The 121,896-nt window shown below is 38.4% G+C and overlaps 18 protein-coding genes and 1 pseudogene across 32 annotated transcripts in view; 11 read left to right on the plus strand and 8 right to left on the minus strand.

The window, feature by feature from the left end:
* LOC121755032 (probable serine/threonine-protein kinase PBL21) overlaps window positions 1-218 on the minus strand; it is a 3,323-nt gene extending 3,105 nt beyond the window's left edge. For both annotated transcript variants that reach the window (XM_042150323.1, XM_042150316.1), the window contains exon 1: window positions 1-218. This exon is cut by the window's left edge and continues 554 nt beyond it. The gene's annotated coding sequence lies outside the window, so the exon portion shown is untranslated.
* A 5,805-nt stretch (window positions 219-6,023) lies between these two features.
* LOC121803703 (glycosyltransferase family 92 protein RCOM_0530710-like) lies at window positions 6,024-7,763 on the minus strand. Its single transcript, XM_042203336.1, has one exon. It carries the CDS (start codon window positions 7,761-7,763, stop codon window positions 6,123-6,125), a length of 1,641 nt encoding a protein of 546 aa, XP_042059270.1. The 3' UTR covers window positions 6,024-6,122.
* Window positions 7,764-8,912: 1,149 nt separating this feature from the next.
* LOC121801681 (bromodomain-containing protein 9-like) lies at window positions 8,913-13,276 on the minus strand. Its single transcript, XM_042201194.1, has 9 exons — window positions 12,804-13,276; window positions 12,074-12,113; window positions 11,894-11,972; window positions 11,736-11,781; window positions 11,542-11,640; window positions 10,855-10,923; window positions 10,440-10,779; window positions 10,186-10,340; window positions 8,913-10,083 (listed from the first exon to the last, which is right to left on the minus strand). Exons 1-9 carry the CDS (start codon window positions 13,191-13,193, stop codon window positions 9,208-9,210), a joined length of 2,094 nt encoding a protein of 697 aa, XP_042057128.1. The 5' UTR covers window positions 13,194-13,276; the 3' UTR covers window positions 8,913-9,207.
* A 4,312-nt stretch (window positions 13,277-17,588) lies between these two features.
* Window positions 17,589-19,412, minus strand: LOC121801697 (HMG1/2-like protein). The gene is made up of 8 exons (XM_042201195.1): window positions 19,319-19,412; window positions 19,175-19,237; window positions 18,561-18,653; window positions 18,390-18,447; window positions 18,220-18,264; window positions 18,041-18,121; window positions 17,871-17,954; window positions 17,589-17,780 (listed from the first exon to the last, which is right to left on the minus strand). Exons 2-8 carry the CDS (start codon window positions 19,228-19,230, stop codon window positions 17,757-17,759), a joined length of 441 nt encoding a protein of 146 aa, XP_042057129.1. The 5' UTR covers window positions 19,231-19,237; window positions 19,319-19,412; the 3' UTR covers window positions 17,589-17,756.
* Window positions 19,413-29,384: 9,972 nt separating this feature from the next.
* On the plus strand, window positions 29,385-32,634 carry LOC121755050. Of its 7 annotated transcripts, none has more exons than XM_042150362.1 (3): window positions 29,385-29,536; window positions 29,640-29,756; window positions 30,547-32,634. In XM_042150362.1, exon 3 carries the CDS (start codon window positions 30,569-30,571, stop codon window positions 32,468-32,470), a length of 1,902 nt encoding a protein of 633 aa, XP_042006296.1. In that variant the 5' UTR covers window positions 29,385-29,536; window positions 29,640-29,756; window positions 30,547-30,568; the 3' UTR covers window positions 32,471-32,634. The 7 variants fall into 7 exon arrangements, with proteins under 7 accessions (XP_042006296.1, XP_042006274.1, XP_042006312.1 ...); XM_042150378.1 differs by having other exon boundaries at window positions 29,397-29,536; window positions 29,649-29,756; XM_042150370.1 differs by having other exon boundaries at window positions 29,403-29,542.
* Window positions 32,635-33,951: 1,317 nt separating this feature from the next.
* On the plus strand, window positions 33,952-36,165 carry LOC121792587 (disease resistance protein RPM1-like). Its single transcript, XM_042190595.1, has one exon. The coding sequence runs from the start codon at window positions 33,952-33,954 to the stop codon at window positions 36,163-36,165; it is 2,214 nt and encodes a 737-aa protein (XP_042046529.1).
* Window positions 36,166-36,972: 807 nt separating this feature from the next.
* On the plus strand, window positions 36,973-41,531 carry LOC121755093. Of its 3 annotated transcripts, none has more exons than XM_042150397.1 (3): window positions 36,973-37,228; window positions 37,310-38,921; window positions 39,375-41,531. In XM_042150397.1, exon 3 carries the CDS (start codon window positions 39,404-39,406, stop codon window positions 40,838-40,840), a length of 1,437 nt encoding a protein of 478 aa, XP_042006331.1. In that variant the 5' UTR covers window positions 36,973-37,228; window positions 37,310-38,921; window positions 39,375-39,403; the 3' UTR covers window positions 40,841-41,531. The 3 variants fall into 3 exon arrangements, with proteins under 3 accessions (XP_042006331.1, XP_042006337.1, XP_042006324.1); XM_042150403.1 differs by having other exon boundaries at window positions 37,356-38,921; XM_042150390.1 differs by having other exon boundaries at window positions 36,973-38,921.
* A 1,299-nt stretch (window positions 41,532-42,830) lies between these two features.
* LOC121755117 (probable disease resistance RPP8-like protein 2) lies at window positions 42,831-45,600 on the plus strand. Its single transcript, XM_042150408.1, has one exon. It carries the CDS (start codon window positions 43,178-43,180, stop codon window positions 45,359-45,361), a length of 2,184 nt encoding a protein of 727 aa, XP_042006342.1. The 5' UTR covers window positions 42,831-43,177; the 3' UTR covers window positions 45,362-45,600.
* Window positions 45,601-46,967: 1,367 nt separating this feature from the next.
* On the minus strand, window positions 46,968-54,095 carry LOC121792595. The gene is made up of 3 exons (XM_042190606.1): window positions 53,333-54,095; window positions 47,821-48,653; window positions 46,968-47,589 (listed from the first exon to the last, which is right to left on the minus strand). The coding sequence occupies exons 2-3, from the start codon at window positions 48,058-48,060 to the stop codon at window positions 47,305-47,307; spliced, it is 525 nt and encodes a 174-aa protein (XP_042046540.1). The 5' UTR covers window positions 48,061-48,653; window positions 53,333-54,095; the 3' UTR covers window positions 46,968-47,304.
* Window positions 54,096-61,505: 7,410 nt separating this feature from the next.
* On the plus strand, window positions 61,506-69,247 carry LOC121755127 (epidermal growth factor receptor substrate 15-like 1). Its single transcript, XM_042150416.1, has 13 exons — window positions 61,506-61,871; window positions 62,644-63,988; window positions 64,689-64,904; window positions 64,986-65,206; window positions 65,573-65,647; window positions 65,773-65,844; window positions 65,935-66,033; window positions 66,383-66,454; window positions 66,523-66,637; window positions 67,493-67,561; window positions 67,742-68,033; window positions 68,144-68,219; window positions 68,348-69,247. The coding sequence occupies exons 1-13, from the start codon at window positions 61,737-61,739 to the stop codon at window positions 68,723-68,725; spliced, it is 3,165 nt and encodes a 1,054-aa protein (XP_042006350.1). The 5' UTR covers window positions 61,506-61,736; the 3' UTR covers window positions 68,726-69,247.
* A 25-nt stretch (window positions 69,248-69,272) lies between these two features.
* Window positions 69,273-73,339, minus strand: LOC121755140 (annotated as a pseudogene).
* A 719-nt stretch (window positions 73,340-74,058) lies between these two features.
* LOC121755149 (U-box domain-containing protein 44-like) lies at window positions 74,059-78,010 on the plus strand. The gene is made up of 4 exons (XM_042150433.1): window positions 74,059-74,364; window positions 75,188-75,748; window positions 75,833-76,142; window positions 76,225-78,010. The coding sequence occupies exons 2-4, from the start codon at window positions 75,194-75,196 to the stop codon at window positions 77,799-77,801; spliced, it is 2,442 nt and encodes an 813-aa protein (XP_042006367.1). The 5' UTR covers window positions 74,059-74,364; window positions 75,188-75,193; the 3' UTR covers window positions 77,802-78,010.
* A 7,274-nt stretch (window positions 78,011-85,284) lies between these two features.
* LOC121755158 (glyceraldehyde-3-phosphate dehydrogenase B, chloroplastic-like) lies at window positions 85,285-88,015 on the minus strand. Of its 3 annotated transcripts, XM_042150454.1 has the most exons (10): window positions 87,998-88,015; window positions 87,610-87,722; window positions 87,381-87,494; window positions 87,046-87,207; window positions 86,810-86,977; window positions 86,581-86,741; window positions 86,441-86,502; window positions 86,310-86,359; window positions 85,636-86,042; window positions 85,285-85,551 (listed from the first exon to the last, which is right to left on the minus strand). In XM_042150454.1, exons 2-10 carry the CDS (start codon window positions 87,706-87,708, stop codon window positions 85,416-85,418), a joined length of 1,359 nt encoding a protein of 452 aa, XP_042006388.1. In that variant the 5' UTR covers window positions 87,709-87,722; window positions 87,998-88,015; the 3' UTR covers window positions 85,285-85,415. The 3 variants fall into 3 exon arrangements, with proteins under 3 accessions (XP_042006388.1, XP_042006394.1, XP_042006379.1); XM_042150460.1 differs by lacking the exon at window positions 87,998-88,015 and having other exon boundaries at window positions 87,381-87,491; window positions 87,610-87,839; XM_042150445.1 differs by lacking the exon at window positions 87,998-88,015 and having other exon boundaries at window positions 87,610-87,835.
* Window positions 88,016-88,080: 65 nt separating this feature from the next.
* LOC121755179 lies at window positions 88,081-90,277 on the minus strand. Its single transcript, XM_042150468.1, has 5 exons — window positions 90,040-90,277; window positions 89,258-89,372; window positions 88,952-89,048; window positions 88,729-88,815; window positions 88,081-88,430 (listed from the first exon to the last, which is right to left on the minus strand). The coding sequence occupies exons 1-5, from the start codon at window positions 90,098-90,100 to the stop codon at window positions 88,290-88,292; spliced, it is 501 nt and encodes a 166-aa protein (XP_042006402.1). The 5' UTR covers window positions 90,101-90,277; the 3' UTR covers window positions 88,081-88,289.
* A 7,284-nt stretch (window positions 90,278-97,561) lies between these two features.
* Window positions 97,562-101,396, plus strand: LOC121801713 (protein S-acyltransferase 21-like). The gene is made up of 11 exons (XM_042201196.1): window positions 97,562-97,739; window positions 97,819-97,892; window positions 98,370-98,483; window positions 98,564-98,690; window positions 98,798-99,006; window positions 99,113-99,181; window positions 99,296-99,367; window positions 99,449-99,577; window positions 99,679-99,759; window positions 99,878-100,084; window positions 100,474-101,396. Exons 2-11 carry the CDS (start codon window positions 97,848-97,850, stop codon window positions 101,257-101,259), a joined length of 1,839 nt encoding a protein of 612 aa, XP_042057130.1. The 5' UTR covers window positions 97,562-97,739; window positions 97,819-97,847; the 3' UTR covers window positions 101,260-101,396.
* Window positions 101,397-101,743: 347 nt separating this feature from the next.
* On the plus strand, window positions 101,744-104,806 carry LOC121801729 (MLO-like protein 9). The gene is made up of 15 exons (XM_042201197.1): window positions 101,744-101,866; window positions 102,060-102,117; window positions 102,183-102,433; window positions 102,521-102,637; window positions 102,728-102,785; window positions 102,882-102,973; window positions 103,054-103,128; window positions 103,208-103,296; window positions 103,386-103,435; window positions 103,512-103,552; window positions 103,634-103,807; window positions 103,889-103,924; window positions 103,991-104,058; window positions 104,143-104,203; window positions 104,514-104,806. The coding sequence occupies exons 1-15, from the start codon at window positions 101,744-101,746 to the stop codon at window positions 104,802-104,804; spliced, it is 1,584 nt and encodes a 527-aa protein (XP_042057131.1). The 3' UTR covers window positions 104,805-104,806.
* Window positions 104,807-105,895: 1,089 nt separating this feature from the next.
* Window positions 105,896-110,326, plus strand: LOC121755188 (spliceosome-associated protein 130 A). Its single transcript, XM_042150479.1, has 3 exons — window positions 105,896-109,027; window positions 109,253-109,744; window positions 109,991-110,326. Exons 1-3 carry the CDS (start codon window positions 106,022-106,024, stop codon window positions 110,126-110,128), a joined length of 3,636 nt encoding a protein of 1,211 aa, XP_042006413.1. The 5' UTR covers window positions 105,896-106,021; the 3' UTR covers window positions 110,129-110,326.
* Window positions 110,327-113,769: 3,443 nt separating this feature from the next.
* Window positions 113,770-115,068, plus strand: LOC121792604 (histidine-rich glycoprotein-like). Its single transcript, XM_042190616.1, has one exon. It carries the CDS (start codon window positions 113,770-113,772, stop codon window positions 115,066-115,068), a length of 1,299 nt encoding a protein of 432 aa, XP_042046550.1.
* Window positions 115,069-117,306: 2,238 nt separating this feature from the next.
* LOC121755198 (dolichyl-diphosphooligosaccharide--protein glycosyltransferase subunit 1A-like) lies at window positions 117,307-121,182 on the plus strand. 4 transcript variants are annotated; one of them, XM_042150497.1, is made up of 11 exons: window positions 117,307-117,499; window positions 117,993-118,037; window positions 118,135-118,163; window positions 118,262-118,762; window positions 118,877-119,024; window positions 119,096-119,272; window positions 119,554-119,622; window positions 119,712-119,801; window positions 120,160-120,318; window positions 120,413-120,637; window positions 120,799-121,182. In XM_042150497.1, the coding sequence occupies exons 1-11, from the start codon at window positions 117,395-117,397 to the stop codon at window positions 120,988-120,990; spliced, it is 1,740 nt and encodes a 579-aa protein (XP_042006431.1). In that variant the 5' UTR covers window positions 117,307-117,394; the 3' UTR covers window positions 120,991-121,182. The 4 variants fall into 4 exon arrangements, with proteins under 4 accessions (XP_042006431.1, XP_042006427.1, XP_042006422.1 ...); XM_042150503.1 differs by having other exon boundaries at window positions 117,404-117,499; window positions 118,131-118,163; XM_042150493.1 differs by having other exon boundaries at window positions 118,131-118,762.
* Window positions 121,183-121,896: the final 714 nt, after the last annotated feature.

Here is a 121,896-nt window from a genome sequence, read left to right on the forward strand (position 1 = left end):
CGCCTTTAACGGTTAATTCCCTCATCTTCCTCGTCTCGCTCTATATAAAAATCAAATCTTTTTCTCTCCCTTGAATTTGTGTTTAGTAGTAGTTGTGTGAAGAATTAGTGGGCCTTTTGGGGAAAGCAGCGCAATTAAAGCTCTCAGATTAGTGTTTTCAAATCACTCTCACACACAGCTAGTCGATGTAGATCGGTGTAATATTGCTTCAAATTGAGAGTTCATATTTAAAGGTTGTGTGTAATTTGATTCTTGTTTGTTCGATCTTATTGAGTGTTTTTTTATTATATGCCGCTTAAATTATGAGAATGTATTGATGCATGTGTAATTTAATTCTTGTTCGTTCAATTTTATTAAAGTTTGTATTTATTGTCAATAGGTGAAATCACTATAATGGTCTCTTAATTCTTGATGTGTGTATCATAATAAAACTTTGATAACGATGTGTATGATGTGAATTATGGTTATAATCCTGATTTATTCAATGATTATGATGGACTATTATGATAATTATCTGTTAACACGGCACAAAGAGGAGATATATTTGGATTATTCCCAATTAATTGGGGATTGGTGCATATGAATGTTTTCTTTTGGGAGGTCCATCCATCATTAGATTAGATTTAGGGGAAATTTTTTATTTTCAAATTCTTGGATAGATTTGATTTGAGGTTCTTTTTATAATATTTTATTTTTTGGGGGGTGGGGCCGAAACTGTTGACAATGAAAATGTGAAAGATTAATTAATAATGGGCATTAATGATATATTAATATTGGAGGGATTAATGGATATGAATGATATAGGAAAATTAATAATGGGGCTGTAAAATTATGACATTTCCGTTTTAGTAGGTAAAATAAATGTCATAATCATATTCATTTTGATTTGTATGTTCAATTGTTCATTCACCCACACATTAATGGCCCCAAATAAAAACCGAGTTATCACATAAACTGTTTAAAACATAGGCAAATTACTGAAAAATCATTTAGGGGTCATTATATGGTCAATCGGTCAATTATATCATAATTATGATATTTTCCTCAATTGTCTAATAATATCATAGTATTTGAAAACAATTATGTATGATGTGGCCGATGAAAAATATTATGTAGACAAAATGTTCGATATTTAAAAAATATCGTTTAGTACACCTAATCAACCACACCTTTAATTTATACACGTGTATATGTCATGTCAATAAATTTAGTCACGTAGTATGCCATAATTTTTCATTTGTATGCCATAATTTTTCATTTGATAGAAAAATGTCAGAATTGTAATTAAATTAGTCATGTTTTAAACATTATGAGATTAATAAAAAATTGATCAAACCTAATGGTTTTTTTCGATAATTTACCTTCAAAATTAACAAAAATAGCCTAAGTATTCAATCTCATTTGAATTCCCAAGGACAGTAGTGAGATTAATTAAACTAGCTAAAATATGGTCCAAATAAAAAGCTGACAGTGTAGTGACAATATATCTGTACATCACTAAATCATGATAAAACAAGCAAACAAAATGGATAAAGCCTATTATAGGATTCAGAAATGGAATATTATATTATTAAATTTCTAAAGATAGTGATGGATCCCAATAATTGGTTTTGACATTAATTGGGTGATGAGAAAATGCCAGACAGAAAGTGTGCTGAAATTCAGTGATCATTGGTTGAGATTTATTGATAAATACAAGAAAATTTTACATCTTCGTTGGTTCACTATATTATTGGAAAATGTATAAGGAATATTGGTCTCTATACCCATAAACTTTGAGCAATTTTTAATATTTTCCCCGAATTTTAAAATTGGTATAAAAAATCACAAACTTTACATTTTGTTTGTTATTTTCCATGGCATGTCAATCACCATGTTCAACCAACTTCCGTGCATTTTTTTATCCTAGTTGGCAACACTAAATCAACATGATTTTCTACCTAGCATTTTATCCTACTTATCACGAACTTAAAAAGTAATCTAAAATATCATAAACATTTCACGGTTACCCACGTATAATAAGATTTTTGCCAATATATCTTATTCGGGCTGCCATGGGAAATAACAAACAAAATGTAAAGTTTGTGATTTTTTAGATCAATTTTAAAATTTGTGGAAAATACTAAAATATGACCAAAGTGCGTGGTTTTAGGGACCAATATCCCAATGTATAAAGGAACAATATATATTGGTAGGCTTCACAAATTCTCAAATTATGGGGTCCAGTTACATGTCTAATTTGCTAATTTTAACACATCCATATAATCATCTCATCCTTCTAGAAATGCATTTAAAGTAGTAATTTTCTGTCAATTAATAATGAATTAGGCACCTGATCTACTTGCTCTATAAGTAGGGACGTTCGATATTCATGCACCTCAATAAAATTTGAATCAAAAAATTAATTTACATTTATTAATCACCAAAAAACTTTGATTACATGATTAGCATTTTATTAAACTGATAACTATGAAGTTAATTAGAACTTAAATTGATGTACTAAATAATTGATTAATATTAATAATTTATTCACATATTTAGTGAAAAAAGGTAAAGAAAACTCTTCAAATGCTATATTATTATCAATAAAAATTTTGAAATCGGTATACGTCACTTCATTTTGATATGGAGTATTAATAGACTATAACATGATTTAAACATATAGAGAAATGTCGCATTCTCGTTGATAAAAACATGACTTGATTAATTATCTGGATACATATATATCACGTTGCATGATGCATAAGTTTTTGTGTCACGTGTTTAACATAGCTAATAAATTGATTGATAGCAAAAGAAAAAGTAGGAAATAGTGTTAGTAATTCGTGTCATGTCCAGTTATATGCTGAGTGTTAAAATGTAAATTTTAAATATTATACAAACTTCAAACTATTATATAGACAGTTAAAAATGTTAATAGATGACAAAATACCAGCAATAAAAAATGTCAACACAACATCAACCATTGACATTGTGTTGACATTTTTTATTGCTGATATTTTGTCTTCTGTTAACATTTTTTAACGGTTAAAATCATAGTTTAAAGTTTGTATAATGTATTTAGAGTTTGCATTTGATTACATCCCTATGAGACGAAGATATGGATATGGATTCATGATTGATATCCCGTTATTGGTTTTCAACTTCATTGAATCTTGCAAATGATTTAATTTGGATCTACTACCAAAATACAACTATTCTAATGCTATTTATATATTACATTTTTATTTTACAAACTAATGGAAATTTAATAGTATCAAACCTAGTTTAATACATGTGACTATGTCACTTCAAATCCACATAAGAACATATTCTCAATAACAAAAAATTGGGCCAACAATATGTGACGTGTTTAGTTTCTCCAACAGCCCATTTGACATTGCATGTGAACAAATGAGAGTCAAATTTTATTTGAATGCTATAATTATAATATCTAAATTGGCTTTATATAAGACAACTTCATTGTGATTTCATTAGACCTATGTGACCACTTTTAGATATTTTTGTTCTAAGTGATGTGGAAAAAAATAAAATATACTTACCTAAATATTGAATCATGTTTTAGTTTAAATACCCAATGTCCATTTAAAACACGTGGCCCAAATTTTGAGCAAATGCTATTGTTGGACAAAATCAATTATTTTTATTGGATAGAATAAATATAGGAAATTAAAAACTAAAAATGACTCAGTAATAATACATTTGATTATAAAATATTATTGGATAGAATAAATATAGTACGTATGTATCAGAACCACATTTACCATATAGAATAGGAATTATTTACAGCATTTATATTGTGAATTTATCACTTTGTTGAATGATTTAATGGTTTATGGCTCGAAGGTGGAAATTATTTCATTTTTACAGTTTTCAAGTCAACTTCATAATGTTTCATAGCAAATTTATAATATTCCATCGATTTTTTTCATATCTTTTCCTCAAAACACCAAAATTTATTGGGAAATACTGTATTGTCACAGTGTCACATCCATATCAAATTTGGCACCTCCCATATAAAGAATCATGATCACAATTATTAATTCAGTTCATTAATATATGGGTAGTCTTTGGTACTACTAGGCCATCTTTAGAATAACCGCATTTAAGTGCGTGTAACATGCATCAACAAAATAAAATAAAATAAAATAAATTATTAATATAATTAAACATTATAGTAAAGGATGAATATTGCATATAATGATAATACTTTACTTGTATAGAACACTAAATTCAAATTCAATATTGTGCAATTCACAACACTAATTTTGGTGACAATGTTGCGAAAAGAAAGTCAATATGAGTTTGTGAATTTAAAGGCCAAAAGCTAAATTTGAGGTGTGATGACTTTGGAAGCAATCAAAGGATAAAATTTTCCAATTATATGATATAATATAATAAATAAAATAATGAAAATTTCAACGAAATTGATTCTACAAGTTAAATGAGCTCTTTTGCTATAAAGCCATGCCTCACGTTGAGTTACTTCATCTCCTCCATTTTCATTCCCCAAAATCCTTTACTTCTATTCCACTTTATCCTATACTTATTTATTAATTTTACCAAAATTTTAAAAAATCATGAATTTGGTTATAAAAGACTCAAATCGGATTCATTCGTATATCTAAATGCCAAAATAAATTTATAAATGTTATGGTAACTTTGAACGATTAATTTTAGTGAGAATATCAAATCGATGGCTCAAATCTCTCATTGTTACATTATACGTATATTTATATTTATAGATTCAGTCTGCTAATTAACTCACAACTTAGAATAGATTAAATACAATTCCATTTAAATTGAAGTGTCTTAAAATTTTAGCTTGATATATGTGTCACTCTGTCAAATGCCATAAATATATGCCAACTCATAATAATTTATGTATATGATCCTTTTCGGATTTACTACTATATTACATTAAATGACATCAATAATCTCACTGGACATAATTCGTCAATAGTATGAATGTATGGTGCTTCAATTTGAATTTCTTGCTGGTTTATAATAAAAAACCAGAATGAGCTTTCAATGTGAATTATATAGACACAATAACATTTTTAGTATCACTATTGTTGATACCAGCTGTAAATGATTATAAATATTAGTAATTCTTTAGTTTTATTTTTGTTGCTGCTATCATATGGATTTCTTTTTTCTTTTAATTAAACCTATTTAAACATTTTCTGAAACCAGTTCTTTTATTTTAAAATTACTCACTAGCACGCACAGTTAATTCAAACTATAATGCTTAATTAATAAATACTTTTCCCCTAATAATTTTGTTATGCTTGCTCACCTTTGCTTAACATTACTTAGAAATTCAGTGACCACTTATCTTAAACATTTATCAAATTTGATTATGTGAAATTCAGTACTTGACTTTTAAAAATTTTAGTATTGGGATCCGAACAAAGTCAACTACATGGTACATTTATTCCATAGGATAATCATCTACGTATTTTAAATGAAAGATTTTTAATTACAAACATTCCCATCAACAATTAGTCCATCAGTAACATTAACATACATAAAAAATTTAAAACCCAATACTCCTATTAACCAACTTAACTCAACAAAAATGCAATAAAAAAAAACTCAAGATTCAGTTAAAAGAAGTAAAAATATAAAATTCATCCACCCCTACTCATAAATAAACTAGCAACTACCCCAAATTCAAAATTAACTAATGCAATTTTTCTTCATTTCCATATATGTGACTCATGTTGCTTAGCATTTTATCTCGCAACATTAATATAATATATTGCATCACTATTTATCCACATCATCAAAATTTTGCATCATCAACCAAAATTTGACAAAATTTTGTGACTAAATTAATCCAATAGAATAAATGCCACCAAGAAGATGAAAAATCAAGAATTAAAAACCGTTTCAATATCTAACTGTAATTATTCCCAACAGAAAAACAGAAACAAACTAAATTATAAAGAATTCCGAAAATTAAACAATCTTTTCACATAAATCCATATTTCAATTACATAAAATCATAAAAATCCCTTTCCTCAACCATTAATTTATACACAAACAATGAATATCTATGCATGCATGCACAATCTCTCCCAAAACCCTAATTTCCACCGGAGATAGATCGGCCATTTTCATCTCTCCCACGGCATTTTGATCCCGAATTCCGACTCGATTCCGAACCACCGGATCGCCAAGTCCTTCAACGCCTCGTCCCGGACCTCGCAGAACTTCTCCGGCCATCCAGCCGGCTCAACCGGAGAAAACCCTAGGCCTGGGGTCCGGTCGTTCGACTTAGGGTTCATCTTCTGTGTCCAATCGAGCACGTAAGCCGACACGCGCCGCCGGAATTTGGCCTTGAACTCCGGCCACGCCTGGTATTTGTAGTGATTCACCACCATCGCCGTGGTGTTCAGTCTCCTGGTTTTGAATCCTTCTTTTAAGTAGAAATGGTGGATCGCATTCATCAGGGAGCCATCGACGGCGCTCAGCCGCACCACCGATTTGTGCCGATTCTCGAGGTGGCGGCGGCAGTCGTAGCCGTAGATTACCCCCAAAACCGGGTGGATTTTCTGCTCCGACGGTCCGAATTCGCGGCAATTGATGCTGATTTGACCTAATTTGTCAGATGAATTTGCGATTCCGAGATGGAGAAGCTCCGGCGACGGCGATGTGAGGTTGTTCCACGACGGCGAGTAGACGAATTCGTCGACGTCGATGTAGATCATCCAGGTACAAGCCTCCGAAGCGTAGATCGCGCTGTGAGAGAACCCTGCCTCCTGCGTCTTCGGCCACCGCCAATTGTACGCGGCGACGTCGTATCCGTCGTCGGCGAGCTCCGCCACCGTTTTAGCTAAATCGTCGTCGCTGCCGTTGTCGTACAGGAGGAATTTCTCGACGCCGATTTTGGCGTGGTACAACACCCACTCCTTGAGGTACTTCGTCACATCGTAAACCATCGTCGCGGCGCACAGTAGCGACTTCCCGCCGTGGGCGGCTAACCTGCGTGGGGGAGTGTAGTACGCCACGGAGGGGACCACCCGATTTTCCGCTACTATTTCTAAGGAGACTCTCACTAATTCCGTTCGCGCGCCAACGGAGTTAACGGCCGTTATGTTCGGCCGTCCGCAGCGGAACACTTCCTGCTTGGAATGAGTGACGGCGGTTCTGATGCCGTCAGCGGCAGCGGCGGAGGAGAAGAAGAAAACGCAGCGGAACTCGGTCGGTTTCCGATTTGCGCCCTGCCGCGTGTGGATCCCCTTCACGAACAATACGACGTCGGATTCCGTCGTTAAGGAGTCGTATACGAGATTCGACCACAGCGGCAGCGGCAGAGGAGACGACGGAGCAGTCACCGGTAATTTCCGCGGCGTCCGTGATAAAATCGGCTGTAGAAAAGGTGACCTCCGGCGAGCTCGGATTGGGAATAGGCAGGTGAAGGTGCCTCGATCGGGGTAGGGGAGCATGCCGGAGAATCGCGCCGGAGAGATCTCGCCGGTGTGGAATATGCAGGAGTAGGCGGTGAGATCCGGCGGCGGAGGGGTTTCCGGCGTGAGGATGACGAGGACCTGCCAGTCGTGGACGAGGACGGCGGTGGAGGGGAGTGATCGGCGGTGGAAGGGGGATTTGGCTGCTGCGGCGGCGGAGAAGGAGACGATAGCGGCGGAGGAGAATGTCGAAACGGCGCCGTTGAGGTAGTGGTAGAGAGAGGCGAAGAAGAAGACCGAAACGACGACGTATAGAAAACTCGCTCTGTGGCTTTTTTTCCGAGCCATCAATATTTTAGATGAGAGTGAAAGAGAGATGACAGTTAATATATATGTGTATTAATTAATTATTTTTTAATATAAATCTTTGTTGAAAATTGTGTTCAAAGCTTTCTTATTTTATTAGATAAGTGTTGAATTTAAGATGATTAATACGATTAGGGTTGAATAAATATAATATTATCTCAAGGAAAAAAAGAGATTGGTTTTGAAATTGTCTGAAAATTATTTTCGTTAAAATTTCAAGCGGAGGCATAGGATCGACAAACTATGCAAAGACTGTGAAAATTCATGGTTAAAATAGAATGAATTTTTTTTGTGTGTGTTTTTAGGAAAATACAATTTATACGAAACGATGATAATTGTTTGACCTCATTAACATATGTAACTGAATATAGTAATTAAATTCAACATTATACAGTACATTACTACACAAGTAAATTCGATTTATTATTTCAAAAAATCATGTGGCCGTGATGAATGTATGTTAAATGCATTTTAAAATGGTAATAAATCTAAATTTAGAATCTTTTCTAACAAGTTTTTACCCATATACAGGTTCCTCGTTAAATCTATATATTTAAGGAAAATGTATGTATATATGTTAAGAGAATATTGTTTATATATATATATATATATATATATATATATATAATATTATTATGTTAAATTTGACCACACGTATTCCGCGCAGTACATACAAATATAAAATAGCATGCGTCATAATTTAATAATCATTTAATAAATTGTTAGTGCTATTAATTTTTTTATGAAAAATTATGAAATTGGGAAACCATAATTTTGGTATAGTGTTGGCAAAGATTCAGTCAGAATCTTGAAAATTGAAGAGATAGACGATATAGCCAATATATAGAAATATAGCCATAAGATATTCTCCTCTTCGAGATTTATATATTTTTATTAAAAATCACAATATTGTTGCAATTTAAATGATTTCTTTCCTATAAACAAATAGTTTCCACTTTTAATTGATTGTAGTGAATAAGTATAATTTATACTACCAGAATTATAATCAATTCTATCTCATATTTCATCAATAATATTCAGCAACCATGAATATTTCCTGATTTATGAAAAATATATTGAACACTATTAGTATATAATGAACTCCAAAACACAGAAAATAATAAAACCCAGTAAATAAAAACAAAACTTTTATTATATAAATATAGATATAGTATTCCTCCCCTCTAACTTAAATTGGTAAATATATTTCCCTTCTGCCCAATGGATCAAAGCATTGAATTACACTAATAACCCTGTAGTTTTTTAATCAAGCAATATTAAAAAAACATACAAAACCATTTACAAACTTTCTCCTACACACAACTAAGCAGCAGCATCACTTCTTATTCCCATAGTCAGAAAATTTTAGCTTCTTTTTCTTCTTCTCTTCTAATTCAGTTCCAAAAATGGGGAAAAACATCAATGTTCAGAGCTGCAATGCTAAATCTGGCTTCTTCTGCTTCTGATACTGCTGAGGTGAGCCTATCTGCAAGCTGGAACTTGGCGAGCCGACCGGGATCCTGGGGCTGAGTTCGGGTGCAGCAAGGCTCCGGCCGTGCTGGCCTGGGAGGGCTGGCCAAGATGACGTGCCATACGTCCACATCCTGCCTTCCTGCTGTGGAAAGGCCGCCGGCATGGGGTTTATGGTCTGATTAGGGAACAGAAATCCTGAGAAGGCGGGCACCGTCTGCTGCGTCATGGGGTTTATGGCCTGAGGAGGGAACTGAAACCCTTCCATCGCCAGCCTCGACCTCTGTTGGTCGTATCCGAATCCGTTTCTCTGAGGCTGAGTTTGAGTCTGAAGCTGATAGAATTGGTTCTGCTGGACTGGTGGGAATGCCGTCTTCCATGGAGAGGCGTCGCTTCCTTCCTGGACAGGTGGGAACGTCGTCTTCCATGGAGAGACGTTGCCTTGCTGGACGGTCGAGAGTGGCGTCTTCCATGGAGAGACGTTGCCTCCTTGCTGGACTGATGGGAATGGCGTCTTCCATGGAGAGACGTTGTTGCCTTGCAAGCCTTGTTCGTTCTGGCTGTTGAGCCTCCTGACAGCCTCGACCATCTCTGCAGAAAGCCCGTATGTAGCAGAAGAGCTTAGCTCAGAGTCGACAGCAGGGGTGTTTGGGAAAGACGGTGGCTGTGAAGACGATGCTCCCTCGTCAGCAACCCAGCCGGGGCCATATTCTGTCCCGGGAGGCAAGACGTAGTCTAACTTCTTCGATGCAACTTTCCAAGCAACGGGGCCAAGATCCTTAGCAAATCTGGCCAGGCTTCTCGCGTATGCAAAGGGCTCGTGCAAGCCCACCTGCACGTTCAAATGAGAGGTTAACAGATTGACACGAAATGAAGCAAATGTGCATGAATTAATATATGCAACGGAGCCACAAAAATTCTGCATCACACGTACCATCCCAAGTTGGTTCATGTCTCCTGCAGAGTTAGTAAAAGCAGACGAGTTGTTATTCGAAGAAAGGGGACCGAATTGCCTATACGTATCGCGCCTGTTCTCGTCAACGACAATCTGTTTCTTACTGGATTTCATGTCAGCCCGTAAAATGGTTGCTGCAAATCAGAAACAAAGGTAGCATTTTTAACCCAATCTGCAACAGAATTGAGTGAAAGCAGAATTTGATTGTTGAAGAAAGATGCAAATGCAAAAACCTGGAAATTCGTTGTTCCAGTCGCCCGACAACTCAGAGTGATATTCGCTGTTTCTTGGCCGGTATGATGACACGTACGGGTCATTGGGCCGGTATCTAAATAATTCAGGCCCCTTTCTCAGATTGTAAGGATTAGATCCCGTTCCCTTGTCTTCCGTGTTAGTAAGAGTTCCACCTGACGACGGGTCAGCACCAGCACGATCCAATGGGGATGTCTTTAGGCTGCTCTTGTTACTCGGGGGCCTGCCTCTACGCACAACCTTAGGCTGTGGTTGGACATTGTCGCCTTCATGCCTCAGATTCTCAAAATCTCGCTTTGCAATTTCTTGCATCGAATGCGCCTAAAACAACATAGAAGCAGAATGATGGAAACCATAAAAGGAAGAAACAGAATGAAGGGGAACGCACTGAAGAACCTGTCGGTAGTAGACCGTATCTGGAGCATTATACAGCATAGCATTCGAGCATATCAGAAACACATCAGCCTGGAATCAGAATTCAGAGAAACATGAGCAATTAGTTCGAAAACATGAAATCTAACCAACAGAAAATCGAGTGGCGTGTCTGAAACGAAGCTATGGTGATACATACCGAACATAGAAGAAATACAGAAGTTAGGCAAATTTCAGACATTTTCTCCACTGATCTAACAACAAACAATTAGGTAGACATCATCTTCCTTAAGAATTAGGTTCAAGCACCAAACAGTACTAGTTCTAATAGACAAGCTAGAATGTATCGACCAGAGCTAAACCAGTCCCATCGACGCCAATCATTTCCCTTTTATTTTAAACCTAATCTTCGAATGCTCAAGAGATTATGATTATCATCAACTAGCCAAGCCTCACATGCCATACAAATCACAAACAGCATGAAAATCTACGATCAAATACTCAAAAACTCTGAAATCGACCCGTGCTTCTTCAGCCAAAGACTCTTACAATGTCTATTTAATAATGAGGCTCAAACACGACTATGAATAACATGATAACACATCTTAGTCAGAGTAACAACTTAATCTATATGGCTGCTGCAAAAATCAAGAAAAGGAGTTCCCTCGAAAAACATAGTATGAAAATAAGCAACTTAAACTCAGAAGCAACCTCAAGTTCTTCCAATTTCTTATACGCTCCGCGATCAAGTTTCTTCCTCACTGTCCCAAAATCCATCGGTTTGTCAATCACGTCGAAATAATCAGGCAGCTGCAAATTAACTTCACATTAGCTGCTGAACAACATATAAAATCACATCACCATCATCCTCATCAAATCTAGCTGTCAAATATATATATCATCACCTCTTCGATATCCACAGGCTCAGAAAATACGTCATACGTATCCTTCCTACACGAGTTTGCAACGGTAAACTGTAAAAACGGCCACCCCGGAAAAACATTTTTTTTTTTGAAAAATATCCAAGAAACACAAGAGGTTATTGTAAAGAAAAAACACATACTTTTGAAGCCTGTCAAGAATGAGCAACAACATCTTTTTGTCTGGCAAAGTTGGAGTGGGACCAGACTCCAATGGCGGCCCTATCCACAAATTAATAATTATCAAATTAAGCCACAGATTATTCAAATTTACACCATACAAATTTGTCCATTTTTGTTCAAAAATCAAGAAAATTAAGAACCGTGTTGCTGAGTGTCCGTCGCTTTCACACCATTTTTCTCCTGCAGATAACAAATAGAATCATTAACTGCATCTCAAAATTCATTGAAATCATCAAGAATGAAAGGTAAGAGTGAATATGGACAGCAAATCTGTAATAAATGAACAGCAACAAGCAAAAAAATAACAAATTTACTGTAACAACAGAGCAATAATCAACTGAAAGTAAAGACAAACTTTGAACCTTTTCCAAGACATAAAAATGGCTTTTTTAAATAACACACACGCGCACACACAAACATTGATATATCTAAAATCTACATTCAAAGAATCCAGAAAATTAAGCTGAAAGAGATTAGCAACACAAATACATAGAAAGAAAAATTCATCCAGGCAGTAAGGAAACAAGTACAAAATAAATTCACCAACACAAAAGAAATAAATATCCTATTTTGTAGCAATAATTTAAACCAAAAAAAAACGTAGGCATAGATTTTGACCCAGTCAAATCACAGCTCACCGCTCTCTCTCTCTCTCAGATCTTCTCAAGTCAGAGCAAAGGAAAAAATAAAGATAAAACCTTTTTTTTTCGCGCGAAATCCCATAACCCCACATTCAAACATACAGCACAGAAACCCCCACCATTCAAAATCCCAAAAACCTCAACAATCACACATTTTCAATAAGCAAAAAACTCTCCCTCAATTCCCCAATTCTCAAAATTGAGGGGGATTGAGGCCGGATTCCCCCACCTGAGCTGAATCAGACCCGCGATCGACGGCATTGATCTTCCGCTTCTTTGATTCGAGATCCTTGGCCGACTCTGGCTCGGATTCAGAGGCAGAATGTGCGGAATCCTTCTGCTTCTGCTGATGCTGCAGCTGATTTAGTTTGATTTTGGGGGTTTCCTTGTCGTCGGGGAGTTTGCCGACGAGCTTGACCTTCTTCTCCTTGCGCTCGTCGTCGAAATCTCGCGGCGGAATATTGAAGTATTTAGGGTTCCGGCGATGGGATCGGCTGTAGGTGATTGGGGGAGAGCCGAGAATGATGGGATTGCGAGGTGAAAACAGCGGAATTTCAGAATTCAGAGGTCTCCCCATCCTCTTCTTCCGCTTCATTTCTGCAGTTTCTACCTCACTCATGGCTTTGGACTTTGGAGGGGACTTTTTTTTTCAATTTTTCCTTTTTTTTTGAAAAAAAAAGAGTATTTGGGCTATTTTTTGTATTTTACTATATTTTTGGGTTTATTTAGTTGGGGGAAATAGCATGATATATATATGTAAAAAATTGTTGGGGTTGTTTGGAGTCACGTGAGAGGTGTGTTTGACACGTGTGGGGTGATAGCGAGGAATTTGAAAAATGAGCTATTGAGCGACGCCGTTTAGGCGTGGGACGACGTCGTGCGGTGGATTCTGTAAAAAGTCGTTGGCGATAAGTTCGATGTGGGGAAATCGACAAAAAAGGGTTTTGAGTGTAGAAAGAGGCCGCTTTAGGTATTGAGTTGCGGATGAGTGTTGATAAGAATGAAGAGAGAAATCGACAAAGAGGGGATGGGTTTTGAAGTCCGGGTATTTCGTTGGAGATATAGTGCGTTCAACGTTGGCAATGACGATAGGGTTTTTGGAAAAGAAAGAAAGAGCGGAAAGTTTAATGAGGAAATGAAGAAAGCGCGTTGAAATTAGGTGACTGATTTTGAAAACTTTATGCAAGAGTTTAAATGCAGATGAATCGGATTGACAAAAAATCTCTTCACAACGACACTGCTATTGATTATTTTTATTCTTAGCATCACGATGATAGATATGCATTTATTATTTGGTTATTAGAAAGCGATTTTGGTTCGCAAATGAGGTAAATTAAAATTATGGTTATTTTCCTGAAATTTAATTTTCTAAAATCTCAATACACAAACTTTCAATTTGTCTAATTATTATCCTAAAAATTCATGTTAGAAATTGGAATAATATGACAAATTAAATTATATGTGGAAATAAAAAAAATCAAAACGACGTTGTATTGATATTATTATTTATTTGATTTTCTTACGTTTCACATCTCTCTTGTTCTGCATAGTCATTGTGCATTTGTGCCCATCTCTTCATCTAAATGGCTCGATCATTATACTGATACGGCTCGCTGAAAATTTCAAAAATCGAAGATAAGGAAATGAAGTGGCATTTCCTATTTTATAAATAAATTTTAGTTTTAATTTGCTATATCACTTTCAATTGCTTCCCCGGTTTCTTTTAAGGGAAAATAAGATCATGTTTATATACATGTAAATTATTTAAAAAAAATACTTAGTGGTTTTTGCTCAATCTTAAACTAATTTAATTATTATTAATTACTATTATTATTATTATTATTATTATTATTATTATTTTGAATTTAGATATCTAAAACTAATAAAAATGAATAGAGTAAAATCACCGCACAGATTAAAAACACAATAATAAAAATAACATTAGATTAAACAAAATTATAACTAAAAAATAACACAACAGTCCCAAATTTAGTCATAGCACCTAGATCAAGTCATGATCCAAAGGGCACTCTTCGTCAGTTTCCACCTCTTTCCATAGTTTCATCATCGACTCACAGGTCATGGCGTTGACGTTGGAATCCAATTCAACTTGAGCTGACTCGATCGGACCACTTGACGATTGCCAACTTTGTGGCTCATGGGATGTGTGCCAAAACTCTTCTCCATAGGAGAGTTAAAGTAGTTGCCTGAGGCAGTGGTCTTCGTTCTCTTGGGGCCGCCTCAAGACTCAGCACCACCCGCAAACTTCGGATGCTCTTTGACAATGTCAAAGATCTTCTCGAACTTAAAGTCTTTTTTTTTCTTCATCCAATAACCTCTTCAAAGCCCTGCGTCGAATGTCGTCCCAACTATGACCGCTCGCCCACGTCTTCTGCACGATGTTTGCATATTTGGCAACCTCAACAGCCACCCGATCCCAATGTTTGTGCAGATGGCCTCACATGCCCATTTGGGCTTCCTCTGGTTGTATCTCGCAGTGATTTCCGTCCATAATTGACACACCTTTGGTTGGTGGCTACCCATCGTCTCCTTAGACACGTCGACATAGCAGTGAGCCACCACAATCGTTTCTTCGAGAGTGTACCATTTCCCCTTCCCACGAGAATACACAACTACCTCTGGCGGGGATAGTGCCACCACCGGAATAAACTCAAAGTCTGAAATCCTGTAGTCCTCTACGTTGATTTTAGAGCTACACGCATCATGGGTATGTGGGAGTGCCGGTTGGTACCCTACTTGGTCCCACGGTGCTACATTGACGAAATCGCACCCCAACGAAGCACAATACGTAAAGAAATCATCTTGACCTTCCCGGGTCATAAAATGCATTGAAAGGCCACCAGGATTGTTATTCATTGCTATAAACTTTGAGATCTTTAGAGAGATAGATGGATATAAAATAAGTGAGGAATGAGGATATTTATAGGCAAAATGTAGTAGTATTAAAATGATAATCAAATTATATTGAAAATAAAAAATAAAAGGAAAATTCATTTTCAACCAACGCAACTACTGCTATATGGTGCCATTATTATTTTCCTAATATTGTATCCATATTCAATATTTAATTCAATTTTCCATTCTCCTTATATATTCATCTGCATTTAAGAATTAGTTAATAACTTATTACTACTCCAATTAAACAACTTCTGTCTTTTTTCTTCAAATCGTCGGTGTCTAGTCAATCTAGCACGTGACATGATATTATTACATTATAAATTTGAAATATCAGACTAGGTGCTACATAAGAACAAACAATAAATGTATTATTTCTTCCGTTCCAAGAAAAATGACCTCTTTTTTGGGTGGCATAGAATTTTAGTCAACTTTATTTTGTGTATTAATAGAGGAGAATAGACCCACATATACTAATATTATATTTTAATTATTTTTACTAGTATAATTTTATGTTTTAACACAACTTCAAGTATTATGAAATTTTGAATTAATTTATATTTTTAAAAATCTCTTCTTAGTCTCACACTTGAGATTTTTAATAAATAGTTACAATAAAATGTATTTAAATATGCATATTAATATAGGAATAAATAAGAATATACTACTATTTTATGTAATTATAAAATTATCTAATACATATATATATATATATATATATATATGAATTAAAATTAAAAATATAAAATCTTAGAAATAGTTCGTACTAAAAAAGGTAACCATTTTTAGTTTATATTCCCTCCGTCCCGGCATAAGTGAGATGTGTTCATTTTTAGGATGTCTCAACCTAAATTATGCATTTACCTTTTTTGACAATAATTAATTCAATTCTATCTCATATCTTATCTTCTTATCTCTTACATATTCTTTTCTTACTTAATTCTATTTATTCTCTTTTTTTATTTTCTACTTCATTATTCATACTTTAATTCGCTAAACACAATTATCAAAATTTATGTGCTAAAATAGTAACGACTCACTTAAGTTTGGACTTAGGACGGAGCGAGTACTATTTAATAACAAATTTAAAAATGCATATGAAATTATAAAAATATACTCCCTCCGTCCCCTAAAAATAGAAACTTTTGAAATAACAGAGATTTTAATGCAAAATTGATAAAGTAAGAGAATGATAAAAAGAAAAATGTGTTAATGGAAAATATGGCCCATCTCATTAAAGAGAAATAAATTTTCTGAAAATGAAAGTTTTAATTTTTAGTGGAGGGAATAAAAGGGAAAGAATTTCAATTTTTCGGGAAACGGAGGGTATTAAAAAATAATTTTCATGTAGCACAGCCCAACCCGAGTCAGTCAAACCCGTTTACAAAGTGGGTCTAAATTGGGTCCGTAAATATAGAGAAGAAAAACTCAATCAGCCCAGCCAGTTCAGTCATGGACTTAGGCCGAGCTGGACCCCACGTTGTCTGGCTTGATCCGGGCCTGGGCCTGGGCCAGGTCATGTCTTCCCAGCCCACGTCTCATGCATAAAATGCTCTGATTCTCTACAATGGGCCAGATTTATTAGTGGTTAGGGCCCAACAATAGTATATTAGAGTATACTGTAGTAAAATATTACGTGGCAATTAAATTAAAACATTATTATTCAATCAAATAAATACATGTAGATGCCTATGTTATAAACTTCTCATTTTTATAGTCAAATTTATAAGTCGTGACCAAAACGAAGAGCACCCAAACTTCAGTTTATTAGGACGATAAAAGTAGAAATATTCGTAAAAATTAAATTCGGTTAAAAATTTTCGAATTTTCTGACTGGATTTCTTTTTCTTTGAAAGTTGAAACTCAGATTTTTAATATATTTCGAAGTATTTTTAAAACAAATGATGTTTAATTTGAATTTTCAGTTCAATTTTAGTTATAAAAGTTCTGAATTTCCAGATTCTTTTTTTAAATATTTTGGGTCGATTCAGATATATATCTCAAAATTTGAATTTTCAAGTCGATTTGGATTAAGCAAAATCGGAATGCTTAACCATATAGAAAAATATATAAAAGCAAGATTAAAAACGGCCCAAAATAATATTTAAAAAAATGATTGAAAATAGCTTTCAAAGCTGTTCAATAACAGTCAAAATTCTGCATCACTGGCTAAAACTCTATATTCATGTTGTGGAGAAATATGATTTCATACAGTAAGAAAGCATATTACTACTGCAACCAAACATATCTCATCTTCAAAATTTACTCAGTCATCGTCTTCGTCTTCCTCCTACACGATTGCAAAACAAAATCAGCTTCACGCTACCAAGTTTTCACGAAATTCTTCATAAATTATATGAATGAATCAAGCTTCACTTACGCTAACCTCCCCGCTCCCCTCCTCATCTTCCTCGTCATTCACCTCGGATTTGGACTTGTCCGACTCCTCATCTTCCTGGCCAGCCTATTACCATCAACAAAAGACACTCAGCACTCGAAAATGGCCACTTATCTCACAGCAATTGAACTGATGATGGTATATTTTTTTACCAGTTTCTTGTTGTATGCCTTCATTTTCCGTTCGTATTCCATTTTTCGCTCCTCTGCAACCGCAACAAAGGGGGCTTTGTCCTATTTTTCATTTTGCACCGGAAAACGGATTAGATTATATACACATTAAACAATAATCAAAAGCTTATTCATCAATCAAGAGTAAAAAGATATACTACCTCTTTGCTCATTGACTTCCACTCATCACCACCAGCTTTACCAACCTATTGAATCAGAATTCATTTCCATCAGACATGTGTTACAGAAATCAATAAATACTAACAGCTTTACCAACCAATTTAATTGGAATTATCTGCAAATACAAACGGATAGGTAAAAGGAGACTTACAGCAGCAACAGATTTGTTGGTAGGGTGTTTTTCCTTGTACTGCTTCCTGAAGTCCTCCCTGCAATCACAAACACAGAATCATAAGGAATGCTGTTTCGACCCAACTACAAATAGCAGCACTCGAAGAACTTGTGGAAAAACGAACAACATTTCAATACAAAATCAACATACATGAAGACAAAGAAGGCACTTGCAGCCCTCTTTGGCTTGTTCGGGTCCTTCGCAGCTTGCTTCTCCTTCTTTGTTTGCTTCTTGGCAGAAAGCCTAACATCATCATCAAACAACTAGAATCATGAATCTCATACAATCTTCAATTAAAGTCCCTATAAACCTCAAAATAACTAAAATCATCATCAAATAACTAGAATCATAAATCATATACAGATCTTCAATTAAAGTCCCTATATACCTAGAATAACTAAAATCGTCATCAAATAACTAGAATCATAAATCGCATACACATCTTCAATCAAGTCACTAGAAACCTACAACAACTAAAACCTACAAACAAGACAATCACGCCTTCAATTAAACTCAATCACGTGAAATTCAAAACCTATAATCATATTTCTGAAGCAGATTAATGAAAGCAAACAAGACAATCAAACCTTCAGCAAAAAACTCAACACACATAAATTTTATTTTATTCATTTAAAATTCTGAAAATTATTTCTTCAAAAGTATGCACATCAACGATAGTTAAAATCAACCAAAATAATTGAAGTACAAAATACGGAAACGAAATCTACAATAAAATGTATCAAAACCGCTGATAAAATGCTAACCTGCTGTCCGCCTTTTTGGAATCAGCCTTCGTCGCCTTCGATTTACCTCCCTTCATCTGAATTCTGAGATGAAAACAGCGAAAGTCGTTAACGAAATGCAAAAATTAAACAGGAAAAAGCGTAATAAATCGACAAAAATCTCACGTTTAAGCAGAAGATTAGGGTTTTGCGAAGGAGAATGAGACGCAGAAGGCGATGAGTGAGATATTTATTGTGTGATTTATTATTTAAGGTAAATTTGAATAATAAATTTTAAAACTAATCAAATACATTAAATATAATGCTTTACGCGGGATCTGAAATATTTCACTGCCACGTCAGCCCACTCGTGCGGATATTAGGATATCCGCAGTAGTGCGGATGTCCCGGCGGACATCCCAAAAACACCTCCTGCCACGTCATACGGACTTCCCACTGCGGATGTCACGTTACACGGACATGCCACTGCACAGTGGCGGACATCCCCAAGGACATCCCGACGGACTTCCCACATTAAAAAAAATCACAAATTCACCAATTTAACAATTTACGGAAGAAAAATTCAAAACGAATACCGAATAAAAATTTCATTAATTAAAAAAAAAAGTACATTTCACCAAAATAAAAAAAAAATACATTTCAACAATTAAAAACTCAATCAACGACGACCCCTCCGCTGCGATACTTCTTCGATTATATCGTCCTGGAGTCGAACATGGGCTTGTTTTTGGCGCATGTCGGCGAATGCACGGACTCGCTCGACATCGTCATGGGGTATCCTCATGTGTACATTGCCAGTGGCCACGCCGTGGCTTGGACCCGCATCCGTATTAAAAATCGGGAATTCCGCGCCAACGTTCGTGGGAGTCAACGCAATGGCGGACGTCCCGACGGACATCAGCGGAAAGGCGCGGACATGCGGTGTCCGTATCGGACGTCCGTATCCGCTGAACAGTTGCATAATGGCGGACGTCGCGCGGTCTGACACCCGCGCGGAAGTCCGCCATTGCGGATGCTCTTATTGTACTTTTCATTATAGTAGTATTATTTTAAAAAATAAATTATTATCCAATTTGTGATTATTTATAAGAGCTTCAAATTGTTACAGAAATATTGAATAGAAAATTTAAATTTATATTGTTATCATCTTTCGTCTAGTTATATAACGTTTTTTCGTCTACCTATAGAGAGCTTAGAGCATCTCCAGTGGGCGGACATCCCACTCGGACATCCACTAGGACATCCCAAAAACACCTCCTGCCACGTCACTAGGACATCCCACCCCACTGCCACATCACTAGGACATCCCCTGCATATCCGCCCTTCCCATCGCCCTTCCCACTAGGACATCCCGCAATTAAAAAAATCACAATAATTTAATTTTAACATAAACAAAAAGTACGGGAAAGCAAAATACGGAAAAATTACGGGAAATACTTGAAAAGGGCAAACATACAAAGTCATAAAACATAAAAAAAAAACAAATTTAGGAAAAAAAGAAAAAATACTTAATCATGAAAAAAAAATACATAGTCCAACATCCCCGGCTCACTCCGCACTGTCCTCGTCGCCCGTGCCGTCGCCGCTACCAGTGCCGCCCCCGTCGCCCGTGCCTGGCCCGTCGTCCCCTCCGCTTATCTCGGCGCCATCATCTCCAATGGGTGGCATCCCCAAATCGCGCCGACATCCATCGATGATTTCCTTCAGCATCCTCTTGTACGTCGCATCGGTCGCGCCATGCCACCTATGCATGGTCCGGATATAATTTTGGGTTATTTGTGCGCGGGCGAGGCGGTTGAAATCTTCCGATTCAGCAGGGGCCCCCGATTCGACCTCGAACGACCCGCTTCCACTGCTGCTTCCCCGACCCCTCCGCTGCGCTGCTTTTTGCCCAACCGGGCGACGACGACGGCGAGCGTCTGATTGAGGTAGCGGGGAAACCTCATCGGCTTCTGGGAGCTCGTGCGAACCAGCACTGCTGCTGTATTCACCGGAAGCGTTGATCTTCGTCCGCTTCCAGCCCGATTCGACACCCCCACAGAACTTTGGGGAATCCTTCACCACGAGAAAGGCCTCCCACTGGTCGAATTGTTTGAACTTCAAGGCTCTGTCGGGGTACTGAGAAAAGGAACGGCTCCGGACATCCTCCTCGGACATACCGCTGCTTGCCTGGCGGAGGTTGTTTTGGTAGATACCAGCGAATCGACTAAGCTTAGGCCTCAACCGCTCCCACTGTTTCCGGCACTGTTCCGAAACGCGACGCTTCGCCCCAGCCGGTTTGTGTGTGTGGTAGGCTTCAGCGATACGATGCCACAGTCTGTCAATATGCTGGTTGGCACCGACATAGGGATCCTCGACTATTGCCACCCAAGCCTTTGCAAGCGCAACGTTTTCCCACGGGCTCCAGACCGTCCTCTTTCCCATCTCTTCCTCATCCTCCTCCTCTGCCACCGTTCGAGAGGAAGAGTCCGGGGCTTTCCCCTTGTCCTTGCCACGTCCCATCCCCCTGCCCCTGCCCCTGCCCCTTGCTGCTGCCCCCACATCATCGGGAGTCTCCCTGATTGGAGATAGCCCCAACTCCTCAAAAGAGAAAGTTTCCAAGCCGGTGAACTGAGTCTCCGGAACATAAGTGGAGGGGGTATCCGTAGACAGCGTAGCCATCACCGGGCGATACACATCGTCCGCTACTGGTTCATGACCCCTGCCACCCCCTCCCCCAGGCATCATCCCGGGCATCATCCCCGGCATCATCCCCTGCATCATCCCGGGCATCATCCCCGGCATCATCCCCGGCATCATCCCCGGCATCATCCCACCCATACCCATCATATTTGGGGTCATGCCCCCCATCCTCATACCCGGCATCATCATATTTGGGGTCATACCCCCCATACCACCCATCCAATTGTACATATAAGGGGACATCATCCCACCCATTCCACCCATTCCACCCATCCCACCCATCCCCGACATTCCCGGAACCGTTGACGCACTTCCGCTAACGTTTCCCTCCAGATCTATGGGAAACGCCGGAGTCTGCGACTCGCTCGTGGCCGGGGAGTTCCTATCGTTCTCCATTAAGTAGAAATGAAATTTGTAGTAAAAGAAGAGAGAAACTTGTTAACACAAGTGGTGCAAATGAAAAGAAGTTCAACGAGCCGTATATATAGAATTTAAAAAAAAAAAAAAAAAAAAATCAAATATCGGACGTCCGACCGGGACGTCCGACCTTCGCCACAGTGGCGCCCGTCCACCCGCCCTTCCCGGGGACGTCCGAGGACACCCGACGTCCTCACGGGACGTCCGTATCCGACCTCCGACCTCCCAACGGCGGACGTCCCGTCGCCCTTCCCGGTGTCCGACCGGACGTCCTACCGGAGGGGCGCCATAGGAGATGCTCTTAGTTCAATAAATTTTAATTCAAGTCAGTTGATGCGCTTAGCATGCAGGCTTACATCGAATTGGCCTAGTCAAAAAGTTTAGTTACCTCGACTTATTCTGTTAGTCATTGATAAACTAGCATCTCGATAAGTAATTTTACGTTATACAAGTAATTTATTTTTTGCACCATACATATAAATGTGTTGTTTTGCATTTATATTTGTAAGATTGAAAATTAAATTCAATAAAAGCATCCATGGCCTTCCCAATTTCACATCCTCTTCTACCCATCATAAAATAATTAATAATTTTAATACTCCCTCCGTCCCTCACTACTTGCACTTATTTCTTTTCTGGGCGTCCCAAGTTATTTGCACTTTTTCCATTTTTAGTAACAATTTATACCTACAGCCGTAATTGTTGACTTTGTCTATCACTCATTCCTTAATCTCCGTGCCCAAAAGGAAATGTGCGAGTAGTGCGGGACGGAGAGAGTATAATAATATCTAATACTGTATAAATCATTACATAAACAAAAACTAGACAAACATGATATACAAAAATTGACTCTATTGTCGACACATTCAATTGACGGAGGAAGTCTAAGGCCACCGGTCCTGAAAACATAACTAATTGGATGAAAAGGGTCAACGGGTAGCATAAAAAGATAAAGGCAGTGCGACGACCATTATCGGCAATGAATGAAAGAAGAATACTTCCTCTTATTTTATCATTTAAGCCAGCATTTTGTTTTAATTGATACTCCCTTATTCGTTTTGCTTCAATTGCTATACTCCCTTATTTTATTATTTAATGATATATTTGTAAAATGATTTTGGTTATGAGCACATCACCGTCTCAACATTTTAAAACTTAAATCTTTTGTAGTACTCCCTCCGTCCCACGTTACTTGAGGCGTTTCTTTTCGGCACGGGATTTAAGAAAGTTGTGTTTAATGAGTTAAATAAAGTAGAAGAGAGAATAAAGTAAGAGAGAGGAGAGAAAGTAAAGTAATAGAAATGATAAAATATGTGTGATTAGATGTTTTGTTTTTAGCCAAAAAGAGAAATGACTCAAGTAACTTGGGACAACCCAAAAAGGAATACGACTCAAGTAACTTGGGACGGAGGGAGTAATATAATAGGTTAGCACAAGCTGCGTCATGCAGTAAACTAATCCATATTTTAAGCGATTTGTGTTAGAACCAATTTTTTATTTAAATAACAATTCATTACCATTTAAATATTCATTAAATTTATGGATTATTTATTTTAGTAATTACCATTTCATACTTTTATATTCACTTGCATGCTCATTTCAATTTTACCTATTTAACTACTAATATTAGGTCTGACAATTCTTGACACGATAATCTGACATAAATTCGTATGAAATTATTATCAGATTAAGTTCGGGTTATCCTATATGAAACAAAATTATTATTTTAATTATTTTTATTAATTAAAAATATTACTCCATTCGTCTCATAAATTTTGTTACACTTTGAACGGGCACGAGTTATAATAAATGTAATGAATGTAATGGAAAGTGGGTTGAAAATTTTAGTGGAATATGAGTTTTTATATATTAGTTTATAATAAAATGTGAGTGGAAATGAGTTAATGGAATATATGGTCCACTACAAAAAATAGCAAAATGTGAAATGCGACAAATTTTGTGGGACGGACGAAAATGAGAAAATGTGTCAAATTTTCTAGTTGGAGGGAGTATACTTTAATTTTATTATTTAGATTTAAATCATGATAAGTTTTTAATCATACCCCGTCCAACTCAAGATGTCCACCTTTCCATTTTTGTTTGTCACACTCAAGATGTTCACTTTCTATATTTGAAAATACATTCCCCTTTCCCCTCTCATTAAAATATTCAATCATCTTTTTTCACTCTATTTTATCACACACACTATTCCACCTAAAATCATGTGTCATTGAAGAATGTAGACATCTCGAATAGAACGGATGAAGTATTATAACAAGCTTTAACTGTGGAGTATCATTTTAAAATAATTTTAAATAATAAATTTTAATTGTCAGAGTTAATATTCAACAAACATTATTACTTATATAAGTAAATTCCCTTATTCAACAAAATGATAAATAATTCCGATTTCATATGCGTGGAGTGTAGACAGTAGAATAGTGCAACAAATAAATATTGTAGTCTGTATTAACCAAAATTATTGTACAAATAGATCATTAAATAATAAAATATGGGAATATAGCAATTGAAGCAAAACGAATAAGGGAGTGTAGCAACTAAAACAAAACGCGAACTTAAATGATAAAATAAGAAGTAGCAATTGAATCAATATGGTGCCGTTTAACAACACAGCACCCCCTGTTTTGTTTCCACCACAGTAGGGGATCCACTCCCGAAGAATAACAAGTATGAACTACAATCCCAAATTTAGTGAAATTTGTTGGCTTTCATGAATCGATCAACTCAGACTCTGATTTCACATAGATCTACCATCCAATTTGAGTCAAACTAATAGTGAAAATATTTGCGTTCATTATGTGAATTCTATATACTTGATTTTCCTTTCATTTACCTATTTTTTCATTAATGCCTCCAATTATAACAATCAGTCAATCAGACATATTTTTTGGTAATAAATAATAAATTATATTTGCTAGTTTATTAAAACTCTATTATCATTATAACAATTAGTCATTCACATATTTTTAGGAAATAAATAATAAATTATATTTGCTAGCTTATTAAAACTATATTATCATTATAACAATCAGTCGATCACATATTCTTGGCAATAAATAATAGATTATACTCGCTAGTTTATTACAACTATATAGTCAAATAAAATCTACATAGTGAATGGGTCGCACGCAATGCACTAATTTGTATAGCCTTAAATAGGGAGTATAGAATTTTATGAAATCTCATCATAATCAATTTTGATTTTTGATTTAGGGTGAAATGTTAATCCTTCGATACTTGTTTGAATAATGTTTCAAACCATTCGATTTGTACGCAATTTGGAGTTTAGCTTTAAAAATAGGACAGTGCAAAATAAATCTCGAAAGGAAGTAGTAAAAAATATGGTTCATCCTACAGTCCTACAGTATGCAATCTTAATCACAATCAATTTTAAACTCGTGAATTTATTATGACTAGTGGTCCCACGTGCGCACGACGGAATATTTTTTCCGTTATACAGTTTTGAATTGTTAATTGATTAATTAAAATTAGAAATAATATGACTATATAAGATTTAAAAATAGTAAAATGTACTACTGTAGTAATAACAATTCAATAAACCTATACTCCTCACTCCATTGCACACCTAAAGACATAAAATTAAACATATTTGAAATGGAATCAAGACAAAACACAATTATTTGGGAAGCGAAGAGAGTATATCACACTTTTGAAAAATATGTTTAAAACAATCCTTCATATCTCTCTACTAAAAATAGTGAATCGCACTTTTAAAAAAATAACTATATTCGAGAATCAGGAACTGCATGTTTCGAGTTAAGGATGTTACTACAATTTTATACTCTTCAATTCCTTTCACACCTAAAGACATAAAATTAAACACACTTAAAACGGAATCAAGACAACACAATTATTTGGGGAGCGAAGAGAGTATATCACACTTTTGTAAAATATGTTTAAAACAATCCTTCATATCCCTCTACTAAAAACAATGAATCACACTTTTAAAAAAATAACTATATTCGAGAATCAGGAACGGCATGTTTCGAGTTAAGGATGTTACTACAATTTTTCCCTCTCTCAGAATTGTTAGAAACATTGGAATAAAATTCTCGAACCATAGCACGCGGTACTCTAACTATTGCAATCAAAGAAAAAAAAACAATGAAAATTATAAAATAAACCGAACTATAGGTCTTGTAGATAAAAAACCTCTTTTCCGCAAGACAAATTACATCATGGTTAATGCTCATGGACTGGCGTATTATCCCTAGGGATGAAACAACTTCCTCCTAACGTATATAACATCTCAAACCCGCTAGACACCGATGAACTTGATGGGGCTCCAAAAATCATGCAATGCAATGTTAGTAAAATGTACAATAAAATGTAGAGAGCTTGAGAGTGAATGAAGAGTGCTTTTGTTGGTATTTAATTCATCCATAACTCTATGTCTTTGGCTTTTATAGGCACAAAATTGTGACATGAGAGATCATGGAATTAAAAATCATAAATTATAAAATTAAGACAATAGAGGTTACAAAATTTGTTTAATGCTCATTATCCTATTTAAGATTTGTAATCGCCAATTATTGATTGTAATCTAACTAAATATTCATGATAGTTATTTATAAATATTTAAATTTATTTCCAAAACTCTTAAATTTTTAAAAAAAGCCAAAACTCATCTTTTATATATTGATATATATTATTAAAAATGTTTTGTAACATCCTTTTCATCAAGTCTCTATATATATTTGATCACTTGACGGAGAAAACTAAAAAAATGTTTTTTTATTATAAACATGGATATACATCTAAACCTTTCGGTTCCAAAAGTAATTTTTTTAGTTAATGCAAGCAAATGAGATTTTATAACGTTTAATCATTCATATTATAATAATTTCACTTATTCTAATTAATGGATAATGGTTTCAATAATTATTGAGAAAAATCGGTTACATCATTATGAATTGTATAATTGTATCACAAATTCATTTAATTCCATAACTTACACATATTTTAAAATAAGGATAAAATTTATAAATATTTCAAAATTAGACCAAAACTCGTCTTTTATATGTATAGATGTATAGATTATATTAGGAATCTTAACTCCTTTCTTTAGGATGATATAGGTATAGGTACAGGGTTTAAAATTAATTGTCCCATCATCGCATATCAAGTTGGTAATGTAACTGGTTGAATAATTGCAAAAATTCAAACTTTGTGATTTATAATTCAGAAAATTAATTGAAGAATTTTGATACACATTTTTTGTCTGTCATTTTGTATTGTTAATTTTGTGGGATAATTACACAATTCATACCGAATTGTTTAACTTTGTTTTAAATGGAATCCAAATGTTTAAAATTTGGATAAATTATTAATTTTATGGGATAATTATACAATTTATACCGAATTGTTTAACTCTTTTATATGGACTAAAAATGTTGAAAATATGGATAAATTATACAAAAAGTTTTTATCGAAACTTCAAATTAATTTTTTTGTAACGACGTAGCTTCAAGACTAACAGTATGTGGGAGACAGCTTGCAATTGCTTTAAGCCATCCGCAACGCCGTCTCTTAACCGTCTCATATCTTCACTATTCATGGGCCCTACTGTACTTTTCATCTCATCTCTTAACTAAGAAACAACACCTGCAACCCTCCATCTCTTAACCATCTCATCCCTTAATTATTCATTCAATTTCATTTTTTATTTTTATTTCCAACAAATTCAATTAATAAAAACACACTTCATTAAATAAAATAAAACTACAACTTAAAATTCTAAAAAAATAAAAAATCACATCAATAAAATCTAAAAAATATAAAAATTACGATGGATGTAAGTCCAGGATCGACGTTGAGGAACCGCGGCTTCCTCCTCCTCCCTACGTCGATCCTCTTCTAGCGATTCTTCCATTATTCGACGCATTTTCCCAAACGGATCCATGCATGGATTAAATTTGGGAGAAGAATAATGTTTTGAGATGAAAATTAGAGAGGAAAGAGAGATGATTTGAGAAGAATAGATGTGTGTTTGTGTATATAAATGAGAATGAAAGAGGAATATGTGTAGAATAAAAAAAGGAAAAAAATTTAAAATTTCAACAGTAATAAAACGATAATATTACCGTTTTTCATTTTTTTATTTTTTTTATTAAAATCGATTTTTTTAAAAAAATGATTTATTGCGTCAGCGTGACGACGACCACTTGCCGGCCCGCGAGAGGGCGTCACGCCTAGCGCCAGCGCTTGCCACGTGGCACTGGCGCGTGGCAAGCTGTCGCGCGAGCCGTATCTCCGGGACGAGACGCTCTGCGAGACGAGACCGGGACGGAAGGCTGCACGCCGTCTCTTATCCGTCTCGTCTCTCCGAGACGAGACCGAGACGGTTAAGAGATGCGTTGCGGATGCTCTAAGCTAAGCACACTTAATGGAGTTTTTAGGAGATTGATGTCAGAAAAGAGATGCATCTGTTAAGCTCTTCTCAAATATACAGCATCATACCTGTATATACTTAGAATCCCTCTCGTTTGGGCATGTTTCAGTTTATTCACCCCTCCGCTTCAAATGTTTCCTTGTCCATGCTCCTGTACAAGCTTCACTTCCTACTCATGTTTCGGGTGTTACATGTTTAGACGTCGTTAAGCATTTTCTTATGTATCGTGCAAAACATGAAACAATAATATAAAATTTTTTATACTGAAATAGAAATAATAATAATACTCTTATAACTTTTTGTATTAATATCTTTTTTATTAATATGAAACAATAATGAAACCTTTTTCCCTTCACATATGGAGTAAAAAAAGAAGAAGTTCAAACATGAATAATAAAATGAAATTTACAATGCGTACTATCTCAATAAAATGACTGTGTAAATCAAATAACTGAGACAATTATTAATGAATTATGAGAATTAACAAAATTTTAAAACTACTGATTCATCTGTCCATTATTAGGAGTCTCATTTATGGGCGGCACGAGTTATAAGAAATGTTAAGAAAAATGGATGGAAAAAAGTTTGTGGAATTAAGGTTACACTTGTATATATTAATTTTAAATAAAATGTGAATGAAATGAGTTAGTGGAAGGTGATACCTATAACTCCTATATGCGGACAGACTAAAATGGAAAAACAGGACTGTATCCGCGGACAGAGGAGTACACTACATTTTTCCTCACCGGAAACGAAAACTGCCGCGTTAATTGTTTGACGAAACACCCCTACGCGTAAATTGTTCTCAATTGTAAGTTTTTGGGAAAACAATTTCGTGCTTAGGGCTCAAGGTAATTGTAAGTTTCCCACAGCCATGGAATTTCCTAGGTTTTCCGTTTATGTTCTTCGATTTTGGGAAGAAATTTACCAAATTGCACAATGATATGTAAATAGTGAATGCAGTTTCTGAAAAATTTCCCGGAAACGAGACAAAATCGCTTTTAAAAAGACCATTCATGATTGGTAAAGCAATTATTTACTCGCTTTTGGTTTGATTCTGCTCTTCATCAGGTACCTCTCCATTGTTTTGTTCTTCAATTCTTTTTCTGAACTTTGTGTTTTTGCTTTAGAAACATGTGAATTGTTAGAAACTTGTTTGTGCTTTCTTTGTTGTTCTTCAATCTTTTTGGTGTCTATACGTGTTATTGTTTTTATGTTGTTTACAAGAAACAAGAGAAATATTTTTGAAAAGTGAGGATGTAAGTTGTTGAGAGTTCTGGTAAATGCTATGCTTGGTGAATTACAAGAGTTAGCAATATGTTACTTAAATGTGTATTTGTGGAAGATAACTAGCTTAGATGCTAATCCCCTTGTTTACTCAAATGTATTGAATTTTGGATTGTCCTGAGGCCCTTGATATGGCTCTTGCCTACTATGTAGATTGATTCATATCTCATTGAAATGGTGGGATTGGAGGAATTATAGTAGTAATAAGGACAAAATTGCGCAGTCGTCTATCTAATCAATCATGAAAAGTAAATGCCCCCAAATCTAGTTTACTTTTTATGAGTAAATGGTGGGATTGCTAGTGTTAGATTTGGCTAAGTATTGCAGTTTGATGAAGTGATTTTCTTTCCCTTCATTTTGTATTTGGTTTGTAAAACTATGAGCTGGCTTGAAATTCAACCTGGCATTGTTTAAAATGACTAGTTGTTGGTGCCTTGATTCTTGCGGGGAAGAGAAGGCTCATGAATCTAATTCCACTGCGTTTGATCACGTTCTTGAATGAATGGGAAATCAGGTCATTCATTATCCTCAGCCTCGCATTGCAGATTTTACTGACCATGTTGGGTAATCGCAGGAAGTATGTATGCAAACTTTGGATGAGAATCATCCTTTGGTGTGCTTACGTATTAGCAGATTGGGTGGCATTCGTTTCACTTGGCATCATCGCAAAGAGCACACTTGATGAGTACCAGAAAAAGACTACTATTGATGATCCTGGGATTGAACTGAGGTGGTTTTGGGCTCAGTTCTTTCTGCTGCATTTGGGCGGGCCTGACACCATCACAGCATATTCTCTCGAAGATAATGAGCTGTGGCTGAGGCGTGTGGTGGGGATGGTTATTCCAACTGGACTTGCCTTTTATGTACTACTCTTTGCTTTCCCAGGTTCTTATTGGCTTCCTTCTTTGAGCGTGCTCATCTTTGTAGCCGGTGTAATCAAGTACGCAGAGCGCTTGTCCAGCCTCTATGCTGCCCATGGTGAGAACTTCCGCAACGCCATGCTTCCAGAGCCTGATCCGGGACCCAACTACCCGAAATTTATGGAAGAAGTTGCTATGAAGAAGGCTGAGGGATTCAATGTTGAGGTGGACCACCATGTTATAGATATCCCTGTTCTTGTAAAGCATGAGTTCCCTGACGAACCCAGATTACACGAAGTTTATGACCTATACAAAATATTTAAGCCCCTCTCTGCAGATTCAATCTTGAGTTTTCAAGATCGAGACAGGAGTGAGTCCTACTTCCTGAGGTTCTCATGGGAGCAAGCTTTTCATGTTGTGGAGATTGAGCTTGGTTTCTTGTATGATGAGCTGTACACAAAAGCGTCTGTTGTATACAATCAACGAGGCTATGTGTGTCGGGTTATCACTTTAACTCTTACTATATTCTCCTACCTAGCGTTTATTTTCATTCGCAAGAACAGGAAATACTCTCTACTCGACTTGGCAATTACTCACTTGTTGCTTGTGGTGGCTATGTTCTTAGAAGCGTGCGGCGTTTGGATTTTTATTGACTCAGATTGGACACGTCAGTGGCTGACCAGGCGCGACAAATTATCTCGTCCTGGTCGCGTGATTAAATGGTTTCAGCAGCCAATCAAGAAGAGGTGGTCCAAGAAAATGGCTCAATACAATCTGCTTGATCTTTGTGTTAGGGACAAATCTGCAGTGTGCCCAAGAAGCTACAGGTTTCTTTCGAGCATCAGAAAGATTACTATATTGGATCATTACGTTGAAAAGCACCAGCACAAGTATTTCGTAGACGTCTCCGTTGACCTGATGAAGCTAATATTCACGGAGTTGAGGAGCTACACAGCTGTTTCTGATCGTGCAGGCATATGGAGCAGAAAGGGGAGTTTCACTCTTGAAAAGTACACCTCTCTCTCTCTTGACTGGATGCGAGAGAGAGAGTTTCATGAGAGAATCCTCCTGTGGCACATTGCTACAGACATTTGCTACTCAAAAGATTGGGGTGATGACAATCGAACCAACACAGACGAGAGGAAGCAAACCGCAGACCACAGCAAGCAAATATCCGAGTACATGATGTATCTCCTCGTCGTCTACCCTTTCATGCTGCCACAAGGGAACGGGATGAGAAGATTACGTGACACTTGTGCTGAAGTCAGAGTTTTCCTAGAAGGGAGAGATGCAGCAATATTCAGCAAAGTTGAGGTTTGCAAGAAGCTGCTCGAGGTGAACACTGAAGTGCCACCGGCTAAAGTGAAGGGTGACAGGAGCAAAACCGTGCTGTTTGATGCTTGCATACTGGCTAAGGCCCTCTTAGCAGAGGGGAAGAGGTGGGAGATTATAAGCAAAGTGTGGATGGAGATGCTGGCTCACGCCGCCACAAATTGCAGCGGCTACCACCACGTCCGCCAGCTGCGGAAGGGGGGAGAGCTGCTCAGCCATGTTTGGCTTCTCATGGCACATTTAGGTATCACTGAGCAGTTTCAGATATCTCAAGGTCATGCTAGAGCTAAAATGCAAGCAAAATAGATTCTTTAATTAATTATTCTTTACAGGATTAAGTTGTAGTTATATGCTCATTTACTTCTAATTCATGTGTAAATACATCTTGGGTGCATCTTTTTACTTGGTTTTGAGTTTATGTTATTTTTGGGTGTCTGTTGTAGATGAGATGATGCCCAAGTTCTTTGTTATTCTTTGTGATTTGTTACAGGTACAAACAATTACAACTATAACTACTAATGATTTTTCTACAGGCAAATTTGTAGATTACTAGTTACTACTACTATTGTTTGAATTTGTAAAATAAAGTTATGAATAGAGTTGTCAATTGGTCTGTGATGGTCCGACTCAAATGCTTTTGAACCGACCCTAATTTAAAGAAAATAATGTGGTTTCTATTTGTATAGATTTTTTAAGGAATTTTGGTATTATTTTTAATCAAGTATGAAAAAATATTGTTACATGTTTTGGCGGGTTTTTTCAGTTGTTGCATGATCAAATTCTCTCCTTTTCTAAGTGTAAATATGTAGTGTGGAGGGAGAGTTCGTGCTAGAGTTGTAACTGCTTCTGATATTATAATTAAGAAAGATACTAAATAATAAAACCACTTTTTGAATATTAAAAAAACGAATTTAAATATACTAGTAAAACAAAGTAAAAGGGCAACACACCTTCATGGGTTACTTGCCAATCCCCGTCCATAAAAAATAAGTCTAAGTCGAAGTCGAAAGAGAAGTTTAATATTTAATCTCAAAATAATTAACCGAGTGCCGCCTACCGAGACATAAAATATAGTCCGTACATATTGTGAGCCGCCTATCTAAAACATAATAACACTGACTATATATAGTTGGCACGGCCCATCAAACACAAAAATAGTCTCTAACAAATACTATTACTCCCTCGGACACATAAAAATACGAGAATTCCATTTATAGAAAGTTATCCCAATATATTACCCATATACATTAAGTTGTTTACAACTTGCACCATCAGAACACTAATAATAATGTGGATCTCACTTTCCACTAATAATACTTTAATTACCATTTTACTCATCTCTTTTACTTACTAATTTTGTCTTAATTCCCATTCATATCATCTGCTCATATTTTTGGGACGGAGAGAGTATTAAAAAGCAAACTATGAATTAGAAACTCAGCTAAACAAACAAAAACTAAACCAAAGCTCTAAAGTGCATTAGCAGACAATTTTCTAGTACTATAATTTTAAATACGTCTCATGCTACGATTATTAAACCAACGATTCATGGATAAAGAAACTATGAGGGTACTTGCATGATATTTGCTGGAAATTTCATAGTAACGACAATACTCTTTCATCAAGATGTAATTTCAAAAATCACAAAAGTGTTGGTCGTTGAAGTAGACAAATACAAATGGATATAATGTCTACTGAATATTAATGTCCTCGTTGCAGTTGCATCAGTGGTGCTCCAAGACAAGTCCTTTGCCACCAACAAGATCATAAGCCCTCGCCTCAACGAGATGAAGCCAACCATCGAGGACTCAATCGAGTCGTTCGCCCTCCGCTTCACCCGCCAGAGGAAGAAGCTCGGATGCCTCATGAATCACGCTCTCTTCCCCAAGAAATTCACAGCTCTCAAGATGCTCGACTACAAGCTCTGCAGCATTCAAATAGAGGTCAAGAAGATCAGTAGTCGAACAAACACCCTCGAAGGCAGCAGCAGAGCGGGAAGCCTGTCGCAGCAGCCAGAGTGTGATGACACTGATGAACTAGATGGTGAAGAGATGCAAGAGGTTCCATTTTCTTCCAATGATGAAGAAACTGAGAGCCTCAACTCAAGTATACAGAATCTGCGCAGTACTTCGATAATTCGAGAGCGGATAGAGCACTCCAAGCTCATGTATAGCTACTCCTACAATGAGGAAGAGCTACCAATTGTTGGATACCAAGGTAAGGTGGATGATCTGCGGCGTAGGCTGTTGAGTCCGGATGACGGCCGGGTAATCCCCATAGTAGGCGAACTGGGCTCAGGCAAGACGATGCTGGCTCGTGCTGTTTATGGGAACAGAGCCATCACCAAGACGTTCAACAGTGCTGCTTGGGTGACTGTTTTCGAGAAATCTACAACCACAGATATCTTGCTCGCCTTGCTGAATCAGGTGACGAAAACTGAAGTCCAAGATGGGACAAGAGAGGAGTCACTCAAAAACAGGCTCGCGCAGGAACTGAGTGGCCGGAGATACTTCGTCGTGTTGGACGGAGTTCAGACTTTGGAGCAATGGGAAAGGATAAGGCATGCTTTCCCAGATCAAGAAAATGGGAGCAAGATCATCCTCACCACTTGTTACGAGGGCGTAGCTGATCCAAAGGGGCGGAGGTATAACATGGAGAAGCTGAATCATGAAGAGAGTTGGACTCTGTTCATGGCAAAGGTGGGATCACATCAAGATACCAAATGCCCAGTGAAGAAGAGGATCATCAAGGTTTGCCAGGGGCTGCCGTTGAGCATTGTCCTGCTCGGCAGCCTGTTCTCGATGAAGGACAGAAGTGAGTGGCCCAAAACACTCGACCGCCTCAGAAATTGGCAGGCAGCCGACATAATGAAGCTGAGCTACAACGACCTTGACAACCACTTGAAACTGTGTCTCATCTACATGACACTATTTCCTAGAGAGATGGACATTCCAGTGAGTAGGCTGCAACGGTTGTGGCTAGCCGAGGGGTTCGTGGAGCAGCCACGTGAGTTCCACAAAGATGTGAAGCAGCCACGCGAGTTCCAAGAAGACGTGGCGCAGGGGTATTTCGAGAGCCTGGTGAAACGCAGCTTGATAATGGTGTCGAAGCAGCGCTCAGATGGGAGCGCTAGAAAGTGCCGGCTGCAAGGCGCCATCCATGACTTTTTGCTGGAACAGGCTCAGGATATCCACCTTTTCCACGTCCATCCCGGATCAGACGAAAGCTTGGCTGGGATGCGGAGGCTCATCGAATGCGCTGATGCCGGGATTGTCCCACCCACTACTGCTCCAATTCGACATACGAGGTCTTACATATCATTCAAGCTACAGAAAAAGGATATTCCAGCAAAGTATGTGTGCTCACTTGTTAGAAAAATGGGGAAAGGGTTAGGCTTGTTGAGGGTTCTTGATCTTGAGGGAGTGTACCAACCTTGTTTGCCGGACAATCTAGGGGACTTGTATCATTTGAGGTATCTCGGATTGAGGTGGACATTCATCGACAAGCTTCCAAAATCTGTAGGCGAACTCCCTCATCTCCAGACATTAGACCTTAAGCATACACGGATAGACAAGATCCCGAAAACTGTTTGGAAACTGAAGAATCTCCAGCATCTCAATCTCAACGAAGTTCATCTAGACAAGGACACACCTCTGCACTTCCGCGAGTCCTTGCCCGATCTCCTAACTCTGCTGGGGTTATCAGTCAGCCACGAGACCCCAATAAAGAATGGCCTGAGCAAGCTGAAACACCTAAGAGAGCTAGGCATTTCTTTCCGTTGCATCAAGCTCAGTGATGATCATGAGAGATGTCAAGATCCTTTGGTGGAGTGGATTTCCGAGCTAACTGATCTCCAATCATTGAGGTTGCGATCCAAAGATGATGCTGGGAACCCTTTACGCCTTAGTTTAAGGCCGTTTTCACGCTTGGAGAAACTCTCCCACATGAAGTTCAAGATTTCAAAGAACAACTATGAGCTCAAGATCAGGATGATTCCTTGATGGATGTAGTTTATTACAGTATACATATCTCATGAGTGTTTAAAAATCACATTGTTTAAAAAAATGAAATGAACACGAAAACACATTAATGAATGTCAAAATTAGAGAAACAAGTCTTCATAAAACTAATCTAAGAAATAATCGCAATTTAGATCTAATTTCGTCAATATTTCTGCATTCAAATGGAAAGACACTCAAAAGAGCAAAATCCCACAAATAAATCTAAAAAAATTCGCGAAATAGATGCAAATCAAATAGAGATTAACAATCATCAATCGATTCATCTGAGGTAATGGGAAGCAGAAAATCTCAACAAAAAATTCACAAAATCGATTACCAAACCGTTAAAAAAAATATCAGCTCACTTACTTTTCCGACGCCGTAGATTCACCCTCCCACTTTTCAAATTTATTTATCAAAAAGAATTACTAGTAAATGATGCCTTAGCCATTTATACCAAACTCAAACTCAAATTCATTTTTCTGTCATATCAACAGTAATTTTACACCAACTATTTACACCAAACTCAAAACTCAAAAAATATTTTATATTTACCTACTTTTTTTACTTTTCCAATCTTAAGTACATATTTATTTAAATTACACATTCACCCCACAACACTTTGTCAATAATTTTCCAAATATAATTTGATACAATTATTTATAATAATATATTATATTTATATATTAAATATATTATGCATTCAATAAAATATACATTAACTTCAAATTATAATACATAAGCATACTACAATAACATTCAAACATAAATTAAAATACATTAAAAAAACATCATAATTATATAAAACAAATACATATGTTTCATTAGCCCATGCCATTAATTAGCCCATCTCGTAATTAACTACTCCAAATTATACTACTAAACCTAATTTTCTCTCTCTCCGTATCTTCTTCAATCTTCCCCTTCTCCGTATTTCCCCTTCTCTCTCCCATCGCCGCTATCTTCTTCAATCTTCCCCTTCTCTGTATTTTCATTTTCAATGGCTGCATATCCAAATTTTCTTCACCAAGTTCTTCAACCATCTACAACTCTCTATAATCAGGTAAGTAGTTTCTTCATCTAATTATTCTTCTCTATTTTTCCATCTCTCATCTCTCTGTCTTCTTCGAGTATCATCAAAAAGGAAGGACTCAATTGTAATTTCGGATGAGTTTTGAATCGAGCTACAGTGCTACTGCAAAGATGATATTAGCAGAGGCGGCAGCGGCGGTGGCGACGAGGGGAGCGGCGCCGACAGCGGTGGCGAGGCAACGGGGGTCGGCGGTAAACGGTCCACGCACTACACCAAGGGGGGAGTCCATTGCTGTGGCGAGGGAGTGGGATGTCATCACATAAGACCCCATAGTGGACACCGATCAGACCGAGCCGAGCTTTTGGAAGCGCGTCATGTTGGCATACAACAAGTTCAAGCCGAGAGGCGCCAAACCGCGTGACGTGAAACAGCTCCGCAAAAAGTGATCTAGGATTCTGCGAGACACCAAGAGGTTTGCAGACATATACGAGAACAACCTTCTCACCTCTGAGAGTGGCCGAAGCGAGGCCGACATGAAAGCGTTGTCTATGTCCCAATTCAACACGGAAGGCTGACCGAAGTTCAACTCCTGGGAAGAGTATCTCGTTCTCGAGAAGTGCCCGAAATTCAAGGCCAGAGGAGAGGGGGATAGGTCCTAGGGAGAAGCGAACTAGACAAAACATCGCTAGGGACTACAGCAGCGGCAGCGGCTCGCAATCATTCGACCTCAACGACGACCAAACGGAAGAGCCCGCAGCTACACACTCTAGGAGCCCACGCCCTCCGGGCCAACATGCCTCTATCCGAGGCGCTAGAGTGGCTGCAGGTTCCTCCCGCCTCTCCTCAGCCTCTTCTGGATCGGGCATCTCGCAACCCGCCCCTATACCGCACTCCGTGGGCACTGGTCCCCCCGAGGTCTTGCAGAGGAACATTGATATGCAGTTGATGAAACAACTGCAAGAAAACTGTTGTTTCTATGAGACAGCGACCGACCCGATCACCAAGGATATATACTACGCGCTCATGTGTCGGATCAAGGATCAGCTGGGGTTGTCTGCGGCTGGGGCAGCGGCAGGGGGCGGCGAGTGGCAGCGGGGGAGGCGGCGGAGAAGCGGCGGAGGAATCCGACTCAGCCACCGATTAGACGGTGGAGGAGTTTTTATTTGTATTTTTAAAAAATGTTTGTTGTATAAATTTTCCATTTCCGTAATACAACGAATATTTGGTCCCAATACTTTTTTTAAATTTCAATATTACCTCGTTTTCTAGTTATTTACATTCCGATAATTCTAATTATAATTGAACTAAAATAAACAAAATATAAAATAAAATGAAAAGTGGCTAAAAAAGTGTCCTTTATAACTGCGGACACTATTTTTTGTGGGCACGGACAAATACGAAGTGGTTGTAGACAAAACAAAAATGACGGGGCTATCGGAAGTGTCGCTACTGTGGATGCGCTCTAATATATTAATATATTGATTGGTTTTGCAGGTCTGGACAAAATACAAGAAAAGACTGATTTTTTCCCCTTTTAAGTTGGAAACAGACTATTTTTTGTAGTTCTATCCGATTTCGGGTAAAGATGCTGTTTTTATCTCAACTCCAGCAAATGGGTAAAATAGTTGAGAATTTTTTTGCAGTTTCTGTGTAGTTTTGTAGAAAGATCATCAAAATTCTAAGTTGCTTTTTGGCTGAAACAGTTTGATAACGCTCTCATCAGGTACATCTCCCTTGTTTCTTCTTTACTTCCTTTGTTGAGCTTGGTTTCGTGTATGTATGTTATTGACAAGAAACAAGAGAAATATTAGAAAATTCCCCCAAAAAAGTGAAATAATCCAAACTGCAGAAACACTTTGTTTGGGTTGATGTAAGATGTTTAGGTCTTGTCTTGTGAATGCTACTTTCGATGAAATTAGCGTTGTTGGTCTCCCGTTTTCATACCTGTAATTTGATCTTTTTCCAATTTTCTTGCTTGGGTTGTGAAGCTATGATCCAACTTGAAACAGAACCTAACCTGATGATGCTGTCTATTTCGTCTCTGGCTAAAATGCTACTACCTGCAGTTTGATTGAGCTTTCTTCCTTTCCTTTTTTCTTGCTTGGGTTGTGAAGCTATGATCTAACTTGAAATAGAATCTGATGCTGTCTATTTTGTCTTTGGCTAAAACGACTAGTGGTTTGCGCTTTGATTCTTGTGGAGAAGATGAAAAGCCTTATGGAAGTGCTTCCACTAAATTTGATGACATTCTTTGACGAATGGGAAGTCAGGGTGTCCATCATCCTCAGCCTCTTCTTGCAAATTTTGCTGATCACTATGGGTGGTCGCAGGAAATATATATGCAGACTTTGGATCCGAATCATTCTCTGGTCTGCTTACTTATTGGCAGATTGGGTGGCTGTCGTCTCGCTTGGCATCATCTCGAAGAACACCCTTGATAAGTGCCACAAAAAGATTAATGATGAACCTGGGATTGAACTGAGGTGGTTCTGGGCTCAGTTCTTTCTGCTGCATTTAGGCAGCCCCGACGCCATCACAGCGTATTCTCTTGAAGACAATGAGCTGTGGCTGAGGCATTTGGTGGGGATGGTGATTCAAACTGGCCTTGCTTTCTATGTACTACTTGTTGCTTCCCCCGGCTCGGATTGGCTTCCCTCTTTGAGTGCCCTCATCTTTATAGCGGGTGGAATCAAGTACGGAGAGCGCTTGTCCACGTTGTGTGCAGCCAATAGTGAGAATTTCCGTGACTCTATGCTCCCAGAGCCTGATCCGGGGCCCAACTACGCGAAATTCATGGAGGAATACGCGTTGAAGGAAGCTGAAGGGTTCAGTGTTAGTGTGGATGAGGTTGAAGAAATACATGGTCCTGCTCAGCACGATTTCCCCGATGAACCAAGTGTACTAGAAGCTTACGACTTATTCTTGACGTTTAAGCGCCTATTTGCTGACACAATCTTGAGCTTTCAAGATCGTGACAGAAGCAAATCCTACTTCATGAAGCTGGACGGGGAGCAAGCTTTTAAGGTTGTTGAGATTGAGCTTGGGTTCATGTTTGATGAACTCTACACGAAAGCATCCATTGTCTATAATCTCAGGGGGTGTTTCCTTCGGGCGATCACTTTCTCGTGCACGCTCATTGCATGGATGGTGTTCATCTTCGTGTGCGATAAAGCCAAGTACAAGGTGTTGGACTTGGTGATCACTCACTTGTTGCTTGTGGTGGCTGTCTTCTTAGAGATATACGCTGTTGGGGCTCTCGTGAACTCAGATTGGATGTGTAGGCTCAGGGGATGTGACAGAAGTCGCAGAACAACTAGTTTTGCTCGCGTAATTCACTGGTTTCAGCCAGTCAAGAAGAGATGGTCGGAGAAAGCTGCTCAACACAATCTACTTGATCTTTGTGTAGGAAACAAATTTGCAGTGTTGCCTAGAAGCATCAGAAAGGCTACTAGAATCTATCACTACATTGAAAAGCAGTGGCACAAGTCGTTTGTCGACGTCTCCATAGATCTGAAAAAGCTAATATTCGGGGAGTTGAAGAGCTACACAAATTGCTCTGCTTCTACTATGTGGAATAGAAGGGGAAGTTTCACTCTTGAAAAGTATCCCTCTCTCTCTCTCTTGATAAGAACAAAGAGATAGAATTCGACCAGAGGATCCTCCTCTGGCACATCGCCACGGACCTCTGCTATTCGCTGGAACCACCCGACAACGAAAGCGAGGAGGCTGCACTTGCAGGCCACAGCAAGCACATATCTGAATACATGCTGTATCTCCTCATTGTCTACCCTTTCATGCTGCCAATGGGGATTGGGTTGATAAGGTTCCGGGACACGTGTGCGGAGGCAAAAGTGTTTTTCAGAGAGAGGGGGGCGATGATATCCAGGAAAGGGGAGGCGTGCAAGAAGCTGCTGGAGGTGAGCACCCAAGTGCCACCGGCTAAAGTGAAGGGAGACCGGAGCAAAAGTGTGCTGTTCGATGCTTGTATACTGGCCCAGTCTCTCTTAGATGTGAAGGTAGAGTCGCAGAGGTGGGAGATTATAAGCAAAGTGTGGGTGGAGATGCTGGCTCATGCTGCCACACATTGCAGCGGCACCCACCACGCACACCAGCTGCGGAAGGGCGGAGAGCTGCTAAGCCATGTATGGCTTCTTATGGCACATTTGGGCATCACTGAGCAGTTCCAGATATCTCAAGGTCATGCTAGAGTTAAAATCAGGTCCTCCTAGACCTAAAACAAAATGTTTTTTTCTCAATCAATATTCTACTGGTGTTTATGATGTCCTTGTAAAATAGATTCTTGCAATCTTTGCTCATTTTCCCCCCATTAAAACTTGTAGTATCTGCTGCTTACAATTTGTGCATGGACATGCACTTTATTTCATAAAGTTGTGTGATATTATTTGATTTGGTAAAAGACAGAGACATCCATTCTCTTGTCTTTTCTTCTTTGTTATCAAATACTGTATATGAATTCTATTAGTAAGGACTAATATAAAAACCAATTTTATGAGCATAACAAAGAGATAAATGTTGAAGAAGAATAGCCAATTTTGGTTGCTAATGTGAAAAATCATTCTCCATCACACATTTTGGCTATTCACTAAATTTTGTGAGAATAAAAGATAAATGTGGAATCGACTATTTTTTTTAAACATTGGATCAACTTAAACACTGAAGATGGGATAATAGTCAATTTTGGTTGTTACACATTCTCCATCTCACATTTTGGCTATCCATAGTGACCCAAGGGAAATTCTAAATCTAAAGCAATACTCCATCACCTTTTCTTTCCATTTACTTTACCAATTTCACATTAGAACCCATATTGTTTCCTAATTTTTTTTATTTTTATGTGACAGAATGAGTATTTCAAGTTTGGATTTAAATATATTTAATGTCCACCTGTAAGTCCGTTACACGCGATGTCTCCTAATTAATTTTTGCTTTCTCTAACCAAACAATACACAAATACAAAAATCAAAGAAGTTGAACGGAAAAAATAAGAAAAGTCTTGGTCGATGAAGGGGCATTACCTCATTAATTAATTCAATCCAATAACTGTACATGAAAGCCTAGGATGTCAATGTAGCCCGCAACCCGTGGGCTGGTCCGAAACCAGAGCTTTTAGGGTTAGGGTTGAACTTTTCTAATCCGAAAGAATTCACAACACGATTAGTCCACACCCGATTGACCCGCAACCCGAGTATGGCCGGTCCGATTGACATCCCTATGGATGGATGCCCCACACAAAAATCAGAGAAGTTGAATGTAAAAAATAAGAAAAGTCTTGGTCGATGAAGGGGCTTTACCTCATTAATTAATTCAATCCAATAACTGTACATGAATGCCTAGGATGTCAATGTAGCCCGCAACCCGTGGGCTGGTCCGAAACTAGAGCTTTTAGGGTTAGGGTTGAACTTTTACAACCCGAAAGAATTCACAACACGATTAGTCCGCACCCGATTGACCCGCAACCCGAGTAGGGCCGGCCCGATTGACATCTCTATGGATGGATGCCCCACACAAAAATAAGAGAAGTTGAATGGAAAAAATAAGAAAAGTCTTGGTCGATGAAGGGGCTTTACCTCATTAATTAATTCAATCCAATAATTGTACATGAATGCCCCACACAAAAATTAGAGAAGTTGAATGGAAAAAATAAGGAAAGTCTTGGTCGATGAAGGAGCTTTACCTCATTAATTAATTCAATCCAATAATTGTACATGAATGCCCCACCTTCCCTATCATCTTTAACTTGTCTCTCTCACATACACACAACATTTACTACATCCATTCATCATAAAATCAAGCAATAACAACTCCAGACCAGACCAGACCAGTTAAACCATCTTCATTCTACTTCAACTAACTCTTATATCTCTATCTCTTACTTATATACAATACAGAAGATACTGCATCCATCATAAAAGCAAGAAGGCACAGGTTGTGAACTAACCTTCACTTTTGTGATCATCAATGGGTGAGAACATGGCTGTAGATGCAGTTGCATCTGTGGTGCTCCAGAAGCTAAGGGAGTTGATAAAGGACAAGTCCTTCGCAAGCAACAAGATCATTGGCCGTCGCCTCAAGCAGATGGAGCAGATGCTCAATAAAAAGATCTGGCGCTCCTTGGTTGGTGCTGCAGATAAGGAACAAAATGCTGAAGAGATCAAGAATCTGAGGAAGGAGTATCTCTGCGAAATCTACTCCATCGAGGACTCCATCGAGTCCTTTGCCCTTCGCTTCACCCGCCAGAGGAAGAAGCTCGGATTCCTCATGAATCATGCTCTCTTCCTCCAAAATTTCACAGCTCTCAAAATGCTCGACTCCAAACTCCGCAATATTAAGACAAAGGTTAAGAGGCTCAACCGTCGAACAAACAGCCTTGAAAGCAGCAACATAGAGGGAACAAACAGCCTTCAAAGCATGAATTGGGTCGAGAGCAGAACAAACAGCCTTGAAAGCAGCAGCATAGAGGGAACAAGCAGCCTTGAAAGCATGAATCGTGTCGAGAGCAGAACAAAGAGCCTTGAAAGCAACAACATAGAGGGAAGACTGGAGATCAAACAGAATCCTCCACTTTCTTCTATTCATGAAGAAACTCAAGTTCTGAGCTCAAGCATGAAGGAGAAGGAGATCGATAACATGAAGTCAAGCTACAATCATCTGGATCACCATTTGAAACTGTGTCTAGTCTATATGACACTGTTTCCCAGAGAACGCGACATTCCAGTGAGGAGGCTGATACGGTTGTGGCTTGCTGAGGGATTCGTAGAACGACAGAAACATGGAGGGTTCCAAGAAGATGGGGCGCAAGAGTATTTCGAAGATCTGGTGAAACGCAGCTTGATAATGGTGTCGAAACAAAGGTCAGATGGAAGCGCTAGAAGGTGCCGGTTGCAAGGGGCTCTCCACGACCACTTGTTGGAACAGGCGCGGGATATCCGCCTTTTCCATGTTCATCCTGGATCAGATAGTTCTTGCGAAACGAGGAGACTTGTTGAATATGCTGATGCCAGGAATGCTCCACTTGAGCCTTGTCAAACTCAACATGTTAGGTCTTACATATCTTTCAACCTACAGAAAAAGGATACTCCAGCAAAGCATGTAAACTCTCTTGTTAGCAAAATGGGCAAAGGGCTTGGCTTGCTGAGGGTACTTGATCTGGAGGGAGTCTACAAACCTAATTTGCCCGACAACCTAGGTGACTTGTTTCATTTGAGGTATCTGGGATTGAGATGGACTTTCTTGGATAAGCTTCCTAAATCAGTTGGTGAACTCCCTTATCTCCAAACGTTAGACTTGAAGCATACACGCATCGACAAGATCCCGACCACCATTTGGAAACTGAAGAATCTCCAGCATCTCAATCTCGATGAAGTCCATCTAGACAAGAATGCGCCTCTGCATTGCCGAGAATCCTTGCCTGATCTCCTGACACTCTGGGGATTATCAGTCAGCCATGAGAGCCCGATCAAAAATGGTTTGAGCAAGATGAAACACCTAAGAGAATTGGGCATTTCTTTCCGTTTCATCCAGCGCAGTGCTGATCATGATGCTGTCCAAGACAGAGGTCAAGGCCAAGCTACAGAAGCTTTGGTGAAGTGGATTTCTGAGCTAAAGGATCTTCAATCATTGAGGTTGCGATCCAAAGATGATTGTGGGAAACCTTCGGATCTTAGTTTATTGCATTTTTCAGGCTTGACAAAACTATCTCACATGAAGTTACTTGGGAAGCTGCAACAACTTCCTACCTTGGATCAGTTCCCACCTCATATTAAGGTTCTCACATTATCATTGACGTTTCTATCCGAAGATCCCATGCCAATTCTTGGACAGCTCCTGGATTTAACAGTTTTGAGGCTGCTCGGCAGTTCATTCGTCAAGGAGAAAATGGTCTGCCCGAGTAAAAGCTTTAAGAATCTTGAGGTTCTAAAACTCTGGGTGCTCCAAGATCTCGAGGAATGGAAAGTCGAAGACGGAGCAATGAAGAAACTCAAAGAGGTCAACATTAGAAGGTGTTCCAAACTTCAAAACTTCCCAGCCAGCTTGCTGGAGCAGGAAACTTTCCAAGATTTGATCTTGAACAACATGCCCTCTGAGTTCAAGAACAATATTGCCAAAGAGTATCAGTGGAAGGTCTCCATCAAAGATTTCTAAGGACACCTTGATGCTCAACATTATGGTGATTCTTTGAAGAATGTGTAGATTATTACTCCACTTATTAGTATTATTTTATTATGCAATGACTAATGAGGATTGTTTAAATTCATGTTCTGTTGAATGTATCTTTTTCTCCAAAAGAATTAAATGGATTCTACAGCTTGTATAAACCGAACTCAGAAACACATTTCTGCATCTTTTGTAATAATAACTCTTTACATATAATTTGAATAGCACGCATGTACGATATAAGTGCCACTCTCTTGATCCCTATATTCACACTTTTCTGGTACGAATATATGATTGTATTTGTATCAAACAGCTAGTGTGTGCAAGTTTTTATCAATAGGCTTGCTCTTGTTTTGTGAGTATTTTAGATAAATCCAATTCGAGTATCAATATCTTATAGTACAAACTATAATTTCAACATATTTTCTGTATTCAACAAGATCAAATCCCCTAAAAACTAAAAAATGTAGTTCTAGGTTTCTACAAGATGCGGACAAAATGGAAATCAGCAAGGATCATGAATTGCATCTGTTGATTTCAGCTAGTGAGAACAGAAATCCTCAACGAAAACACCATCAATTTACCCACAATCTCATATATCTTGAGTAACGACGAACAACACCAAAAATACGGAATTAATCACCTCAAAAGTAGGAAATTGCAGCGCGCTTGCTTTTCGCCTTCCTCGTATCAGCTCACTTTTCCTCCGTTCATCTCAGAAAACGCAGCAAATTCATCTTAAAAATAACTCCCAAAGTTTTATGTTAATTTAATAGGAGTATATTATTCTGATAAAAAAATTCTTTTCTTTTCTTTTCTTTCCTTTCCTTTCCTTTTCTTTTTTTTAAATAAAGAAAATGATCACATATTAATTTAAAAGTTAGTACAAACCTCTATATTTTAGTTTTTTAAATCATAAATTCACATAGGATGTGATATGACTCTGAATTCATACAATGAATTCAGATAAAAACTAAAACTCTCGTCTGCTTCTATTCAACCGGTGCTAATTAATGGGGGAACGGAGGGAGTAAAAGAAGTGCAATCGTTTATCCACTTGGATTTGTACATGTCGACACTCACGTTTCTAGACTCCCACGTAAACGCACAATAAAAGTGAGTGATGTGGAAAAAAGTTTTGCGTAAATAGAATTTGTAATTATCTTTGACATGAAGTGTGTGATTTATCCTTGGAGGCACAATGCAGCAAAAGATCACCCGAGTTAGGAGGGAGATCGTCGATTATATGAACATGGTATTTTGCAAGGAAAACGGAGCATTATTTTGCATTTGTATTAATGAGAAAAGATAATAAAATAAGAAGAAGAAATGTGTTGTAGCTTTGAAGATGACCACTCTTCATGTTGTGTGGAGTAATATTTCTTCACAATCGAGTTGAGATTTGGTTTGCTTAAAGTGGTGGATCATATTTGTAAAATACTACCACTAGAATTTAACTTTAACATTTTAAAATAATGATAAATTATTAATGTACAACAATAAAAGAGTAATTTGGTTTTCGCCTTATATTTTGGTGGGAAATGACATGGAAAATGAATTGATAGTCATAATCTCTACTAAGTACTGTACGAAGTATGTGAAAGTATTTGAATATTAATTAGAAGTAGTTTTAATTTATGATTATTAATTTTATAAATATTTGCAAACTACTTAATAACTTTTGCCTTCCTATTTTTGGTATGAATCTATGGAGAACGACTGGTGCCACTGCTTTTCAAGGTAGTGATAGATTCTAGTAACATTTGTGATGCCTCTTGGCAACATTGCAAATTTGCTTCCAACACAAAGATCAAGTAGATTGTGTTGAACAGGACCATCTCTTCTTGACTGGCTTCTGAATTACTCAAGCAAAACTAGTTGTTCTGTCACTCTCCCAGAGCCTATGCGTCCAGTCTGAGTTCCCGACAGCCCTAACAGCATATATCTCCAAGAAGACAAGACAGCCACCCCAAGCAACAAGTGAGAGTGATCACCAAGTCCAACCTCTTGTACTTCCCTTTCTCCCACTTGAAGAAGAAGAAGAAGAAGAAGAAGAAGAAGAACATCCATGAGATGAGCGTGAACGAGAAGGTGATCAGCCGAAGGATACACCCCCTGAGATTATAGACCACAGATGCTTTCGCGTCAAACAAGAATCCAAACTCAATCTCAATAATATCAAAAGCAGCCGAAGTAGCATTTGGTTTTGTCATAATCTTGAATGCTCAAAACCGTGTGAGAAAAGAGGTGCTTATACTTCAACTATAGCTCATAAGCTTCTTGTATACTTGGCTCATGGTGGAATTTAGGCCTACCACGAAAATGGGATTGGACCCCTCAGCCGCCTTCGACGCTCTTGCGTAGTTGCCCCCCGGATCAGGCTCAGGAAGCATAGAGTTGCTGAAATTCTTACTGCTGACTGCATAGAGCGTGGACAAGCGTTATCCATACTTGATTCCACCTGCAATGAAGATGAGGACACTCATATAGGGAAGCCAATCCGAGCTGTGGAAAGCAACAAGTAGGATATAGAAAGCAAGGCCAGTCTGAATCCCCATTCCCACCAAATGCCTCAGCCACAGCTCATTATCTTCAAGAGAATATGCTGTGATGGTGCCTAAATGCAGCAGAAGGAACTGAGCCCAGAACCACCTCAGTTGAATCATTGATCTTGTTTTGGCATGCATCAAGGGAGATAGTACCAAGTAAAACAACGGCCACCCAATCTGCTAATAAGTAAGCAGACCAGAGAATGATTCGGATCCAGAGTGTGTATATATACTTCCTTCGAGTACCCAGAGTGATCAGCAAAATTTGCAAGACGAGGCTGAGTATGATCAGCAGCCTGACTTCCCATTCGTCTAAGAATCTTATCAAACTTAATGGAAGCACTTCCATAAGGCTTCTCTTCTCTATTTAGCCAAAGCAAGAAATAGATTCTATTACAAGTTAAATCAAAGCTTCACAACCCAAGCAAGAAAGGGGGAAAATAATACTATAACTCAATCAAACAGTGTTAACTTGTAGTAGTACATATCATCAAAAGTACTCCAGCATTTACAAGAAAAGACACGATTTTTTGGAATTTTTCTCATCCCTTTGTAATACTCCACCGACTAATCAGTATTCTAATATTTCTCCTGTTTCTTGTCGGTAGCATACATACCAAAAACACACACACAAAATCACTTTGAAGATTGAAGAGCAAAGAGTGCACAACACAGCACCTGCTGGATATTTAAATAAACCCAGCTCAGCAAACAAAACAAGGGAGATGTACCTGATAAGAGCATGATTAAACTGTTTCAGCCAAACAGCAACTATGATTTTTTTTTCACCGTTGATGATCTTTCTACAAAACTAAAAGAAATTGCAAAATAATTCTCAACTATTTTCCCATTTGCTAGTGTTGAAATAAAAACAAGATCTTTGCCAAGCTGATATCGGATAAAACTGCTATACTTACATACCAATAGAACCACTGCCACTCCTGCGAAACCTTGCATAATGCATACACAGTATATGTGGACCTAGGAACACTAAAAAAACTTAAATTTTAATATTTTAATTAAAATACCTATGTATATTAATACTTCCTCCGTCCAGCAAGACGTTAAAGTAAGAAAGAGAAAAGTAAGAAAGAGAAAGAAATAAAAAAAGTAAAAGAGAGAATAGAGAAAGAAAGAAAAAAAGTAAGAAAGAATACAGTAAGAGAGAGGAAAAAGTAAGAAAGAAAAATAGAAAATAAAGTAAGAAAGAGGAAATAGTAAGAGAGATAAGAGGAAAAAACAGGAGAGAGAAGTGAGTTGATTGTTGTCAAAAAATGAAATGTCTTACTTAGTTGGAACATACTAAAAAGGAAAACGTTTCACTTAGGCCGAGATGAAAGGGGTATTTTTGTATAAATTAAAAATTAAAAAATATATGTAATGTGAGATTTCAATTCTTAAAATATTAATGAACTTAGATTAAATAAGTTTTCACGGAGTTAGAGGCAAAATGAAAAAAAAGAGTTGAAAATTATTGGAATGTGATTAGAGCATACACGATGGTAAATAGGCCAGCCATTGGCTGGCCACAACTCCTTCTGCCACATCATCAACACTTAAAAACTCCTCCTGCCACATTATCAGGACAAACAACTGGACAAGCAATAGGCTAGTCATAGGCTAGCCACAATAAACAAAATTATAAAAACAAATAATTAACAATCACACAAAATACGGAATTAAATTTACGACACATACGAGAAAATAATAATATTAAAATTAAAAAAAAGTACATTAATTAAAAAAATTACATTAATTTAAAAAAAAACTCCTCTTCCACACACGAGCCCCCCGCCTCCGCCTCACTCGTCGCCATTGTCGCCACTATCCGGGACCCCCAAATCTGCGGCATCTGAGCCAGCGTCTAAGCCCCCCAACTGTGTCGCGGCGGCATCCAAATCGACCCGCATACTCACGAGCATTGAGTGAAGAAAACTCTTCTCCTCGGGGGCAGTTGCCGCATTCCAGTCAGCTAAGATCTTGTACATCTGAGCCCGCGTTTGTTGACGCGCGAAGAAGACGAGCTCGGCTGTCGACTTGCCAACAGGGGATGCCCGACTGGACCTCCTGGGACCCTGGCGAGCCCGTTGCGCCCGCCTTTGACCAACCGGGCGAGTGCGGCGAGTAAATGCGGGAGGGGACGGGAACTCCTTAACATCCTCGGGGAGGTCGTGGGAACTGCCGCTGTAATCACCGGTATAGTTCAGTCGCTGCTTCTTCGGCCAGCCAGCATCGACACCTGCCCGAAACTTCTTGGAGTCCATCAGCACCTCATAGCAGTTCCAGTAGGTGAACTCCTTATAAAGCCCGGACACGAGGAAGGCTTTCTCCACTATCCTCCTGCAGTCCTCGTCAGTTTGGCCACTGGTCTGCATGCGGAGGGCGTTGGTGTACAAGCTCGAAAATCGAGAGACCGCAGCCCTGATTCGGTCCCACCCCTTACGGCACTCCTCCCTCCGGGCAAAATGCCTTGTAGGCTGCTGCTATTTTAGCCCACAAGTTGACCATCCTCTAATTGTTCGAGGCGAGGGGATCATCGCAAACACTCACCCACGCCTTGGACAACGCGACGTTCTCTGCATCCGTCCACTTCCTCTGTGCCGGGCTCTCGTCATAAGCCGGCTGCGACAACTCGCCGACCACCCTCTTGCCCTTCCCCTTCTTCTTCTTTGGTGCGCCCCGACCCCGCCCTACCCCCCCCGTTTGAACGGGAGTGTCCGCATCCCCGAGATCTATCCCCAACTCCTCTAAGGAGAAAGTTTCAAACCCAGTGAATTGCGTCTCCGATGTGGTCGATGTGTGCGAAGAAGCAGTCAAAAAATCAAAACTGGGGCCATAGACGTTGTCCCCCCCGGCGTCCCCTGCATCCCCGGCATAATATGCATCCCGGGTGTCCACCCCGGCATCATCTGCATCCCGGGTACCCCCTGCCAGCCCGGCATCGCCGGCCCGCCCTGCATCCCCTGCCATCCCGGCATACTACCCCCGGACATCATCTGCTGCCAAGGGTACATGTTGTTGTTGGTTTCTGGGGATTACAAGAGATAAAAGCCGGGTGTAATACAACCCAAAAGAAGAAATACAAAAGAGGAAACTGAACTAGAATGAGATTACAAATGCAAAAACGAAACAGTAACCGTGAATAATGTTTAAGCCGAGTCGAGGAGGCCTCTTCCCGCAAGACGAGATACGCCCCGGTAGTGCTCTTCGGTTTGGCGTGTCGTCCCCAAAGGTAAAACGACTACGTCTCTATTGATGCATCACCGCAATCAGCAGAGCTCCGGCGAACTGGATGGAGGAGAGAGCAGAGCTTCGACAGAAAGACAATGCAGAGAGGGAGAGAGCTTATGCTGTAATGCTTGCTGTAATGCTTGTGAATGATGTAGTAGCTAATGCAGTGGAATGACTAGCCTATTTATAGGCCGAGAATAGTTTGGGCCAAGCACCAAGCCCAAAGACCACCCAAAGGCCAATTGCCAAGATTCAAGTCCAAGTCCAAGTCCAAGTCCAAGATCGAGATCGAGATCGAGATCGAGATTGAGATCGGGATCGGGATCGGGATCGGGATCGGGCACGGGCTCGGGCGGGCGGCGCGCGCGTGTGGGCTCTTTCTCCCATCTTGGTCCACTATAATTATTAAGTAACATAAAGTCACTTAATTTATACACATCAAAAGATGTGTTAATCCTCCAATGTGGGATAATTAACACTAGTTAATTATTCCCTAAGCTCCAACTCTAAGCTTTAATTAAAAGCTAATTATGTCCAACTTTAATCCACTATTTCTCACTCACCGAAAATCGGATTTGAGAAAGTGAATATACTACATTTATCTACGTAAAATGTAGATCGACGATATGCCATTTAATTTCACAAAATTAAATGTCTCGTCACATTTATTATTTGGTCAAAATCCATTGACCGAGCATATTTTAATCCATGATTTTTTACAGTTGTAGTACCCGCCCATCGGACCCCATCCACTTCCCACGGGTACCGTGGGAGTTTGAGACCCGCTCGTCACTGGAGTGGACTCGTTGTTGTGCTCTATTTCACGTTGTTGCTCCTGTACAGAAATTAAGATAGAGAGAAAACTCGTTAAAACAAGTGGTGTGAATGAAAATGACGTGCAAATCGCGTATATATAGTGTTTCGATAATTAAATAAAAAAATAAAAAATCGGTTGGCCGATCGCTCGACGATCGGGAGCCTGCAATGGCGGCCAGCCGATCGGCCAGCGCCAGGGAATCGGCGTGCGCTCGCCGTTTTTCTCGCCGATTTGACGCTTGCCTGCTGCAATGGCTCGGCGAGCGGACCGTCCAGCGCCAGGAATCGGCTAGCCGGTCCGCTCGCCGCCATTGTGGATGCTCTTAATGATTTTCTAGAGATATGTGGTTAGAGTTGTCAACTGGGCCGGGCTAGCCCAGCTCGGCCCAGGCCCGACGAGGCCCGAGGGTGTTGAGGCCCAGCTCGGCCCAGGACCAGGGTCTGAAACGAGCTGTGCCGGGCCGGGCTTATTTTCATATATCTCAACCCAGCCCAGCCCAGACCCACTTGGTCAGTGGGCCGAGCTGGGCCCGGCCGAGCTGGGTTGGGCCGGTCTGAGTTAGAATCTCTCTTCCACTCTCTTTATCACACGCACACGAACTCACGAAACGGGATACTGAAAAGGGATGAGTTTGATTATGGCTGAAGCCGACGGAGGAGGGGACGCGAAAACACTGTTAAGCTCTTCCATCCCTTCCGGAAAGGACACCGTCTGGTTTGATGTCTCGTCTCTCTTACATCGCGCCTGCCACAGTCCGTTCCTCTCCATATCTCTTTCTCAATTGCGATCACTATATTTATAAATTGGACTAACAGGGTTGCCCCAGCCTTACTCCGTTTAATACATTCGCTGATTTCTTAATGTATGTAGTTAATTCTTTTCAATTGCTGTATGGATTCCCGTTTTCCGGTGTAAACGATGTATTTTCTTAGGGAATATTTCTATGTATGTATGTTTTTCCGATGCAGCAAAACTAAGCTGGAGTTTCCATAGGGAATACAATTACATGTATTTATAGGAGTGGGTTGAAGCTGGGCTGGGCTGGGCTGGGCCTGGGCCTGGGCTGCTAGCGGGCCTGGTCCTGGGCCGGTCCTGGGTTTACAAATAGGCCCAAATAGAGCCCGTTACACTCAACAAGCCCAGCCCGAGCCCGTTCCATTTCTCTAACGAGCCGGGCCTGGGCCGGCCCATACCGGGCCTGGGCCGAGCTGGGCTGGGCCAGCCCGGCCCAGTTGACAACTCTATATGTGGTGATATCAAAGACATAAACGTACGAAACCAATTTTGCACAGGACCAATTTGAAAGTTTACTGTAAATGTAAAAACAATTACTGAACCGGAAATTTAGAGTTGACAGTTTACTGTTTGATATATTCACGAAGGAGTGGTTCCTGCGTAGATCTGGATTCTGGAGGCCTTTCTTGTATATTTCCGAAAGCGGGACTGCTCTTGACGTTGACGCGCTTCAGGCCTTGAGTTTCTTCATGAAAGGAAAGTGTAGGAGTCTGTTTGATCTCCAGTATTCCCTCTATGTGGCTGCTTTCAAGGCTGTTTGTTCGACGATTGAGCCTCTTAACCTTCTTCATATTAATATTGCGGAGTTTGGAGTCGAGAGCTGTGAAATTTTGGAGGAAGAGAGCATGATTCATGAGGAATCCGAGCTTCTTCCTCTGGCGGGTAAAGCGAAGGGCGAAGGATCTCGTCGATGGACTGTGAAAAGTGTAAAATCATTGCGGAGGTATGTGTTTAGCGATGGGTGACTAATTGTCCTGGAATAAACTAGCACAAAGAGTTGCTGAAAATTTGATGCCTTTCTTTGTTTCTTCTCAAACTCTAAATTCTAATAGTCCGCGATTAGAGCATCCGCAATAGAGGCGAGCGCACTGGCTCGCCGATTTTTGGCGCTCGACGGTCCGCTCGCCGAACTATTGCAGCTGGCGAGCACCAAATCGGCAAGCGCTCGCCGATCGGCTCGCTTCCTATTGCAGCCTCCGATCGGCGAGCGACCGACGATCGCAATTTTATTTTTTTTATTTGTTTTCGAAAGTCTATATATACGCGATTTGAACTTCATTTTCATTCGCAGCACTTGTTTTAACGAGTATTCTCTCTATCTTAATTTCTATACAAGAGCAACAACGAGAAATGGATCTCAACAACGAGCCTACTCCAGGGACGAGCGGGTCTCAAACTCCCACGGTCCCCGTGGGAGGTGGATGGGGTCAGATGCCCGGGTACTACAACAACATGTACCCTTGGCAGCAGATGATGCCCGGGATGGCATCCGGGGGTGGTATGCCGGGATGGCAAGGGATGGCAGGGGATGCCGGGGGGTCCGGCGATGCAGGGCGGCCAGGCGGTTCTGGGCGGGCAGGGGTACCCGGGATGCAGATGATGCTGGGGTGGGCACACGGGGTGAATTTTGACGCCGGGGGGGACAACGTTTATCGCCCCAGCCTTGATTTTGCTACTGCTGCTTCGCACACATCTACCCCAGCGGAGACGCAGTTCACTGGGTGTGATACTTTCTCTTTAGAGGAGTTGGGGATAGATCTCGGGGATGCGGACACTCCCGTTCAAACGGGAGGAGTAGGGCGGGGTCGTGGCGCTGCCAAGAAGAAGAAGGGGAAGAGGGTGGTCGGCGAGCGTAGCAGCCGGCGGGTGACGACAGCCAGCCACGGAGGAAGTGGACGGACGCAGAGAACGTCGCGCTGTACAAGGCGTGGGTGAGTGTTTGCGATGACCCCCTCGCCTCGAACAATCAGAGGATCCTCAACTTGTGGGCTAAAATAGTAGCAGCCTACAAGGCATTTTGCCGTGAGGGGAGGATACGCAGCGGGGAGGAGTGCCAGAAGGCGTGGGACCGAATCCAGTTGGGGTCTCCCGATTTTCGGGGTTGTACACCAACGCCCTCCGAATGAAGTCCAGCGTCCAAACTGACGAGGACTGCAGGAGGGAGGCGGAGAAAGAGTTCCCCGTGCCCGGGCTTTACAAGGACTTCACCTACTAGAACTGCTACGAGGTGCTAATGGATTCCGAGAAGTTTCAGGCAGGTGTCGATGCGAGCTGGCCGAAGAAGCAGCACCTGAACTATTTAGGTGATTACGCCGATGGTAGCAGCGGCCACGACCTCCCCGAAGATGCTTAGGAGACCCCGTCCCCTCCCTCGTTTACTCGCCGCACTCGCCCAGTCGGTCAAAGGCGGGCGCAACGCGAGCGCCAGAGGTCCGAGGAGGTCCAGTCGGCATCCCCCCTGTTGGCAGCTCGACAACCGCCCTCGTCTTCTTAGCGCGTCAACAAGCGCGGGCTCAGATGATCAAGATCATAGATCAATGGAAGAATGCAACTGACCCCGAGGAGAAGAGTTTTTTTCACGCCGTGCTCGTGAGTATGCGAGAGGATTTGAATCCCGGCACGACACAGGTGGGGGGCTCTGACGCGGGCTCAGATGCTGCAGATTTGGGGGTCCCGGATAGCGGCGACGACGGCAAGGAGTGAGGCGGCGGCGGAGGCGGAGGCGGGGGGGACTCGTGTGTGGATTATGAGTTTTTTTTAAGTAATGTAATTTTTATTTGACTTTTTTTAATTAATGTACTTTTTCATTCCGACATATTATTTTTGAATTCACTTATATGTGTCGTAAATTTAATTCCGTATTTTGTGTGATTGTTTAATTATTTGTTTTTAGTGCTGATGATGTGGCTGGACTATGGCTGGGCTATTGCTTGTCTAGTTGCTTGTCCTGCTGATGTGGCAGAAGGAATTTAGTGCTACTGATGTGGCAGATGAGTTTGTGGCTGGGCTATAGCTGGGCTATTGCTTGTCCACAAACTATTGTGGATGCTCTTACACATAAATCTAAGTTGCTGGATGAAATACAATACTACTCCCTTCATCCGTTAAATGACTCATTTTACCATTTTCAAACGCTTATGATTTAAAGTCTACTCTTTATACCGACCATTATTTATTAAGAGGACTAATTTCCTTTTGGTCCATCTGTTTATACTTATCACATTTAATATTTTTTGGTACGACTTTACATTTTATTCACATTTTATTATAAAATTAAAACTCCATCTGTGTCCTAAAATAAATTTTTTGAAACGGCACAGATTTTAATGCAAACTTAGAAAAATAAGAGAGATAAAAACAAAATTATTTTAGTAGAAAATGAGTCCTACCTTATTAGAGAAAAGAAATTTCCTTAAATAGAAAGTTTTGATTTTTGGGGGACGTACAAAAAAGGGAAAGAATTTCTAATTTTAAGGGACGGAGGGAGTATATTAAAATAGTATCCATATTACACTAACTTTTTTCATCCATTTTCTTTTACATTTCTTAAAACACGAGTTGAGTCATCTTGGAGTAATAATTAATGGCGGGCGGAAGTACTTTTTTTATTTGGGATAAAATCAATATATGAAAATAGGGGCTCATGTATAACTAACTTTTTTCCCATTTTTCTAACAAAATCAAATAATTTTTTAATACTTGTGTTAAGTTAAAATGAGACTATCGGACGGAGGGAGTAAATTATAAGTTCCATTTTAATATACTCCCTCTATTTCCTTAAAATAAGAATTTTTAAAACGGTACGAGTTTTAATATAAAATTGATAAATTAAGAGAGATAGAAAGAAAAATATGTTAGTTGAAATGGGCCTCATCTCTTAATTCCTAAAAACTTTTGAAACTTTTAAAACGGTACGAGTTTTAATGCAAATTTAATAAAGTAAGAGAGATAGAGAAAGAAAATGGGTCATCCGCCTCATTCACTAAATTTTGTGAGTATAAGAGATAATTTGGAATCGACATTTTTGTGAGTATAAAAGATAATGTGGAATCGACTATTTTTATTGGATCAACTCAAACACTGAAGATGGGATAATAGTCAATTTTGATTGTTATTTATTCTCCCTTTCGCATTCTGGCTAGTTGATTTTCCTTCTCACATTGGCTATCCACAATATATAGATTATCTGACAAGACATGAAATCATAGCGAGCCAAGGGAAATTCTAAATCTAAAGCAATATTTTAGTAGCAAATTTATAACTTTGTTCATGTACTAATGATAAAATGCAAACTCTATATATTGTACAAACTTTAAATTTTTCAACACAATATCAACACAACACAATGTCAATACAATGTACAATTGATGAGTAATAGGCGAGCCGAGCCAATTTTTCATTTTTATTTTTAGTTTTATTTTTTATTTCTACTCTATATATACACCTCATTGCACTTTATTTTTGTAATATTTGATAAATACCAACAATTAGAATGAATTAAATTGGAGGTTAGGGCATTGACTAGGTTGTGGGAAGGCTAGAGCATTGACTAGGCTGTTGGAAGAGCATAATGATGTGACAAGAGGAATTTTAGGCTGAGCTCATATTGTGGATACTCTTAACCAAGCAATATGCAAATACAAATTGTCCAGATTGAGTCAATATCAGGTAAACCTAATATCGATCAAATCCAATCAGGCCAAATCTTAACCTAACATGAAATCGTAAGATTCTCTTATTGGGTTATAACCCATTAACTTTGTGTGTGTTCGTATCGGGTTATCATGTCATGTCAAAATTTGACAGCCCTACTGTTAATGGCGGTAAGTTACCGTACAATTTAGCTTGACATGACATGATAGCGACCAGAACATGATATTACGCAGTTAAAACATGATATTACACGATAAAATATGATATTAACAATTAAAATATGTTATGACGTGATTACAATCTAAATAATAAAATTAAAGTATAATAGTTTTTAATTAATAAAAATAACTATAATTTCATTTGTTAACTTATAACCCGAAATCTGGTTTTTATTGGGTTGACCGATAAGGGCTCAAACCCAATAAGACTTGATGCAAATCTATTAACTTTGTGCGTATTTATGTCGAGTTATCACGTATTTATGTCGAGTTATCGTAACGAGTAAAATTTGTTAGCCCACACAAATACCATCTCAATTAAATTTTAATTTGGGCTTTGATAAGGGAGTATTACTCTCGTTTTATTTTCGAGCTATCTAAAAAGACTTTATGGGCTTATTATATTGTTATTGTTTTGGGCCCTGAAGGATAATAATTCGTGTTCTTCCAGAAAGGGTCACCATTAATCTTCCCCTTTGAGATTAGCTCTTTCAAGAAATATAAAGTAAAAAATATTAGTAATAGATAATCTCATTTCTAGTATATAGTATTAGCCTTGAATATGAGTGAAATGGACTATTATCACAATTATCAAATAGTGTAGTAAAAGTCAAATAATATATGTAACTAATAATATTTCGAAATACTAACAAAATGAGACGGGGCAGGGAAAATCTCAGCCCAGTCCATTTAAGTCATGTTTCGATCACTGTATTATAGCATCTGCTATTCCCTCTTTTAACACGTCTACGTTTCATTTTTAGTTTGTCCACAATGTCATTTTCTATAGTTGGAAATAAATCTCAATCCCATTTTTCTCTCTATTTTACTCCATATAACAACTCTTCCTAAACTAAGATGAACTACAAATACAGTCCCCTGAACTAAGGGTTTATTACATCAGTAGTCCCTGAATTTTAAAAATATCCTAATTATTCATGAACTAAGGGTTTATTTCATCGATGGTCCTTTTGCACATTTTAAGTACAATTTCTCCTGAAAATGCCCCCAAATGAGCATTTTTGTCATTCACAATTTCACATTTTCAATCTGATATTATTTCAAACTACTTACATTGCATGCAATGTAATATGATACTCCCTCCGTCCACAAAAAATAGAACACAGTTTCCTTTTTTGGACGTCCACCAAAATTAGAACACAATCAAAAATGGAAAGTTTTCAACTACACTATAATATGGACCCCACATTCCACTAACACTACTTCTCTCTTACTTTTTCTCCTTCTCTCTTATTTTTTTCCCTTCTCTCTTACTTTACCAATTCTACATTAAAACCCGTGCCGTTTACAAAGTGTTCTATTTTTAAAGGACGGAGGGAGTATTATTTTAAAACTATCTTCAATCTTCCTCCTACCATCTTTTAAAACTATCTTCTTATTTCAACGCATCTCCGAAATCCAGACCTTGAAATCGGCGACGATCGCCGCATTTATACACAGCAGCGCTGTTGATCTTGTTCTTCTACACAAAATCAGATCAAAACCAGCTCAAATTCAATTCTAGGTCAACATTGATGAAAAATAAGGATTTCTCATTTTCCAAGCTGAATACCTTGTGGCAAGCATTGCACCGGAGAGAAAAACACTTCTCCTCACCGTGGCTCTGCAGAATCCGGCGATCGAGGCCTTAGAGGCCGGAGAAACCGACCGGATTCCAGCTCGGTCCATACGATTGAAGGTGATGTTGTGATACAGACCAAACAGGAAAACTCATCCCAAAAGAATAGCCGGTTAGGAGAGAGAGCTCATTTAGTCTATATACCCCACATCAGTTGTTCTCACAACCGATGTGGGAATTGAGTCCGTAACATTCGACCCTCCTTTAAGGGCCAACGGCCACGTTGGTCACGGCTGGTTCTTTGCCAGGCCACCACTCCGAGTTCTCGTTGGTCACGTCCACGTTGGTCACATCGGATTCTTTGCCCGGCCACCACTCCGTGGGTCACCACTCCTAGCGGTCCCAAACACACTCGTTGGTCACGGCGAGTTCGTTGCCCGGCCACCACTCCGAGCCGTTTGAGCTCTCAATGAAAGCACCAATTGTTAAGGATGGAGTTCCTTAACTCGTAGATTTTGCGTCGAACTTCGCAGGAGCTTTTGCCCGTCGATCAATCCGGCGTCAAAATTAGGGTTTTGTGCATTTTGCACGTTTAAAAGGAAAGAGAGTAAGAGAAAATAAAATAAAAGGATAATTGATATTTCTTGAATGATCAAATGACTAACAATGTCCACTATTTATAATAGTGGATACTAACTTAATGAGCAAGACAAAAGATATGAAAAAGATATGCAAATCCATAATTAACTAACTAAATAATAATAATAATAATAATAATAATAATCATCGTATCATGTTGCATCGGTGGTGATTCATCTCCGAAAACGGCAGTGGGAAGCCGGATCCAGCTCGATTGGACTCCGTGACGACCTCGCCTTGCTCCCGGAGGTGCTCCAGCTTCGCGACGCCTATCCCCCAGCGTGGAAGAGTGATAGAGGGAAGAAAAATATACTTAGTTTTTTGAAATAATATCTGATTAAGTACTAAAAAATAATATCGCATGAATAATACCATATTAAAAGGTGAAACTATGAATGGACAAAAATATCCATCTTACTTGTGAAGGGCATTTTCTGGAGAAATTGTCCATAAAAAGTGCAAAAGGACCGCCGAGGAAATAAACTCTTAGTTTAGGAACTACTGGAGCTTGCAGCAAAAAAGGCGATTCCGTCGCCTTGGCGGCCCCTACACTCCGGCCCGACATCATGTGAGGGGGTTCAATCAGGGTACGCAGTAGCCCGTTAAGGGGGAGGCCTTAACCCACTGGCTGCCATAAGCCCATCTCCCAAGGCCTCACACTTGTGCATGAAAGATGTAAGCAACTACACGACCGCAGTGAGATTCGAACCCAGGCTCATTGCAGCAAAGATCTGCCCCTTCGTTGCCAACTGCGCTACGCCCCTGTAGGCGTAGGAACTACTGGAGATATTTTTAAAGTTCAAGGACTACTAATAAAACAAACTTTTAGTTCAGGAACTGTTTTTATAGTTAACTCTTTTTTGAATAAACAAGCTACGTTATTAGCATATACTCCCTTAATAAATATTTCATATTTGATTGATAGTTTTAAGAAATTATTAGTCTAAAGTGAGTGAAAATTTTTATATATTAATATTATAATATAGTATAAAGAGTTAGTGAAATATGTGATTCAAATAGTAAAAATGAAAATCATTTGAATAAGAAAATATGAGTCTTTTAATAAAAATTGGGAAACATATAAGAATATAAAACTATTCAATATAATTAATTTGTGCAGAACTAATTTATCGACCATAATATGTTACTCTGCTCCTATTTTATAGTTGATCTAATTGGCATACAAAATGAATCGAAAAACAAAATGCATTCTAACAAAATTATTTTTAAAAAGAAGAAAAGAAAAACGGAATACCGGTGCAAACCAACGGTGTACTTTGGGATGTCCAATGTTGTACCTTGTAAAATTCCTCAAAAAAAATTATTTCGACCTACAAAGCTACTCCCTCCATCTATTGAAGAGGCATCTCGTTTTCTTATTTTAGTTAGTCCGCGAATAAGAGTCTTAATTCACTTTTATAATAAATGATAATAGGATTTCATATTCCATTCATATTTCTTTTAAAATTAAGATTTTACATTCCATTCATATTTCTTTTAAAATTAATATATACAAGTGAGACTTATATTTCATTAATTATTTTCATCTATTTTTTTAATATTTCTTAAAATTCATGCTTCAAAGTAATTAGAACGAGACTCTAATAGTAGACTGATGGAATAATTAATAAAGGGAAGTTTAAATCTACTATTCGTTAAATCGTCTCTCTCTGATCTCCAATCGCATCATCATCTTCTTCCCCATCTTTCTCCTCCGATCTGTCGTGGAATTCCCCCAATTTTCTCACGAACTGATTACAATTTGCCAATTCGGAGCTCTGTTTGAGCTGACTGCGTCGCGCATTTGGAGCTATAGGTACCGGTGGAAGTGATATTGATGGAGTAATGTGGTGATCTAGGGTTCGGAGAAGGGGCAAAAGAAATGGCGGGACCAAGTACGGAAAAATTCGAGGAGTATTTCCAGAAGGCAGATGCGGATCGCGACGGCCGGATCAGTGGAGCTGAGGCGGTGGCGTTTCTGCAAGGATCCAATTTGCCAAGACAAGTTCTTGCGCAGGTCAATTTGATTACTTATTTGTTTTGTTTTATAGCTTAATTTGGGTATTCTGCGAGTTTTTCGTAACTTAGCGTTAGTAATTTTCGATGACTTGTTGTGGGATCTGTCATTCAAGTTTAAGCTTTTCTGTATCTAATCATGGAGGATTTGGTTGTTTAGGAGTTTTGGTCTTTTTTTTGGGATGGGAGGTGTTGTTTGTTAGTAGTGCTGGTTTGGATTTTGAGAGCTGTATCAAGTGATGAACTTTTGTGAGTTACAGCGATGTTTGTAGTTCACCGAACAATTGAGTTGGTTTGCTTACTTCCTATTAGAAGTTTATACTCAATGTGGAAGAGGTTTAAAGTGGTTTTTATGTTTTTTGCTGGTGACTGCTATAAACATGATTGAGAGATGGCATATGATTAGTCTTTTTGCAAAGTTGTAAGTATGTTATAATGTGCATTTGGTAAACATAGCACCTCCATGATAGATGAAGTTGGTATCATTGAATTGGAGGGCATGGCTTTTGATTTTTGTGTGGGTTGTTTCATACGTCATGTCTATTTGCAAAAGTTGGACCTCTCACTTTTCTAACTGATTGCTGTGGGGCGGGATGCATCGAAATACTAGGATGATTATGTAAATTTCTTAAACTGTTATTGATGGTAGCTGTCTTACACTTGGGCGATTGTTGAGACTAGCAGCTATGTCAAAGTGGCCGTCTATCTTATCCTGGTTTGTTTGATGATTATATTGTTCTGGTGTTCATTCAATATTGAAATTTTTGTTGCAGATATGGACAATTGCTGACCAAAATCGCACTGGCTTTCTCAGTCGTCCTGAGTTTTATAATGCTCTTAAGCTTGTGACAGTGGCTCAAAGCAAGCGAGAGTTGACGAAAGATATTGTTAATGCAGCCTTATACACTCCAGCTTCTGGCAAAATCCCACCTCCCCAAATAAATGTACCTGCTACACCTGGACCACAGCCAAGCCCAGGGGCTGCTTCACCTTTGACACTGGTGGGTTCGACTCCCCAGCCATCTTCTCAAAATCTTGGATTCAGAGGGCCAGCTCCTCCTAGTTCCAGCTTTAACCAGCAACCAGGAACAGTTCTGTCAACTTCGGGCATGACCCAACCACTTAGACCAATGCCTTCTACTACTGGCATGAACCAGCAGTTTGGGATGGTACCTTCAAGTTTGGGAGTGAACCTGCAGCTTTTACAGGGACAGTCTGCCAGTCCAATAAACCAGCAGTTTGGGCAGGCCCCACCTACAAACACAAGTATGAACCGGCCATTTGGGCAGTTGCAACCTTCTAGTACTGGAATGAACCAGCAGTATGGCCAGGTACCCCCAAATACAAACCCACAAATTTTCCACTCTCACAGTAACCTGATGAGACCGCCTCTATCCATTCCTACTGGTTCTGCTTCGTCTCAACCTCAGGCTTCTGGTGGTCTAAATGTTTCTGGAGGCATGACTGGCGTAGGTCTTCCGAATACAAATAATGGTTGGTCGGTTGGGTCTACTTCTGGTGTACCTGCTACACAAGTCTTGGATAGAGGAGTTAATCCATCCATATCAGCAGTTGGTCCAAATTCCCAACACCCTCTTTCATCTTTTTCAGGTGCCAAAGATCCTCAAGCATTAGCTAGTTCAGGTATTGGGCCTAATTCGTCTGCCATGTTTGCTGGTGATCTGTTCTCTGCTAATCAGTCTTCATCCCAAAAAGTTTCTTCTGCTCTACAACAACCTATAAGTAGCCTGCCTACATCTTCTGCCGCTCTCCCTGTTAGTTCGAGTGTCCAGCCTCCGGCTAAGCCTGATCCTTTTGAAGCTTTACAGAGCACTATCAGAAAACCATCTGCTGCAGTTCCAGCTGCACAGACACAGTATGTCCCCAAGTCTAATCAGCAGGTTCCAACCCAAATTACTTCCTCAGGCTTGACACCTGGACTTCAAACAGGTATGAAGAATGCAACATCAGGGACCTCACAGATTTCATGGCCAAAACTGACACGAGCTAGCATTCAAAAATATGCAAAAGTTTTTATGGAACAAGACACCGACAGAGATGGGAAAATTACGGGTGATCAGGCGCGTAATCTATTCTTGAGTTGGAGACTGCCAAGAGGTATGAAGTTCATTCGCTATATTCATACCATGCTTCTTGAATGTGCTAATGACGTGAAGCTTTCCAATGGTTTACTTTCTACTCATAAAGTCAAACCATTAGGATTAAATTTGCAATACACACAAGAATTAAAATACTTATGTTCTGCATCACCATTCCATGATGAGCTTTTCTGGTCATCCAGTAGATCACCTAAAATAAAATACTTATGCAGTTAATGGTTATGCCGTTTGCAATTCTCGATTACTATTTGATTGCAAATGGAATTCTTTTGTATTGTCTCGTTCTGCGTTCTGGAAATATTGTGGAATTTCATGAAGCACATTGGTGCTTGCTGATTATGTGGTTATACATGTGCACAAACCGTTTGAAATGATGTCATAAATAACATATTATAAAGGTGCTAATATATACTAGGAGTATAGATTGAGATGTCATCTTAAGTTGAATTCATTACCCAGATGCTTCTGTCTATTTAAATTTGTTGTATTGTATTTATGGATTTCTGATTGGTCCAGAGATGAAGTGGAAATACAACTATGGTTTTCTCTGCAGTGATCTTACTTTATTTATTCTCTCCTCGTACCCTCTTTCTTCAGTTCTTGGGTGTGTGAGTGTGCTCTAGAACATTGAAAATCTACCAGGGCGTTACTGTATTAGATAACAGCACACTTACCAATATATATGTTATCATTTCCAGAGGTCTTAAAGCAGATTTGGGATCTATCAGATCAAGACAGTGATAGCATGCTCTCTTTGAGGGAGTTCTGCATTGCCTTCTATTGGATGGAGCGGTACAGGGAAGGAAACCCTCTTCCATCTGTGATCCCAAACAGTGTCATGTTGGATGAAACTTTAGTAACTTTGGTAGGTCCACCTACAGCTTATGGGGGCATGGCATGGAGTCCTGCTTCAGGTATTGACTGGCTTGCGCTTGTGTTATTTTTAAGCATCCTTCAAATTGGTCCACGATGTTTGTTTTGTCTCTTGGTTTCAGGATTAAGACAACAACAGGGTTTACCTGGTTCTCAACCAGTTTCGCATGCTGGTTCAAGACCACCAATGCAGCCAGTAGTTTCTCAGGCTGATGGATCGATGCAGTTCAATCAGAATTCTGGAGGGCATACATTAGATAACTCACATGGAAATCAACCCAGCAATGGGCTGGTCAATTCTTTGGATGTTGGGGGCCAGGAAGCAGCAGAAGCTACTGGAAAGGTATCTACAGCCATGATGTCATCCCCATGCATCTTTTGTTGTATGTAGGATTATCTTTTTCTAATGCAAGTGTTCCAAGCCATTATACTTTGTCTTGTTGTCATGAGTGTGCTTGAAAATTTGTATATCTCCATTGTGTTGCTAATTATCTATATTTTCGGTGGAAAAGATCGAATTAATAAGATTATTTTTTGCCGTTTTCTCTCAAACTAGCAGAAATTTCAAATAAATTTTGATGAAGATCTGTACCTCATGTAAGGAGGTTAATGCGCACACCATTTTTCTTTGTCAACTTAAAAAATTAATGTCTTTATGAGCAGCAGGTTCTGTAACATGGTCTAACAAGTTTCTTGTGATGAGTGCTAGGTTGACAACAAGGACAATGTGCTTTTGGATTCCAGAGAGAAGCTTGAATACTATCGGACAAAAATGCAAGACCTTGTACGTCACTGTACTCATTAACTAATTGTTTGCTCTTCGCCATCATTGTATCACCACAGTTAATTACTACATTTGATGTGCATGATTTACAATAATTTGTCTTCTTTATCAAAATTATATTTCAGGTTTTGTATAAAAGTAGATGTGATAATCGACTTAATGAAATCACAGAAAGAGCTAGAGCAGACAAGGGCGAGGTATGTTTGGAATACAAGATACATGCTTTAACCCTTGATTCCATTACCTTCTTGTAGTCACAATATCATTGATTATTATTTAATTCCCAGGCTGAGTTGCTGGAGAAGAAATATCAAGAAAAATATACACAAGTTGCAGAAATCCATTCAAAGTTAACTATGGAAGAGGCTTCCTTTCGTGATATTCAGGCAATTTTACTTGGATCCTACTGCTGGTCTTGTTCATATTGTCCACTTGTTTGCTTGGCTGATTGTCCAAACTTTATGATTGCTTAGTTACTTAGAATTTTATTGAGGTCTCCCCACTCACATCCCAATGATTGCCATCAGCATAGTTGAAAGTTGTTATCATCATGTCGTTCTTCCTAGTGTTACACTGCATCTACCATCACTTTCCTATGAATCAACCTCAATAGATCAAAACAGTATGATCGCCGACAGCCAATATGATTATGGTTAATGTGTATCCCACTTGAATATTTCTCCCTCTAGCAATTATCATTAAAACCGATTCAAAACCAGTATTACATATTTACAGGAGCGGAAGATGGAGTTACAACAAGCAATCACAAAAATGGAACAAGGTGGAAGTGCTGATGGTATTCTTCAGGTTAGTACTGCCGCTTAGCTAGGATGGTGATTGATCTTTTACATGTTCTAATACATACCTGGTTTTAGGTGCGTGCTGATCGTATACAATCCGATCTTGAGGAACTATTGAAGGCATTGGCTGAACATTCCAAGAAACATTCTATAGAAGTTAACTCTGCAGCAATAATTGAGCTTCCCCAAGGTAATCCTATATTGGCTATGAATTTTCTGTGTTTGCTTACACCCCCCCTCCCCCAAACAAAAAAAAGTTCTGTGTGCTGTATTACTCAATCTGATTCTTTTTCTGCATTTTTGTATTTAGTTTTCTCGTTAAGAGTTTATTGGATTCAGTTTTTATATAATAGTCCAAAAAACAAGACTGAAAATTTTAGGGGCAAAAAAGCAAAGGAAGGATTAGAGCTCGTAGTCCCTTTTATAGGTGTTTGGTAGCAGAAGATCAGCCAATAAATGTTTTAAAATGGGAACTAGTGGAGACATATAAATAAGAAATGGAGGGAAGTTGATGAATATAAGGCTGAGGGAGACATGAAACCCATGAAATGAAGTGGTCAAGACTCGAGGCTTGAAGCAATGCTTGAGACGCACTGCTGAGAAATTTATGGAAGCTTGAGAGATTCAATCTTCTGGTTGCGATTTTTTCTCATGGGCCATGGTAGTCTTAAAGTTAGTTAGGGACATCAATTTAGTAATTAATGTTAGTCGTTAGAGCAAGAACTTCCAGTATCATTGGCTACAAAATAGAGTTATCAATAGTTTTTTTTCCGAACATGAGGCCCACCAGGTATGTAGCATGAACACTGAATCACCAATGTCGAGACACGATTGAAACTATGTAGAGTTATTATTACTCCTATTACCGATCTGTGTTCATACCTACGATTGAAACTATGTAAGTTATCACGTGATCTGTGTTCATACCCCTACTTTGTGTCCACTTCATCCATTCTGTAATACCTGAATTTGATTCTTTTTGCTTGATTTGAATTTAGTTAATTACTTCCTAGCCATTAAAATTATTCTTATTTTTTTCCTTAAGGTTGGCAACCTGGGGTCCCAGAGATAGCAGCGGTATGGGATGAAGATTGGGACAAGTTTGATGATGAAGGTTTGAGACATCTCTTACCCTTGCTCTTGCAATTGCACTTCCATACACACAAGCATTCTCATCTCCACATAATTGTCAAACATCTCCTTCTCTGAAATCTGCCTTTCCAATATATTCTTGCATTACGTAAAAAAAATTTAAAAATCTTTCATTATGGATGACATATCTTTTTTTTTACAGGATTTTCTTTTGACGTCTCCCTTCCTCAAAATGGCAAGTCAGCATCTTTGGAGAGAGAAAATTCTTCTCCAACCCATAGTTATGCCCCTGACTCACCATCAAATGCATCCGAGCCTGAGAAACCATTTGTTGCCGTGGCTAGTGCCTTTGATGAAGAATCAGTTTTTGGTGCAGATGAGTCAAAGAATCCACATGAAAGTCCAGAGAGGCCAACACCATATGAAAGTCCGTCTAAAGAATACTCGGAGAGACATTTCAGAAAAAGCTCTGATGGAGATACTGAAACCCACAGGTTTAGTTTTTCGCTATACACTATCACATTACTCCGCTTTCTATATCGTCAAACTTGTCTTCGTGAGTTTCTTCATTGCGTGCTCCTGACCTTTTTTCTATGACCGACAGAGTCTTTAATGAACCTTCTTGGGGTGATTTTGATAACAATGATGATATTGATTCAGTGTGGGGCTTCAATACCAAGGCAAGTAGTTTTGCTGCCTGCTTTCTCTTATTTATCATATTTATGAGACCACAAAATCATTGCATAGAAAAGATTATTTGGATCTGTATGTGATCATATCTTGATTACTTTACCATCACTACCATCAGGATCCAGATGGTGCAAAGAACGATGAAAAATATTTCTTCGGTTCTAATGATTTTGGTGCAAGTCCTGAAAGAAGCAGCTATCCTCGTGCAGAAAGTGCCTTCCCAAAGAGTAACCTGTTCTTTGAGGATTCTGTTCCTAGCACCCCACTTACGAGGGCCGGTGATTCTCCGAGGTACGGCAATGATTCAAGAGACCCGTTTGAGGGTTTCTCAAGATATGATTCATTCAGCGCACATGATAATGCCTCATCACCACGCGGAGAGACCCACACTAGGTTTGACTCCATGAGCAGCTCGAGGGGCTTTGACCACAGCAGCAATTATTCATTTGATGACTCTGACCCCTTCGGTTCTAGTGGTCCGTTCAAGGTTTCTTAAGATACCAGCAAAGAAAATTCTAGACGATCCGAGGACGTATACTCGTGAAATTACACTAACAGCAGCAGCATTGAGATTTTACCAGCGTTTGATCACTGCTGAAATCAGCAATGTTTTGTATTATTGTATTGATCCGGAATGAAGATTGAGTAGGACGACGTATTGCGTCAGCACCGGTGCGTTCTGCTTCACGTGTACGTCTGGAAGATTATTACGAGACGCAGGAAGGATCGCAGCATTTGAAGAATCTTTCGGCATCTCCCTTTTCTGCTGATGACTAGAGCTGCTTTGTATTCTATTCATTATTTTTTCCCCAAGATTGGCTTCCTTCTATTTCTGTTTTGGGATTCTTATTTCTTTTTTCATTTCTTAATTCCCTTTGTGTTATTTTTTGGGGTTTGGGATGTGTGTGAATGTACAAGAAATTGTCTATTAGTATGTTGTAATTGACAGACAACACACTTTGTATTCCTTTGTAATCTATATTTTTTTGCTATTGCAAATTCAAATTTTGGATCCATATATTACAACAAATATATAACTGCTTTATACCATATTCCAATTAGTTACAAATAATTTTTTGAAGATGGATATCCTCAACAATACATAGAGTGAGAATGCTCAGTAACAATTTTATCTAATCTGTGCTACAATAAAAAACTAGAAAACAAAAATGGGACAGATCTACACTCATATCATCAAGAAGAATGCTGATAATATCTAATCCTTTAAGAGATAGACTGACCTAAGTAAGGAACTAAAACTCTACTAATCTTTCTTCTTCCAACTAAAACATTCATAGAGCGCGCTATAAACGAGATTGAAAGAGCTTCTTTAAGAGATATTAACTACAGTTGCAATGTTAGGACAGACCTTTGGTTGCTCAACTGATTTCAACCACCTGTGATATTATGGAATGGGAAGTACTCTCTAATTCATAGAGCAACGAAGGATCTTTGATGTCATCACCGAGTATTATAATTCCCCGTTTCTGAAGCACTGTTATGTGAGCTATGCGCTGCTTGCTGAGAGAGGCCTGTCTTCGGAAGTGCTTGCTCCTGAGCAACGTTCATTGTGCTCCTCGACTTCATTCAGTCGCTGCCCCTGATGTCGGATCAAGCCTTTTATGGCAATTTAGGTATCAAGTCACATCCCTTTTCAGACAGGATACTGTTAGCACAGACGGTGCTGCATACGAGAGAGAACAAAAGTGAAGTTACTTCACAAGACACAGTTTACTGGGGTTCGAGACAAATTTATACGACATAAGTTAAGGATGCTCATACACGAAAGGGAAAACGATACTAGTATCATTTTTCAGTCATCTTTCCCATTTAAGTACATAACAGTATAATCAGTTTACCTTGATTCAGAAATTTTCATACTCTAGCTGAAGTGTTGAACATATTGACAGGAGTAGAACTGCATTAATATTAGAAATGAGAGTATTAAATGTTATAAAAATGGGAAACATGAAAAACAATCTTTAGAAAAAAATAATAATGAACAAGACATGCCTATGTTACCACTTGTCTTCTTCTTTTGAGATCCAACTTCTTCTTTAGAACAGCCTGTGCAAGATTTGGTTATCCCTCTCTATTCAGTCCATACATAATCGTTCGAAAGTTGACAGTACTCGGGACAATCCCATCACGCAGCATTTCGGGGATAAGTGTGAAAGCATCCTCTGACTTGCCTGTTCCACAGAGGCAATCTATGAACATAGAATAAGTCTTGAAATCAGGTGACGTGCCTTCCCTTTTCAGACGGTGGAAAACATCGCAAGCCTCACTAACCTTCCCCAATCTCACGTAACCGCACAACAGAGCTGAATACGTGACTACAGTAGGCTGACAGCCGTGTTCTTTCATTTCTTCAAGAGTAACCAAAACTCTGTTTAAGTCTCTATCTTTAAAGAAATGAACAATCAACGATGTATGTACGTGAACAGTAGGGTGAAAGCCGAGCTGTTTCATGCCATTTATCTTTTCCAACGCCTCCTCTGCCCGCCCTTGTCGTAGCAAGCCATGAACAAGACTACCGTAGGTATACTGCTGCAGGAGATGCTTTTCACAGCCAGCTTCATCGACTAGGGCTAAAGCATCGTCCAGCTTCCCTGCACGACAAAGAGCCCGAACATACAAGGAGTACGACAGTGGAATCGAGAAACCAAATTTGTGTAAAGATTCAATGCATCTTCTGGCGTCTGACAATCTATTGACTTCACATAAACAGCCAACATAAGCCTCGACCAATTCTTTACCCGGAACAAGCCCCGCTTGCATCATTTCCTCGTATATCTGGATCGCCTCATCAACTTTGCGGCCCTTCTTTCCACAAAGCGAAGCTATTATAGAGAAATACATGCTTTTGGTTGGTTTACACGTGCCCAGCTTCATCTCTCTAAAACAACTCAAAGCCAAATCTGTCAACCCTGTTCGACCATACTACATTATCATAATTGTCCACGAGTCAGCTGTTATCAAGCAGTCTCGTCTCCTCATCTCATAAAACAATCTTTTCATCTCCTTAAAGTTTTTGCCCTGACCAGCAATTTTCATGGCCACGTTGTATGATTGCTCATTGCGACTGTAATTAGGCTGTTTCCCGATCCACACAAAGAACTTCAACGCAATACCAATATCAAGGCTGGAACTTCATAAAATTTTCACAACAAGGTAAGGTGTAAACTGGAAATTGAGTCTTTCAAGTTTCTCTTGTATAGAGCACCAATAATCCGAGGATGATAAAATTAGGCGAACTTCTTGTGCATCAGGGTAGCCATCTCGTCTCGTTTCAGACTCCACAAAGCAAGGCGGCCTTCTCTGCAGCATTGGATTCGGATCCAACTTTTCTGGTTCACTGATCAGCATTTTTCTCGTTTACGCTTCTATGAAAAGACGTGCAAAAACTATTAATAGCATTCACCTTCTCTACTTCTCCTTTCTTCTCAAGATAAGAACGAGCCTCACTTAATATCTCGTCTACGTTACTTAGTTTGCAGACCTGCATTTCATTCAAAATCTCGACAACCTCATCTGCTTTGCATATCTTACGCACCTCCTTAATGAAAACCAAATACGATTTTGATGAAGGCCTAATTCCCATCTCAAACATACTCTTAAACACATCCAACGCCTCAGAAATCCGATTTTGCTGAACATAACCAGCCGCAACAGCAGGTATAGCCACACTATCCAATCTCAATCCCAACCGAAGCATCTCATTGTACAGCTCCAAACCCTTATGAAATTCACCCTTCCAGAAAAAGTGTTGCATCAAATTCGTGTACGTGGAGACCAACACATTTCCGTATCCTTTCGCCTCTTGAAAAAGACCGAATTCCTCAGAAACTCGATTTGTCCCCAAGTATGCACTAATAAGGATTCCGTATATGTTCTGATCAAATACATCCCTCTTCTTCAGTATCTCAAGTATCTCCATCGCGTCTTCAATCCTATCTCTGCAACAAAGCCCTTTCACCAACGCCTCAAACATCCCCATGTCAAGTGAGACGTCTTTATTCTCTAGATCACGAATCAACTCCAAAGATTCAGTGATCTTCCCTGCTATACAAAAACTCTTTAACATCATACCATAAACTTGAGATTCGGGAATCTCAGATTTGATCATGTTTTCGCCAACCGAGCGAGCAGCGTCAATATTTCCACACAATGCAAAGCATTTCATCAACTGTATACACAAATCTACATCTAATTTCACCTCATTACGCACCATATCCTCGTAGAACTCCAATGCAATATCAGCCTTTCTAGCATTGCAGACCGCCCGCGGCATTGTTCTGTATGCAACTGCATCAGGCTCGACACCCGCTCTCTTCATCTCCTAGAATGCCACCAATGCTTTCCCAATCCATTTTCTACTGCCATAGCACGACACAAGAATCGTCCACGTCCTCAAATCCTTCTCACAATAACTCTTCCCCATTTCCTCAACCAACTCCTCAACCAACCCAAACTCCTCAGCTTCCCCGGCTACATTTATCATCATATTGAAGGTGTTGGTCGAGTGTCGAAACCCTTCTCTGCTTTTCACCCAATAGAAGAACTTTAATCCCAATTTGGGAACTTTGAAATACTTCTTCAGCACATTGACAACAACCTCTTCATTATATCTACAATCAGCATTTTCCAACCGTTCCTCCATTGAAAGCGAGCTGTTCTCGCACCTAACAATCTCAATCACTTTAAGAACAACCGGACCAACATCTACCGCCTAGATTTTATCCAAAGCCAAAGTCTGATCCTTTTTCTCATCGGCATTTCCACAAACACTTTGCAGGTGTGGATATGATCCCAAATTTGCCACATTTCCTTCAAAGTTTACATCTTTCATTGCTGAAAACACACAAGGAGTGTTTCTTTCAAATTCAATGCCTTCACTACCCATAATTTTGAGGATCTCACCGAAAAGTGGATCCCCGGGCTTATTTTGATCACCATCTTTGCATACTTTTTCCGAATTTTTATGAGATTTTAATGATAAATTCGAAATGCAGATGAGCTGAAAAACTCGAGGTGACAGAAATTGAGAGTTCGACAAAAATTTGTACGAATTCGAATTCAAAATTCCACATTTAAATAAGTTCTTCATTGTTCTTGGCAACAATTGCTTAACTTTAATTCTGACTCTTTTATAATCATGGGCTAAACGAATTTGCACATAAAAATAACTGTTTTGTTGTGATTTTAATTAGGAATGAGAAATACTCCTAAAAGTTAAATAATGTTTTACATGTGTTACATTGATAAAAAAAAGGGATTCATTGTATTCTTATCTAACATAGTCAAATCATGATATTTTGTAGATGGATTTTAAGCATAAATCAAGTGTTTCTTTAATACAAGTATATTTAAATGGTTTGTTTTATGACCTTTGAGAATATTCACTTTATTCAATCATTTCATCTATGTATGGAATAATTTAGGAAAATTATAATTTAATACAATTTCAAAGATCATATAAAAAATTAAAATTTGACCAAACTTCATCATTTCAATAACTATTATCCTCTAAAATAAATATTGTGTTTTTATTTTATTCAAATACCAAATAATCTTGTTCCACAAATTCCTTCCCCTCAGCCATTCACTAATCAAAGAAATTACTACCAAAATAGATCAACGAGCATACAAATAGATCAACGAGCATACCTAATTTTCCCTTTTAAAGAAACACAACTAAATTCCGACAACTAAATTCTAACCAATTTCACATTCGTCACAGCTCTACGTAGGTGTATTAACATTCATACTAAAAAAAAGCAGTTAACAAAGAATAAGTGACTACTCATTTCTCAGTCAACTCACACTTCCACCTATTATTACCTTTAAACAAATCATTCAGTTGATTGAAATCTGTATCACTGTAGTTCAACTTTAATAATCAGATAACACTCCAACAAAACGATCTTTCTTGTTTTCTTCCCCTCTGTCTTTTCCCTTCACCTTTTTCCCAACACCTGCCACCTCTTCTCCTTTCCCATCTCCGCTCCATGATTCAAGATTCATGGAGGAATCTGAAGTTTTGATTTTTCGCAATTGGCTTCAATTTTCTTGACTTTTTTTTGGCACCAATTGGGAGTTTTCTGCAACCACCAAAGCTGTGACCTTTTTGAGGTAATGGATCTGTGTTTTCTTGCAAGATTGTAGCTTTTGGGGCTTTGATTGAATGTTTTAATTTTGATTTGATTTGGTTGGATTGGATTGGGAGTTTCTTGATTTTGAGCTTGTGGGGTTGGATTGGTGCTCTAGTTTAATTTAGGGTTTTAGGTCAGCTTGATTTTGAGAATTCTTGCAATTTTGCTTTGAATTGGTGTTGAATTAGCTATTGCAATAAGTGATCATAGTTGATTACTAGTGAATTTACTATGAATAGATGAAACTTTAGGATTTTTTTTTGTTTTGTGCTCATTTTCTTGTTGTTTAGTGGCTGGATCTAGACTATCAGTAAGTATCTTAGGTGGAATGGAGTAGGAACTAGAACATGCGATTCGAGCTGAAAATCGTAGTGAAAGAATGTAATGTGAAGTGGCTTTTATAAGAAAATCTTCACCTTGAGAAGTAGTCTAAGGAGTGTAGATGAAATTTAGGATTGATGTGAGTAAAATTTACTTCTTGTCTTGTGTTTGGCCATTTGGGGATGATCTAAAATCCGATCACGAGCTCTGTTACCAATATCCTAGGCGGAATAGGAACTATGTACGCGCTTTAATTTGCATCAGTAACAGATTGTTATGTTTTATGTCAATATGCATTTGTTGATATCTTGCATGCTTACTTGAGTGATTTTCGTGGTTATTTGGGTGGATATGAACCCGAACATGACTTTTGTAGCCACAATAAGAGCTAGGAATGCGTTGTCTGGATTGAATAATTGAGGTGGAATGATGTAATGAAGTGTTTCTTGTGTTGATAATTTTGTTTTGTTTCCTTTTTCTAGGCTTCTATGGCAGGAAACTGGGACTCGAGCTACGAGCAGGGGGGGCAGTCGGATGAGAGCCACCATTTCGACAGATTACATCTAGAGCCGATCTACGATGCATTCATATGCCCCTTGACGAAGCAAGTGATGCGAGATCCCGTGACATTGGAGAACGGGCAGACATTCGAGAGAGAGGCCATCGAGAAGTGGTTCAAGGAGTGCCGGGAGAACGGGAGGAAGCTGGTGTGCCCGTTAACGCTGAGGGAGTTGAGAAGCGCAGAGCTAAATCCGAGCATAGCGTTGAGGAACACGATTGAGGAATGGAACGCGAGGAACGAGGCGGCTCAGATCGACATGGCTCGTAGATCCCTATCCCTGTCAACCCCGGAGAGTGATATCATACTGGCTCTGAATTTCGTCCAGGACCTCTGCCTGAAAAGCCACTCGAACAAGCACGTGATCCGCCATGCGGAGCTGATACCCATGATTGTCGACGTACTGAAGAGCAGCAGCCGGAGGGTCCGGTGCAAGGCTCTGGAAACGATTCGGATCGTGGTGGAGGACGACCCTGATAATAAGGTTGTCGGAGGTTAACATTTGTTGCGTTTTAGTTGCTTACCTCGGTTGGTTTTTCCGTTGGCTCATGGTGTTGTGATTTTGCAGGATATAATGGCAGAGGGCGACACGGTAAGAACGGTGGTGAAGTTCCTGTCGCACGAGCAGTCGAAGGAGAGAGAAGAAGCTGTTGCTCTGCTGTATGAGCTCTCTAAATCAGAGAGACTCTGTGAGAAGATTGGATCAGTAAATGGAGCTATTCTCATATTGGTAGGGATGGCTAGCAGCAACTCGGAAAACGTCTTGACCGTCGACAGGGCTGAACGGACACTGGAAAACCTCGCTCATTGTGAGAACAACGTGCGACAGATGGCCGAGTGTGGCAGATTGCAGCCCCTTCTGCACCTGCTACTCGAAGGTGTGCGTTCGATTAATCTTCCATTCCTCGACTCTCGTCGGAGTGTATTGTTAACTCGTTTTGTGCTTTTGATCTCTTGCAGGATCTGCAGAGACCAAACTGTCGATGGCAGCATTGCTCGGTGAGCTGGTGCTGAACAATGAAGTGAAGGTCTTCGTGGCGAGGACAGCCGGCTTCTCACTGATCAATCTGATGAACAGTAGCGATGTGAAGTCGAGAGAGGCCGCGTTGAAGGCTTTGAACCAGATCTCGTCGGATGACACGAGCGCGAAGGTCCTGATTGAGGCGGATATCCTTCCGCCCCTCGTCAAGGATCTCTTGACCGTCGGGGCCAAGCAGCTTCCGATGCGGCTGAAGGAGGTTTCTGCGACGATTCTTGCGAATGTTGTGAACTCGGGTTACGATTTTGACTCGATCGAAGTTGGGCCGGACCACCAGGTCCTTGTGTCGGAGGAGATCATCCATAACCTCCTCCATCTCATCAGCAACACCGGCCCTGCGATCGGGTGCAAGCTTCTCCAAGTGCTCGTAGGGCTCACCAGCTCACCCTCCACCGTGTACAGCGTCGTTTCCGCCATCAAAAGCTCCGGCGCTCTAATCAGCTTGGTGCAGTTCGTCGAGGCGCCTCAGCGAGATCTGAGGCTCGCCTCGATCAAGCTTCTTCAGAACCTCTCACCGCACATGGGGCCGGAGCTGGCCGACTGCTTGCGCGGCGCCTCGGGACAGCTCGGTAGCCTGATCCGAGTGACGTCGGAGAATGTGGCTATAACGGAGGAGCAGGCTGCGGCCGCCGGGCTATTAGCCGATCTCCCGGAGAGAGACGCCGGCCTGACGAGACAGATGTTAGACGAGGGCGCTTTTGAGCTCTTCATCTCGAAAATAACGAGAATCCGGCAAGGCGAGACCCGAGGGAGCCGGTTCATGACTCCATATCTCGAGGGGATCGTCAAGGTTCTATCGAGAATCACATTTGCCCTATCCGATGAGTCAGGTGCTGCCCGTGCGCTTTGCATTGAGCACAACCTCGCCGCCCTCTTCATCGACCTCCTTCAAATGAACGGCCTCGACAACGTGCAGATGGTGTCCGCAATGGCCTTGGAAAACCTATCGCTAGAGTCGAAGAACCTGACGAAGCTGCCGGAGTCCGCCCCTCCCGGCTTCTGCGCGGTCTTTTCTTGCCTGAGCAAGCCTCCGATCATCACCGGACTCTGCAAGGTCCACCTCGGCAAGTGCTCGTTGAGAGAGACGTTCTGCCTTTTGGCAGGGCAGGCCGTGGACAAGCTCGTCGCGCTCCTTGACCACACCAAGGAGAACGTGGTGGAGGCATCGCTCGCGGCCGTATGCACCTTGTTGGACGACGGAGTGGACATAGACGAGGGCGTCCATGCGTTGCTCGACTCCGAAGGGGTGAAGCCTATACTCGACGTGCTGCTTGAGAAACGGACTGACAGCCTGAGAAGGAGGGCCGTCTGGGCCGTCGAGAGGCTCCTGAGGAACGAAGAGATCGCCTACGAGGTGTCGGGCGATCCCAATGTCAGCACGGCGCTCGTGGACCTGTTCCAGCACGGAGACTTCCAGACCCGGCAGATCGCCGAGCGCGCGTTGAAGCACGTCGACAAGATCCCAAACTTCTCCGGTATCTTCGCAAACATCTCTTGATGAATTTGGAATCGATTTAGTTTGTGAAGAAAGTATTTAGTTGCAGGTAAATAACTTTTGTTTTTTTGTATTGATTGAACATTTTTTTCTTCCCATTTTTGGAATTTATCTGTGTTTATTGCAATAATTCCTTGCTGTATCTTATATAAAGATTCTGCACTGGATTTATTGATCTTGATGTAGTAAATATTGAATGAGTAGACAAATTATATCATTGTACAAAAGAATACAAACACAAATTAAGAAAAATAGGCAGTCTGTGACAAAAACTACCAATTTCATTAGAAATAATCAATCAAGAAATGATTAAGAAAAAAGATTAAGCCATGCATCATTTCTTCAAATCTACCTCACTTACAAACGCAGCACAGCCATCGATTTGGTCATGCACGACGACGCTTCGAGATCACGAGCCGCGTGGTTCCTCGAGACATGTCTCCAGCTGCCGCCGCCACCTTCACCCGACATGCCGAACATCATCACAAAAGTCTAGCACGAAAATCTTGAACATCTGGACTACAAAAACGAGGCCTTCATCGGCCACGAACACAACGTTCTAGTCCATCGAAGAGGAAATATTCTTCGGTGAATAATAGCTTCAGCATACGGAGTTGATGGCTCGTCGCGACCTTCTATTTTCTATCGCGACGGGCACATGCCATGGCGTTATATGTCTCGTACATTTAACGCGACGCGATAAAGATACGAACACGAGATTTTAAAAATTAGGGGACATAGTTAATAAGTAGATTTATGTTCATCAATGTTGAAGCTTATACTATGAAGCTATTGCCATGAGAATTTATTGTATATGAATAATTTTAATTAGTGGAAATTGTATATATTATAGAGGTATATAGTTGAATTTGAGTCGAGCTTTAATTTTTCTTTATTTTACATGCTTATATTTTATTTTAGATGAAAAATGGGAATCATAGATTTAGGATATTTGTAAGGATAATTGACATTGAAATTATAATTTCATAATATTAATTTTTGGTCAAATTAATACTAACTTTTTAAAATTGAAATATGAAGTCATTATTTTTCAAATTTTATAATTATTCAATGATGATTGAAACTAAAACTAATATAGCAAAAGTTATGATGATTGAAATTATAATTTAAATGATAAAGATTAAAACAAAATTTCAGTATTTAAATGAAACGTTAAGATTTCAAATGTCCTTTTTATGAAACTAAGGATCCAATATTAAGGGAGTACGTATGAAAACAATGAAGAATTTACCTTTTTATGAAAACAGGATCTCAGTATTTATTATAAAATCCAAGGGATCAACTATCAATATAAACTTTAATGTGAATATTACGTGGTATTTTTAATTAAAATTTTATTTTATGTGTTTACTTTACTACCCCTATATTAATTTGTTTATTTATTACACCTATAACCTATTTAAGGATATAAATGTAGATTATGCATATATTATGCATGCATTTAATAAACACGTGAATCATATATACGATTTTAAAATATGACTGGATAATATTTTTTTTATCTATTCCCCTTTTATTGCATTTATTTAAAGAAAATTTTAAAATATAGAGTAGTACAATTTTACTACCAAATAAAAAATATTGGATTTCTTTACAAATTAGTTTTATAAATTTTAGTTTAAAATTACTAACTAAAAAAAGATATTATTAATGGAGCTTATGATTCTTCATTTTCTTAATTCTTAATATAATTAGTTGATGTACGATATATTAAATAATCTAAAATGAGAAAAGTTGATTCATCCAATTATTTTCGTATTAAAAAATACAATAATTTTTTATTTTTGAAACGTTATAAAGTTAACTTTCTAAGCATAATTTTATAGAGTCGAAAACAAATATTACATGTGATAAAAGTTAAGAAAATTAATACAAAAATACAAAAGATAACGCAAATAAATGATTCATCATAATAACTACTACTATTATTTAATCATACAATTCAAATTTGAATAAGAAATTTAACAAAAAATAAAATAAAACCGGCTATGAAAGTATAACATAAAAAAGAAAATAACTCATAATTAAATTATCAACTGATTATATAAAAATTTATTTGAAAAAATAATAATAGATGAAGCTATCAAATTATTTTATTATTAAATAATAATTTAGTATGTATTTTGTTAATTATTACTATAGTAACTAATTTATAATCTAAATTCATGATTTTTAAATAAATAAAATAGTATAAAATTAACATGGAAAAAATGATGTGTAAACATATAAAAAGTTTCGAGCATGATTGTAGTTTATCTCTAATCAAATCAATAAATATGCATTTAGATAAAGATATTAATTTGATTTAATATTCCTTAATTAGATTTGTATCCATTTAACATGATATTGGGTAAAGTAGTCATAATAAAAAATATATCTATGTCAAAATGCCATAAGGGTATATTATGGCATAGAGACATTATGTCTCTAAATCACTACCCTTATTTTAAAATTGAAACCAAAAGTCATTAGTTTTTTGTTGCTATCCACCTAAACTGTTATACTCTGCGAAAACAAAGTTGACAAATAAATTAATCTCTTTTGTCTATAAATTGCATCATTATATACTACAATCTATCCTTTCCACATAATAAAGAACACAACAATAAACAAGCACTATATTTTATTCTCAAATCATGAACAAATTCGCAGCGATTGTTATGCTTCTGTCGTTGGTTCTACTTTGTAGAGGTAAACTTCCAGTAGTACTATTTTATATCAATACATATAGGAAAATGAAAATATATAGACTAATTATCTTAATAGCATTCAAGCTTTGAAAATTTTTAAACAATTATCATAACGTTAAGGACCTCATGAATTATTAGAAATATGTAGTACTACTATTTTAGTATACTCCCGCTATTTATATGCGTCTAGGCCTGATAGTTTCGACAAAAACCCGATACGACACACAAAATTAATGGATTTGGATTAAACCTAATCGGATTCATGTACTTGACCACCGATAATTTGTTGGTTGGATTTGGGTTGGCTTAAGATTGTAGGTTTGGGTAATCCATTGAAAAATAATATTATTACATTAATTATTTTTATTCTTTTTAAAACAATAAGTATATTTTAGTTTTATTCTTTAGGCTGAAAAATAGTTTTATTGTGTAAATTGTAATATCAGGTTTTAATCGTGTTAATTAGGTTCGTGTTGCTAATGGGCGTGTGTCGTATTCGGATTTGAAGGCAGAAAGTCGGTATCGTGTTTGGGTTGAGAGTTTCCTTGACAAGTCGGATTTGGTTTAGGCCTTAAATATAGAATTGAGTCGTTACCAGATTGACCCCAAAATAACTCAACTCGCACACTTAGCCATGAATGTAATTCGTTTTCATTTTTGGTGCAGCTGATCTTGATAATGAAATAAGTAAAAGAGTTTGCATGAGCCAACTTCCTTGTAATTGTGATGTGTGTAGCAATGATATATGTCATTCACTCTGCAAAAAACATACTAATGGAGCGATGGTGCAAGGCCACTGCACTAATCTTCAATCATGTAATTGTATTTCTCGATGTTGATAAATATAATATCATCCCAAATCAATTTGTATTGGATCTATTAAAATAAAATTAATAAAGTTATTATATTCCATCCACAATTAATATTCACTTTTTTTCTATTACTGATCGTTCATAAAATTAGACTATTTATGATCCGCTACTATTTGATGTTTCTCAACACAGTTACATTTCTTTCTCTCCTATTTATTCACTTTTAATTAATAATATTTGAGTGTGTACTGCAATTAAGTGGTTTGGCTAATTTAGATGATGATGATGATGATGGAGCTATGAAATAATGTATGCTTCTCTGATAAATTTGTTAGTGAATGTACCAAAATCCACTCACAATTACAATCCCTAATATTATGCTAATATGTCATTTCGGAAAAGTGAAAACAATGGGGAGATTGAAATTGCTGAGCAACTATAGAGAGACTTGTTCAACTCATTCAAATATAGAGAAAATATCAACTTGTAATAATATACTCCTACAAATTTAAATCCACGAGCGAAGGAATGTAGATTCATCATTTTGTGGAAATGTTTTTATGTGAGAAGATTTTAGACAACTAAACAAGCACTCTTTGCTACAATAATCCTCGTTGAAAATCTTGATTTCCAGGCATTGGCTATAACACTCGCTCACACAATAGGCTGTGTTTTCCGCCGCCGCCGCCGCAAGAGCCACCATGAGCATGGCGGCGATCACCCCATTTCTTGCCATTTTATGAATTGATGGTTGAGATCAAATAATATGTTATGAGTTAGTTATGTTATGTTCGTGTATATATATTTCTTGCCTATCTATAGAGATTGATGGAAATTGGACTCTTGGTGGGAGTATTAGATTAGGGTCTAGGGGGGGGGGGGCATCAATTATTTCATACTACTATTTGTTTTGTAGAAATGAAAAAATTAGTCAAATTAAAAAGAATGACAAATAATCATAATTCAGTCTTGATTCTTGAAAGAGGGTAGTCTGAATAATGACTTATATTATAGAAAATGAGAGTAAGTGTAATATTGCAGTTTTATTATGTGAAATTGTTATTTTCATGGATTCTTTACTTTTATTGATTGCAGATATCCATTAAAATGTCAATTTTTCCTAAGTATGTTAAGCGAAAAATGCGAACAAAATTATTTTTAAAACTACAATTTGACCAAATTAAGTCATTATTCTTTAGTCATGTGGAGTAATAACTAAAGAAAAAAAGTCCACTAGATTTAAACTCTAATAAGTGGAGAAAAAAAGTCCACTAGATCTTAAACTCTAAAAAAGTGGAGAAACAAAGTCCACTAGATCTTAAACACTAAAAAGTGGAGAAAAAAAGTCCACTAGATTTTAAACTCTAAAAAATTTATTCTTTAAGATGCCATTATAGAGAATATTGATACGTTTGCAATGTGAAAATTTCTAGTATTAAGTAAACAATTTATCTAATATACATCAAACAATAGTGTATATACATAATTCTGAAACAACAATTATAAAAAAAAGTGACATAAAAAAAAACTTAAATCCAAGAAGGGAAGAATTTATAATCATCATCTTGGTCCCTCAATTTCTTTCCATTTCCATTTTTAGCACATGCAAAGACGCAATCTCTTTTGCACTCACTATCGCTGAATATTTTAATTTGAGCGCAATCGAAATAACACTCCGCCATGCAATGGGCGGCGCTTCCACTCCTCTCCGCCACTGCCGCCGCCGCCATAAGAGCCACCACCAACACGGCCGCAATCACACCGTTCTTTGCCATATAGTGTAAATGATTTAGATTTATATTTAGATTTAAATATGCAATGGAGTATATTATTTGAGTTTGAGGGTATATATATATATAGGTTAAGAGTAGGGATGTCAATCGGGCCGGCCCATCGGGTTTCGGGCCAACCCGCTCGGGTTGCGGGCCAATCGGGTGCGGGCTAGTCGGGTTGTGATTTCTTTCGGGTTATAAAAGTTCAACCCTAACCCTAAAAGCTCGGGTTTCGGGCTAGCCCAACGGGTTAATCGGGTTGCTACCGATAAAATTAACATGCGATCAATCCAATAAATAATGATGAAAAATAGTTATATTTATTAATGTAAAGTATTTAATTATGAGATATTTGAGATATATGATTAAACACAATCATAAACATGATCAAATACTAATATTTGAGATATTTTGTGAAATTTTAATGTATGTTTTAGAAATTTAAATATTTTTTTAGTGAATTTGAAGTTTTAAATTTATTTATCAATTTTTATATTAATAAAAATTTCAATATATAATTTTTATATTTAATATAAAATTGAAAGTTATTTTTTTAGTTATATATATTATAAAATTAATTAATGAAGTGTCGAATTATAAGTAAAAATATTGAATAATAGAAATTTTATCGGGTTATCGGGCCAGCCCATCGGGTTTTCGGGTCTGGCCCTAACGGGTTGCGGGTTAATCGGGTGCGGGCTAATCGGGTTTTGATTTTATCGGGCTAGAAATTTCCGGCCCTAACCCTATAAATTTGGCGGGCTATTCGGGCCAGCCCACGGGTTGCGGGCTACACTGACATCCCTAGTTAAGAGGCATACAAATTGAAGAGACACGTTGTTTGGGATTAAATGGGAAAATATTTACTTTATTGCATTTTATGAGGGGGTAGGAAGTTTAATTTTCAAAATTTTGAATTGGTGCTTTGTGAAGGAGTTTTTGATTTAATAACCAACGGATTTTTGTTTATGAAAATGAAAACCTAATTATTCTAATTTTTTGATAAAACGGCTGGGTAGTTTGCCACTAAAATATAACTGCAAAAGATGGAGACAATAAAGCAAAACAAAAAAAAATATTTTTACTAGGCCAAAAAATTTCTTTTCTTTTCTTTTCTTTTCTTTTCTTTTCTTTTCTTTTCTTTTCTTTTCTTTTTAACCAATGGCGAAAACCGTAATTATTCTATTTTATTGATAAAAAAAAAAGTACGGACGGTTGAGTAGTTTGCCACTAAAATATAACTGCACAAGGATGGAGATAATAAAGCAAAACTAAAATGAATCTTTTTTATTTTTTTAGGTTAAAAAACAATATATACTATCAAACCATTTTCTTTTCTTTAGAGGTAGTGTTTAGAACCATTCAATTCTTTACGATAAAAAAATCTGATATTACATCTAAAAGTTGATTAATGTTAAAAAGTGACAATGTTAATTAGCCTAAATGCATATTTAAGTCTATACATTGACTGGTAGTTTTTTGGTCTCATGCAATATAAAATGGTCAAATTTTATCAGTTCCGTTGACGGTCAGCAATTAAATTAATTAATTTAATGACTAAAGTTCATTTTAGTCTCTAACATTTGTCAAAATAAATATTTTGATTCTTATATTATGAATTGGTCAAATAATTATAGAAAAAATAAATTATATAGTTTTCTCAAAAAAATATAAAAAAAATATGTCATAGAATAAAATTCATATAACTAATTATATTAGAAAGTATATTCTGATTGTGAAAATAAATTATATCAGAAAATAAAATTAAAAATAAAAATAACCTGCTCAAAGTTTTTGAATTTGTCATCCATATCAAAGATTTCACATTTACTAAATTCAAAAAAGTTGGTTCAGAGCTCGATTCGATAGTAAACGAGCCAAACTCGAGCCCAAGTTTCGAGCTCGAGCTTTATGGTGCTCGGTCCGTTGGACCTGCGAACATGCTCGGATTCGTTTGTTCAACAATAATCTTGTTAGGTGGTGTTCGGTTTGCAAGATAAAATAATACCAAGATACAATCTAGTATTGAGTCGTGAGATTATTTTAGTCATAGGGGGGTTAGCTATGACTAATTATCCCATGAATATCCATCTAGGATTGAGTTGTGGGGTTGAATCTCATGAACCAAACAAACTACAAATTTAACCCCGGATATAATCTTGCAAACCGAACACCCCTTAGTAAACTGAGAAATCTTCAACAACTCAAAAAAATTTCTATTAAACTTTCATGTCACATAATTTTAAGTGAAAAATAAGATGGGAAGATGAAAATATAACAGAAAAATCCAACCAACTGAGGTAAAATAATCATAACAAAAAACTAAGCTTCATAGACCTTGCATTCCTCCTCTGCAGGGTTGGTCTTGCAGTAGTCCTCCAATGGATCACCGCTCCCTTGTGTCGAATCCCCGGGCCATTTCGCCGCCACCAGATGCGCCAAATCGACCACTCGTTGGCTGCAAAAAGTCCGTAAAAACGACCATAAGACACGTTGCACGCGATCCTAAATCCTAAACCTTAAACCGTAAACTCGTCCGTACCTGTATCCCCACTCATTGTCGTACCACGCGACAACCTTCACCATGTCATCCCCCATCACCATGGTCAGCGACGAGTCGATGGTAGACGAGACGTCGCTGCACCGGAAGTCCACGGAGACGAGAGGGACGTCGCACACGTCCAGCACGCCCGCCAGCTGCCCCTCGGCCGCCTTCCTGAACGCGGCGTTCACGTCCTCCGCCGACATCCCCTTCTTCGCCGTGTTCACGACGAGGTCCACGACCGAGACGTTAGGCGTCGGCACACGGAGGGCGATGCCGTTCAGCTTGCCCTTCAGCTGAGGCAGGACAAGGGACACGGCCTTGGCCGCGCCCGTGCTCGTCGGCACGATGTTCAACGCTGCGGCTCTCGCCCTCCTCAAGTCGCGGTGCGAAGCATCTAGAAGCCTCTACAGGATTCATACAAAAAAATAAGAAATAAACGTCACAAGACGACACCAAGATTTAACGTGAAAAACCCAAAACGGAAAAAATCAGGGGGGTGAACGAAGGCAACCAAAATATGCAGTAGAGAATTGAGATACATGATCAAATGGTTCCAAGGCCTAACACTATACAACCAATAATTCGACCCGTCTAGGGGATAACGATCACAAATTAACTCGAGGCTTAAGCGTTCGAGTTTTTTAACCGCAAACATGTAGAATTAGTCATACCTGATCACCAGTGTAAGAGTGTGTAGTTGTCATAGTTCCCTTTACAATGCCTGCAAATTCAAAGAATTTTGTCACATACTTCTTTTGATCAATCAGCAAAAAGAAGTTTCTACTCTTAAAATTCAACTTACCAAATTCTTCATCCAATATCTTCACAAAAGGAGCCAAACAGTTGGTAGTGCAGGAAGCATTGCTGGAAACACGTCGAATCACACACGATTACATAAGATTCTTACATAGATCGGACGAGATATGGCTCGATTATACGGACCTTATGATGTTAGCAACTTCATGAGAGTAGTCCTGTTCGTTCACACCAACTACGTAGGTTGGAATATCGGCCCCTTTAGCCGGAGCAGTGATGATAACCTTCTTGGCTCCGGCTTGGATGTGCTTGCCAGCTCCCGGACCATCCACAAAAACACCGGTCCCCTGCATTCGTGATTTCTCAGTATAGTCCGTCTAATCTTGGCCAATCGAGCTGGTTAAGAACAATCTACCTCAATGACAATGTCAATGCCAAGTTCAGCCCAAGGAAGCTTGAGAGGGTCCCTGTTGGCAACGACTTTGATGGTCTTCCCGTCTACGCTGATGGTCTCATTGTCTACTATCTTGACATCTGCCTTGAAGGTGCCGAGCATGGAGTCGTACTTCAGCAAGTGGGAAGCCTAATGTTGAGATGAAAATCAGTTGAATACCAAGGGTGGGAAATTATTTGTGATTGTTACAGACTTACGTTCTTGACACCGCCACTGTCGTTCACGACCACCACCTCGAGTGGTGAGTCCTTCCGGCCATGCCAGCAGCGGAGGAAGTTCCTCCCAATGCGCCCAAAACCATTTATCGCAACCTTCAATTTGGCAACGGTCTCTCCCTTAACGAGTGTGGATCCTGCCACCTAATCTTGCACGGCAAATGTGCTACTTTTCGTTCAAAGATTTGTGTCATGCTTCATCATTTACATCGACCTTCTTAACAAAGATGAATCTTAAACAAACACAGAATTTTTATTTTTGAAAATTTGCATATGAATCATTCAAAAAGTAGGTTTCAGTATGAATCAATCTGTACCGTTGGAGTGAGTTGTGCAGCCACCACATCGAAGAATGAAGTCGCCCTAGCATTCTTGGAAAAAGTTGCACATCCACTCGACCTAAGGCCAGAGAATTCTGCCACTTCGAGCTTCTAAAGACATCCCCGGAAACAATTGATAAGTCGAAAATCTGCTTTAGAATTTTTTTTCTGCCAACTGCAGTAGATATACACAACGAGAGATGCAAGAAAAGGAAAGGAAACTCACCTTAGAGAAGCATTGAGCAGGGAAAGAATGAGAAGTTTTCGAAGGAAGCCTCGTGCTCGTTGGGATTCTTGAAGATGCCAATGCTGCATGGGAAGCCATTGCAGCAACTCAATCTACAGGGGAGCAAATTTCAAGATAAATGTAATACTACTATATTGCTTTAACATATGAAAATAAATTATCTTTTTTAATTTTTGGTGTTTTTTGAAGAAATTATTGGCTATGATTTGTAGAGAGTGGTGAAGACTGTGAAGTTGATGTTTGGGGACTAGTATCAGATAGGATCAACCTTGTTTCTCCACCATTAGATTTTGCACCACAAGATTGGTCATTTTATTTTTCATTTTTTAATTACTATTTTTATATTATACAACAAATTTGACATTACCTAAACAAGGATTTAATAATTTGATCAATTTACTCATGAATTCAGATATCCTGCAAATGGAAAAATGCAGCAAATGAGGAAAATGAAGAAGTAAAAGTTATTATTTCATATCTCCAACACATGAATGATCTCAGCATTCGCAGAATTCATAGATTTTCAGAAACGATTTCAACCTAACATCTCGCGTAAACTAGTCTTGAAGCACAAACAAACATGAGTGTATATTCCAAAACGAGGGGCGTCTTATGCAAGAAACGAGCAGGAGGTCCGGTTTTGAGACGACTGACATGGTTTAAACAAGAGCCTCTATGTCGTCCTCTACACTCAAAGCTTCCTCCTCAGTAGGGGGTTCTTCTGTCCTCAATTGAGTTGACACGTTATCTATAGCTGAGTTGAGTTGTTCGATCTTCTCAGACAGTTTCTTCCGTTGTTTCTGTGGATAAAGTTATACGTAAGGAAATAGTCATAAATGCGGAAAAGAATAAGAAGCCTATATACTAAGATTGATTTTTAAACATCATTACCACCGGAAGCCAGTAAAAGAGTTTAGATAGAGCTATCCTTTCTTTATCTAATATATTACTATGCGACAGCATTTTAAAATCATTTTTACCTTCAGTCGAAACCAGGGCGGTATTTATTTGTGTTTATTTATGATCCAAACTAGTAAGTATCTAAATGGGACGTGATAATATATAATTGGCGTCGTTACAACTAAAAGAGCTGCTTACCTCCAAAGCCTTCTCTTCATCGTAGAGGAATTTGGGCAGTTTTTTCATCAATTCATTCTTCTTAGTACCAATTAAAGCCTTGCTGATCTGTGAGCCAAAGAAAAGACCAGTCCGACGTCAGATGCGAGCGCATTGAGCAGGAAACAAAATCAGTGCAGCAGAATACACATACTGATAATTTGATACAAATCAGATTAACACTGATTGATCATATCAGATGTACCTTAGGTGCGTAGATGCAACCAAGTGTTCCGACAATCAATCCCCCTAGAACAAATCCGCTAATAAAGGCACTTCCGTTGCTTGATCTTCCATCGTCACTACATCAAATGCAAAATCCCAACAGCACTTTTAGATAGCTTCTCATACTGAATCTCATATATATTACTAGCATATATGTGCATTATATATTATCCATCACATTTTCATTCAAATCTTGATAAGAAACTAAATATATTTGGAAAAAAAAAAGGACAGCTTGCTAGCACCTAAAGCTCACGGAACTGCAAATCAAACGTGAAGACAATACCTGTAACTGGCTTTTACTGTGAGTGCTTTACTCAGGCTGCTCGATTTTCTAGTGCTGTTTACGCTGAAGGACAACTTGGAGGACCCTAATCCATCTGCTGATTTAAGAGACGAACCTAACAAAACGAACAAAATTAGGAGATACGACATAAATACACAGTTGCATATGACAAGATGCCATCAGCTGTAGATCATTAGTGCCAAATAAATTCGGAAGTTCAAATAGAATGTAGGGCAAATTTCATAGCAGAACTCGAGAATCTTCATCACGTAAAATGTGGCTAACTTTTTCCTTCTGAAGTGTATATACAAAATCATAAAATAACCAAGATCAATCTTATAATTCAAAATTAACATTTTCTAATCACAGACGCTAAATTTATACTAGAAGCATAAAATGGAAACGATATTCCAACACAAACGAGCTAAGATTTCAACATATAAACGAAATAAATGAAAATGAAACCCCTTAAGTTTGACAAATGAAGAGGAGCCTAAAATAATTAATTAATCAAGAGTTGTTTCATTATCAATTAATGTCAGCAACAATATTCAAAATCCCCAAATTTATCAAGCAGTCCTCTTCTATCTCCAGATCTAAACAAAAATCGAGTTTAACTATCGCATTATGGAGAAACAATGGAGCCTATAAAAAATTGATAAAAGCAATTACACAAACAACAGTAAAATAAATCAAAAGATCGATATATAATTCAATTCCAGCATTAGGAAATTATAAACAAAAAATGAAAGATACAAAAAGAAATAAATCAGAAGATTTACCAGACGAGAGATGGAGAAGAGGGCGTTCCGAAATCACAACAGAATTGGACAGAGCTGACATTTTTGCTGAGATTTCAGCACCGCGGTGTGTGTGAACAAATCAAAGACTGTGAGTGAATTACCTTCTGCAAGTTTCAGTCGATTCTGATTGGCGGTGACGATGTTTATACACAAAATTGGAAAATACACTGAAACGACAATAGAAATATTCATGATGGAAAAAAATGAAAATTCAAGAAATTAGACAATTTTCTAATTCTCTTTTATGAGATAACCCAACATATGACATATTTTATGGGTGCAAAATATTGAAAAATCAAGCATCTAAATCAAAATTTATATTTGGTTTGACTTTATATGAAAATTTGTTTTGTGGTCATTTTCTATCAAAGTTGAAACTTAGGTAGTTAATAAAAATAGAGGGAACTTTTTCGTGGTTCGCGAATTTTGTCAGTCTATCATTTTAGATCCTGGACTTTAAAATATTATTTGAGGTATGATAAGACTCGTTTCATGCATCTATTTTATATATAAATTCTATGATTTTACGGTGCTAACATGCATTTATAAGTCCAGGTGCGTGAGATGCATTTATATACTAGATTTAAATACAGAAACGCAGAACAATATCATACATAGGACACTTTTAGGTAGTAGTTAGTTAATTTTTAGATCATGCTAACAAAGCATGACCTAAAATGATCTTAGCATGACATTAAACTCAAATATTATAATATGACCTAAAATTGTTTAATTATGACCTTCCGTGTTTTTTATTAATTATTGATCATTAGATCATCTAATCCTAGGGCCAAGATTTGGGCTGCATTTCTGGATTTAAATGCATTTTTATTTTAATCATCTCCCTATATATATATATATTCATTTCTGTTTTGTATGGTGTAGATATACTTTATTTTTATAACTTCAGATTAATACTCTATAAAACAAATCAAATCGAACCAAAAATGAATTTTCGGTCCTAGATTCTATGATGAGAAAGTAACTGCAAGATTATCTTAAAGAAATGCAATTAAAACATAAACTAAAAATAATTTATTGATTTGATATATTAGTAGTAAACATTGCTTTTGATGTTATTACATTTATGAACATGGAGAAACACAAGAACATGTATCACTACTACCACCGCATTGGCCTCGCACGTTTCCTCCAATATTTTGTTTGCAAAGTGAATCACATATATCAGTATTACACACATCACAATTGCAAGGAATTTCATTCGTGCAAGATCTAGGCTTCATTATTTCATTATCAAGATGACCTGCAAAATAAAATAAAATAAAATAAATTAGATTTACGGGCAAGATCGAATTCAGGTGGGGTCGAGGGGTTGACCAATCTTATAGTACTAAAATATGTTAATTTTGGTTAATGTAATAATCAACTTCAAATTTTCAATGTTGATAAATTTGTAAATGATCGATGCCATAAGGGTGTCCGCCCAATAGCCCCGCCCCAGTTTTTGTCCATAGCCCTAATTTTGTTGTCCATAGCTCTAATTTTGTTGTCCATAGCCATAAAATTCTATTTCCGCCACTATAGTGGACAACTCCAATAGCCCCCAAATTTTATAATCAATTTTCATTTTTAAATATTTTTTTAGTTTCAATCAAGTGTAATTTAAATAATCGCAGTATAAATAACTAGAATACGAGGTAATTAGGGCCGAATATCCGCCAAATCCCGACGGCTGTGAAGCATATCCGCCAAAACCCGATGGCGGCGAATGATGGGCCGACGGCTGAGATGAATTGCTGTCATATCCCGATTCCTCAGTGTCGGGTGATTCGTCGTCTCCTCGGTGCATTTTGTAGAGAGTGTTTTTGTAGAAAGTGGGTGTATGGATTTTGTGAAAATGGGGGTGGGGGAGGAGGGAGAGTGATATTTGGTATTTATATAGAGGAAAAAACGAGAAAAAAAAATTCAAAAAATCCGGCTATAGCCGCGGCGGATATCCGCCACTATAATAGTCGCGGCTATAGCCGCGCCTATACACACACCACCGCGTCCTCGCCCCACTCGCGGCGAAGCCTCGTCCGCCGCCCTCCCCCCCCACCAGCCGCGTCCACCCTCGCGGCGGACACCCTCCCCACTATAATAGCCGCGCCTACCGCCCCCCTTCGCGCCTTCCGCCGCGTCCACTCCATAGTGGACGCTCTAATGGATACATGTTGTTTGAGGGCGATTAGGTCACATATTTCGATGCCATATAGATTTGAACACGAAAAGGAGAGTTTACAATGATGATGATGATGGTGTCCGACTTAATGAATTCTATTTTCTAGTTTGGTCGATTGGGTGACGAAACTTATAAACGAATATAAACAGTGAGTATATAAGTTGGAATAGAGGCCCTAACATTACAAAATTAATAAATTAATGAATATTATAGCGTTTAAAAAATACTCCCTCTGTCCCACTACAAGTGAGGCGTTTCTTTTTGGCCATTATTTTGCGAAGATGATAATAAATAGTTAAAGTGGAAAGAAAGTAAAGTAAGAGAAAGAATAATATAAAAGATAGTCGTATATACATTATTATGTCAATTACTTTACTTTATCTATACTCTGATTATTTATTATCATTTTTGTAAAACAACGTCCGATTTGGAGCGCCTCACATGTAGCGGGACAGAGGGAGTAGGGTTTTTGGGAGTGTCGAAGCTCTCCCGCATAGCTGATATTTGTATGTTGGACAAGACAAAAAGATACAATATTGATAAGTCAAAATAAACTTTAGCTATGATTAGATGGATCACATGAGTTGGGGTGAGATGGATAATCGTGAAACACACTTATCTTAGCAATGTGAAGACAGACAGTGATTTAAATACGTTATCACGAAATACTATGTTTTTTTAAAGAAAGAACAATCAAATAAAATATAAAAATTAATATCACATCTAATTACAAGCAATAATAGAAAAAAGAGAATGGATCCATAAAATTGAAGATTTACCTCTACAAGAAAGAACCATTGCCAAAAGCATAACAAAGATCATTGCCAATTTGTACATGGTGTGAGACTAAAATATAGTGCTTGTTGGTTGTTATTTTCTTTATTCTTTGGGAAGTTTGTATATGAGTTGAATACAATGCTGCAATATATATATAAACAAAGAGATGGGGTTTTAACTAAGTTTTCAAAGCATATGTTTTAGTCGCATATATAAAACCAAAAGATTAATGGCTTGTCGTTTCAGTTTTCAAATAGTCAATTAACATTAAAATAGATGTAACAGTCACATTAAAGTTTATGGATTTTGAATATTCCGTAGATACTACTCCATAATACATGAAATTTGTTGGTCGAAAATACAATAATAAATTTATAGTACTGTATTGGATAATTGTTTCATAAGAATTTTTTTCCATGGTAATGCATAATTCTAACTTTCTAAGTTTCGTATAGTACAAACGAGTATATCCTTAATTTATAAAATGTAATCTGTATTTTCATAGAAATTACTAAAATTTTTATATGTGAAATTCTTTACAAATTAAAACTTTAGCTTACATGGAATTGAAGTGATCGCATTAGGCCCAAATGTTGAATACTAACAATAACTTTGTTCAAGAAAAACTTATAAAATCACATTTTTTATTTTAACAAAATAAAATAAACCTAACTTTTATTTATTTAATTAATGTAATAAAACAAACTTAACTAACAAATGGAATTTTTTACAAATATATTCATGAATATAAATTTATTTCAATCGGGACTCAATATTCTTATTTGACGCAACTAAAATATTTAACATAAATAAAACATGGATTCATCTTCAATAAGATAAAATCAAAAAACCATAAACAAATATATGAAAGTAAATAAGTCGAAACAACAATATATAATACTATAATAATGAAATTTAATAACAGGCTTCTAATTTTATTTTTAAATCAGATAAATATGCCTCTTTAATGTTATCATCATCATTAATTAGTACTCCACTAATTACTAATTAGCACAAGGATAAGTACAATTACAAATATCGGTAGCAACATTGCAATGGCCTTTAATTCCTCCTTTAACCTTTTGTTTGCAGAGTGAATTGCATATAAATTTGTTGCATGCAAACTCCAGCATTAATTATTTCATTATCACTGTCACCTACAAAAAAATGTCATTAGTTATAATTATTTCATTATCATTATAATCAGTGGCTGAGGCAGATATTTCACATTAAGAGCTAAAAACAACTTTCTCAACAAGTTTTTTTAAAAAAATCCAAACAAAAATTAAATGCTAAGAGCATCCGCAGCGGTGGCGGTTGGCGCCACCGCCGTCCGTGCCAGCGGCAAGGCGAAGAACCGCCGCCGCTGCAACCGCGCCGCTGGCACGGCGCTGCTCGATGTATCGAGCACGTCCGTGCCAGCGGACGCACACGTGTCACTCTCCCATTCGCCAACGGCATAGCCGTTGGTTTCAAACAATTTTTTATTTTTTTTTTAAAAAATCGGTTTTTTATTAAAAAAACCGATAAAAAATAAAAAAAAAAAAAAATTTTTCACTTCCCCAAAAAATTATATCCGTTTATAACCGTTTTTCCCCACTTTTTAATTTTTTTTTTATTTTTTTTACCCCAAAAATACACACTTTCATCTATAAATACCCCCAATTTCACTCCCAAAAATTCACACTTTCACTACACAATTCTCATCATCATTCTCTCATCTCCATTCTCATCTTCAATCTCTCATATCCATTTTCATCTTCCTCTCACACCCTACAACACCACTATGTCCGGTAACGACGACAACCCAAGCGGCTCTCACGGTTGGAACCCCGAATGGTTCGGTTCGCAACCGTTTCCTAGTCCGGAAACGGAATATTCGGCCCCTCCTCTCACCCAAGATTCGGGCGTTCCGAGTGGCTACCGGCCATACCCAATCGACGATCAAGGTGCCTCCGATGGGCGCTACGGGTGGACACCGGAGCCTAGGCCTCGCGCCCCTTCCCAAATGCCGAATCCTCCATCTCGCGCCGGTGTCCGCACACCGTACTCACCGGCGGAGATGGAAAGATTGTTCAAGGCGTACTTGGAAATCTCCGAAGATGCGGTGGTTGGAACGAACCAATCCGGCGATCACTTTTGGTGGCGCGTCTCTAGCCGGTACAATGCACACCGGCCGCCGGGAACGATCGAGCGCAACGAGAGTATGGTGCGCAACTGCATCGGCCGAGCCAACGAAGAAATTGGCAAGTTCAACGGCTATTTCATCCAGGAGTCCCGGAATGCCGGGAGCGGCCAAAGCGAGGTCGACATCATCACCGCCTCGCTGAGCACCTACCAATCCATGAACGGTAAGTCGTTCAAATATCTTAACGTTTGGCAGGAGACGCGGACGCACCCGAAGTATAAGGGAGGCATAACATCCTCCTCTAGCGGCTCCTCCAAACGCTCACGGTCGGTAGCACTATCCGACTCCGGCTCGGAAGAAGTGGCTAGCCAACTCGCCGGAGCTAACTTGGGTAGCCCCGATGCCGGACCAAGCGGTTCCCGACGCCGACCGCAAGGTAGGAAGAAGGCGGCGGCCGAACGACGTCGCGCCGCGACTCCATCTGCCCCTGCTCCCGAACCCGCACCCTATGTTCCACCTCCACCCCCGAACAACTCGTTGTGGGCCCTTTTGGCCCAACTCAATATGGCCGATAGGTCAACTATGACCCCCACGCAACTTCAAACGCACGAGTCCATGATATTGGGTCTCCAAAAACAATTGGGGTTGGTGCCGCCGGATGCGTAGTCTTCCTCGGGTTATATTAGCCAATAATTATGTAATTTTTAATTTTTAGGAGTTTAATTATGTAATTTTTAATTTTTAGTATTTTAATTATGTAATTTTTAATTTTTAGGATTTTAATTATGTCTTTTTATTTTATTTGTAATTTGTAATTTTTATTGTGGTTTTTTTAATGAATTTTAGTATTATGAAAATGTTGTTGTGTAATTGAATTTTATATTAATTGTGCTCGTCCTTGCGGAAGAGCACAGTTGTGGGTGTTGTGCTCTTGCCAGAGAGCAGGCATGAATAGTACCGCCCGGGCCCACAACCGTGCCGCTGGCAAGAGCACGGTTGTGGATGCTCTAACTTACACAAATTTGACTAATCTCCAAAAATCTATTTTTGTTATAGCTTCTTGACATTCATTTCAAAATAAAGAGGAATTACAAAGACAGAAAAATGAGTCAATTGAAAACAAACCCATGCTTCTCATATTTAACTAATTAAATAATATAACGATCTTATAGTTTTTACATAAAACTACTAGAATTTCCCTATAAAATTTTAAAGTTATTGGTGACAAAACTATACTTCTAAAATAAATTAAAATGAAATATAGATTTAGGATTGAAAATTACCTCTACAAAATAGAACTAACGATAGAAGTATAACAGCTCGTGCAAAGTTGTTCATGGTTTGAGACTTAAATTTATAAAAAGTTGATGAATACTAATAGATGATTTCATGTTATTTATAGATGAGTGCCAACTTGCTTTCTTTTTTTTTTGTAAATTAAATAGTTTATGTGGAGAGGGTAGCAGCAAATTTAATGATTTGGCCTTTAAATTTGAAAAGGAAATACGTATTAAATGAGAGATATCACTGGCAATAAATTAATTATAAATATACTTATAATTTACATTCACAACGGTTACTTCTAAAAAGTATTATCTGTAAAAAAGAAATTGAAACTTTACTCTAATATTCAAAAAATATACTTATGATCAAAAGTTTTATATCTAAACTATATGATTTCTTGTTAAGTCATTATATTCGCATCAATGCAAGACATTTATACTTAAAAGAATGAAAAAGATTGTTGGGATTTTTAAGTTTTTATAACTATTTTTCGTACTCTCGAATCTAAAATTCCGGATCCGCTCCTGATAGTAAAGAATTGATCGAGACTAATATGGTAGTGGCCAAATAAGACGTTGACCCTAAATTGAGTCGAATTCTTTTGAAAAAATATATTGACATGGACTTAATAAGAGACAAAAAGTTTATTCTCACTTTGTCAATTTTTTCATAAACAAATTATGGCTTTAGCTTTATGGGCTTTGACCTTTTAAAAGTAGAATATTTTATTATAATTCCCAAATTTAATATAGATTATTTACCAAACAAAGCCAGTATATATCCAAGTTCAATAAAAGATTAAATCATTAAAGTAATAACTAATTATGATGCTTTTAATATGTTTGTTGCTATCATTCTTAACAATTTATAAGTTGACGACACATTAAGTAAATAAGATAAATTTGCTTTACTATTTACACCAGAAAAATAAGTTAATTAATTTATGTCTCTGTTTGGTGCTACATTTTGGGGTGAAAAATAAAATGTTACTCATTGACCATTCTTTCTCGAGAATAATAGTAAATGTGAGAATTACAACTAACAAATAAATACAGAGTTGGTGAAAATTTTAAATGAAGAAAACAGTCAATATTTTGTATTTATATATTCTTTTATTTTCCACACCTTAATGCAGGCTTGATTGCTCGATAATTCGAAATGCATAGCCCTAGATTTCTGAGTGAAAAAATAACTGAATGGGTCGTGTCAAAATGACATTTTTGCATATGGGTCAGCATTAATCTACTGAGGGATATTGGAGTTTGTGGGTTCAGTTATTAGTTCAATTTGCTTGAGCGGAAATATAAGGTTACTGCTATTTTGAATTAAGTCCAATTTCTTCATCTCTCTTTGAATTCTGGCATTGTTAAAGTTTGAATTTTTATAGAGTGTGAGTTTTACACTGCTTTTGAAATTATGGCGAGGCGTCATGGGTGGCAACTCCCTGCTCACTCCTTTCAGGTTTGAATTTTTAGTTTTTCTCTTTCAGTTTGTTTGAGTGCTTTTTCTACACTGTGATTGGTTGAGATTTTTGAATGTAGGCTTTATCTTTTGTTTGGTGAGAGTTTGAAATTTCCATCTTTACTTTTGTTTGGTGCTGATATTTACTGTGACATGCTTCCATTTTTGGGATTGTTGTGTTGATTTTCCATTTTTGGGATTGTTGTGTTGATTTTAGTAGTTTCCTTGTTGCAGTTACAGAATTGTGATTTATGATTTGGCAGAAAGTTTTTATTGATATATTTGGGATTTTGGATAATGCCTTTTTGAGCAAGTTTTGAAAATGATGTTTAAAGATTTTTGTATTTTTTGCCTATTTATATTGTGGGAAATGAAACTTAGTGATTTTGATGAATTTTAGTGGCATTTAATGTAAAATTATTTGGAATATGTATCTTGTTGAGTCCACATTCTTAAATCTTTTCCTTCCATATGCAGGTTGTGGCAATAATGGTTTTTTTCCTATTATCCGTCGCATTCTATGCGTTTTTCGCTCCTTTTTTGGGGAGGGAAATCTATGAGTACATTGCTATAGGCATCTATTCTTTTCTGGTAAGTGTGATTGAAGCTCAGTTTTCTTCTTTATTTTCGTTTGAATCTCAACTCTTAATCTCGGTTCAACATTTGTCCAGGCACTCTCCGTGTTTATACTTTATGTGCGATGCACGGCTATAGATCCCGCTGATCCTGGAATTCTCATTGAAGCAGACAGTGACAAGATGTCGCCGTGCACATCTCATGTTGGCACGGAGTTGACTGGTAAGTAACTTGAAGAGATGAACATACGAAGTGAAGGGTCTCTTTTCAGTGACCATGTTGCTAGTTTAGCCTAATCTTCTGGTAACAGCCTTGACTGTCGTGATTAGGTACGTTATCTGCAGCTGAAGAGCCCGGTAAATTCGTAGGGTCGAAGAATGGTGGAGCATCTTATGAACATGATTCAGGTTATTGTTCGAATGTCGGATGTTGCCTTTGCTATTGCCTTGTGAAGGAGGATTGTCGCAAGTATGAAAATCATCTAGAGGAACTAAATGACGAGGAGGAGGCTTTGTTCTGCACATTGTGCAATGCCGAGGTATGGTTTGGTAGTTTGCATTAGTAACACAAAATTTTGGGAGTAAGTTATATGATTGATTTCTAAAATGGCGGTAACAATTGCTGATTTAGTTTCCAATACTTAGGTTCGCAAGTTAAGCAAACATTGCAGAAGTTGTGACAAATGTGTTGATGGATTCGATCATCACTGCCGGGTGAGTAAAAGAGGTTCGACTTGATTAGATAGATAATGTCGTCTACTATGCTCTTATAGATTATCAAAGTAATATGGATCTTAACTTCGTGATTGATTTTTCCGTTGCTTGCAGTGGCTGAATAATTGTGTGGGCAGGAAAAACTACATATCGTTCGTTTGCTTGATGGCTGCAAGCCTTGCCTGGGTATGATCTTCGCTACTCTTGCTTGTATAGCCGATCCTGTTTCACCACTCGTCCAATTAACATATGCATTTCTGGTTCCAGCTCGTATTCGAAATCACAGTGGGGATTGCCGTGCTTGTTCGCTGTTTTATTGATAGGAAAGCTACTGAGGTCGCAATCGCTGACAGGCTCGGAGATGGATTTTCTCGCCCTCCATTCGCTACTGTGGTGGTATATTATAACAACCTTTTATATTTTATCTTCTTTTATGTAATTTGCTCGTTTATTTTGCTGCAAAGATTCAATAGTCGTCATGTTTGCCTCGTTTCCAGGCTCTGTGTATAGCTGTTTCCTTACTCGCGACGGTTCCTTTGGCAGAGTTATTCTTTTTCCACATCATTCTTATCCGAAAGGTGGGCCGTGAGATTTGATTCTTATTTGTGCTTCTTTTCTTGGCCTAACGAGACTCGCTCGTGTGTCAAATCGAAGGTGGCTGTGTAGTTATGGTATGTTCTTTTGCCTTTTTTGCAGGGTATAACGACGTATGAGTATGTCGTTGCCATGAGGAGCCAAAGTGAACCCCCCGAACCTTCTGTAGACGGAGGGGATCTGGAAAGCTTACCCTCTTCACCAACAAGCTCTGCTGTGACCGCCATTAGCGGTAAAAGCTCCATTGGAATGGGTCTGCAACGTAAAGGCGCTTGGTGCACTCCACCGAGGATATTTATGGATCATCAGGTAACAACGATGCTGAATTTTGACCTCGTTTCGTGCGTTCCATCTAGACATTGCCGATTTTTGGTGAAAAATGAGGTGTATCACATACCGGACTAGAAAACTCGTCTCAACACTTTGCTTGTTTGCGTTTTAATGATATGTTCGGTGACTAGGGACGCCATCTTCGTGTGAAATCCGATTAGAGAGCACTACGCGAATCTGTTTGTCTCTTTCGTAATGTTTGAGAATCTGTGATTCTCAAATGAATACTCGAAGCCTGATTTATTGTTTGTCGTTGGATCTTTTATCGCATTGAACGTGGAGTCGGTTGTTTTTCGTCCGATCATTTGTCGTGTTGATTGTGGATCAGATTGTTTTTTGAAGTTTCCTGTTGCCTTGTTGGTTTGCAGGACGAAATCGTGTCTCACCTTGAGCCCGGTCGGCTACCATCCACGGTCGATCCGGATCACGTTGTCCAACCCGACAGGGGAAAAAAACCGTCACAGCGACCCATCAGAATCAGCGCGTGGAAGCTGGCGAAACTGGACTCCCACGAGGCAATCAAAGCCGGTGCAAAAGCCCGAGCATCGTCCTCCGTCCTACGCCCCATCGGTTCCCGACCTCATCCGTACGACGGCGACCACTTGTCGAGCACGACCATGAGCAGCCCTGCTAGCACGAGACACGGATACTACGAGACCAACGCTCGAGCGGGCACGTCCCGGTTGTCGCCGGCGAAGAGCTCGTACCCGCCGAGCCGAAGCGTCAGCAACCGGAGCAGCCCTCTCCCCGCGAACCTCACGCCCTCGCCGATGGGGCAGCACTCGTCGAACTTCAACCAGACGAGGAACAACAACAGCAGCAACAATAATGCGGGACCCGCAGACGGGGCGAAGTCCTCGGTGTTCTGGGATCCAGAGGCAGGGAGATTCGTCTCGTCCGCGACGAGAGGCGTCGGTGGCTCTTCTTCGTCCGCGACGACGGAGCTCACGTACTCAGGCCAGTCGATATTCTTCGGAGGGCCGCTCGTGAACGAGCAGATGAACAGGAGCAGGCGCTCGGCCGGGGCACCGCAACGGAGCTCGACGGCGAGTTACTACCAGCAAGGGAGATCGCAGCGTGGAGGGCAGCTTCCTGTGTTTGTGCCGAGTGATTCACAGCAGCAGCAAAACCAATATTCTTCAAATTTAGATTAGCATTTTGATTAATGTTTTCTGTTACTAATTTTCAGCAGTAGAGCTAGATAGTTACATTCATCATAATCCCTTTCACATGTCACGTCAACTTAATTTGCTGCAAAAGGAGAAATAGTATTATTACAATGTTTCAAAAATCATGTTAAATTTACAAAATTATACAGTAAATCTCATTATATTTTATGTTATTTTTAGTCACATTTTTCCTTTCTCACAGTGGCATTCTCGTAATTAAACCCCAACTCCATGCCCCAATAGTTGACTCACCCGGTTCAGTTCTGTTACAACTCCATTGAACCGGCCTTGCTCTTCCCTTAAAAAAACTCTTTTCAATTTACTATTATAAGATAACATGCCAAAAAATGATTCTTTCACATGGATTTTTATTCATTCCAACTTGAAAAAGACTTGAAAATCAATAAATTTGACTCTTTTTATTTCTTTCTTTCTTTTTTTTCCTTTCCTTTCTTGTTGGTTGTTGACTATGGGCGGAGGTGGAGGAGGGAAGGAGCTCGACGCCACCCCCACATGGGCAGTGGCGCTCGTCTGTTTAGTGATTGTTGTGATCTCCATCATATTGGAGAAAACTATTCATAAAACATCACATGTATTTTTGAATCCCTTTCTCCTGCTGAGTTTTTTTTACCAAAATCATGATTAAATGTTTCTTTTTTTTGGGTTCATAACAATTTTTGATGTTGTTTTGCAAGAAAATTATGAATCATTGTTCCATTTTTCTTCCACATCAAAATCTGCAATTGGAATTTTTGTTTTCCCTGAATTTTTGTTGGTATTTGCAGGCTTTTGAAAAGAAGAAGAGAGTGGCATTGGTTGAAGCTCTTGAGAAAATCAAAGGAGGCAAGACCTCTCTCTCTGTCTCTCTTTGAGTTACTCATCTTCCGTTTCTCATGTGCAATCTGCAGAGCTTATGGTGCTCGGATTCATATCCCTACTTCTCACGTTCGGGCAAACTTACATCACGCAAGTCTGCATCCCCGAGAAAATCTCAGAAACAATGCTTCCATGTGAGTTCAAGGAGAAGAATTATGAGGAGGGTGGTGGTGGTGCGGACGCAAAGGCTCCAAGTCAGGAGGCGGCCCATCGGAGGAGGCTCCTCTCGAACACACGAAGGATGTTGGGAGGAGGTGGTGACTCAGCCAAAAGCTGCCATGATGTAACAATGCCATCTCCTTTCAAATATATATGTGAGAGATTAATTGATCAAAATAGTAAAAATAAGTTTATGTTTTGAATTTGGTAGGGATATGTGCCTCTCATCTCTGTAACTGCACTTCATCAGCTCCACATCTTCATTTTCTTCTTGGCCGTGTTTCACGTCTTCTACAGCGCTATAACCATGATGCTCGGGAGGCTCAAGGTACGGTACGCCTAGTTGAATCTGCACAAATCTCACTCTTGTGATTAGCCTTGTTCATGTCGAACTTTAAGGATGTCTCCTTTGGCCTAGATTCGAGGATGGAAGGAATGGGAGAGACAGATTGCAGAGGAAACTGATGGAGCTTCTGGTATTTCAATCCTTGTTTTACGACAAAAAAGGAAATAAAAGTGAAAAACCAGTTCATAAACATGTGTTTGAACTATGTTTTCCTTGTTGTCTTAAGCTGATGCTGCTAGATTCCGGCTTACACATGAAACATCTTTTGTCAGAAGCCACTCGAACGCGTGGATGGAAAATCCCATCATATTTTACGTAGTACGGATGAAATTTTTTGCAAGATTTTTAATGCCCTTTTTGCATCAGCTCCATTGATGAGTTTGGAAGCTTGTTTTTAGGTCTGCTTTTTCCGACACATGCTGTATTCAGTTCAGAAGCCAGACTACTCCACTCTGCGCCATGGATTCGTATCAGTGAGTTTTTATGATGGAAAATGTGATGAGCTATGAACATTTTAGCATATGAACAAAATCTGCATATCTATATATATAGGTCCATCTGTCTCCTGGGACGAAGTTCGACTTTCAAAAGTACATCAAGAGGTCGTTGGAAGATGACTTCAAAGTGATTGTGGGAATTCCGTATGGTCGCTTTTTCTACAAATACCATTTAAGATCAGAAAATTTCATAGTAAAGTTACATGAGTAAACGTTCGTGTTGCCTGTTTCAGCCCGTATCTATGGATGATATCAGTCGTGTATCTGCTGTTGAACGTCAAGGGTACGTACGTTGTTCCTATTCTATTTCAAACTCAACATTGTTTTTTTGTCACACGTTCATCTGCAATGTTTTGCAGGAGGGCAGGTTATGTTCATAATGTCGATTTTCCCCCTACTGGTAAGGCAATGGCCTTAGAAAAGCATGGTTTCTTGATCATTTTATCAAATGTGACAGAAGCTGACTAGTTGGTTGATTAAGGTAATCTTAGCAGTTGGCACGAAGCTGCAGTCGATCATAACACAGATGGCAATCGAGATCCAAGAAAAGCACGCGGTAGTGCAGGGCATCCCGCTCGTGCAAGTCTCTGATAGGCATTTCTGGTTCAGCAACCCCACATTAGTCCTTCACTTGATCCATCTCACCCTCTTTCAGGTTTCCAGACTCGTTCCTCGTTCTCTTGAGGCACGTTTTCTTGATCTTCTTGAGACTGACTGCGTTTTCTGTTTCTTGCAGAACGCATTTGAGATCACATTTTTCATTTGGATAACGGTATGCACCCTCACTCTCCTCCTCACTCTCTCATGAAATGGCCTAAAACAGCCTCTTCTGATGCAGTATGAATTTGGGCTGCATTCATGTTTTCACAAATACTTCCTACTTGCTGTCATCAGAGTTTGCATAGGGTAAGTCCCTCGTTTCCGTGTCACACCAAACGTGCTTGAACGAGCTTTTATTCTGATTAACGGACCTCAAAATCTTCGCCTCAGGATAGGCGTGCAGATCGTCTGCAGCTACATCACTCTCCCCCTCTACGCCCTCGTCACACAGGTAACACAAGACTCTCCATTCACAATCAAGAAATAATTTTTTTCAAGAATACAAGAATCCCACCAAAATCTTGGCCTAGTATTCTCTAAACATGAAGATGGGAATCATGGGATCACACATTAGTTCAAAAAAACAGAAAAATGCGAAATTTCAAGAATCCCACCAAAATCATGGCCTAATTTGATTCAAACATGCAAAAAGATGAAATCTTTAGGTGTGATCACACATAAGTGCCCCCCCCCCAAAAAAAAAATCAAGAATCCAAACCACAAATTGGGCCTAATTTACTTCAAACTTGCACCTTTTACAGATGGGATCACACATGAAGAAGTCCATCTTCGATGAGCAAACTTCGAAGGCGCTCATGAGCTGGCACAACAAGGTGAAGAAGAAGCACGAGCACGAGAACGACCATGTCCCCATCCGCACAAAGAAGCTAGGAGAGAGCGACTCATCACCCGATCAATCTCCAAATTACCCAAGCGTCGGCCTGGCTGCAGGTGGTGCTGCCTTTGTTCTTGCTGAGTCGAGCATTGAGATGTCCGATCAGGACTCGCCTAAGGAACGGATGACCGAGATAGATCTGCTAACGGGGCCTTGATGACCGAGATAGGATAGGCTTGCAAATGTAGTTAGTACTTGGTAGTAGTTGTTTAAGTTCATCTTGTGAATGTGTTATTTTTTGTACTACAATTCTTTTAAGTTTTGGGAAATCACACATTCTTTAGTGATAATCCAAGAATCTGCTGTGATTGAATCAGTTGCATTCTTATCATTCTTCTACACCTCTTTCATCTTTTGAGATCAAACAAATCCTGCTTCATATCTTTGCCTAATTTTATTTGCATCTATTTAATTTGTTAGTGATGATTCTGAAAAATACTGTGAGCTGTTTCAAGATGGGATTTTTATGAGGTGAAGATTGCCAATTTAGTAAGCCTATGACAGATGAAAAATCAGTAAAATTGCATTTTATCTCTTATTAATATTCTCTTTATCTATTACAAATGATCTTGTATATTGTGCCATTGCTTTAATAATATAAAAGTGGTAACCAAAAAATAATTAAAATATTATTAATTAAAAGTAAATAAATATGACAGGTCTAGTTACATAATTAACTCTCTATCCAAAAGTGAGAAAATGAGCTTTATTAATATTATCTCCATCCATTAAAAATAATCTTGGATATTGTGGCACTGTTTTAAAGAAATGGGATATGGATCTGTGCTATTATTCTGCATTTTCTTGATTCAAGGTTTATTTTTTTCTTTATTTACTGTATTAGCTATTTTCTTCATTATGATGTTGAGATTCCATAGCTTTAGCTGTTTTGTGGAGTAATAGATATGATTTGTTTGTTTAGAACAATCAATCTGCATTGGCTAATGATGTGAAAAATGTGGCATAAAATGTGACAGAAGGTGATGTGAAAAAAAAATTGAATTAAAAACTATGTACATACTAAATATAATAAAAATGACATCAAATAATTAAAGAAACATTTCAAAATGAGACATTCAATAGGAGACAATGAAAAATACTAGTATTATCAAATCGAGATCAACATAGATAAATTAGCATTATTTTCTTTTGGAGTATTTGATAAATTAGCATTATTTTCCCTTCATAAATGTATGTTGAAAATCTCAAATTTTGGGGCATTAAATTCATTAGCCAAACGCGGTCTTAAATCAACAAAACAAGGAGCCAAATCTTTTCCCTCCTACTTCACTTCCCCAAATTCTAGGGTTTCTCTAAACCCTCACTCTCTCTCTCTACACTCAAATCTGACCTTCTTCTTCTCCGCCAATCACCATGTACCTCTACAGTCTAACCCTTCAACTATCCACCGGAATCCTCTGCGCCATAAATGGCAGCTTCTCCGGCGGCAAATCACAGGAGATCGCGGTCGCGCGCGGCAAGGTCCTGGAGCTTCTGCGCCCCGACGACAACGGTAAGCTCCAGTCTCTCCTCTCTGTTGAAATCTTCGGTGCTATTCGCTCGTTAGCTCAATTTCGCCTCACTGGTGCGCAAAAGGATTACATAGTGGTCGGGTCGGATTCGGGGCGCATTGTAATCCTTGAGTACAATAAAGAGAAGAATACGCTCGAAAAAGTTCATCAGGAGACGTTTGGGAAGTCGGGATGCCGTAGGATAGTACCTGGCCAGTACTTGGCAATTGACCCTAAGGGTAGAGCTGTAATGATTGGTGCGTGCGAGAAGCAGAAGCTTGTTTATGTTTTGAATAGGGATAGTGTAGCTAGGTTAACTATTTCGTCTCCGTTGGAGGCGCACAAGAGCCACACTATAGTTTACTCGATTTGTGGGGTGGATTGTGGGTTCGACAATCCTATTTTTGCGGCTATAGAACTGGATTACTCAGAGGCAGACCAGGACCCCACCGGTCAAGCTGCTAATGAGGCGCAAAAGCATTTGACCTTCTATGAATTGGATTTGGGGCTTAACCATGTGTCTAGGAAATGGTCCGAGCAGGTTGATAATGGTGCTAATATGCTTGTGACTGTTCCCGGTGGTGGGGATGGGCCGAGTGGCGTGCTTGTTTGTGCGGAAAATTTTGTTATATACAAGAATCAGGGGCACCCTGATGTGAGGGCAGTCATTCCGAGGCGTGAGGACTTGCCTGCAGAGCGTGGTGTCTTGATTGTCTCGGCTGCTATGCATAAGCAGAAATCCATGTTTTTCTTCTTGTTGCAAACTGAATATGGGGATGTATTCAAAGTGACACTGGACCATGACAATGATAGAGTAAAAGAGTTGAAGATCAAGTATTTTGATACTATTCCAGTCACATCTTCCTTGTGTGTCTTGAAATCTGGGTTTCTGTTTGCTGCATCAGAGTTTGGAAACCATGCCTTGTATCAGTTTCAGGCGATTGGTGATGATCCTGATGTGGAGGCTTCTTCTGCTACACTGATGGAAACAGAGGAAGGTTTCCAGCCAGTGTTCTTCCAGCCTAGAAAGCTGAAGAATCTTGTTCGGATCGATCAAATTGAGAGCTTAATGCCTATTATGGATATGAAAGTGTCCAATCTATTTGAGGAAGAAACCCCTCAAATATTTTCACTTTGTGGGCGGGGACCTCGTTCTTCTCTGCGGATACTGAGACCAGGTTTGGCTATTAGTGAAATGGCAGTTTCGCAATTACCTGGTGTTCCAAGTGCTGTATGGACTGTCAAAAAGAATGTGAATGATGAATTTGATGCCTATATTGTTGTCTCTTTTGCAAATGCCACTCTCGTACTTTCCATTGGTGAAACTGTTGAAGAAGTTAGTGATAGTGGATTTCTTGACACTACGCCTTCTCTTGCTGTTTCTTTGATTGGTGATGACTCCTTGATGCAAGTCCACCCTGGTGGTATCAGGCATATCAGAGAGGATGGGCGTATCAATGAATGGAGGACTCCAGGAAAGAGAACAATTGTTAAGGTTGGGTCTAATAGAAATCAGGTTGTCATTGCACTGAGTGGAGGGGAGCTAATATATTTCGAAATAGATATGACAGGGCAGCTGATGGAGATTGCAAAACATGAAATGTCCGGAGACATTGCCTGTTTAGATATTGCTCCTGTCCCAGAAGGACGACAGAGATCTCGCTTTCTGGCTGTTGGATCTTATGACAATACGATCCGCATCTTGTCTTTGGACCCCGATGACACCATGGACATTTTGAGTCTCCAGAGTGTTTCATCTCCTCCGGAGTCCCTACTCTTTCTTGAAGTTCAGGCTTCATTAGGAGGTGAGGATGGAGCAGACCACCCCGCTAACCTCTTTCTAAATGCTGGCTTGCAAAATGGTGTTCTATACAGGACGGTTGTGGATATGGTGACTGGCACACTCTCAGATGCTCGTTCTCGATTCTTAGGTCTCAGAGCACCTAAGCTGTTTTCTATTTTTGTGAGAGGGAGACAAGCTATGCTTTGCTTGTCAAGTAGACCTTGGCTTGGATATATACACCAAGGTCACTTCCTTCTTACCCCTCTGTCATATGAGACACTTGAATATGCTGCCTCCTTTTCGTCGGACCAGTGTGCAGAAGGTGTTGTAGCTGTGGCTGGGGATGCTTTGAGGGTTTTCACCATCGAGAGACTAGGAGAATCATTTAATGAAACTGCTATACCTTTGAGGTATACACCAAGGAAGTTTGTTGTTCATCCCAAGCGTAAGCTTTTGCTTATAATCGAGAGCGATCAGGGAGCATTCACTGCAGAAGAACGTGAAGCTGCAAAAAAGGAATCATTTGAGTCTGCTGGGATGGGTGAGAACGGAAATGCAGAGCAGATGGAGAATGGTGACGATGAGGAGAACAATAATCCTCTTACAGACGAACAATATGGTTATCCCAAGGCAGAGTCTGGAAGGTGGGTTTCTTGTATCAGAGTTTTAGACCCGAAGACAACACAGACGACCTGTTTACTTGAGCTTCAGGATGGTGAAGCAGCATTTAGCATGTGCACTGTCAATTTTCATGACAAGGAGTACGGAACTCTTTTGGCTGTAGGAACTGCAAAGGGCCTACAGTTTTGGCCCAAAAGATCCTTCGAGGCTGGATATATCCATATATATAGGTTCAAGGAAGATGGGAAGGTTCTTGAACTTCTGCATAAAACACAAGTGGAAGGTGTCCCTCTTGCTTTGGCCCAATTTCAGGGAAGACTGCTGGCTGGAATAGGACCGGTGCTTAGATTGTATGATTTGGGGAAAAGAAGATTGCTTAGGAAGTGTGAGAATAAGTTGTTCCCTAATTCAATTACATCTATCCAGACATACCGTGATCGGATTTATGTTGGTGATATGCAGGAGGTATGTCATCTGAACATCTTTATACATTAATTGGCTTGTTTGACAAAATTATAAAGTTTTATCCTTCAGTATGGAGGTTGCAAGTTATGTTCCTATTTTACAAATCGATACAGAGGGTGCAGATTCTACCCTATCCCTAGATGTATAGTATTAGAATGTTACTATATAGATCTAGGTGCAGTTTCTTCCAACTTATTCTAAATACCGTAATTGTTTGTTTTGCAGTCATTCCACTACTGCAAGTATAGACGTGATGAAAACCAGCTGTACATATTCGCTGATGACACAGTCCCCAGATGGCTTACTGCTGCACAGCATGTAGATTTCGACACCATGGCAGGGGCAGACAAATTTGGAAATGTTTACTTTGTGCGGTTGCCACAAGATGTCTCTGATGAGATTGAAGAAGATCCAACTGGTGGTAAGATAAAATGGGAGCAGGGGAAGCTGAACGGGGCACCAAACAAAGTGGAGGAAATAGTTCAATTCCACGTCGGTGATGTGGTCACTTGCTTGCAGAAGGCATCTTTGATTCCAGGAGGTGGGGAGTGCCTCATTTATGGGACTGTAATGGGGAGTTTGGGGGCGTTCCTCCCATTCACATCCCGCGATGATGTTGATTTCTTCTCGCATTTGGAGATGCACCTGCGACAGGAGTACCCACCTTTGTGTGGCAGAGACCACATGGCCTATAGATCTTCCTACTTCCCGGTGAAGGTGAGTTGGAAGATTTTTCCATCTCCGTCTGTCATGATTGCATGCGATTTGTTTTGTGCACGGTATACTGCTTACTGAATAGGGAGGGAACTAGACAGGGATGCTGCCTAGCTTATGTTACATTGATCAGTTTTCCTTGATGAACTCCTCACTATGTTTCGGTTTCACTCCACGTGGCTCGATGCATTGGCACCACTTCCGTCACATTAGTCTGTCTTGCTTGTTAACTCCACTCTGTGACTGCAGGATGTGATTGATGGAGATTTGTGTGAACAGTTCCCAACTCTGTCTATGGATATGCAACGCAAAATTGCGGACGAGCTCGATAGAACTCCAGGGGAGATCATGAAGAAACTGGAAGAGATAAGAAACAAAATCATCTGAGATTGATCTTCACGTTGATGACTCCTTATCTTTTACATCATTTGTATTTTCAGGCCTGTTGTTTTCCTTGTTACTAAGTATTTAGATTTTAAGGCATCATCTTGTTCATACAGTTGAGGTTTTTGCAGTTTCTATATCTTGTTTGTGTGACATTTGCCGTAATATTAACTTTTTTTATATACATGTTCTTTTTCAAAATAAACATCTCATATCTAAAAGAAAATAATTTCAGACTATACAAGTTTTAATGCGAAGTTAGTTAAGTAGGAGAGGTAAAGTGGTTAAAGGGGGGAGAAATTGAAAAAGAAAATGGCTTACAATAAGAAAAATTATACTCCCTTCTTCATTTCAAGATATTAAACTCGTATATCACTTTGGGTGTCTCAATATACTTGAGTCATTTCTATTTATGGTAAAAATTTAATTTATTACCAACTCCACTTACACCATTAAACAACACCTCCTGAATTCTTGTGTCAAAAGAAATGAGTCTAATATCTTGTGACGGAGAGAGTATTTATTTATAAAAAAATAATATATCTTTTATTCATTAGAATAATAATTTCATTCAATAACACTTTTTTCTAAACATAATAGTAACTTTTACTCAAAAATATAGTAGTATTATTTGTTACAAAAATAATAATTTTAATTGAAATAATTTAGTTTAGTAAAATAAGGTTTTAGCAATAATGAAATATGATGTGTCTTATTACCCACATCAAATTAACTATAATAGATATTATTAAATGTAAGGACAACATAATCCTTTCTGTCGAATTGAATGGAATTAAAACCATTAAAAAAATAATAATCAACAGGGATTTAGGCCATGCTTGTCAATTAATTTATCCTTTTTATAGTTAAGATCTGTATAATTATGTTCTATTATGATTTAAATGTTTATCAACAATATAATAGGGTAATACATTTGGTTAGGGAAATTAAATTTATGGCATTGCCATTAAGTGAAAATAATAATAATAGGTTATCATTGACCAACAAATTTATTCGACGAATACAACAAACTAGTAATCATTAGCATTATATGTTATTTTCTAAATAAGTCAAGATTCTATTACTAAGCAATCCAAATGTGTTAATCTCATTTTATAAATATTATTCTATGATTCAAATTTTCCAAACAAGGAAAAAAATTAAAATCAAGGGGCAACAATAATGGGAAAATAGGACATTAACTCCTATATAAAGCAATGCATGTATTACTAATTTTTCAAGCAACATTGCAAATTAACCAACAAAAATGTCAAATGTCTATGTTCTCTTGCTCCTTGGCTATTACCAATACCCTTTCTCTCGCTCATGAACTTGAAGGCGACATGATTTGGAATATCATTGGTTCACAAATCAAGCGCCACCACCACCACCATCATCACCACGAACACGAACACGAACACGAACAGAAACATGCTTACCCTCCTTCCCACCACGGCCACCACCATCACCACGCTCCATCTCCTCGTGTTCAGCACGCTCATCCTCCTCCTCATAACCATGCTGTGTCTCGACAAGCCCACCGCGCTCATCCTCCTCATCACCACGACCAAAGTCAATATGCTCATCCTCCAAGACACCATGGTTATGCTCCTACTCATCCTCCTCATTACCATGCTCCATCTCCTCAAGCCCATCCTCCTCCTCATCACCATGCTCCGTCTCCACATGCCCACCACACTCGTCCTCCTCACCACCATAGCCACGGCCAACATGCTCATCCTCCGAGACAACATGGTCGTACTCCTGCTCATCCTCCTCACCACCATGACCACTACCAACATGCTCATCCTCCAAAAAATCATGGTCATGCTCCTACTCCCGCTCCACAAGAAGCTCATTCTCAAAGACATCATGGCCATGCTCCTGCCCCTACTCTCCAACATGCTCATTCTCCAAAACACCATAGTCATCATCCTGCCTCTTCTCCTCAACTCTATTCATGAAAATTCAATCGCAATTTAGTTTGATGTTAGTCTTTGTTGAAGATTTTTGTGGAATCAGTTTGAATATTATGGCAATTTAGTTAGTTTGTGTCGACAATTTTTATGAAATCAATTTGAATATTTTGGCAATTAAACTGTAGGCTAGCTAATCTATGAAATTATAAATTTTATTCACATAAGTAATAACTTCTACTTATATGAACAATAATTTTTATATCAAATAACAATAAAATTTTGTTTATAAGAATAATAACTTTTATTCATTAGGACTATAACATTTAACTACAATAATTGTAACTATATTCATTAGAACAATAATTGTTATACATAAAAACAAGTAGTAACATTTATTTATTAAAATAATAACTTTCATTCATTTGAATAGTGATTTCCATTCATTAAAATAATTATACACAATAATAATAGATTTTATTCACAAAAATAGTAAATTTTATTCATGAGAACAATAGCTTTAGTTAACTTTTATTTACAAGAATAGTAATTTAAATTATTAGACCAATAACTTATGTACACTAAGGTGGCGTTCGGTTGCCATGACTAATATCATGAGACTATCCATCTATGATTAAGTTGTGGGATTATTTTAGTTGGAGTGGGGAGGCTATGACTAATTATCATGAGACTATCCATCTAGGATTAAGTTGAAGGGTTCAATCTTATGAACCAAACATATTACATATTTAATCATGAGATTTAATCTTGGCAACCGAACACCCCTAAAACAATAACTTCTTTTTATTAAAATAATACTTAACATTTTTCATTAGAGCAGTAAGTTTTATTCGAATAATAACTTTTAATCATTAGAATATGAAATTTGATCCGGAAAAAGCAGTAACTTTTACCTTCAAGAATGGTAACATTAATCATTATAACAAAAACTTTTGTACATTAAAACAATAACCTTTATTTATTAAAATAATAACTTTTCTTAATTAGAACAACAATATTTTTTTAATAAAAAATAATATACCTTTTTTGTTATTGGCCTCTAATGGAACTTTCAAAAAGTTAGATTTTTCCCACGAACTTTCAAATGGACAAATAATATCACAAACTTTACCCTCCAAAATTATTCTTAAATCCATTAATATAGCAAAAAATTATTAACTGATGGGAAATAACAAACTCGGGTAAAGTTTGTGATATTATTTGTCAATTTAAAAGTTTGTGGGAAAAACCCAACTTTTTGAAAGTTTCATGATATTAGAGGCCAATATCCCTTTAAAATAATACTAACATCTTTTATCAATTAATTTTATCGTTTTTATAGGAAAGATCTAAAGAATAATGCTCAATCATGGATTTAATGTTTTTCTACATTATAATAGGGAAATAAATTTGTTTAGGAAAATTAAATTTATGTCATTGCCATTAAGTAATAATACAATATCATTGACCAACAAACTGATTAATAGACATTATGTATTCTTTTCTAAATAATTTAAAATCCTATTACTAGCAATCCAAATGCATTGATCTCATTTTATCGATTTAGAAATTTAAATTATGAAAAAATAAATGTTATTATATGATTCAATCTTCCAAACACGGAAAGAGATTAAAAGAAAAGGGAGATAATATAGGATTTAAACTCCTATATAAAGCAATGCAGGTATGACTAATTTCTCAAGCAACAGTGCAAAATAACAAATAAAAATGTCAAATAGTATCTATTTTCTTATGTTGCTTCTTGAGCTCTTGGTTATTACCAATATCCCTTCTCTTGCTCATGAACTAGAAGATGATGTGATGTGGAATATCGGTTCACAAATCAAGCATCGCCACCACCATCACCACGGACACCACCATCACCACGCTCCACCTCTTCCTGCTCATCCTCCTCATCACCATGCCCCATCTCCACATGCCCATCCTCCAAGACACCACGGCCATGCTCCTGCTCCTACTCCTCAACATGCCCATTCTCCAAGTTACCACGGTCATGCACCCGTCCCAACTCCTCAATATGCTCATTCCCCAAGACACCATGGCCATGCTCCTGCCCCTACTCCTCAACATGCTCATTCGCCAAAACATCATGGTCATGCTCATTCTCCAAAACACTATAGGCACGCTCCTGCTCCTGCACCTACTCCCCAACATGCTCATTCTCCAAGCCATCATGATCATGCTCATGCACCTACTCAACACGCCCATTCTCCAAGTCATCATGATCATGCTCCTGCCCCTACTCCTCAATATGCTCATTCTCCAAGACAGCATGATCATGCTCCTGCACCTACTCCTCAACATGCTCATTCTCCAAAACACCATGGTCATGCTCATCCGCCAAAACATCATGGTCATGCTCATTCTCCAAAACACTATGGTCACGCTCCTGTACCTACTCCCCAACATGCTCATTCTCCAAGCCATCATGATCATGCTCCTGCACCTACTCAATACGCCCATTCTCCAAGTCATCATGATCATGCTCCTGCCCTTACTCCTCAATATGCTCATTCTCCAAGACAGCATGATCATGCTCCTGCACCTACTCCTCAACATGCTCATTCTCCAAAACACCATGGTCATGCTCATCCGCCAAAACATCATGGTCATGCTCATTCTCCAAAACACTATGGTCACACTCCTGTACCTACTCCCCAACATGCTCATTCTCCAAGTCATCGTAGTCATGCTCCTGCCCCTACTCCTCAACATGCTCATTCCCCGAGACAGCATGGTCATGCTCCTGCCCCTATTCCTCAACATGCTCATTCTCCTACACACCATGGTCATGTTCCTGCACCTACTCCTCAACATGCTCATCCTCCTAGACACCATGGTCATGCTCATTCTCCGAAACATCACGGTCATGCTCATTCTCCAAAACACCATGGTCATGCTCATTCTCCGAAACATCATGATCATGGTCATGCTCCGACACCTACTCCTCAGCATGCTCATTCTCCAAAACACCATGTTCATAATCCTACTTTTCTTCTCATCTAACTTCAAAAGAATAGTATCATTGAATAAAAATTTAGTTACTATTAGTTGTAATAGCTTCAAACAAATAAACTCTATTAAGTTCTTATATGGCGTAATATGTTTTTGACTAAGTTAGTTTGTGTTGAAGTTTTTGTGAAATCAATTTGAATATTGTGGCAATTGAATTAGTTTGTATTGATCATTTTTATGAAATCAATTTGTTAATTTTGGCAATTAAGTTGCAGGCTAGCAGCTAGCTATTCAATGAAATCATACGAAATTCTGCAGAACCTTAATTATATCATCTAAAGTCTAAACTAATTAATACTATATGTAAAAATCATTTTAATGAAACAATAGTACTATCTATCTATACATATATATAATAGGCGAGTTTTGGCCTTAATTTGAATATTTACGAATTATGGGCATAAATTTGAATATTTACAAGTTTTGAGTTATATTTTCAATATTTAAAAGTTTTGGAAAGTATTTTAAATATTAATGAGTTTTGGATAGTAGCTATAAAACATTACAAAATTTTCCCACTATTTTGCTTTTGTAACTGCTTAATAATTTATAGATTTGTATCAATTCATGGCGGTTACCAATTAATTTGTAGATTTATAGAAATATCCGTCCTCCAAAATTCAACCAATAATGTAAGAATTTTAGTCACCCAATTCATATTGGTGGAATGGTGTGGAAGTTGTAACTAATTTTTTTATTTAAGTTGAAAAATAAATAAACTTCATTGGAATTGTGAGTTGTTAAATATCTTAAATTATAATTAAATATAAAAAAATAAAATTAGAAGTAAAACGATTAGCAGAAAAAGAAAATTGAAATTGAGACGTAGTTTTGATAAACTGAATTATAGTAATTAACAAGTTTTTATATTGACAGTCATTTCTACTTTTTATTATATACTTTGTTAAAGCCCATGCATAGAATAATTTAAGAGATCATTATTTGCTGGAATCTACATAATAAATTTAAATACTATAATTCATCACTATTATGTTCTTAGTGTGATTATTATGTTCTTAATATTGTGATATTACTAGGGAAGAAAATTGAAATCATAGAGACAATATTTCACCAGTCTCTAGAATTTGGTGTGTGCATGTTTTTAGAACGACTAAACATATAGACAAATGAAATGTAACTTCCTTGGAATATGTTTACCATGATCGTATGATACGAGTGTTATTTCTTATTTAATTATATTTTTATAGTTATTTATCTAAAATCATTAATTATTATTTTTTCCCATGTAGGGTAATAGGATTCAATGATTGTTTCCCCGCATTTTACAAAATGAGCGTGAAGAAATTAGGGAAGGATAAATTGTTTCTATTTGTGAAATGTGAATGGGAAATTATATGGAGTATATATTTATATATGTGGATTTTTTATATTTTTTTTAGTTTACCATTTTTTAGTTGTATATTTAATATATTTTTTAGATTTTGCATTGATAGTATTTTAGTATGAAGTGTGTGCATTGTGAACTGTGAAGGATTGATATTTTTCTTTTTTGTAATATAAGTGTTGTAATTAACAAATACTCCTACTATTTTCTTATTCATTTAATTTAGTTTATCCACGCGATCAAATTAATAGAACAAAAATATTTTATCTCGCGCATGGGGCAGGTATTAATACTAATTATTTGTAAATCTATTCTTATATAAAAGGAGAGTTTTCTAAAATCTATACTTATATAAAAGAGTTTTGATATTCATTTCGTCCATGAAAAGTAGTATATATAAATTTTTGGGTTAGTATATTTTGTAAAGAATACAATAGGTCGTGTAACGCACGAGGTTGATACTAGTAAATATTAAATTTCGAAGTTAAAACCTTGTAAAATAACTCAGATATAAGTACGATTTCGTGATTTTATGATAATTCGCTTTTTTGTTGAAGATCAAGTAGCTGCATTGGCCTAATATCAATTTGCATCTTCGTCTCTAAATAAAAGGTTTCAAACTAAATAGATATAAAATAAAATAAATAACACTAAATGTAAATTACATAAAATATTGCGCACGGATGGTGCCTCCATTAACATAAAATATAACATTTCTCATTTTTAATAATTTCATATCAAAAGATATAAATTGAATTGTACCACTACATAATTTAAATTCAGTTACAAAATAATTACAAAAGGGAAAACGTTGTTACTGAATTTGCGAAATTAGCCGATATAACGTTGAAAGCGTTACCACAAAACGCGACAAGAGTCTGTTATCAGTTTCCACCTCCATTTTCATGTTCACTTCCACTCCAACCGCAGTGCTAATTCCGGCGACGCTTTTTAGAGAGAGAAACTGCACAAATGAATCGACTCCGCCGCGATCTCTCTCTACTCTTCATTTTCGGATTTTTCACGCTTTTCTCCAATGTCTGCTCCGATCTCGTGATTTCCAAATTGGATCGCCAGGTAATAATCGTTGCTCTTCTTTTCAATTTACAGATTAGCTGTGTTTTTTTTCTTTTTTCATATTTCTGTTTTGGATTCTCATTGTGGAAATTCAGTGATTTTGATAGATTTTTTTGTGTGTGGGATGGTTAGGTTTAAGAAGCTGGATGGAAAGATGTGTTAATTGTGTAAATTAATGAGCTAGGATTAATAATGCTTTCGTGTCTAGGGTTTTAGCTATTGCTATTTTTCCCTTTTGAGATTTGGCGTTCTTAATGAGAATTGAAGGAGGATATCAAATGGAGAATGCAGTGATGTTGCTAGGATATAAATATGAAATGATGACTTGCAATGTGAGCTGAATGTAGAAAGAATCATGTTGAATTTGTCTGCGAAATGAAGTTTAGGTATGCTTGCTTTTTTTTATTTTGTGGAGCTCACTGTGATCTTTGTTAGCTTGAACATCTAAAACTTATTGATGTCGGCTTGCTAATTTTCGATGATTTTGGTGCAGATCGATTTATCATCACAGATAGTTCGATTCACTACATCGCTCAAGGTACTTTTTACGCTGGTGTTGCTAGTGGTTCTGTGTTAGAGTTGATTGCTTTGCAATGTTGTGGTCCTTACTGTTGGTATTATCCTGGTCCAGCTAGAAAATAATGGCGTGGAAGCAGTATCAAAGGTTTTGTTGCCCTACCCTGAAAATCAAGCAAAGAACTTGGCTTTCCTGTTGGTGACAATTACTGAAGGGAAAGGAAAAACGAAAACTTCTTCTGACAGGTTGCCTGTTGATGTTATACACCCTGAAGGAATGCCGTCATTGACTTGGTATGCTGTCTCTCTGCCTAAGGAACTGAGTAAAGGAGGAAGCTTGACTTTGGAGGTTAAAGCAGTATTCACTCATCTACTGACGCCGTTCCCCGAGAAGATAACTCAGGCTGATGCTCAGCTAGTTGCCTTCCAAGATAGTGCACATTATCTCTCTCCTTATGCAGTGAAGGTCCAGTCACTCACTGTAAAATTACCTGAGCCAAAAGTTGAGTCGTATACAAAATTGGAGAATACCAAGTTTTCTGGTTCAGAAATAAAATACGGTCCTTATGAGAATATCCCTCCTTTCTCACTTCCAACAATTATAGTTCACTTTGCAAACAATAAACCATTCTCTGTTGCTCAAGAGTTGGTGCGTGAGATAGAGGTTTCCCATTGGGGAAATGTGCAAGTCACAGAAAACTATAACCTCATTCATGCTGGTGCTGAGCTTAAGGGAGAGTTCTCAAGGTACAGTAATACCCTCTATCAGGAGAATCTCTTTTCATGATTGACCCAACATGTTTAAGATAGCCTTCATTTTGGGATATTGAGAGTATTTATCTTTCCTGTCGGTGATTTCAGACTGGACTATGAGGAACGACCCCATGTTAGAGGGGCATCAGCACTAAGAAGTCTTGTCGCTAGACTACCAGCAAGAGCCCATTCTATTTACTACAGGGATGAGATTGGGAACATTTCTACTTCCAATGTATATAGTGATTCAGTAAAGGTGGGTCTTGATCCCCTCTGAAATGCTCTGATTTGATTTCCTTGATGTATAACCATTCTAGTGATGTGCAGACGCTTCTTGAAATCGAGCCACGGTACCCAATGTTTGGTGGTTGGAGAACAGCTTTCACAATTGGATATGGGTTGCCACTTCAAGATTTCTTGTTTAAGTCAGAGGGAAAACGTTTCCTAGATATCACGTTTGGTTGCCCAATGAATGATATGGTCATTGAAAATATCTACGTGAAGGTACTCTTTGATTCTTAGAATGGAACATAACTATTCTGGATTTTAATTGAACTAAGAAGTATGAATATGAAGTTAATGGTACGGTGCTGGCATAACACATAGCACCCATTTGGCCATTTCCCTTACTCGAACAAACTTCTATTAGTACTGTTAATATAAATTGCTAAAGATTTGCTTGCTTCTACATTTCTAGTGTATTAACACCCATGTGCTTGATTTCTTTCTTTATTTCCTTCTTTTGGTTATGATTAGTTGTTGAAATTGCTATTCTGCAATTTCAGGTCGTTTTGCCAGAGGGGTCGAAGGATATTTCTGTCGTGGCTCCATTTCCTAGCAAAGAGACTCGAGAGGTGCCACTAAATTTCATTTGAATCCATACTTCTTTCCAAGCAATTAACTGTACATCTGTTCTTTTACATTGTTTCTTGATCTGATGCAGGCAAAACTTTCACACCTCGACATTGCTGGAAGACCAGTCGTTGTATTGGAAAAAAAGAATGTTGTCCCGGAACATAATCAAAATTTCCAGGTAATTTGCTGAAATATTTTACCATATGAGAAAAATATACCAGTAATTGTGAAACTAAATTTCTCTTCAAATGGCATAAAAGACCAACTTCCATTGGAGAAGTCAGTAATAATCATCATAATCTACACATGTTCTTTCAAGGGGTCCGTTCAAGTGTGTTTGTTAGATGTAATATTTCGCGTCTCATTAGACATATAGGAAACTACTTGTTTGTGAAGAATACTATCTCGATGTGGACAATAACTACCATATCGCACTTAGTTTGCTCTCTTTTGCTAATTCAGTGTCTACCAAATGAGAATAATTCTCTCCCTCAGTTTCTCATTATCTAGATCTTTTTTTTTGGGGGGGGGGAAAGGTTTACTACAGATTCAGCAGTTTATCTCTCCTCCGAGAGCCATTGATGCTGGTTTTTGGATTTCTCCTCTTTTTTGTCGCATGCATAGCATATGTGCATGCAGACCTCACAATCTCCAAGTCTTCATCTTCTTATATAGCAAAACTTCAATGGGACGAGGTATGTTGATATTCTCCTCCTCTATCTTCGGGTGGTAAATAAATCGATATTGCCAATTCTCATACTCAGATTATTGATTGATTAAATTTTACAGGTCCAAACTGCAATCCAGCAGTTCCAGAACATCATGAACCGTGTATTGGTCATTCACAACAAGCTAGATGCCTCTCTGCGTGACCTTTCAAGGACAGGCGACGTTCAGGCTTGCAAAGCAGCACGCAAAACTGCAGACGCTTTTCTAAAGGAACTAACGAAGGAATTGAAACCCTTGTTGTCGTTCTTGCAATCTTCTCCGCAGGCGCTTCATATAGTGGCCAAGGTAACATTCTGCCATTCTGTTATTTAAAATTTTAGAGCTAATATATATACCTGCTCATTGCATATTCATGTGGTCCATCTCTTAACTCTCCGGAATTATAAGCAAATGAACGTGCAACAGATCCCGATTGGCTTGACTTTCTCTGATATGTACATACACAGGTGGAAGAATTGGTGGTGAAGGAGAAGGAGCTGCAAGAGAAGGTGATGCTGAAACACTCCATGGTCGTGGATTCTTATGAGAAGAAGTCCGGTGGTAAGGACATCGACAACCGCATCGCTGCGGTTCAGCAGAAAATCACACTCTTGAGACAGGAAGTTGATGATCTTCTTGAAGTAATCGACGAGATATAATGTAGGATGGAAATGAGATGAGATTTTAACAAAATAGGTGGTAGACATTTCATTCTCAATTTTTGCTTCAATTTTGTTGCGACTTAGAAACTATCTGCATTTATTTGAAGTTAAACTTACATAGGAGTATAACACAGGAATTTGTGCGGGATTGCAAATCTATACTAATCTAAAGTGACAGTTCGGTGGAAAGTCAAATTTACCCTTTTTGGCGGGAAAAAATTAAAGTATGTGAAAGGGCACTTTTGGTAAATCCAATTGGCTAAATGTTGTTTAAATATTACAAATAGTACGCTACTTCCAAGACTACATAGAGCTACGTGCATTTTTACAAATCTGTCAAAATAGAAGTTCATAGAAAGACACAGCTATACAAGGAAGAAAACATGGGGCAAGAAAAAAGAAAGAAAACATACAAACTCATAAATAAAATCACAATATTTGAATTATAATCAAATCAACCAAGAAAAAAAAGAGAGGAAGGAGAATAAGAGAAATGCCACCGCCGGCGGCGCCGCAGGTTAGGCGGCAGTGCAGACCCACCAAAATCCTCCGGAGCACACAAAACGATACTTGAATGCCGGAGCACACTACAACGACGCTGGCTGGCCAGGTTCTTGCAGGCGGTGAAGCAGGACGGAGGAATTGGCGAGGCAGAGCGGTGGAGCGGCGAGGAATAGCGGAAGTAGCGGCGGCGAGAAAGGCTGGTGGGCGTGGTGGCTAGGAAAGGCTAATCCCGCCGATTGAGAGAGAGAGATTGAGAGAGAGAGAGGGGGGGGGGGGGGGAGAGGCGGCTTTTTTAATCACGTAGGGTTTATAGGGAGTATTAGTTTATGTACATATTATTAGTTTATGTGGGAAAACATTTGTTGGATTTATAGTTTGTTGGATTTAATTGTTTGAAAA

This window comes from Salvia splendens, chromosome 1, assembly GCF_004379255.2.
Source record: "Salvia splendens isolate huo1 chromosome 1, SspV2, whole genome shotgun sequence".
NCBI lineage: Eukaryota > Viridiplantae > Streptophyta > Magnoliopsida > Lamiales > Lamiaceae > Salvia > Salvia splendens.

Bases quoted from the DNA above. Each gene is read 5' to 3' on its own strand.
- LOC121755117 (XM_042150408.1), top strand. From the start codon at position 43,178: ATGGGTGAGAACATGGCTGTAGATGCAGTTGCATCTGTGGTGCTCCAG.
- LOC121755093 (XM_042150390.1), top strand. From the start codon at position 39,404: ATGAAAAGCCTTATGGAAGTGCTTCCACTAAATTTGATGACATTCTTT.
- LOC121755149 (XM_042150433.1), top strand. From the start codon at position 75,194: ATGGCAGGAAACTGGGACTCGAGCTACGAGCAGGGGGGGCAGTCGGAT. The intron at 75,749-75,832 runs GTTGTCGGAGGT...GTGATTTTGCAG, and splicing joins AGGACGACCCTGATAATAAG to GATATAATGGCAGAGGGCGA. The intron at 76,143-76,224 runs GTGTGCGTTCGA...GATCTCTTGCAG, and splicing joins TCTGCACCTGCTACTCGAAG to GATCTGCAGAGACCAAACTG.
- LOC121755188 (XM_042150479.1), top strand. From the start codon at position 106,022: ATGTACCTCTACAGTCTAACCCTTCAACTATCCACCGGAATCCTCTGC. The intron at 109,028-109,252 runs GTATGTCATCTG...TTTGTTTTGCAG, and splicing joins ATGTTGGTGATATGCAGGAG to TCATTCCACTACTGCAAGTA. The intron at 109,745-109,990 runs GTGAGTTGGAAG...CTGTGACTGCAG, and splicing joins CTTCCTACTTCCCGGTGAAG to GATGTGATTGATGGAGATTT.
- LOC121755158 (XM_042150454.1), bottom strand. From the start codon at position 87,708: ATGGCTTCCCATGCAGCATTGGCATCTTCAAGAATCCCAACGAGCACG. The intron at 86,978-87,045 runs GTAAGTCTGTAA...TCTCAACATTAG, and splicing joins ACAGTGGCGGTGTCAAGAAC to GCTTCCCACTTGCTGAAGTA. The intron at 86,742-86,809 runs GTAGATTGTTCT...TCACGAATGCAG, and splicing joins GCATTGACATTGTCATTGAG to GGGACCGGTGTTTTTGTGGA.
- LOC121801729 (XM_042201197.1), top strand. From the start codon at position 101,744: ATGGGCGGAGGTGGAGGAGGGAAGGAGCTCGACGCCACCCCCACATGG. The intron at 103,808-103,888 runs GTTTCCAGACTC...TGTTTCTTGCAG, and splicing joins TCCATCTCACCCTCTTTCAG to AACGCATTTGAGATCACATT. The intron at 103,925-103,990 runs GTATGCACCCTC...CTTCTGATGCAG, and splicing joins CATTTTTCATTTGGATAACG to TATGAATTTGGGCTGCATTC.
- LOC121801681 (XM_042201194.1), bottom strand. From the start codon at position 13,193: ATGAGTGAGGTAGAAACTGCAGAAATGAAGCGGAAGAAGAGGATGGGG. The intron at 10,924-11,541 runs GTTGCTTCTGAG...TTCTGATTCCAG, and splicing joins AGAAATTGGAAGAACTTGAG to GCTGATGTGTTTCTGATATG. The intron at 10,780-10,854 runs GTTCTTCAGTGC...ATGTTGTTTTAG, and splicing joins ATACGGTCTACTACCGACAG to GCGCATTCGATGCAAGAAAT.
- LOC121755127 (XM_042150416.1), top strand. From the start codon at position 61,737: ATGGCGGGACCAAGTACGGAAAAATTCGAGGAGTATTTCCAGAAGGCA. The intron at 63,989-64,688 runs GTATGAAGTTCA...TATCATTTCCAG, and splicing joins GAGTTGGAGACTGCCAAGAG to AGGTCTTAAAGCAGATTTGG. The intron at 68,220-68,347 runs GCAAGTAGTTTT...CACTACCATCAG, and splicing joins TGTGGGGCTTCAATACCAAG to GATCCAGATGGTGCAAAGAA.
- LOC121792587 (XM_042190595.1), top strand. From the start codon at position 33,952: ATGAAGCCAACCATCGAGGACTCAATCGAGTCGTTCGCCCTCCGCTTC.
- LOC121755050 (XM_042150340.1), top strand. From the start codon at position 30,434: ATGAATCTAATTCCACTGCGTTTGATCACGTTCTTGAATGAATGGGAA.
- LOC121801713 (XM_042201196.1), top strand. From the start codon at position 97,848: ATGGCGAGGCGTCATGGGTGGCAACTCCCTGCTCACTCCTTTCAG. The intron at 97,893-98,369 runs GTTTGAATTTTT...TTCCATATGCAG, and splicing joins TCCCTGCTCACTCCTTTCAG to GTTGTGGCAATAATGGTTTT. The intron at 99,578-99,678 runs GTATATTATAAC...CCTCGTTTCCAG, and splicing joins CTCCATTCGCTACTGTGGTG to GCTCTGTGTATAGCTGTTTC.
- LOC121792604 (XM_042190616.1), top strand. From the start codon at position 113,770: ATGTCAAATAGTATCTATTTTCTTATGTTGCTTCTTGAGCTCTTGGTT.
- LOC121801697 (XM_042201195.1), bottom strand. From the start codon at position 19,230: ATGAAGGGAGGTAAATCGAAGGCGACGAAGGCTGATTCCAAAAAGGCG. The intron at 18,448-18,560 runs GTATGTTGATTT...TTGTGATTGCAG, and splicing joins AGTGCCTTCTTTGTCTTCAT to GGAGGACTTCAGGAAGCAGT. The intron at 18,265-18,389 runs GTAAGTCTCCTT...CTGATTCAATAG, and splicing joins CCAACAAATCTGTTGCTGCT to GTTGGTAAAGCTGGTGGTGA.
- LOC121803703 (XM_042203336.1), bottom strand. From the start codon at position 7,763: ATGGCTCGGAAAAAAAGCCACAGAGCGAGTTTTCTATACGTCGTCGTT.
- LOC121792595 (XM_042190606.1), bottom strand. From the start codon at position 48,060: ATGCATGCCAAAACAAGATCAATGATTCAACTGAGGTGGTTCTGGGCT. The intron at 47,590-47,820 runs GGATAACGCTTG...TGAGCATTCAAG, and splicing joins TTGCAGGTGGAATCAAGTAT to ATTATGACAAAACCAAATGC.
- LOC121755179 (XM_042150468.1), bottom strand. From the start codon at position 90,100: ATGTCAGCTCTGTCCAATTCTGTTGTGATTTCGGAACGCCCTCTTCTC. The intron at 88,816-88,951 runs GTACATCTGATA...TTTGGCTCACAG, and splicing joins GTTGCATCTACGCACCTAAG to ATCAGCAAGGCTTTAATTGG. The intron at 88,431-88,728 runs GTAAGCAGCTCT...CTTTATCCACAG, and splicing joins ATGAAGAGAAGGCTTTGGAG to AAACAACGGAAGAAACTGTC.
- LOC121755198 (XM_042150488.1), top strand. From the start codon at position 117,328: ATGTTCACTTCCACTCCAACCGCAGTGCTAATTCCGGCGACGCTTTTT. The intron at 118,038-118,134 runs GTACTTTTTACG...TGGTCCAGCTAG, and splicing joins GATTCACTACATCGCTCAAG to AAAATAATGGCGTGGAAGCA. The intron at 119,623-119,711 runs GTGCCACTAAAT...GATCTGATGCAG, and splicing joins CTAGCAAAGAGACTCGAGAG to GCAAAACTTTCACACCTCGA.